The sequence below is a fragment of the Mesoplodon mirus genome (assembly GCF_964341445.2).
Source record: "Mesoplodon mirus genome assembly, chromosome: 12".
In the NCBI taxonomy this organism is placed as follows: Eukaryota; Metazoa; Chordata; class Mammalia; order Artiodactyla; family Ziphiidae; genus Mesoplodon; species Mesoplodon mirus.
This window is the reverse complement of record NC_138988.1, coordinates 36,879,657-37,016,920: the sequence shown is the minus strand read 5'-3', so window position 1 is coordinate 37,016,920 and position 137,264 is coordinate 36,879,657. Positions and strand designations below refer to the sequence as shown.

General features: G+C 50.7%; 10 protein-coding genes, 1 long non-coding RNA gene and 1 pseudogene across 23 annotated transcripts; 7 read left to right on the top strand and 5 right to left on the bottom strand.

Moving 5' to 3' along the window:
* Positions 1-23,208: 23,208 nt before the first annotated feature.
* Positions 23,209-26,382, top strand: LOC309813887 (IQ domain-containing protein F5-like; the record flags this gene model as incomplete). Its single annotated transcript, XM_082639077.1, has 4 exons — positions 23,209-23,226; positions 23,411-23,536; positions 24,922-25,434; positions 26,288-26,382. 3 exons carry the CDS (start codon positions 23,209-23,211, stop codon positions 25,369-25,371), a joined length of 594 nt encoding a protein of 197 aa, XP_082495203.1. The 3' UTR covers positions 25,372-25,434; positions 26,288-26,382.
* Positions 26,383-31,023: 4,641 nt separating this feature from the next.
* On the top strand, positions 31,024-31,695 carry LOC309813888 (small ribosomal subunit protein eS7-like; annotated as a pseudogene). Its single transcript has one exon. The product of its transcript is annotated as a small ribosomal subunit protein eS7-like (transcript).
* A 16,080-nt stretch (positions 31,696-47,775) lies between these two features.
* IQCF1 (IQ motif containing F1) lies at positions 47,776-50,323 on the bottom strand (the record flags this gene model as incomplete). The annotated part of the gene is made up of 2 exons (XM_082637699.1): positions 47,776-48,219; positions 50,315-50,323. The coding sequence occupies 2 exons, from the start codon at positions 50,321-50,323 to the stop codon at positions 47,776-47,778; spliced, it is 453 nt and encodes a 150-aa protein (XP_082493825.1).
* Positions 50,324-53,637: 3,314 nt separating this feature from the next.
* Positions 53,638-61,368, bottom strand: RRP9 (ribosomal RNA processing 9, U3 small nucleolar RNA binding protein). The gene is made up of 15 exons (XM_082637145.1): positions 61,211-61,368; positions 60,639-60,721; positions 57,980-58,089; positions 57,516-57,583; positions 57,391-57,432; positions 56,994-57,120; positions 56,235-56,359; positions 56,060-56,152; positions 55,571-55,671; positions 55,352-55,486; positions 55,197-55,259; positions 54,831-54,976; positions 54,670-54,749; positions 53,929-54,002; positions 53,638-53,805 (listed from the first exon to the last, which is right to left on the bottom strand). The coding sequence occupies exons 1-15, from the start codon at positions 61,295-61,297 to the stop codon at positions 53,712-53,714; spliced, it is 1,428 nt and encodes a 475-aa protein (XP_082493271.1). The 5' UTR covers positions 61,298-61,368; the 3' UTR covers positions 53,638-53,711.
* Positions 61,369-62,029: 661 nt separating this feature from the next.
* Positions 62,030-70,377, top strand: PARP3 (poly(ADP-ribose) polymerase family member 3). The gene is given in 14 exon segments (XM_082638788.1): positions 62,030-62,120; positions 62,761-62,868; positions 62,871-62,893; positions 62,897-62,938; positions 63,312-63,438; positions 63,678-63,862; positions 64,036-64,174; positions 64,482-64,708; positions 64,947-65,003; positions 65,007-65,096; positions 65,306-65,392; positions 65,637-65,814; positions 67,008-67,163; positions 67,605-70,377. Coding segments are annotated over 13 exon segments (1,587 nt in total). The 5' UTR covers positions 62,030-62,120; positions 62,761-62,762; the 3' UTR covers positions 67,775-70,377.
* A 1,334-nt stretch (positions 70,378-71,711) lies between these two features.
* On the top strand, positions 71,712-75,893 carry GPR62 (G protein-coupled receptor 62). Of its 2 annotated transcripts, XM_082638618.1 has the most exons (3): positions 71,712-71,769; positions 72,229-72,364; positions 74,173-75,893. In XM_082638618.1, exon 3 carries the CDS (start codon positions 74,198-74,200, stop codon positions 75,287-75,289), a length of 1,092 nt encoding a protein of 363 aa, XP_082494744.1. In that variant the 5' UTR covers positions 71,712-71,769; positions 72,229-72,364; positions 74,173-74,197; the 3' UTR covers positions 75,290-75,893. The 2 variants fall into 2 exon arrangements, with proteins under 2 accessions (XP_082494744.1, XP_082494743.1); XM_082638617.1 differs by lacking the exons at positions 71,712-71,769; positions 72,229-72,364 and adding an exon at positions 73,971-74,074.
* Positions 75,894-76,020: 127 nt separating this feature from the next.
* PCBP4 (poly(rC) binding protein 4) lies at positions 76,021-86,162 on the bottom strand. 2 transcript variants are annotated; one of them, XM_082638615.1, is made up of 13 exons: positions 86,021-86,162; positions 79,826-79,970; positions 79,607-79,630; positions 79,452-79,484; positions 79,107-79,223; positions 78,747-78,878; positions 78,462-78,590; positions 78,136-78,210; positions 77,932-77,976; positions 77,793-77,856; positions 77,615-77,667; positions 77,356-77,525; positions 76,021-76,921 (listed from the first exon to the last, which is right to left on the bottom strand). In XM_082638615.1, the coding sequence occupies exons 2-13, from the start codon at positions 79,904-79,906 to the stop codon at positions 76,633-76,635; spliced, it is 1,212 nt and encodes a 403-aa protein (XP_082494741.1). In that variant the 5' UTR covers positions 79,907-79,970; positions 86,021-86,162; the 3' UTR covers positions 76,021-76,632. The 2 variants fall into 2 exon arrangements, with proteins under 2 accessions (XP_082494741.1, XP_082494742.1); XM_082638616.1 differs by having other exon boundaries at positions 76,021-76,210.
* Positions 86,163-87,248: 1,086 nt separating this feature from the next.
* Positions 87,249-92,256, bottom strand: ABHD14B (abhydrolase domain containing 14B). Its single transcript, XM_082638619.1, has 4 exons — positions 91,353-92,256; positions 90,189-90,424; positions 88,710-88,951; positions 87,249-88,346 (listed from the first exon to the last, which is right to left on the bottom strand). The coding sequence occupies exons 1-4, from the start codon at positions 91,628-91,630 to the stop codon at positions 88,167-88,169; spliced, it is 936 nt and encodes a 311-aa protein (XP_082494745.1). The 5' UTR covers positions 91,631-92,256; the 3' UTR covers positions 87,249-88,166.
* Positions 88,090-99,162, top strand: ABHD14A (abhydrolase domain containing 14A). Of its 8 annotated transcripts, none has more exons than XM_082638626.1 (8): positions 88,090-88,226; positions 90,948-91,208; positions 92,263-92,595; positions 93,322-93,454; positions 94,880-95,091; positions 95,252-95,367; positions 96,498-96,733; positions 97,303-99,162. In XM_082638626.1, the coding sequence occupies exons 4-8, from the start codon at positions 93,443-93,445 to the stop codon at positions 97,345-97,347; spliced, it is 621 nt and encodes a 206-aa protein (XP_082494752.1). In that variant the 5' UTR covers positions 88,090-88,226; positions 90,948-91,208; positions 92,263-92,595; positions 93,322-93,442; the 3' UTR covers positions 97,348-99,162. The 8 variants fall into 8 exon arrangements, with proteins under 8 accessions (XP_082494752.1, XP_082494747.1, XP_082494749.1 ...); XM_082638621.1 differs by lacking the exon at positions 97,303-99,162 and adding an exon at positions 96,946-97,295 and having other exon boundaries at positions 93,345-93,454; XM_082638625.1 differs by lacking the exons at positions 88,090-88,226; positions 97,303-99,162 and adding an exon at positions 96,946-97,295 and having other exon boundaries at positions 91,081-91,203; positions 93,345-93,454.
* A 101-nt stretch (positions 99,163-99,263) lies between these two features.
* Positions 99,264-104,492, top strand: ACY1 (aminoacylase 1). Of its 2 annotated transcripts, none has more exons than XM_082638614.1 (15): positions 99,264-99,284; positions 99,925-100,040; positions 100,712-100,776; positions 100,867-100,971; positions 101,320-101,414; positions 101,700-101,776; positions 101,862-101,951; positions 102,059-102,115; positions 102,459-102,532; positions 102,616-102,665; positions 102,786-102,930; positions 103,033-103,101; positions 103,883-103,962; positions 104,081-104,141; positions 104,224-104,492. In XM_082638614.1, exons 2-15 carry the CDS (start codon positions 99,947-99,949, stop codon positions 104,386-104,388), a joined length of 1,227 nt encoding a protein of 408 aa, XP_082494740.1. In that variant the 5' UTR covers positions 99,264-99,284; positions 99,925-99,946; the 3' UTR covers positions 104,389-104,492. The 2 variants fall into 2 exon arrangements, with proteins under 2 accessions (XP_082494740.1, XP_082494739.1); XM_082638613.1 differs by lacking the exon at positions 99,264-99,284 and adding an exon at positions 99,338-99,517.
* A 637-nt stretch (positions 104,493-105,129) lies between these two features.
* RPL29 (ribosomal protein L29) lies at positions 105,130-107,446 on the bottom strand. Of its 2 annotated transcripts, none has more exons than XM_082638628.1 (4): positions 107,339-107,446; positions 106,877-106,987; positions 106,494-106,558; positions 105,130-105,691 (listed from the first exon to the last, which is right to left on the bottom strand). In XM_082638628.1, exons 1-4 carry the CDS (start codon positions 107,400-107,402, stop codon positions 105,254-105,256), a joined length of 678 nt encoding a protein of 225 aa, XP_082494754.1. In that variant the 5' UTR covers positions 107,403-107,446; the 3' UTR covers positions 105,130-105,253. The 2 variants fall into 2 exon arrangements, with proteins under 2 accessions (XP_082494754.1, XP_082494755.1); XM_082638629.1 differs by having other exon boundaries at positions 106,877-106,921; positions 107,339-107,400.
* LOC309813610 lies at positions 107,445-124,271 on the top strand. The gene is made up of 3 exons (XR_014295522.1): positions 107,445-107,536; positions 120,491-120,581; positions 124,043-124,271. It is a non-coding gene; the product is annotated as an uncharacterized lncRNA (long non-coding RNA).
* The last annotated feature ends 12,993 nt before the right edge of the window (positions 124,272-137,264 follow it).

The following is a 137,264-nucleotide window of genomic DNA, read 5'->3' as shown; positions in this document are numbered from 1 at the left end:
ATCCAGGCATAATAGAAATCATAATAAATGTGAATTTGCAGTATTCATCTATTAAAAATACATAGACTTTCTTGCTGGATCAAAATGGACACACCTGAATTGTGTTAACAAAAGGAGATAAGAAGTTGAATATAAAGTGGTAGAAAACAGTATAGCGTGGAGAGAGCCCCTGCTTCTGATGATGGTGTGCTAAGTAGTTAGGATTAATCCTTTAAGAATAACTGGAAAAGCTGATCAAAATATTTTTTAAATTTCTGATTGAAGGAATTAGAAAGTAATAATATAGTAATAAAAATTGTCTGGGCCATGGTCTGAACTAAGAAACAAATCCAGAGATGCAAGCCTGTCGTCTGGGGATTGTCTGACACTTTTATGTTCAGATGCTTCCCATGCCTTCACTGTCCCATGCATTGCACCCACCACTTCCCCCATCTTCCAACTTACTCTTATCTTTCCCACTGCCTTAATTCCATTAACTTCACACTAACACCTTGGCCGTAAATAGCCTCCTCCTCTTCTCTACACACCCCCTGTAGCTCATACTGGCCTCCCCCATACTCACGTTCCTCACCCCAAATATGCTCCTTAGTGACCCTTGGGTCTGTGCCTCTGAGAGGTAAACAGGGCCTCTCAATAACCGCCAGGGCTTGGCCAGCGGCCTCTCTGCTCAGCATTGATCTTTTGGCTCTGGGTGGGTCCTCCGAGGCCAGAAGTAGGCAGAGGTGGGCCCTGCTTGTGCAATGGCTGGCCCTCCCCCATCTCCTGATTGTGACTTCCTCTTAGGTGAAGAGGAAGACAGGAGAGTGCTTGAGGCCAGTAAAGCCTGAGATGGGTACTCTGTGTGGGTCTGGCTCTCCCAGGAGGCTGATAACTGGGTACCTGGCGGAAGGGCCAGACACAGGGGATTCAGCCACAGTGAAAGAGTTTACTCTGTCTCCCCAGCTACACTATCCTCATCAAAGATGATTGCTGCTAAATTTTTATAGTGTGGGGACTTCCCTGGTGGTCCAGTGGTTAAGGCTCTGTGCTTCCAATGCTGGGAGTGCGAGTTTGATCCCTGGTCAGGGAACTAAGATCCCACATGCTGTGTGGCACAATCAAAAACTTAAAAAAATTTTTTTTTAATTTTTATAGTGTGTAACTCCCTAATCCCCTCCTTTTAAAAATAATGCCTTTATAGCAATACATATAAATATGTACCTAGATAGGGATGGTATTGTTCTTCAATTCAATTGGTTTTACTTTCACCTTCCATGTCGGTACATAGCAAACAAACTCATTCTTTGTAGTTTTATTAAGCGCTTTTTTAAAAGTTGAAGTATAATTGATTTACAATGTTGTGCCAATCTCTGCTGTACAGCAGAGTGACTCAGTTATACACATATAGACATTCTTTTTTGTTATATTCTTTTCCATTATGGTTTATCACAGGATATTGAATATAGTTCCCTGTGCTATATAGTAGGACCTTTTTGTTTATCCATCCTATATATAATAGTTTGCATCTGCTAATCCCACACTCCTAGTCCTTCCCTCCCCCACTCCCCTTCTCCTTGGCAGCCACACGTCTGTTCTCTATCTCTGTGAGTCTGTTTCTGTTTTATAGACAGGTTCATTTGTGCCATATTTTAGATTCTACATGTAAGTGATACCATATGGTATTTCTCTTTCTCTGTCTGTCTTACTTCACTTAGTATGATAATCCCTAGTTGCATCCATGTTGCTGCAAATGGCATTATTTTGTTCTTTTTATGGCTGAGTAGTATTCCGTTGTATTTATGTATCACATCTTCTTTATCCATTCATCCATCAGTGGACATTTAGGTTGTTTCCATGACTTGGCTATTGTGAATAATGCTGCTATGAACATAGGAGTGCATGTATCTTTTTGAATTATAGTTTTGTCTGGGTGTATACCCAGGAGTGAGATTGCTGGATCATAGGGTATTTCTATTTTTAGTTTTCTGAGGAACTTCCACATTGTTTTCCATAGTGGCTGCACCAACTTACATTCCCACCAACAGTGTAGGAGGGTTCCCTTTTCTCCACATCCTCTCCAGCATTTGTTATTTGTAGACTTTTTAATGATGGCCATTCTGACCAGTGTGAGGTGGTACCTCATTGTAGTTTTGATTTGCATTTCTCTAATAATTAGTGATGTTGAGCATCTTTTCATATGTCTACTGAGCATCTGTATGTCTTCTTTGGAGAAATGTCTGTTAAGGTCTTCTGCCCATTTTTCGATTGTGTTCTTTGTTTTTTCGTTGTTGAGTTGTATGAGCTGTTTATATATTTTGGAGATTAAGCCCTTGTCTGTCACATCATTTGCAAATATTTTCCCCATGTTCTGTAGGTTGTCTTTTTTTTATGGTTTCTTTTGTTATGCAAAAGCTTGTAAGTTTGATTAGGATCCATTTGTTTATTTTTGTTTTTATTTCTATTGCCTTGGGAGACTGACCTAAGAAAACAATGGTATGATTTATGTCAGAGAATGTTTTGCCTATGCACTCTTCTAGGAATTTTATGGTTTCATGTCTTACGTTTGAGTCTTTAAGCCATTTAGAGTTTATTTTTGTACATGGTGTGAGGGTGCATTCTAACTTCATTGATTTACATGCAGCTGTCCAACTTACCCTGCACCACTTGCTGAAGAGACTGTCTTTTTCCCATTTTATATCCTTGCCTCCTTTGTCGAAGAGTAATTGACCGTAGATGTGTGGGTTTATTTCTGGGCTCTCTGTTCTGTTCCATAGATCCATATATCTGTTTCTGTGCCAATATCACACAGTTTTGATTACTGTCGCTTTGTAGTATTGTCTGAAGTCTGGGAGAGTTATGCCTACTGCTTTTTAAAAAATATTTATTTACTTATTTGGTGGCATTGGGTCTTAGTTGCAGCAGGTGGGCTCCTTAGTTGTGGCTCGTGGGCTCCTTATTTGTGGCCCACAGGCTTCTTAGTTGCGGCATGTAGGCTCCTTAATTGTGGCTTACCAGCTCCTTAGTTGTGACATGCGAACTCTTAGTTGCAGCATGCATGTGGGATCTAGTTCCCGGACCAGGGATCTAACCCAGGCCCCCTGCATTGGGAGCACGTAGTCTTAACCACTGTGCCACCAGGGAAGTCCCATCTCCTGCTTTGTTTTTTTTACTCAGGATTGCTTTGGCAGTTCTGGATCTTTTATGGTTCCATATAAATTTTTGGATTATTTGTTCTAGTTCTGTGAAAAATGTCTTGGATATTTTGATAGGGATTGCATTAAGTCTGTAGATTGCTTTGAGTAGTAGTGCCATTTTAACAATATTAATTCTTCTAATCCAAGAGCATGGGATATCTTTTCATTTCTTTGAATCCTCTTTAATTTCCTTTATTAATGTTTTATACTTCTCAGTGTATAAGTCTTTCATCTCCTTGGTCAGGTTTATTCCTGGGTTTTTGTTTCGTTTTGTTTTGTTTTTGGTGCTATTTTAAAAGGTAGCGTGTGCTCACCCCTTCTTATCAGAACACTGGAATCACAACTAGCTTCTGAACAACCATCGACAAAAAAATGCTGGTACCGACCCCCAAAAAATACTCTACATCCAAAGACCAAGGAGAAGCCACAATGAGACAGTAGGAGGGGCGCAACTGTGATAAAATCAAATTCCATACCCGCTGGGTGGGTGACGCACAAACTGGAAAACAGTTATACCACAGAAGTTCTCCCACTGTAGTGAAGGTTCTGAGCCCCACATTAGGCTTCCTAGCCTGGAGGTCCAGTGATGGGAGGAAGAGTCCCCAGAGAATCTGGCTTTGAAGGCCAGTGGGATTTGATTGCAGAACTTCCATAGGACTGGGGAAAAGAGAAACTCTGCTCTTGGAGGGTACACACAAAGTCTTGTGCATACCAGGACCCAGGGGAAAAAGCAGTGGTCCTATAAGAGACTGGGCCAGAACTACCTGCTAGTATTGAAGGGTCTCCTGCAGAGGTTTTGGGCGGCTGTGGCTCACTGTGAGGATAGACACTGGCAGCATCAGTTCTGGGAAATATTCATTGGGTTGAGCCCTGCTGGAGGCCACCATTAACCCCATTAGTCTAGGCTGTAGACTCCAGTGCTGGGTCACCTCAGGACAAACAACCAACAGGAAGGGAACACAGCCCCACCCATCAGCAGGCAAGTGGATTAAACTTTTACTGAGCACGGTCCTGCCCACCAGAGGGACAAGACCCAGCCTTGCCCACCACCAGTCCCTCCCATCAGGAAGCTTGCACAAGCCTATTAGGTAGCCTAATCCACCAGAAGGCAGACAGCAGAAGCAAGAAAAACTACAGTCCTGCAGCCTGCGGAATGAAAAACACAATCACAGAAAGTTAGACGAAATGAAATGGGAGAGGATTAATGTCCCAGATGAAGGAACAAGATAAATCCACAGAAAAACAACTAAGTGAAGTGGAGATAGGCAACGTTCCGGAAAAAGAATTCCGAATAATGATAGTGAAGATGATCCAGGGTCGCAGAAAAAGAATGGAGGCAAGGATTGAGAAGATGCAAAAAATGTTTAACAAAGACCTAGAAGAGATCATACACCATGATCAAGTGGGGTTTATTCCAGGAATGCAAGGATTCTTCAATATACGCAAATCAATCAACGTGATACACCATATTAACAAATTGAAGGAGAAAAACCATATGATCATCTCAATCGATGAAGAGAAAGCTTTCGACAAAATTCAACACCCATTTATGATAAAAACCCTGCAGAAAGTAGGCATAGAGGGAACTTTCCTCAACATAATAAAGGCCATATATGACAAACCCACAGCCAGCATCGTCCTCAATGGTGAAAAACTGAAACCATTTCCACTAAGATCAGGAACAAGACAAGGTTGCCCACTCTCACCACTCTTATTCAACCTAGTTTTGGAAGTTTTAGCCACAGCAATCAGAGAAGAAAAGGAAATAAAAGGAATCCAAATAGGAAAAGAAGAAGTAAAGCTGTCACTGTTTGCAGATGACATGATACTATACATAGAGAATCCTAAAGATGCTACCAGAAAACTACTAGAGTTAATCAATGAATTTGGTCAAGTTGCAGGATACAAAATTAATGCACAGAAATCTCTGGCATTCCTATATACTAATGATGAAAAATCTGAAAGTGAAATCAAGGAAACACTCCCATTTACCATTGCAACAAAAAGAATAAAATATCTAGGAATAAACCTACCTAAGGAGACAAAAGACCTGTATGCAGAAAATTATAAGACACTGATGAAAGAAATTCAAGATGATACAAATAGATGGAGAGATGTACCATGTTCTTGGATTGGAAGAATCAACATTGTGAAAATGACTCTACTACCCAAAGCAATCTACAGATTCAATGCAATCCCTATCAAACTACCACTGGCATTTTTCACAGAACTAGAACAAAAAATTTCACAATTTGTATGGAAACACAGAAGACCCCGAATAGCCAAAGCAATCTTGAGAACGAAAAATGGAGCTGGAGGAATCAGACTCCCTGACTTCAGACTATACTACAAAGCTACAGTAATCAAGACAGTATGGTACTGGCACAAAAACAGAAAGATAGATCAATGGAACAGGCTAGAAAGCCCAGAGATAAACCCACGCACATGTGGTCACCTTATCTTTGATAAAGGAGGCAGGAATGTACAGTGGAGAAAGGACAGTCTCTTCAATAAGTGGTGCTGGGAAAACTGGACAGGGACATGTAAAAGTATGAGATTAGATCACTCCCTAACACCATACACAAAAATAAGCTCAAAATGGATTAAAGACCTAAATGTAAGGCCAGACACTATCAAACTCTTAGCGGAAAACATAGGCAGAACACTCTATGACATAAATCACAGCAAGATCCTTTTTGACCCACCTCCTAGAGAAATGGAAATAAAGACAAAAATAAACACATGGGACCTAATGAAACTTCAAAGCTTTTGCACAGCAAAGGAAACCATAAACAAGACCAAAAGACAACCCTCAGAATGGGAGAAAATATTTGCAAATGAAGCAACTGACAAAGGATTAATCTCCAAAATTTATAAGCAGCTCATGCAGCTCAATAACAAAAAAACAACCCAATCCAAAAATGGGCAGAAGACCTAAATAGACATTTCTCCACAGAAGATATACAGACTGCCAACAAACACATGAAAGGATGCTCAACATCTTTACTCATTAGAGAAATGCAAATCAAAACTACAATGAGATATCATCTCACACCAGTCAGAATGGCCATCATCAAAAAATCTAGAAACAATAAATGCTGGAGAGGGTGTGGAAAAAAGGGAACACTCTTGCACTGCTGGTGGGAATGTGAATTGGTACAGCCACTATGGAGAATGGTATGGAGGTTCCTTAAAAAACTACAAATAGAACTACCATATGACCCAGCAATCCCACTACTGGGCATATACCCTGAGAAAACCATAATTCAAAAAGAGTCATGTACCAAAATGTTCATAGCAGCCCTATTTACAATAGCCCGGAGATGGAAACAACCTAAGTGTCCATCATCGGATGAATGGATAAAGAAGATGTGGCACATATATACAATGGAATATTACTCAGCCATAAAAAGAAATGAAATTGAGCTATTTGTAATGAGGTGGATAGACCTAGAGTCTGTCATACAGAGTGAAGTAGGTCAGAAAGAGAAAGACAAATACTGTATGCTAACACATATATATGGAATTTAAGAAAAAAATGTCATGAAGAACATAGGGGTAAGACAGGAATAAAGACACAGACCTACTAGAGAATGGACTTGAGGATATGGGGAGGGGGAAGGGTAAGCTGTGACAAAGTGAAAGAGCAGCATGGACATATATACACTACCAAACGTAAGGTAGATAGCTAGTGGGAAGCAGCCTCATAGCACAGGGAGATCAGCTCGGTGCTTTGTGACCGCCTGGAGGGGTGGGATAGGGAGGGTGGGAGGGAGACGCAAAAGGGAGGGGATATGGAAACATATGTATATGTATAACTGATTAAATTTGTTATAAGGCAAAAATTTTTAAAATACATAAATAAATAAATAAATAAAAGAAAAAAAAAAGAATCCAAAAAAAAAAAAAAAGACCTAGAAGAACTAAAGAACAAACAAACAGAGATGAACAAGACAATAAATGAAATGAAAAATACACTAGAAGAAATCAATAGCAGAATAGCTGAGGCAGAAGAACAGATAAGTGACCTGGAAGACAGAATGGTGGAAATCACTGCCGTGGAACAGAATAAAGAAAAAAGAATGAAAAGAAATGAAGACAGTCAAAGAGACCTCTGGGACAACATTAAACACAGCAACATTCGCATTATAGGCATCCCAAAAGGAGAAAAGAGAGAGAAAGGACCTGAGAAAATATTCGAAGAGATAATAGCTGAAAACTTCCCTAACATGGAAATGGACAGTCACCCAAGTCCAGGAAGCACAGAGAGCCCCCAGCAGGATAAACCCAAGGAGGAACATGCCAAGACACATAGTAATCAAATTGACAAATATTAAAGACTAAAAAGATTTTTAAAGCAACTAGGGAAAAATGACAAATAACATACAAGGGAACTCCCATAAGGTTATCAGCTGATTTCTCAGCAGAAACTCTACAGGCCAAAAAGTAGTGACACAATATATTTAAAGTGATGAAAGGGAAGAACCTACAACCAAGAATACTGTACCCAGCAAGGCTCTCATTCAGATTTGATGGAGAAATCAAAAGCTTTACAGACAAGCAAAAGCTAAGAGAATTCAGCACCACCAAACCAGCTTTGCAACACATGATAAAGGAGCTCCTCTAGGCGGAAAAGAGACCAGCAACTTAAAACAACCTTGTACATATATAGACTGCTATATCAAAACCTCATTGGAACAGCAAAACCAAAAACTACAGTAGATAAACACATAAAAAAGAAAAAGCAACCCAAACACAACACTAAAGATGGTCATCATGGATGATGGTGAGAGTTGCACAACATTGTGAATATACTCAGTGCCACTGAACTGTACAGTTAAATATGGTTAAAATAGTATGTTTTATATTATGTGACTTTTACCACAATTAAAGAAAAAAAATTTTAAACTGGAACTTCCCTGGTTGTCCAGTGGTTAAGACTCTGCACTTTCATTGCAGGGGGGCCTGGGTTCGATCCTTAGTCAGGGAACTAAGATCCCACATGCCCCACGGTGCAGCCAAAAAAAAAAAAAAAAGGAAGAAGAAGAAGAAATCAGCTACAAGAAAAAAACTTTAGAAAACATGAACAAGTGGAGGCTAACAATATGCTACTAACAACAAATGGATTGCTGAAGAAATCAAAGAGAAAATAAAAAAATACCCAGAGTCAAGTGAAAATGAAAGCACAACAATCCAAAACCTATGGGATGCAGCAAAAGCAGTTATCACAGGGAAGTTTATAGCAATACAAGCCTACTTCAAGAAACAAGAAAAATCTCAAACAATCTAAACTTACACCTACAGGAACTAGAGAAAGAAGAACAAACAAAACCTAAAGTTAGTAGAAGGAAAGAAATCATAAAGATCAAAGCAGAAATAAATGAAATAGAGACAAAGAAAACAATAAAAAGATCAGTGAAATTAAAAGCTGGTTCTTTGAAAAGATAAACAAAGTTGATAAGCCTTTAGCCAGACTCATCAAGAAAAAAAGGGAGAGGACTCAAATCAATAAAATTAGAAATGATAAAGGAGAACTTACACCTGACACCACAAAAATACAAAGGATCATAAGACTACTACAAACAACTGTATGCCAATAAAATGGACAACCTGAAAGAAATGGACAAATTCTTAGAAAGGTACAATCTCCCAAGACTGAACCAGGAAGAAATAGAAAATATGAACAGACCAATCACAAGTGCTGAAATTGAAACTGTGATTTAAAAACTCCCAACAAATAGAAGTCCAGGACCAGATGGCTTCACAGGTGAATTCTATCAAACATTTAGAGAAGAATTAACACCTATCCCTCTGAAATTGTAGAGGAAGGAAATCTCCAAAACTCATTCTATGAGGCCACCATCACCATGACACCAAAACCAGACAAAGATACCACACACACAAAAAAGAAAATTACAGGCCAACATCACTGATGAATATAGACGCAAAAATCCTCGACAAAATACTAGCAATCCGAATCCAACAATACATTAAAAGGATCATACACCATGATCAAGTCGGATTTATCCCAGCAATGCAAGAATTCTTCAGTAGCTGTAAATCAATCAGTGTGATACACCACATCAACAAATTGAAGAATAAAAACCACATGATCGGGCTTCCCTGGTGGTGCAGTGGTTGAGAGTCCGCCTGCCGATGCTGCTGATGCAGGGGATGTGGGTTCGTGCCCCAGTCCGGGAGGATCCCACATGCCACGGAGCCGCTGGGCCCGTGAGCCATGGCTGCTGAGCCTGCGCGTCCAGAACCTGTGCTCCGCAACCGGAGAGGCCACAACAGTGAGAGGCTTGCGTACCGAGAAAAAAAAAAAAAAACAAACACCACATGATCATCTCAGTAGATGCAGAAAAAGCTTTTGACAAAATTCAGCACCCATTTATGATAAAAACTCTCCAGAAATTGGGCATAGAGGGAACATATCTCAACATAATAAAGGTCATATACAATAAACCTACAGCTAACATTGTACTTAATGGTGAAAAGCTGAAAGCATTTCCTCTGAGATCAGGAACAAGACAAGGAGGTCCACTCTTTCCATCTTTATTCAACATAGTTTTGGAAGTCCTAGCTATGGCAATCAGAGAAGAAAAAGAAATAAAAAGAATCCAAATGGGAAAAGAAGAATTTAAACTGTAACTGTTTGCTGATGACATGATACTATACGTAGAAAATCCTAAAAGATGCTACCAGGAAACTACTAGAGCTCATCAATGAATTTGGTAAAGTTGCGTGTTACAAAATTAATACACAGAAATCTGTTGATTTCTATACACTAACAACAAAAGATCAGAAAGAGAAATTCAAGAAACAATCCCATTTACCATCACATCAAAAATAATAAAATACCTAGTAATAAACCTACCTAAGGAGACAAAAGACCTGTACTCTGAAAACTATAAGACACTGATGAAAGAAATCAAAGGCATCACAAACAGATGGAAAGATATACCATGTTCTTGGATTGGAGGAATCAATATTGCCAAAATGACTGTACTACCCAAAACAATCCACAGATTCAGTGCAATTCCTATCAAAGTACCAATGGCATTTTTCACAGAACTAGGACAAAAAATCTTAAAATTTCTATGAAGACACAAATGACCCCGAATAGCTAAAGCAGTCTTGAGAAAGAAAAACAGAGCTGGAGGAATCAGGCTCCCTGACTTCGGAGTATACTACAAAGCTATAGTCATCAAAACAGTATGGTACTGGCACAAAAATAGAAATATAGATAAATCAATGGAACAGGATAGAAAGCCCAGAAATAAACCCATGCACCTATGATCAATTAATCCATGACAAAGGAGGCAAGACTGTACAATGGTGGAAAGACAGTGTCTTCAATGGTCCTGGGAAAACTGGACAGCCACATGTCAAAAAAGTGAAATTAGATCATTCTTTAACACCATACACAAAAATAAGCTCAAAATGGATTAAAGACCTAAATGTGAGACTGGACACTGTAAAACTCTTAGAGGAAAACATAGGCAGAACACTCTCTGACATAAATTGCAGCAATATCTTTTTCAATCCATCTCCTAGAGTAATGGAAATAAAAACAAAAATAAACAAATGGGACCCAATTAAACTCAAAAGCTTTTGCATAGCAAAGGAAACTATAAATAAAACGAAAAGACAACCCACAGAGTGGGAGAAAATATTTGCAAATGATGTGACCGACAAGGGATTAGTCTCCAAAATTTGCAAACAGCTGATGTGGCTTAATATCATCAAAACAAACAACCCAATCAAAAAGTGGGCAGAAGACTTAAATAAAGATTTCTCCAAAGAAGACATACAGATGGCCAAGAGGCACATGAAAAGATGTTCAATATTGCTAATTATTAGAGAAATACAAGTCAAAACTACAATGAGATATCACCTCACACCAGTCAGAATGGCTATCATCAAAAAAATCCACAAACAGTAAATCCTGGAGAGGGTGTGGAGAGAAGAGAACCCTCCTACACTGTTGGTGGGAATGTAAATTGATACAGCCACTGTGGAGAACAATATGGAGTTTCCTTAAAAAACTGGAAATAGAGCTACCATATGATCCTGCAATCTCACTTCTGGGCATATATCTGGAGAAAAACATGGTCCCAAAGGATACATGCACCCCAATATTCATTACAGCACTGTTTTCAATAGCCAAGACATGGACACAACCTAAATGTCCATTGACAGAGGAATGGATAAAGAAAATGTGGTACATATATACAATGGAATATTATCCAGCCATTAAAAAGAATGAAATAGTGCCATTTGCAGCAACATGGATGGCTCTAGAGCAGTGGTCCCCAACCTTTGTGGCACCAGGGACTGGTTTCGTGGAAGACAATTTTTCCTCAGATCAGGGTGGGAGGGGATGGTTTCGGGATGATTCAAATGCACTACATTTATTGTGCACTTTATTTCTATTATTATTACATTGTAATATATAATGAAATAATTATACAACTCACCATAATGCAGAATCAGTGGGAGCCCTGAGCGTCTTTTCACTTGCCACTCACTGATAGGGTTTTGATATGAGTCTGCTAGCAATCAATTTATTATGGCCTCTGTGCAGTCAAACCTCTCTGCTAATGATAGTCAGTATTTGCAGCTGCTCCCCAGTGCTAGCATCCCTACCTCAGCTCCACATCAGATCATCAGGCATTAGATTCCCATAAGGAGCACACAACCTAGATCCCTCGCATGCACATTTCTCAGTAGCGTTCACGCTGCTGTGAGAATCTAATGCCACCGCTGACCTCACAGGAGGCAGAGTTCAGGTGATAATGCAAGCTATGGGGAGCAGCTGTAAATACAGATGAAACTTCACTTGCTTGCCCACCACTCATCTCCTGCTGTGCGGCCCAGTTCCTAACATGCCACAGGCCGGTACCAGTCCATGGCCTGGGGGCTGGGGACCCCTGATCTAGAGACTGTCATACTGAGTGAAGTAAGTCAGACAGAGAAAGAAAGTATCATTATATGCAGAATCTAGAAAGAAATGATACAAATGAACTTATTTACAAAACAGAAACTCACAGACTTAGAGAAGAAACTTATGGTTCCCAGGGGGAAAGGGTGGGGGGAAAGGATAGTTAAGGAGTTTGGGATTGACATGTACACACTGATAGATTTAAAATGGATAACCAAAGAGGACCTACTGTATAACACAGGGAACTCTGTTCGATATTATGTAACAACCTAAATGGGAAAATGTATAACTGCATCACTTTGCTGTACACCTGAAACTATCACAGCATTGTTAATCAATATGCAATTAAAAGTTTTTTTAAAATAAGAGGTTTTTTTTACATTCCCTTTCTGATGTTTCGTTGTTAGTATAAAGAAATGCAACAGATTTTTGAATGTTAATCTTGTATCCTGCTAGTTTGCTGAATTCATTTATTAGAGCTAGTATTTTTTGTGTTGAGTCCTCAGGATTTTCTATATAAAGTATCATGTCATCCTCATGTAGTGACAATTATACCTTTTCCTTTCCAATTTGGATACCTTTTATTTCTTTTTCTTGTGTGATTTCTCTGGCTAGGACTTCCAATACTATGTTGAATAGAAGTGGTGAGAGTGGGCATCCTTGTCTTGTTCCAGATATCAGTGGGAAGGCTAAAGCTGTTCACCATTGAGTATTATATTGGCTGTGGGTTTGTCAGAAATGGCTTTTATTATTCTGAGATACGTTTTGTCTATTCCCACCTTGGTAAGAGTTTTTTTTTTATCATGAATGGATGTTGAATTTTGTGAAATGCTTTTTCTGCATCTATTGAGATGATCATGTGATTTTTGACTTTTCTTTTGTTAATATGGTGTATTACATTGATTGATTTGCAAATGTTGAACCATCCTTGTGAACTTGAGGTGAATCCCACTTGGTCGTGGTGTATGATCTTTTTTGTGTGTTGTTGGATTTGGTTTGCTAATATTTTGTTGAGAATTTTTGAATCTATATTCATCAAAGATACTGACCTGTAATTTTCTTTTTTGGTGGTATCTGTCCGGTTTTGGTATCAAGGTGATGTTGGCTTCATAGAATGTCTTTGGGAGTGTTTCCTCCTCTTCAGTCTTTTGGAATAGTTTGAGAAGAATCAGTGTAAATTCTTCTTTGTATGTTTGGTAGAATTCGCCTGTGAAGCCACCTGGTCCTGGACTTTTGTTTGTAGGGAGTTTTTTAAATTACAGATTCTACTTCACTTCTAGTGATCAGTCTGTTCAAATCATCTATTTCTTCTTGATTCAATTTTGGTGGGCTGTATGTTTCTAGAAAGTTGTCCATTTCTTCTAGGTTATCAAATTTGTTGGCATACAATTGTTTATAGTATTCTCTTACGGTTTTTTGTATTTCTGCAGTATCAGTTGAGATTTCTCCTTTTTCATTTCTTATTTTGTTTATTTGGGGTTCTCTCTTTTCTTCTTGGTTGAGCCTGGCCAGAGGTTTGTCAATTTTGTTTACCCTTTCAAAGAACCAGCTCTTGGTTTTATTGATCTTTTCTATTTTTTTAAAATCTCTATTTTATTTATTAACTCCCTGATCTTTATTATTTCCTTCCTTCTGCTGACTTTAGGTTTTCTTTGTTCTTCTTTTACTAACTCTTTTAGATGGTAGGTTAGGTTGTTGACTTGAGATTTTTCTTGTTTTTTTGATGAAGGCCTGTATCACTATGAACTTCCCTCTAAGAACTGCTTTTGCTGCATCCCATAGATTTTGTATGGTTATGTTTTCATTGTTGTTTGTCTCAAGGTATTTTAAAATTATTTTTTTATTTCCTCATTGACCCATTGGTTTTTTAGTAGCATGTCTGTTCTCCATGGAGTCCTTTTTTTGTCTGGTCTCCATGTAGTCATTTTTTTCTCATTTCTTTTCCTGTGGTGGATTTCTGGTTTCATGCCATTGTGGTCAGAGAAGATGCTTGAAATAACTTCAGTACTCTTAAATTTGTTGAGGTTAGTTTTGTGCCCAAGTATGTGGTCAATCCTAGAGAATGTTCCATGTGCGCTTGAAAAGAACATATATACTTTTTTTTTCCTTGGATGTAAGGTCCTGAAAATATCCATTAAATCTAACTGTTCTATTGTATCATTTAGGATCTCTTTTGCCTTATTGATTCTCTGTCTGGAAGATCTATCCATTGATGTGAGTGGGGTGTTAAAGTCTCCTACTATTATTGTATTCCCATCAATTTCTCCCTTTATGTCTGTTAGTATTTGTTTTATGTATTTGGGTCCTCCTATATTAGATGCATATAAGTTGATGAGTGTAATATCCTTTTCTTGTATTGATCCTTTTATCATTATATAGTGCCCTATATACAGCTCCTATGGTGTGCCCACCCTTCTCCTCACTCGCCCCTCAACAATGGTGCCTTGCCTCTCTGGTGGTCCCAGGCTTCTTCCCAGACTCCTTCCGTTGTGGTGCACCACACCCTCAGGCTGCCTTCTAGCAGCCAACCCCAGTCCTCTCCCCGGGGTCTGACCTCCGAAGCCCGAGCCTCAGCACCCAGCCCCCACCAGCCCCAATGGCCAAGCGTCTCAGGCTAGGAAGTGCCAGTCAGCACCGAATGTCTGTGCAGGTCTCTCTCTACTTTGCCCTCTGCAGACCTGTTGCCACGTTCTCCTGCTCTCCTCTGAGGTTCTGAAAGCTCCCGCTCTGTCCTGTCTGATCTCCCCTCAAGTGAGAGGACTTCCCCATATGTGGAAACCTTTCCTCTTTCATAGCTCCCTCCGAGGGGTGCAGGTCCCATCCCAATTCCTTTCTCTCTTTTTTTTTTTCTTTTTTCTTTTGTCCTACCCAGTTGGGTGGAGATTGTCTTGCCCTTTTGGAGGTCTGAGGTCTTCTGCCAGTGTTCAGTAGATGTTCTATGAGAGTCGTTCCACATGTAGATGTATTTTTGATGCATCTGTGGGGAAAAGGTGAGCTCCACATCCTACTCCTCTGCCATTTTGATCCTTCCCCTTTAAGCACTTCTTAATAGATCATTTAGGTGAGTTTTCACAATTCTGTATTCCCCAGTAAGCACCACCCAAAACAAAATACAGCACATTTCTCTTTGTTTCTGTGTTGTTTGCAAGCCATACATCTTATACCTCTACTCTAGGTGTAATCTCTATTCTGAATCATTTCACCTATATTTTAATTTTGCTTGTTTTAAATTTTTGTATAAATGGATCATCTGTAAATACTCTTTTATGTCTGGCTTCTTTGATTTAGCATAACGTCTTTGAGATTCACCTGTGTTATTGTGTGCTTCAGTAGTTTGTTCATTTTTATTACTGTATATTATTTCATTATATAAACAGAGTACAGTTGCTTTCTTTAGTCAACTTTGGTGAACATTTCAGTTGTTTCCAATTTTGACCTATCTGAATAAATTTGCTATGAAGATTTTTGCACAAATCTTTTGTAGACACGTGTTTTCATTTTTCTTGTGTAAATACCTAGGAGTAGAATTTCTGAGTTATAGGATGGAGATATCCTGAACTTTATTAGAAACTGCCAAACCATTTTCCAGAGTATTTCTTCTGTTTTTTGTTTGTTTGTTTGTTTTTGTTTTTGTTTTTGTTTTTGTTTTTACAGGGCTGGTATATTAGAAGGGTTCTCCAGAGAAACAGAACCAATGGGAAATATATAGATATAGATTAGATCTATAAAGAGACAAAGAGAGATGTTAGGAATTGGCTAATGAGACTGTAGAGGGTGGCAAGTCTGAAATCTCTAGAGCAGGCTGGAAATTCAGGTAAGAGTTGATGTTGCAGCAGGCTGGAAACTTCGGCCAGGTTTCTATATTGCAGTTTTGAGCATTCCTTCCTTTTCAGGAAACTTCAGTCTTTACTCTTAAGGCCTTCAAGGGAGCGGATAAGGCCCATCCATATTACAGAGGGTAATCCGCTTTACTAAAGTCTACTGATGTAAATGTCAATCACATCTTTTTTTTTTAATTAATTTATTTTTTTTCTGCTTTATAACAAATTTAATCAGTTATACATATACATATGTTCCCATATCCCCTCCCTTTTGCGTCTCCCTCCCACCCTCCCTATCCCACCCCTCCAGGCGGTCACAAAGCACCGAGCTGATCTCCCTGTGCTATGCGGCTGCTTCCCACTAGCTATCTACCTTACGTTTGGTAGTGTATATATATCCATGCTGCTCTTTTGCTTTGTCACAGCTTACCCTTCCCCCTCCCCATATCCTCAAGTCCATTCTCAAGTAGGTCTGTGTCTTTATTCCTGTCTTACCACTATGTTCTTCATGACATTTTTTTTTCTTAAATTCCATATATATGTGTCAGCATACAGTATTTGTCTTTCTCTTTTTGACTTACTTCACTCTGTATGACAGACTCTAGGTCCATCCACCTCATTACAAATAGCTCAATTTCGTTTCTTTTTATGGCTGAGTGATATTCCATTGTATATATGTGCCACATCTTCTTTATCCATTCATCCGATGATGGACACTTAGGTTGTTTCCATCTCCGGGCTATTGTAAATAGGGCTGCTATGAACATTTTGGTACATGACTCTTTTTGAATTCTGGTTTTCTCAGGGTATATGCCCAGTAGTGGGATTGCTGGGTCATATGGTAGTTCTATTTGTAGTTTTTTAAGGAACCTCCATACCGTTCTCCATAGTGGCTGTACCAATTCACATTCCCACCAGCAGTGCAAGAGTGTTCCCTTTTTTCCACACCCTCTCCAGCATTTATTATTTCTAGATTTTTTGATGATGGCCATTCTGACTGGTGTGAGATGATATCTCATTGTAGTTTTGATTTGCATTTCTCTAATGAGTAAAGATGTTGAGCATCCTTTCATGTGTTTGTTGGCAGTCTGTATATCTTCTGTGGAGAAATGTCTATTTAGGTCTTCTGCCCATTTTTGGATTGGGTTGTTTGTTTTTTTGTTATAGAGCTGCATGAGCTGCTTATAAATTTAGGAGATTAATCCTTTGTCAGTTGCTTCATTTGCAAATATTTTCTCCCATTCTGAGGGTTGTCTTTTGGTCTTGTTTATGGTTTCCTTTGCTGTGCAAAAGCTTTGAAGTTTCATTAGGTCCCATGTGTTTATTTTTGTCTTTATTTCCATTTCTCTAGGAGGTGGGTCAAAAAGGATCTTGCTGTGATTTATGTCATAGAGTGTTCTGCCTATGTTTTCCTCTAAGAGTTTGATAGTGTCTGGCCTTACATTTAGGTCTTTAATCCATTTTGAGCTTATTTTTGTGTATGGTGTTAGGGAGTGATCTAATCTCATACTTTTACATGTCCCTGTCCAGTTTTCCCAGCACCACTTATTGAAGAGACTGTCCTTTCTCCACTGTACATTCCTGCCTCCTTTATCAAAGATAAGGTGACCACATGTGCGTGGGTTTATCTCTGGGCTTTCTAGCCTGTTCCATTGATCTATCTTTCTGTTTTTGTGCCAGTACCATACTGTCTTGATTACTGTAGCTTTGTAGTATAGTCTGAAGTCAGGGAGCCTGATTCCTCCAGCTCTGTTTTTCGTTCTCAAGATTGCTTTGGCTATTCGGGGTCTTTTGTGTTTCCATACAAACTGTGAAATTTTCTGTTCTAGTTCTGTGGAAAATGCCAGCGGTAGTTTGATAGGCATTGCATTGAATCTGTAGATTGCTTTGGGTAGTAGAGTCATTTTCACAATGTTGATTCTTCCAATCCAAGAACATGGTACATCTCTCCATCTATTTGTATCATCTTGAATTTCTTTCATCAGTGTCTTATAATTTTCTGCATACAGGTCTTTTGTCTCCTTAGGTAGGTTTATTCCTAGATATTTTATTCTTTTTGTTGCAATGGTAAATGGGAGTGTTTTCTTGATTTCACTTTCAGATTTTTCATCGTTAGTGTACAGGAATGCCAGAGATTTCTGTGCATTAATTTTGTATCCTGCTACTTTACCAAATTCATTGATTAGCTCTAGTAGTTTTCTGGTAGCATCTTTAGGATTCTCTATGTATAGTATCATGTCATCTGCAAACAGTGACAGCTTTACTTCTTTTCCGATTTGGATTCCTTTTATTTCCTTTTCTTCTCTGATTGCTGTGGCTAAAACTTCCAAAACTATGTTGAATAAGAGTGGTGAGAGTGGGCAGCCTTGTCTTGTTCCTGATCTTAGTGGAAATGGTTTCAGTTTTTCACCATTGAGGATGATGCTGGCTGTGGGTTTGTCATATATGGCCTTTATTATGTTGAGGGAAGTTCCCGCTATGCCTACTTTCTGCAGGGATTTTATCATAAGTGGGTGTTGAATTTTGTCGAAAGCTTTCTCTGCATCTATTGAGATGACTATATGGTTTTTCTCCTTCAATTTGTTAATATGGTGTATCACGTTGATTGATTTGCGTATATTGAAGAATCCTTGCATTCCTGAAATAAACCCCACTTGAGCATGGTGTATGATCCTTTTAATGTGCTGTTGGATTCTGTTTGCTAGTATTTTGTTGAGGATTTTTGCATCTATGTTCATCAGTGATATTGGCCTGTAGTTTTCTTTCTTTGTGACATCCTTGTCTGGTTTTGGTATCAAGGTGAGGGTGGCCTCACAGAATGAGTTTGGGAGTGTTCCTCCCTCTGCTATATTTTGGAAGAGTTTGAGAAGGATAGGTGTTAGCTCTTCTCTAAATGCTTGATAGAATTCGCCTGTGAAGCCATCTGGTCCTGGGCTTTTGTTTGTTGGAAGATTTTTTATCACAGTTTCAATTTCAGTGCTTGTGATTGGTCTGTTCATATTTTCTATTTCTTCCTGATTCAGTCTTGGCAGGTTGTGCATTTCTAAGAATTTGTCCATTTCTTCTAGGTTGTCCATTTTATTGGCATAGAGTTGCTTGTCGTAATCTCTCATGATCTTTTGTATTTCTGCAGTGTTAGTTGTGACTTCACCTTTTTCATTTCTTATTCTGTTGATTTGAGTCTTCTCTCTTTTTTTCTTGATGAGTCTGGCTAATGGTTTATCAATTTTGTTTATCTTCTCAAAGGACCAGCTTTTAGTTTTATTGATCTTTGCTATCGTTTCCTTCATTTCTTTTTCGTTTATTTCTGATCTGATTTTTATGATTTCTTTCCTTCTGCTAACTTTGGGATGTTTTTGTTCTTCTTTCTCTAATTGCTTTAGGTGCAAGATTAGGTTGTTTATTCGAGATGTTTCCTGTTTCTTAAGGTAGGATTGTATTGCTATAAACTTCCCTCTTAGAACTGCTTTTGCTGCATCCCATAGGTTTTGGGTCGTCGTGTCTCCATTGTCATTTGTTTCTAGGTATTTTTTAATTTCCTTTCTGATATCTTCAGTGATCACTTCGTTATTAAGTAGTGTATTGTTTAGCCTCCATGTGTTTGTATTTTTTACAGTTCTTTTCCTGTAATTGATATCTAGTCTCATAGCATTGTGGTCGGAAAAGATACTTGATACAATTTCAATTTTCTTAAATTTACCAAGGCTTGATTTGTGACCCAAGATATGATCTATCCTGGAGAATGTTCCATGGGCACTTGAGAAAAATGTGTATTCTGTTGTTTTTGGATGGAATGTCCTATAAATATCAATTAAGTCCATCTTGTTTAATGTATCATTTAAAGCTTGTGTTTCCTTATTTATTTTCATTTTGGATGATCTGTCCATTGGTGAAAGTGGGGTGTTAAAGTCCCCTACCATGATTGTGTTACTGTCGATTTCTCTTTTTATGGCTGTTAGTGTTTGCCTTATGTATTGAGGTGCTCCTATGTTGGGTGCATAAATATTTACAGTTGTTATATCTTCTTCTTGGATCGATCCCTTGATCATTATGTAGTGTACTTCTTTGTCTCTTCTAGTAGTCTCTATTTTGAAGTGTATTTTGTCTGATATGAGAATTGCTACTCCAGCTTTCTTTTGGTTTCCATTTGCATGGAATATCTTTTTCCATCCCCTTACTTTCAGTCTGTATGTGTCTCTAGGTCTGAAGTGGGTCTCTTGTAGAGAGCATATATATGGGTCTTTTTTTTTTGTATCCATTCAGCCAATCTGTGTCTTTTGGTGGGAACATTTAGTCCATTTACATTTAAAGTAATTATCGATATGTATGTTCCTATTCCCATTTTCTTAATTGTTTTGGGTTCGTTATTGTAGGTCTTTTCCTTCTGTTGTGTTTCTTGCCTAGAGAAGTTCCTTTAGCATTTGTTGTAAAGCTGGTTTGGTGGTGCTGAACTCTCTTAGCTTTTGCTTGTCTGTAAAGGTTTTAATTTCTCCATCAAATCTGAATGAGATCCTTGCTGGGTAGAGTAATCTTGGTTGCAGGTTTTTCTCCTTCATCACTTTAATTATGTCCTGCCACTCCCTTCTGGCTTGCAGAGTTTCTGCTGGAAGATCAGCTGTTAACCTTATGGGGATTCCCTTGTGTGTTATTTGTTGTTTTTTTCCCTTGCTGCTTTTAACATGTTTTCTTTGTATTTAATTTTTGACAGTTTGATTAATATGTGTCTTGGTGTGTTTCTCCTTGGATTTATCCTGTATGGGACTCTCTGTGCTTCCTGGACTTAACTATTTCCTTTCCCATATTAGGGAAGTTTTCAACTATAATATCTTCAAATATTTTCTCAGTCCCTTTCTTTTTCTCTTCTTCTTCTGGAACCCCTATAATTCGAATGTTGGTGCATTTAATGTTGTCCCAGAGGTCTCTGAGACTGTTCTCAGTTCTTTTCATTCTTTTTTTCTTCTGCTTGCAGTAGCTATTTCCATTATTTTATCTTCCAGGTCACTTATTCGTTCTTCTGCCTCAGTTATTCTGCTATTGACCCCATCTAGAGTATTTTTAATTTCATTTATTGTGTTGTTCATCGTTGCTTGTTTCATCTTTAGTTCTTCTGTCCTTGTTAAATGTTTCTTGCATTTTCTCTATTTCCAAGATTTTGGATCATCCTGACTATCAATAATTTGGAATTCTTTTTCAGGTAGACTGCCTATTTCCTCTTCATTTATTAGGTCAGTGGGTTTTTTTATCTTGCTCCTTCATCTGTTGTGTGTTTTTCTGTCTTCTCATTTTGCTTATCTTAGTGTGTTTGGAGTCTCCTTTTTGCAGGCTGCAGGTTCGTAGTTGCCGTTGTTTTTGGTGTCTGTCCCCAGTGGCTAAAGTTGTTTCAGTGGGTTGTGTAGGCTTCCTGGTGGAGGGGACTAGTGCCTGTGTTCTGGTGGATGAGGCTGGATCTTGTCTTTCTGGTGGGCAGGTCCACGTCTGGTGGTGTGTTTTGGCGTGTCTGTGGACTTATTATGATTTTAGGCAGCCTCTCTGCTAATGGTTGTGGTTGTGTTCCTGTCTTGCTAGTTGTTTGGCATAGGGTGTCCAGCACTGTAGCTTGCTGGTCGTTGAGTGAAGCTGGGTGCTGGTGTTGAGATGGTGATCTCTGGGAGATTTTCGCCATTTGATATTATGTGGAGCTGGGAGGTCTCTTGTGGACCAGTGTCTTGAAGTTGGCTCTCCCACTTCAGAGGCAGAGCACTGACTCCTGGCTGCAGCACCAAGAGCGTTTCATCCACAAGGCTCAGAATAAAAGCGGAGGGGGGGGCGGGGAGAGAGAGAGAGAGAGAGAGAGGAAGAAAGAAAAGAAAAGAGAGGAAGAAAGAAGAAAGGATAAAATAAAATAAAGTTATTAAAATAAAAAATAATTATTAAGAAAAAAATTTTTTACAAAGAAAAAAAATGGATGGATAGAACCCTAGGACAAATGGTGACATCAAAGCTATACAGACAGAATCTCACACAGAAGCATACACATACACACTCACAAAAAGAGGAAAAGGGGAAAAAATAATAAATCTTGCTCTCAAAGTCCACCTCCTCAATTTGGGATGATTCGTTGTCTATTCATGTATTCCACAGATGCAGGGTACATCAAGTTGATTGTGGAGCTTTAATCCGCTGCTTCTGAGGCTGCTGGGAGAGATTTCCCTTTCTCTTCTTTGTTCTCACAGCTCCGGATCTCAGCTTTGGATTTGGCCCCGCCTCTCTCTTCTGTTTTATATGTTACCACCAGCAGTGTATAAGAGATTCAGCTGTTGTACATCCTTATCAATATTTAATGTTGTCAGTATTTTTTATTGTAGCCATTCTCTAGAGTGTCTAGAAAATATCTCATTGTGGTTCTAATTTTATTTCCATCATGAATAATGATGTTGGGCATCATTTCATGTGCTTCTTAGCCATCATAAATCTTTTGTAAGGAACCTGTTTAAGATTTTGCTCCAAACTCATTCTTTCTGTGTATTACTTGGTTCCATTGTTTGATTGAACTAAAGTCAATGAAATTGAATTCCCTATTGATGAATATTTAAATCGTCTCAAATTTGTGTGTTTTTTTTTTTTTTTGCTTTATAACAAATTTAATCAGTTATACATATACATATGTTTCCATATCCCCTCCCTTTTGCGTCTCCCTCCCACCCTCCCTATCCCACCCCTCCAGGCGGTCACAAAGCACCGAGCTGATCTCCCTGTGCTATGCGGCTGCTTCCCACTAGCTATCTACCTTACATTTGGTAGTGTATATATGTCCATGCCGCTCTTTCACTTTGTCACAGCTTACCCTTCCCCCTCCCCATATCCTCAAGTCCATTCTCTAGTAGGTCTGCGTCTTTATTCCTGTCTTACCCCTATGTTCTTCATGACATTTTTCTTTCTTAAGAAAATTTTTATCAACCAGCCTGATATGACCAACTTCATACAGTTCTGTGCCAATGGGCCAGTATTTTCAGTGTCCTGCCATTTTAGCCAAATTTTGGTCATTTATGGCAGGAAGAAGGGAAAGTATTCCCAAATTTTCACAAAAAGGGTTCAATGGTGGGGAACCATTCTGATGCCTGAGTCATAGGTGCCCTTATGACATCATTTCTGTCTTCCCTTCTCTCTTCCTGCCAGAGCTGTGGCTGGAAGAGTACAGACCTGAGAATAATGGAATCATCTACCTTCTAACTGTGGGAAATTTAGGGGATCACAGACCTGAGGGATTTGAACCAACTATTTCCAAGTCATGGGCATTCTATGTTGTGTAAGAGAGAGCCAGTCTACCCAAACTCACAGCAGGGGAAGGTGGATTTCCACAGTTGTTAAGGATATAAGTCCTATATCTGTGGTCTCTGGGCAAGGAAGGAGGTTGAGCATGTGGTGGACTCAGCACACAATTTACAGAGAACAACCTACTCATATCTTTCCTTTCTGAACTCTGATTATAGAAAGATGGCCAGGTTTGTCAAATCGTGATAGAAGACCTTGATGAAACCACATTAGTAAAAGAGAGAGAGAAGAAAAAGAAGAAAAAAGAGCGTCCACCTTCACCCCCTCCGTCCCCTCCACCAAAGGTAGGCCAATAGAAAGCCTCAAAGTTGAGGGGCACCCCAACCTGCAACATGTCTAAACAAAGTCAGCCAGGTGTCACGGTTGTCTTCTCTATGGTCCATAGCATGGGATGATCAGGCAATTTGTCATCCAAAGCAGGATACATTTGTGAGTGAAAGATAGTGCTATGAATTATTGCTCAGGAGCAACAGTCATGAACTGAGAGTGTGTCCCAAGCCAACCAGAGTGAGTGGTTGTCCTATCCAGAACTGGAATGAATAGGAATTGACTCATCCTTGTTGACCTTTTGTCCTAGTTCCTTCTCAGCCTGAGAAAGGTGGGTGTGACTGAGATATGGAGATTTGGTTGTAGGGAGAAGAAACCCTGACAAATGGGAACCAGACTATGCTAAGTTGGGGAGCGGAGTGGGAGGGCTGTGTTTGGGGGACGCAGAATCAACTACAGGGAAACCCAAGTCTAGAACTGTGTGGCAGTGTGTGTGTGTTTACATGAGTACATGTATGTGTGTTAACTGAAGTTCAAGATATGAGAACCAAAAGAAGTGAAAGTGAGGAATAAATGAGAAAGGTTCCAAATGGTGTGAGGAAGACAAACTTCTTTTTTATATTGATTGATTGATTGATTGATTGATTGCTGCGTTGGGTCTCTGTTGCTGTGCCCTGGCTTTCTCTACTTGCGGCAAGCGGGGGCTACTCTTCGTTGTGGTGCGCAGGCTTCTCATTGTGGTGGCTTCTCTCATTGCGGAGCATGGGCTCTAGAGCGCAGGCTCAGTAGTTGTGGCACACAGGCTTAGTTGCTCCATGGCATGTTGGATCTTCCCGGACCAGGGCTCGAACCTGTGTCCCCTGCATTGGCAGGTGGATTCTTAACCACTGTGCCACCAAGGAAGTCACAAACTTCTAATCCTGTGAGTTGATAGAGGGAGACTGCAGGTTATGCACTGGAGCTGGAGTCAGGCATGAAAGGAGAGCAAAGGATGCCCTTTCTCCAGCCTGTGGGTGAAGTCTGAAGGGAAGTGATATGCTTCTCAGGTAGGTGGTCAGGCCCAGGCACAACAGAATAACCCTTTGACCCATAGATTGTGGTGTTCTTGTTCCAGACTGGCCAACCAGGTCCAAGGAACCAGGTGACAGCTAGGGCAGGTGTGCCCCATGTTACAGTTGAGGACCCTGAGACTCAGAGTTCAACTGTGATGTGTCTGTTAACCAAGAGTGGCAGAGACAGGACACCTGTCTGGTCTCTGGCTCCAGCCAGTGGTCTGCCCAGTGCTCACAAACTTCTGAGGAAGGTGCCATTGTTGATAAAGGATCAGGACCCCTTCCTGGCTCACACCAGGGCTCAGGTGGGTCGGGAATATTTCCTAAATGTCCCTTCTTTTTCCTTGCAGCCCCACCCCCTAGTGGAAGCTCCCCACTCAGACAAAGAGTTGCAGGCAATAAAGATCCAGGCCTGGTGGCGGGGCACCCTGGTGCGCCGGACGCTGCTGCACGCAGCCCTCAGAGCATGTATCATTCAGTACTGGTGGAAACAGAAGCTGGCAGAGCTGCTGGAGAAGAAGCGGCGGGCTGTGCTGGATCAATATGCTCAGCAAAATTGGGCAGTGGTCAGGCTACAGTCTTGGGTCCGCATGTGGCGCATCCGCCTTCGTTATTGCCGTTTGCTCCATGCTGCCCGCATTATCCAGATCTATTGGCGCTGGCATAATTGCCATACCCGTGGCTTTTTCAGGGGCAGCTATGAACTCACAGCAAGCCAACTGGGACTTAAGCTTGAGATGTCTCTGGGGTCACAGGTCTGTCAGATTACAGACTGCATCCCCTTCCCAATAAAGAATTGATCGGGTGTGCTCCAACACTGTGTCACAAGATCTCAGACAATAAAGGAGGATTCTAAGAGCCAGGTAGGATGACTGGGGTCTGTGGTTGATTAGTAATGTCTACCATGGGTAGGAGACATGAAGTTGCAGAGCTGCCAAATCAACCAGCTCCAGGGAAACTCCTTCATAGTGTGGTGTATGGTTGTGTTTTCATTTTGCTCATGGATTTTTTTTTCCATATGTGAACCATTTTTAAAGTCTTTATTGAATTTGTTACAGTATTGCTTCTGTTTTATGTTTTGGTTTTTTGGCTGCGAGGCATGTGGGATCTTCGCTCCCCGACCAGGGATCAAACCCACACTCTTGGCATTGGAAGCCAAGTCTTAACCACTGGACTGCCAAGGAAGTCCCCATGTTGTTTTGATTATTGTTGTTTTGTAGTATTGTTTGAAGTCTAGCAGGGTTATGCTTCCTGCTTTGTTCTTTTTCCTCAGGATTGCTTTGGCAATAGTTCCATATAAATTTTAGGATTATTTGAAAAATGTCATGGGTAATTTGATAGGGATTGAGTTAAATCTGTAGATTGTTTTGGGTAGCATGGCCATTTTAACAATGTTAATTCTTCCAATCCAAGAGCATTCTCATTCAATTTAGACCAATTCCAAGATGCCCCCACCCGCCTGGGGACTACATAACCCCACACAGTCTGGCCTTGACCATCTCACTCTCTCAATGCCCTCCCTGGCAGCTCTGCTAATATCAAAAAAAACCCAGCACCCTCCCATCGCAGCGCTTTGCTCTTGCTGCCACCTTTCCTTGGATTGTCTTCTTGCAGGTGGAGCCCTCACTCCATTCAGGTTTGTCTCTGCTCCATGTTCCTTCCAGGGAGGCCTCCTTTGATTTGACCACCTTTTTTTTTTTTTTTTTTTTTTTGCAGTACGCGGGCCTCTCACTGCTGTGGCCTCTCCTGTTGCGGAGCACAGGCTCCAGACGCACAGGCTCAGCGGCCATGGCTCACGGACCCAGCCGCTCCTCAGCATGTGGGATCTTCCTGGACCGGGGCATGAACCCGTGTCCCCTGCATCAGCAGGTGGACTCCCAACCACTGCGCCACCCGGGAAGCCCTGACCACCTTATTGAAATAGCTTTCCCACCCACTACTGTATACTCTAGCTCCTGACTCTGCTTTCCTATGTCAGTCCTCATCTCTACCAAGGTTATCTTACCTCTCTGTTTTCTGTTACCCCCCACCCCACGAGAGGTGAGCTCCAAAAGAGCAGGGACTCTGGGTTCAGTGCTGTGTTCCCAGGATCTAGAACAGTTGGTTCTCTCTCCCTCTCTCTCTTTCAATATGTCATTGGCTATATATTTTAACTTTCTGTATATTATGACATTTTGACATCATTTTTTTTTAATTTATTTTATTTATTTATTTGGCTGTGTTGGGTCTTTGTTTCTGTGCGAGGGCTTTCTCTAGTTGCGGAGAGTGGGGGCCACTCTTCATCGCACTGCGCGGGCCTCTCACTGTCGCGGCCTCTCCTGTTGCGGAGCACAGGCTCCAGACGCGCAGGCTCAGTAGTTGTGGCTCATGGGCCCAGTTGCTCCGCGGCATGTGGGATCTTCCCAGACCAGGGCTCGAACCCATGTCCCCTGCATTGGCAGGCAGATTCTCAACCACTGCGCCACCAGGGAAGCCCTTGACATCATTTTTGAACATTCCTTTCTGGCTTGGGTAGACTACCCCTCCCAGGGCTGGCCAATTCTTTGAGATGGCAAAGGACTCAGCCTGGAGCATGCCTATGATTTGCAAACCAACCAATCCAGAGCCTTACCTCCTCTCTCGGGCCTGTGCACCCCAGAGGGCAATATTCCAGTGCCTTAATCATCGCAGGTCCAGATTCCAGATTCAAGGTCCAGGTACCGGGCATCTGGGGACCACCCCTGTAACGTAGAGCCCACCCAAATTACTCAAACTAGCCAGTCCTGAACTGTTTACCCTGCCCAACCTTGCCTTTCCTGCTTCAAGAAAGACCATGGCATAAGTTCTTTTCTCACCCCTGTCTTCTGCCGCTTGCCCAGTACCTGATGCTTGTCCTCTGACCCTGTGTGACATGAGGTGGTGACCTCTTCTCTAGGATCTGTAAGTACTGTAAACCTTGTTTCCTGTGCCTCTCCTATTCTCATGTGGCCTCACCTGACCCACCATCACATCGCACAAATAAGTGAAATCCACATAACCATTTTTATATTAACCACATAATATTCAGTGGCATTTAGTACATTCAGAGTGTTAAGCAACCACTATTATGTATATCAATTTCTAAAATATTTTTATTGTCCTAAAAGAAAACCCCATACCCAAAAAGCAGTCACTCCCCAGTACGTGCTCCTCCAGCCACTGGCAGCCACCAATCTGCATTCTGTCTCCATAGATTTACCTAGTGTGGAATCATGCAATATTTTGTGTCTGGTTTCTTTCACTTAACATGATGTTTTCAAGGTTCATCCACGTTGTAGCCATGGTCAGTACTTCATTACTTTTTATAGTAGAGTATATATCCATTGTATGGATATGCTACATTTTGTTTATCCACTCTTGATAGGTATTTGGACTGTCTGCACCTTTTGGCTGTTGTGAATAATGCCACTATAAATACTTAGTAGCTACCCCATTTTACATCCCATCAGCAATATACAAGTGTTCCAATATTTCTATATCCTTGCCAACTCTTGTTATTTTCCTTTTAAAGAAAATTCTAGCCATCCTAGTGAGTGTGAAGTGGTGTCTCATTGTGTTTTCTTTTGCATTTCTCTTATGATGAGTGATGCTGGGCATCTCAATGTGCTTGTTGGTCATTTGTGTATCTTCTCTAGGAGAAAAATCTATTCAAGTTTTGAAAAAAAATTTTAATTGGGTTGTGGTTGTCTTTTTGTTGTTTCAGTAACTATTTAGGTAATGAATGAATACACAGTTCTATCCAGGCCCTGGATTTGTGGATTTACCATGACTCAAATCTTTATCCCTAGAAACAACTGTCCCACCATCCCTGAATGAATGGTTCTCTCATCAACCACCCCAAATCCCTTATACACAAAAGACATGTCTTTCTCAGCCTCCTTGAATTTTTATTTCTCTCTGGCAGTGCTTCTGTGTGTGTGTGTGTGTGTGTGTGTGTGTGCTGGGTGGTGGAAGGAGGAGCTGTTATTGTGTCTCCATTCATCTGGGCATACTATTCTCTAGCTTTGTTGGTCTTCATTGCTGTCTCTGTGTCTCCCTCTCTGTCTATCCTTCATAATCTTGTCTTTCACTGTAACTATAATTATCTCTTTGTGTTCCCCAGTATCTTTCTCCCTCAGTCTCTGCCTTCCTCTATCAACTCTTATAATGTCATGTCTCCTTGTAGCTGTTTCTCTGACTCACGGGATTTTCTGATCTGTAAATTGCTGGCAGAGATCATTTTCTTTAAACTGTCCATCCTCAGAAGAGCTCTGCTCTTCTGAGCCCTGATTACCCCTCATCCCTAGTAGCTCCACAAGGATGGGTGGAGAATTCCCATGCAGGGCACCCACATGATTGCTCCTGGGTGATGGAGGCACCAGCCTAGGATGTACAACTACTTAGAGGAATGTTGGCATAATTTATGTATATGGCCACAGTGATTGGTTCAAGGATATGCACATGATGCAAGCCAGGCCACTGGGACTTAGTTCTGGTGCTGTGGTGGAACTACTAGGATTGATGGCTGTAAGAATTACGAAACCAGAGCTGCTGGGGGACACCACATGGAAATAGCTTGCTGAGAATGAAGCCAACACAGAGGAAAGTAGAACTAAAAGATGGAAAGAGAGGGACTAAGTTCTAAGGATTCCTTTGGGCCTCTGGACCCAGCCATGCCTGAGGCTACCACCCACTATACTATGGGAATTATTACTTTTGTGAGCCAATAAACCTCCATTTTCACTGAAGTTGGCTTGCTAATAAGACAGATAGCAAAGGAGTAGGAGATCTCAGCAAATTAAGAAACACTTAAAGAAGATTGAATTTTATGTAAGTTGCTTTTCAGGAAGGGGTTTTCAAAAATTGGTTTTTGAGTTAGAAACTTGGCAGATGGTATGCCTAGGAAATTCTTACAGTAAACATGGGATTATCTCTCACTTAATACACCCAGGAGACCAGAACATTCTTGTAATGCTGTGTAGTGTGGTAAAAAAGAGAAGTGCTGTGGAGTAATGAATAAATCAGCTAATCATCTATAATTAGAATGGCCTGAGTGTGAATCTAATCATGGATTTGTCACCTGTGGGCCAATGTGGCATTTTATCATTTGCCTAGTTCAACAAGTCAGCAGGAGGAAACCATGGGCAATCATCAGCCATTCATGAAACAACTGCATGAAGAGAATAGATGAACTAGTCAGGTCCTTCCCTTGCTCTCTACTCCACTTATGCGAAGGATGTCTGTGGTAGCCTTCACTCCAAGATAACCCTCTTAGCTCTGCCCCGTGAAGAAAGTGGTCAGTCTTCTCATGAAGAGATCCTATCGTGGGTGTTGAACGTAAGAGGGAAATAGGGCAGTGTTTTTCAAACTTTATCAACAGTCCCAGTGACGTGGAGGGTCTCATTAAAGCAGATTGCTGGGCCCCACTCACCATTTCTTTTCTTTTCTTTTATTTTTGGCTCCATTGGGTCTTCGTTGCTGCACGTGGGCTTTCTCTAGTTGCGGTGAATGGGGGCTACTCTTCATTGCGGTGCATGGGCTTCTCATTACAGTGGCTTCTCTTGTTGTGGAACACGGGCTCTAGGCATGTGGGCTTCAGTAGTTGTGGCACGCAGGCTCTAGAGCGCAGGCTCAGTAGTGTGGTGCACAGGCTTAGTTGCTCCATGGCATGTGGGATCTTCCCGGACCAGGGCTGGAACCCATATCCCCCGCATTGAGAGACGGATTCTCAACCACTGCACCACCAGGGAAGCCCCCACTCACCATTTCTGATTCAGTATATCATGTTCCCAAGAATGAGTATTTCTAACAAGTTTCCAGGTGATGCTGTGGCAACTCTTCTAGCGAATACCACTACGTTAGAAAAATCTACAATTCTTACCCTTCTGAGTGGGAAAAGGTCAGTTTCTGCCTCCTGTGAGTCTTTCTCCTGTGTGTCTCCTTTACTACTCATACAAAACACTTAATTTTTGACACTTTTGGAAAACCCTATTTCAGTCCTTTCCCTTCTTAAGAAAAGGGGGTGTAAAGCTGAAATTTCCACACTCTGATTATATATTGATCTTTTCAATGACCAGCCTTCATCGTTAGTCCATCCAGGAGCTCTCTCAGAGTCACCTCATTAGAACAAAGGACACGCCTATCATCCAGGAAATTATAAGAATTTTAGAAGCTCTGTGTCAGGACCCAGTTCAAAGACCAAATATTAGAACAAAAGATGCTCCTAGTGCTGTTATCATTTAAGAAAATACAAGCGTGCTTCCTGGGACTCTCTAGGCTTCCACCGTTTCTCTGTGGTTCTTCCAGTTTCTCTACTGGCGCTATTCCCACCTCTTCCCCTCTGCCTCTGGGATTTAACGAGCTCTCCTGAGACCTAGGCCTCTCCCTAGGCCTCCAAGTGTGTGTGGGGGGGTGAGGAACAAATGTTAGTTAGCCTCATTGGCAAGGTCAAGGCCATGTTCAGTTCCAGTGTGAAGATCATGAAGCCCAATTGTGAGAAGCTGGGAGTTCAAGTCTGGAATCTTCCAGGCCCTCATGAAGCTGGAGATGAACTCGGACCTCAAGGCCCAACTGCGAGAGCTGAACATCAAAATTGCCAAGGACATTGAAGTTAGTGGTGGTCGGAAAGCTATTATAACCTTTGTTCTCATTCCTCAATTGAAATCTTTCCAGAAACTCCAGGTCCGGCTATTGTGTGAGTTGGAGAAGAAGTTCAGCAGGAGACATGTTGTCTTTGTCACTCAGAGGAGAATTCTGCCTAAGCCAACTCGAAAAAGCCATACAAAAAATAAGCAAGCATCTCAGGAGCTGCACTCTGACAGCCATGCATGATGTGATCCTGGAGGACTTGATTTTCCCAAGTGAGATTGTGGGCAAGAGAATCCACAAGAAACTGGATGGCAGCTGGCTCATAAAGGTTCATTTGGATAAAGCACAGCAGAACAATGTGGAATACAAAGTTGAAACATTTTCTGGTGTCTATAAGAAGTTCATGGGTAAGTATATTAATTTTGAATTCCCATAGTTTCAGTTGTAAACAAAAATGACTAAATAAAATATTCACAATTTTTTTAAAAAAAGAAATTACAAGGTTTTCAGGAGCTCTGTGCCAGGGTCTATGGGTAAAGACCAATATATATTTTCTATTTCTTCCAAGTCTGTAATATCTTGGTGTAAGAAATAATCAAAGGTGAGGGGGACATGTCAAAAGAATGCAGCAGGCAGGCTGAAGGGCCCCCAATGGCCAAATCTGGGTCAATTTTAGCACCAAAATTATGATGATAGCAGATTATAACCTATAAAATTAAATAGGAACCCATCAGTTCACACCGATATAAACTAATAAATGAAAAATTTAATGAGAAGAGAAGTATCTTCCTTAGAAAGCAACTAATGTATGTAGGAAGAATTAAGGTATTAGAAAGTCACTGCTCAATCACAGTGGCTGAGGAATAGGAAGTAGAGTTCACCTCCCTCCACAGAAACATTGAAAATAGATCTACAAGCAGAATGATTCACACAGAACAGCTACTGAATGCCAACAGAAGACCTCAGGTGTCTGAAAAGACAAGAAAACCTCCACGTAACTGGGTAGGACAAAAGGAAAAAGAAAAAGAAGGAATCAGGACAGGGCTGCACCCTGGGGAGGGAGCTGTGAAGGAGGAAAGTTTCCTGCACCTTGGGAAGGTTTCTCACAAGTGGAGAAATTAGGACGGAGGGGGAGTTTTGGAGCCTAAAAGGGGAAGCAGCAACTGGTTTGTGAAAGGCAAAATGGAGACTAATCTGCACAGAGGGTCAGCACCCTGACCCTGCACTCTCAAGCCTGAGATACTCCTCTGTTAGTGAGGTTGAGCGTCGGGTACTAAAGCTCAGACTCCTAAGCTCAGTCCCAGAGAGAGGACCAGGGTTAGGTGCAGAAAGAGCCTGAAGAGGTTGGGCCACAGCAACTGAGGGTGTACTAGGAAGAAGCCTGGGCCCACCAGAGGGGCAAGGAACCATTATTGGGAGGCGCATGAGAAGAGGAAAGGGAACACCATAAGAACTTCTATCCCTGTGAGCGCTCCCGGGCAACAGGACACCACCTACAGGAGTTCTGGGGGCAGGTGCGAGTAGCCACTGCCATCTTGGGCTCCAGAGGTGGGCACTGGCTGCCTCTTCCAGACCCACAGGCAGACACCAGGCCCCACCCCTACTGACCCAGGAGGGCGTGGACAGCTCCCAAAACTAGGAATTCTGCCAGCGGGTCACAGAACCCGCCCCTGCTGACCTGGAAGGGTGTGGACAGCTCCCGAAACTAGGAATTCTGCCAGCGGGCCACAGGACCTACCTCGCTGTCCCAGGAGGGCACGAATAACTCTCACTATGAGGAAATTAACCAGTGGGTGTCAGGACCTGCTCTGCTGTCCCAGGAGGATGTGGATAACTACCCCCACTAGGAAATCTGCCCAGAGGAGGGGCTGAAAACACAGCTGATCCCCAGGGGCTGTGTGACTAAGGAAGAAGAGCTGAAATTTCTCCTTGCGGCTGCACAAACTGCGGAGTTACAGCTCCACTGATGCCTTCCCTAATTCAGCGCCTGTGAAACATCTGAAAGGACTAGTGTTCTTGCAGCTGCGACAGGTCTGGCTTTAGCAGCTGTGGGCTCTGTGGGCATGTACTCATGGGGGTTGGGCCAGACCAGAGTTTGAGCTGCCTCCTTAGCTCCCACAGCAGGTACAGGTGTATAACTATTGCAGTCCTGGGACCTGACCTCAGTGGACCTGCGCTGGTGGCCGGGTAAAAACAACACCTGAGAGTCAACAGGGTTGATCGCCGGCATACCCACAGTTAAGGTGGGACTGAGAGCAGTGCCAACAATATACTTTGTGAGCCCTCACAATGGGCAGAAGCAGATACAACAGAGCATATTCACAGGCAAACAGCTTCAGAGGAGGAATACACAGTGGCTTCTCTCCCAGTGGGAGTGCTCCAATCCCACATACCTCGCACTGCAGATCAGAATCACAGCTAAGAAACAGATCTTTGGACCTCTACTCCAGCAGCTAGGGAGCAGACCCCACCCCTGACAGGTCAGTGACAACCACAGAGCAAAGGGGAGGCCCCGCTCAATTTCTAGAGCAGGCTCTGATCACCACACCACCAATCAAACCCCCTATCAAGGGAAAAATGGCACAAGCCTCTGGACCAACCTCACCCACCAAGGGGGCAGACACCAGAGGAAGTACAATTCTGCAACCTGTGGAAGGGAGACCACAAACACAGTAAGTTTGACAAAATGAGATGACAAAGAAATATGTTGCAGACGAAGGAGCAAGATAAAAACCTACAAAAACAACTAAGTAAAGAGAAGATAAGCAATCTACATGAAAAAGAATTCAGAGTGATGATAGTAAAGATGATCCAAGATCTCAGAAAAAGAATGGAAGCATGGATCGAGAAGATACAAGAAAATTTTAACAAAGACGTAGAAGAACTAAAGAACAAACAAACAGAGATGAGCAATAACTGAAATGAAAAATACACTAGAAGAAATCAATAGCAGAATAACTGAAGCAAAAGAACGGATAAGTGACCTGGAGGCATAATGGTAGAAATCTCTGCCATGGAACAGGATAAAGACAAAAGAGGGAATTCCCTGGCAGTTGAGTGGTTAGGATGCCACGCTTTCATTGCTTAGGGCCTGGTTTGGGAACTAAGATCCCACAAGCTGTGCAGTGCAGCCAAAATTTTTTAAAAAAACATAAAAAATAAAAATGAAAAGAAATGAGGACAGTCTCAGAGACCTCTGGGACAACATTAAATGCACCAACATTCAAATTATAGGGGTCCCAGAAGAAGAAGAAAAAGAGAAATGGCCTGAGAAAGTATTTGAAGAGATTATAGTAAAAAATTTCCCTAACATGGGAAAGGAAATAGTCACCAAAGTCCAGGAAATGCAGAGAGTCCCATACAGGATAAACCCAAGGAGGAATGCTCTGAGACATATCAATAAAACTAACAAAAATTAAATACAGGGGCTTCCCTGGTGGCGCAATGGTTGAGAGTTCGCCTAACAATGCAGGGGATGTGGGTTCGTGCCCCAGTCCAAGAGGATCCCACATGCCACGGAGCAGCTGGGCCCGTGAGCCATGGCCGCCGGGCCTGCGTGTCTGGAGCCTGTGCTCCGCAACAAGAGAGGCCACAACAGTGAGAGGCCCACGTACCGCAAAAAAAAAAAAAAAAAACTATTAAAGGCAACACGGGAAAAGCAACAAATAATATACAAGGGAATCCCCATAAGGTTATCAGCTGATTTTTCAGCAGAAACTCTTCAAGCCAGAAGGGAGTGGCAGGATATATTTTATCTTTTTTTTTTTTTTTTTTTTGGGCAGGATATATTTTAAACGATGAAAGGGAAAAACCTACAACCAAGAATACTCTACCCACCAAGGCTCTCATTCATATTCAAAGGAGAAATCAAAAGCTTTCCAGACAAGCAAAAGTTAAAAGAATTCAGCACCACCAAACCAGCTTTACAACGAATGCTAAAGGAACTTCTCTAGACAAGAAACACAAGAGAAGAGAACAAAAGAAGAAGGGAAGAAAAAAGACCTACAAAAACAAACCCAAAACTATTAAGAAAATGGCACTAGGAACATACATATCGATAACTACCTTAAATGTAAATGGATTAAATGCTCCAACCAAAAGACATAGACCAGCTGAATGCATACAGAAACAAGACCCATATATAGTCTGTCTACAATAGACCCATTTCAGACCTAGGGCCACATACAGACTGAAAGTGAGGGGATGGAAAAAGGTATTCCATGCAGATGGAAATCAAAACAAAGCGAGAGTAGCAATACTCATATAAAACAAAATAGACTTTAAAGTAAAGACTGTTACGAGAGACAAAGAAGGACACTACACAATGATTGAGGATCAATCCAAGAAGAAGATATAACAATTGTAAGTATATATGCACCCAGCATAGGAGCACCTCAATATATAAGACAAATACTAACAGCCATAAAGGAGAAATCGACAGTAGCACCATAATAGTGGGGGGCTTTAACACCCCACTTTCATCAATGGATAGATCATCCAAACATAAAATTAATAGAGGAACACAGGCCTTAAATGACACATTAGACCAGATAGACATTTTTTAACAACTTTATTGGCGTATAATTGCTTTGCAATGGTGCGTTAGTTTCTGCTTTATAACATAGTGAATCAGCTATACATATACATATATCCCTATATCTCCTCCCTCTTGTGTCTCCCTCCCACCCTCCCTATCCCACCCCTGTAGGTGGTCACAAAGCACCTAGCTGATCTCCCTGTGCTATGTGGCTGCTTCCCACTAGCTATCTATTTTACATTTGGTAGTGTATATCTGTCCATGCCACTCTCTCACTTGGTCCCAGCTTACCCTTCCCCCTCCCCGTGTCCTCAAGCCCATTCTCTACATCTGCATCTTTATTCCCGTCCTGCCCCTAGGTTCATCAGAACCATTTTTTTTAGATTCCTTATATATGTGTTAGCATATAGTATTTGTTTTTCTGACTTACTTCACTCTGTATGACAGACTCTATGTCCATCCACCTCACTACAAATAACTCAATTTCGTTTCTTTTTATGGCAGAGTAATATCCCATTGTATATATGTGCCACATCTTCTTTACCCATTCATCTGTTGATAGACACTTAGGCTGCTTCCATGTCCTGGCTATTGTAAATAGAGCTGCAATGAACATTGTGGTACATGTCTCTCTTTGAGCTATGGTTTACTCAAGGGTATATGCCCAGTAGTGGGATTGCTGGGTCATATGGTAGTTCTATTTTTAGTTTTTTAAGGAAACTCCATACTGTTCTCCATAGTGGCTGTATCAATTTACATTCCCACCAATAGTGCAAGAGTGTTCCCTTTTCTCCACACCCTCTCCAGCATTTATTGTTTGTAGATTAAATTCTTATAGGTTTTTTTTTTGAATTTTTGAATTTATTTTATTTGCTTTTTTATACAGCAGGTTCTTATTAGTTATCCATTTTATACATATTAGTGTATACATGTCAATCCCAATCTCCCAATTCATCAAACCACCACCACCACCCCGCCCCACTTTCCCCCCTTGGTGTCCATACATTTGTCCTCTACATCTGTGTCTCAATTTCTGCCCTGCAAACTGGTTCATCTGTACCATTTTTCTAGGTTCCACATACGTGCATTAATATACAATATTTGTTTTTCTCTTTCTGACTTACTCTGTATGACAGTCTCTAGATTCAGCCACATCTCTACAAATGACCCAATTTCATTCCTTTTTATGGCTGAGTAATGTTCCATTGTATATATGTACCACATCTTCTTTATCCATTCGTCTGTCGATGGGCATTTAGGTTGCTTCCATGACCTGGCAATTGTAAATAGTGCTGCAATGAACATTGGGGTGCATGTGTCTTTTTGAATTATGGTTTTCTCTGGGTATATGCCCAGTAGTGGGATTGCTGGGTCATATGGTAATTCTATTTTTAGTTTTTTAAGGAACCTCCATACTGTTCTCCATAGTGGCTGTATCAATTTATATTCCCACCAACAGTGCAAGAGGGTTCCCTTTTCTCCACCCCCTCTCCAGCATTTGTTGTTTGTAAATTTTCTGATGATGCCCATTCTGACTGGTGTGAGGTGATATCTCATTGTAGTTTTAATTTGCATTTCTCTAATAATTAGTGATGTGGAGCAGCTTTTCATGTGCTTCTTGGCCATCTGTATGTCTTCTTGGAGAAATGTCTATTTAGGTCTTCTGCCCATTTTTAGATTGGGTTGTTTTTTTTTTTAATATTGAGCTGCATGAGCTGTTTATATACTTTGGAGATTAATCCTTTGTCCATTGATTCATTTGCAAATATTTTCTCCCATTCTGAGGGTTGTCCTTTCATCTTGATTATGGTTTCCTTTGCTGTGCAAAAGCTTTGAAGTTTCACTAGGTCCCATTTGTTTATTTTTGTTTTTATTTCCATTTCTCTAGGAGGTGGATCAAAAAAGATCTTGCTGTGATTTATGTCAAAGAGTGTTCTTCCTATGTTTTCTTCTAAGAGTTTTATAGTGTCCAGTCTCACATTTAGGTCTCTAATCCATTTTGAGTTTATTTTCGTGTATGGTGTTAGGGAGTGTTCTAATTTCATTATTTTACATGTAGCTGTCCAGTTTTCCCAGCACCACTTATTGAAGAGACTGTCTTTTCTCTATTATATATCCTTGCCTCCTTTGCCATAGATTAGTTGACCATAGGTGCGTGGGTTTATCTCTGGGGTTTCTATCCTGTTCCATTGATCTATATTTCTCTTTTTGTGCCAGTACCATATTGTCTTGATTACTGTAGCTTGGTAGTATAGTCTGAAGTCAGGGAGTCTGATTCCTCCAGCTCCGTTTTTTTCCCTCAAGACTGCTTTGGCTATTCGGGGTCTTTTATGTCTCCATATAGATTTTAAGATTTTTTGTTCTAGTTCTGTAAAAAAAAAAATGCCATTGCTAATTTGATAGGGATTGCATTGAATCTGTAGATTGCTTTGGGTAGTATAGTCATTTTCACAATATTGATTCTTCCAATCCAAGAACATGGTATATCTCTTTGTTTGTATCATCTTTAATTTCTTTCATCAGTGTCTTATAGTTTTTTGCATACAGGTCTTTCGTCTCCCTAGGTAGGTTTATTCCTAGGTATTTTATTCTTTTTGTTGCAGTGGTAAATGGGAGTGTTTCCTTAATTTCTCTTTCAGATTTTTCATCATTAGTATATAGGAATGCAAGAGATTTCTGTGCATTAATTTTATATCCTGCAACTTTACTAAATTCATTGATTAGCTCTAGTAGTTTTCTGGTGGCATTTTCAGGATTCTCTATGTATAGTATCATGTCATCTGCAAACAGTGACAGTTTTACTTCTTCTTTTCCAATTTGGATTTCTTTTTCCTCTCTGATTGCCCTGGCTAGGACTTCCAAAACTATGTTGAATAATAGTGGTGAGAGTGAACATCCTTGTCTTGTTCCTGATCTTAGAGGAAATGCTTTCAGTTTTTCACCATTGAGAATGATGTTTGCTGTGGGTTTGTCGTATATGGCCTTTATTATGTTGAGGTAGGTTCCCTCTATGCCCACTTTCTGGGGAGTTTTGTGTTTTTTTTTTAAAGGAATTTTGCCTTTTTAAAAAAATTTTATTTATTTATTTATGACTGTGTTGGCTCTTCGTTTCTGTGTGAGGGCTTTCTCTAGTTGCGGCAAGTGGGGACCACGCCTCATCGCGGTGCGCGGGCCTCTCACTATCGCGGCCTCTCGTTGCGGAGCACAGGCTCCAGACGCGCAGGCTCAGTAATTGTGGCTCACAGGGCTAGTTGCTCGCGGCATGTGGGATCTTCCCAGACCAGGGCTTGAACCCGTGTCCCCTGCATTGGCAGGCAGACTCTCAACCACTGCACTACCAGGGAAGCCCCTCTGGGGAGTTTTTATCATATATGGGTGTTGAATTTTGTCAAAAGCATTTTCTGCATCTATGGAGATGATCATATGGTTTTTATTCTTTAATTTGTTAATATGGTGTATCACATTGATTGATTTGCGATATTGAAGAATCCTTGCATCCCTGGGATAAATCACACTTGATCATGGTGTATGATCCTTTTAATGTGTTGCTGGATTCTGTTTGCTATTTGTTGCTATTTGCTATTTTGTTGAGGATTTTTGCATCTAGATTCATCAGTGATATTGGGCTGTAATTTTCTTTTTTTGTATTATCTTTGACTGGTTTTGGTATCAGGGTGATGGTGGCCTCATAGAAGGAGTTTGGGAGTGTTCCTTCCTCTGCAATTTTTTGGAAGAGTTTGAGAAGGATGGATGTTAACTCTTCTCTAAATGTTTGATAGAATTCACCTGTGAAGCCATCTGGTCCTGGACTTTTGTTTGTTGGAAGATTTTTAATCACAGTTTCAATTTCAGTGCTTCTGATTGGTCTGTTCATATTTTCTATTTCTTCCTGGTTCAGTCTTAGAAGGTTATACCTTGCTAAGAATTTGCCCATTTCTTCCAGGTTGTCCATGCTATTGGCATAGAGTTGCTTGTAGTAGTCTCTTAGGATGCTTTGTATTTCTGTGGTGTCTGTTGTAACTTCTCCTTTTTCATTTCTAATTTTATTGATTTGAGTCCTCTCCCTCTTTTTCTTGATGAGTTTGGCTAATGGTTTATCAATTTTGTTTATCTTCTCAAAGAACCAGCTTTTAGTTTTATTGGTCTTTGCTGTTGTTTTCTTTGTTTCTATTTCATTTATTTCTGCTCTGATCTTCATGATTTCTTTCCTTCTGCTAACTTTGGGTTTTGTTTATTCTTCTTTCTCTAGTTCCTTTTGGTGTATGGTTAGATTGTTTGAGATTTTTCTTGTTTCTTGAGGTAAGCTTGTATTGCTATAAGCTTCCCTCTTAGAACTGTTTTTGCTGCATCCCATAGGTTTTGGATCGTTGTGTTTTCATTGTCATTTGTCTCTAGGTATTTTTTGATTTCTTCAGTGATCTCTTGGTTATTTAGTAACATATTGTTTAGCTTCCATGTGTTTATGTTTTTTATGTTTTTTCCCCTGTAATTTATTTCTAATCTCATAGCGTTGTGGTCAGAAAAGATGCTTGATATGATTTCAGTTTTTGTAAATTTACTGAGACTTGATTTGTGACCCAAGATGTGATCTATCCTGGAGAATGTTCCGTGCGCACTTGAGAAGAAAGTGTAATCTGCTGTTTGGGGATGGAATGTCCTATAAATATCAATTAAATCTATCTGGTCTGTTGTATCATTTAAAGCTTGTGTTTCCTTATGAATTTTCTGTTTGGATGATCTGTCCATTGGTGTAAGTGAGGTGTTAAAGTCCCCCACTATTATTGTGTTACTGTCGATTGCCTCTTTTATAGCTGTTAGCAGTTGCCTTATGTATTGAGGTGTTCCTATGTTGGGTGCATATATATTTATAATTGTTATATCTTCTTCTTGGATTGATCCCTTGATCATTATGTAGTGTCCCTCCTTGTCTCTTGAAACATTCTGTATTTTAAAGGCTATTTTATCTGATACGAGTATTGCTACTCCAGCTTTCTTTTGATTTCCATTTACATGGGATATCTTTTTCCATCCCCTCACTTTCAGTCTGTACGTGTCCCTAGGTCTGAAGTGGGTCTCTTGTAGACAGCATATATATGGGCCTTGTTTTTGTATCCATTCAGCGAGCCTGTGTCTTTTGTTGGGAGCATTTAATCCATTCACATTTAAGGTAATTTTCTATATGTATGTTCCTATTACCATTTTCTTAATTGTTTTGGGTTTGTTTTTGTCGGTCCTTTTCTTCTCTTATGTTTCCCACTTAGAGAAGTTCCTTTAGCATTTGTTTTAGAGCTGGTTTGGTGGTGCTGAATTCTCTTAGCTTTTGCTTGTCTGTAAAGCTTTTGATTTCTCCATCGAATCTGAATGAGATCCTTGCCAGGTAGAGTAATCTTGGTTGTAGATTCTTCCCTTTCATCACTTTAAGTATATCATACCACTCCCTTCTGGCTTGTAGAGTTTCTGCTGAGAAATCAGCTGTTAACCTTATGGGAGTTCCCTTGTATGTTATTTGTCATTTTTCTGTTGCTGCTTTCAATAATTTTTCTTTGTCTTTAATTTTTACCAATTTGATTACTATGTGTCTCAGCGTGTTTCTCCTTGTGTTTATCCTGTATGGGACTCTCTGTGCTTCCTGGACTTGGGTGGCTATTTCCTTTCCCATGTTAGGGAAGTTTTCGACTATAATCTCTTCAGATATTTTCTTGGGTCCTTTCTCTCTCTCTTCTTCTGGGACCCCTATAATGCAAATATTTTTGCGTTTAATGTTGTCCCAGAGGTCTCTTAGGCTGTCTTCATTTCTTTTCATTCTTTTTTCTCTATTCTGTTCTGTGGCAGTGAATTCCACCATTCTTTCTTCCAGGGCACTTATCCCTTCTTCTGCCTCAGTTATTCTGCTATTGATTCTCTCTAGTGTATTTTTCATTTCAGTTATTTGTATTGTTCATCTCTGTTTGTTTGTTCTTTAATTATTCTAGGTCTTTGTTAAACATTTATTGCACCTTCTCAATCTTTTCCTCCATTCTTTTTCCAAGGTCCCGGATCATCTTCACTATCATTCTGAATTCTTTTTCTGGAAGGTTGCCTATCTCAACTTCATTTAGGTGTTTTTCTGGGGTTTTATCTTGTTCCTTCATCTGGTACATAGCCCTCTGCCTTTTCATCTTGTCTATCTTTCTGTGAATGTGGTTTTTGTTCCACAGGCTGCAGGATTGTGTTGTTTGTAGGTTTTTTGATGATGGCCATTCTGACTGGAGTGAGGTGATAACCTCATTTTAGTTTTTTGTTTGTTTGTTTGTTTGTTTGTCTTTGCGGTACGCGGGCCTCTCACTGTTGTGGCCTCTCCCATTGCAGAGCACAGGCTCCGGACGTGCAGGCTCAGCGGCCATGGCTCACGGGCCCAGCCGCTCTGTGGCATGTGGGATCCTCTCGGACCGGGGCACAAACCCGCATCCCCTGCATTGGCAGGCGGACTCTCAACCACTGCGCCACCAGGGAAGCCCTCATTGTAGTTTTGATTTGCATTTCTCTAATGATTAGTGATGTTGAGTATCTTCTCGTGTATTTGTTGGCAATCTGTATATCTTCTTTGGAGAAATGTCTATTTACGTCTTCTGCCCATTTTTGAATTGGATTTTTTGTTTTTTTGATATTGAGCTGCATGAGCTGCTTGTAAATTTTGGAGATTAATCCTTTGCCAGTTGCTTCAATTGCAAATATTTTCTCCCATTCTGAGGGTTGTCTTTTCGTCTTGTTTATGTTTTCCTTTGCTTTGCCAGAAGGTTTTAAGTTTCACTAGGTCCCATTTGTTTACTTTTGTTTTTATTTCCATTTCTCTAGGAAGTGGGTCAAAAAGGATCTTGCTGTGGTTTATGTCATAGAGTGTTCTGCCTATGTTTTCATCTACGAGTTTTGTAGTGTATGGCCTTACATTTAGTTAGACCAGACAGACTTATAGCTTTCAGACATTCCATCTGAAAGCAGCAGAATACACTTTCTTCTCAAGTGCACACAGAACATTCTCCAGGATAGATCACATCTTGGGTCACAATTCAAGTCTCAGTAAATTTAAGAAAATTGAAATCATATCATGCATCTTTTCCAACCACAATGCTATGAGATTAGAAATCAATTACAGGGAAAAAAACTGTAAAAAACAAACACATGGAAGCTAAACAATATGTTACTAAATAACCAAGAGATCACTGAAGAAATCAAAAAATACCTAGAGACAAATGACAATGGATCACTGAAGAAATCAAAGAGCAGATAAAAAATACCTAGAAACACATGACAACAAAAACACAACGATCCAAAACCTATGGGATGAAGCAAAAGCAGTTCTAAGAGGGAGCTTTATAGCAATACAGTCTTACCTGAAGAAACAAGAAAAATGTCAAACAAACAACCTAACCTTACACCTAAAGGAACTAGAGAAAGCAGCCGCATAGCACAGAGAGATTAGCTCTGTGCTTTGTGACCGCCTGGAGGGGTGGGATAGGGAGGGAGACGCAAAAGGGAGGGGATATGGGAACATATGTATATGTATAACTGATTAAATTTGTTATAAAGCAGAAAAAAAATTTTTTTTAATAAAAACTTTAAAAAGTGAAAATGAGGCTGCAAGCAAAGTACGTTTCCAACTTGCTCATTTGTTAGCCAAGCAAGAAAAGATGTTTACTAATGATGAATTAATTAAATCAAGTTTAATTGCAGCTGCTGAAAAAAAGTGTCCAGAGAAAATAAATTTAACTGTTAGCCTTTCAATGAGAATAGCTGCTCCAAGAGTTGAAGACATTGGGAACAAAATCAAAAGTCAATTAAAGACAGGGCAAATGACTTCAAGTGGATTTCCTTGGCTCTTAATGAGTTGACAGTTGTTACCAATACAGTTCAGCTGTTGTTCATTGAAGGGGTAAATGCCAAGTTTGAAGACTGAAGAATTGAGTTCTATGAGTAGTCTGCATGAAACAAATAGAGTTGGGAGTATTTTTTAAAGTTGAGAAAACATTAATTCAGTACAACCTGAAGTGGAATCTGCTAAGATGTGATAAAAATGATAGTGGTGAAAATATGTGTGGACCAGGGAGAAAAAAGGCTTAGTTGAACAAATTTACAAAGTTTATGAAAATATAAAGTGCTTAAAGCCTGTGTTTATTCATTGTATTATTCATCACTGTGTACTCTGTGGAAAATATTTGAATCTATCGTGTTACTGAACCAGTAATGTCAATGATAAATTTCACTTTCCACTATTGACAACCATCATTGGTTCCATGAATTTTTTTTTTTTTTTTTTTTTTTTTTTTTTTTTTTTTTTTTTTGCGGTACACAGGCCCCTCACTGCTGTGGCCTCTCCTGTTGTGGAGCACAGGCTCTGGACGCGCAGGCTCAGCGGCCATGGCTCATGGGCCTAGCCGCTCCGCGGCATGTGGGATCTTCCCGGAACGGGGCACGAACCCGCGTCCCCTGCATCGGCAGGCGGACTCTCAACCACTGTGCCACCAGGGAAGCCCGGTTCCATGAATTTTGATCAGAAATAGAAGCTGAATATTCTGACTTATCAACCACACAGCAGTTCTATGTCTTAGCAGTGATAAAGTTTTATTGAGGACTTTTAAGCTCAGGGTCAAGATTGAAATTTTTCTGAGTGAGAAGAACTGCCTTAAACTACTATTATCAAACACTGAATGGCAGGGACTTCCCTGGTGGCGCAGTGGTTAGGAATCTGCCTGCCAATGCAGGGGAAACAGGTTCAAGCCCTGGTCTGGGAAGATCCCACATGCCATGGAGCACCTCAGCCCGTGCGCCACAACTACTGAGCCCGCGTGCCACAACTGCTGAAGCCTGGCGCCTAGAGCCCGTGCTCCACAACAAGAGAAGCCACCGCGGTGAGAAGCCTGTGCACTGCAACAAAGAGTAGCCCTCTGCTCGCCGCAACTAGAGGAAGCCCACGTGCAGCAACAAAGACCTAACGCAGCCAAAAATATAAATAAATAAATAAATAAATAACCTGAATGGCATTGGAAATAAGCTTTTGCTGCAGTCTTCATGTTTTTTAATGAATTAAACCGGAAATTAATGAGCAAAGCAATGTTTTATGTGAAACTTATACTGAAGTAAAGTCATTTTGGCAAATAATTTTTTTAAGATTATTTTATGTTTTATTTTATTTTATTTTATTAAAAAAAAATTTAGGGCTTCCCTGGTGGCGCAGTGGTTGAGAGTCCGTCTGCCGATGCAGGGGACGAATTCGTGCCCCAGTCCCGGAAGATCCCACATGCCGTGGAGCGGCTGGGCCCGTGGGCTATGGCCGCTGAGCCTGCACGTCCGGAGCCTGTGCTCTGCAATGGGAGAGGCCACAACAGTGAGAGGCCTGCGTACCGCAAAAAAAAAATTTAATTTATTTTTGGCTGCATTGGGTCTTTGTTGCTGTGCTCGGGCTTTCTCTAGTTGCGGCGAGCAGGGGGCTACTCTTTGTTGCGGTGCATGGGCTTCTCACTGCGGTGGCTTCTCTTGTTGTAGAGCACGGGCTCTAGGAGTGCAGGCTTCAGCAGTTGTGGAACGTGGGCTCAGTAGTTGTGGCGCACGGGCTGAGCTGCTCCACGGCATGTGGGATCTTCCCAGACCAGGGCTCGAACCCGTTTCCCTGCATTGGCAGGCGAATTCCTAACTACTGCACCACCAAGGAAGCCCCTTGACAAATAATTTTAAATAAGTAATGTCAAGCTGCTTTATGCACTTCCTGAGCTGTCAAAAGTTAAAACAAGAAGCAAGATAACCATTCTCATGCAAATTTTCAGTGGATATATTCTCTGAGTTCAAACTAGAGTTCCAGCAGCAAGCACTTTTCAGACTTCCATGTAAGTACAAGAGGAGTTTCCATATTTCTAAACTTTTTTATCTAAGCAATTGAGGAACAACCACCTGAACTTCAATTGGAAGTAATTGATCTGCAATGTAATGACATGCTTAAAGGCAAATATCAAGAAAAGAATCTCATAGAAGTCTACAAATATCTTCCAAGTGATGACTAGTCTCGATTATAATTCTATGCTCAGGAATTTATATCACTATTTGGCAGTGCCAGATATTTCACTTCATACCTATGTGAATGAAAAGACATTTTCAGAGATGACACATGTAAATTTTCATTACAGATAAACATTTGCAATTGATTTTGATGGTAGGGAACACTAACTTTTGGTCTTCTTAATTGGGCTAAACATTATTCCCCTCCCACCCTGACTGCCAGTTTTTAAGGTTTGTGGGTGTGACCCCTCTTTCCTTGTTTCGTTGCTGAGGCTGAATTTTTATGCTACTTGACATTCACACTGAAAGATGAGGATCATTAGCCCCACTTCACAGCTCAGGGAACTGGGGCTCAGAGAGGGAAAATGACATGTCTGCAGCCACACAGCAGTGAGTGGGGAAGCCAGGGTTGGTGTGACCTAGCTTGGTCTGGCTCCAAAGTCCTTGCTCTTTACTCTGAGACACTGAACACAGGAGAGAGAAGCAAGGAGAGAGGAGACAGAAGTCCTTCAGAGCAAGAGCGAGAGACTAGGACCTGAGTGAGACAGGGCAGGACACAGAAGGACAAAGCAAGAAAGACAGAGCTCAAGCCCTAGTGCAAGACAGAGAGCTGGAGCATGAGATCTCTGGGCAATGTGAGCTGAGGGACCAACTTGCCAGGGCAGAGGAGATGGAGCTGGGCTGGACATAGGGCTTCTGAGTTTGCAGCTTTGATGGGGAATAACCCAAGACCTCAGACCCCTCTCTCTGCAGGAAACCACGGAACAGCAGTGCCCAGATGGGCAGAAGGACAGCCTAACCTTGACCTCTTAATTGGCCCTTTATCATCACTTAGGCGCCAGTCTCACCCCAGGTGGCAGCTTTTCACAAGAAGGGACTGTCAGAGGTCTCAGCTCCACCTGGATCAATTCTTGCAGAGACTGGGGAGAGGGTGAGGGAGACACAACTGATGGCTTCTCAGCTCTAGGTCTGTGATAGCCTAGGGGATGACACTCAGCAGAAGGTTTGGCTAGAAGCAGGTTGCCTTCTTTCCCCACCTCCACACCTGTGGAACCTGCCACACCAACCAGGTCTGGAGGGGAATGAGTCCTAGCCTGCATTCGGGGTCAGAGAGTGAGGGACAGAGTTTGAGGTAGGAGTGAGGACAGGGGCTATGCAGTCTAACCATTTTCAGTTTGGAGCTCAGACTCTGACTTGGAGGTCAAGTATGAAGATACAGCAGGGAGCTGTTGGAGGTCACTGAAAGGATGTGACCGCCAGCTGGACTCACAAGCTAGACCCAGGCAATTAGATGCCCCTCACCCCCTGCCCTGTCCTTGGAATGTATGTTCTGCCTGCCATTCCCACAGTGGGAGACATTTTCAGGGATTCAGCCTTGAGAGAGTAATGTGTTCTCCAGAACCTCTTGATGGTATATGTGGCTGAACCTCATTAAGGCCTCTATATAAACTTTCAAGAGTCTGGCAAGCAAGTACGGAGATGTACTTGTCTGTGGCCGCCCAAGACAAGTCTTGTAAATAAGTTCCCTTGCTTACTAAACCTGCCACCTACTAATCTGGTGTAGTCTGCCTCTTTCTTCGGTCTTTTCTTGCCCTCCATGTACAGGGGCCAGTTTATGAACCAACAGGAGCCAGGATCAAGAGCTTGGGGTGGGTGTGCTCTTCTCAGCCATGGGATTGGGAGATCACGCCCGGAGCAACTGGACCTGGTGAGTGAATTCCTGGCAAAAGTGCTACTGTGCGCAACAACCCCATCCCTGCCCCAGGCTTCCATTATACACAGCCTTAGGGAGAGGCACCATTTCCATAGACTGAACATGAGTGATGCTCCCTGAGTTGGCAACATGGCAGATCTGTACCCCCAACTTTCCTACCTATGTCAGACGTTGCTAATCAATCACAGTCTCTGCTCAGTCTGGACAGTGGCTCAAAATCCTCCTCCTCAGACAACCCCTGCCAATTCCTCAGAGCTAGCATATGAGATGCTAACTATTTGCCATCATTTACCCTGACCTCCTGGAGCTTATCAAGCAGAGAGAAGCTGGGGAAAGACCACTTCACTGCTTTATTGGAAGGGGAATACACTCCGTCACAATGCAAGGCCCTGAGCCCAACAAGATCTCGAGTTCGAGATGCAGCTGGTTGGCCGTGACTCTGTAGTGGCCCTTGATGAAACCCTGAAAAGCGCAGGAGTGGCATCTGCAGTAGGCCTGGATGATGCGGGCAACGTTGAGCAAACGGCAGTAGCGCCAATGGATGCGCCCCATGCGGACCCAGGACTGCAGCCTGACTGCCACCCACTCCTGTGTAAAGTTCTCCAGAGCTGTCTGCCGCCTGTTCTCATGCAGCTTCACCAGCTTATGCCTCCACCAGCCCTGAATGATCCACACTCTGAGAGCCACGTGCAGCAGTGTGCTGCACACCAGGGTGCCCCGCCACCACACCTGGATCTTTACTACTTCTGGATTACTGACGGGAGGCCTATTTTGGGTTCTTGGGATCTAACAAGAAAAATGCCGAGACATTTGGAGGATATTCCCCACCCACTTCAGCCCCAGGGTGTGCCAGGAAGGGACCCTGATGCCCTATCAACAATCACTCCTTCTTCTGAACCTCAGGAGCACTGGGCAAGGCACTGGCTGGAACCAGAAGACCAGGTAGGTGTCATTTCTCTGCCCCCCTCTGGTTAATGGACATGGATGCATCACATTGACCTCTGAATCTCAGAGCTCCCATCTGTAAAATGGTAGTATATCTGTCCTGGCTACCCAGTTTTACATGGGTCAAGTTGGCCAGCCTAGAGCAAGAATACCATGATCAAAGGGTTATCATAGTCCACCTGAGCCTGTCCACCTGACCAGGATCCATGATCCATGATCCTTCCCTTCAGACCCCACTCACCTACTGGAGAAGTGGCTTCCTCTTCTAGTCCTGCTCTTTCATCCTTGACTGCAGCTCCAATCCACAACCTGCTCTCTTCCTCTGTGATATCATAGTATTAAAAGTTCCCACATCCCATAAAATTCTACCTCTCTTATCTCTTCCCCATCTTCACTTCACTTGACTTTCAAACTTTAAATCTTAATTAGCAAGCAAACATACATGCACACGCTCAAACACACAGACACACCATTGATTAAGCCCAGCTTCCCATATGTTGGCCGTTCCATTCCACAAACACAACTCCCACATTCCCACCCCCAGCTCCATGTCATCTGGGTGGGGGGATCATACTGCTCTGGGTCTCTTATTAGCATCATCTACTCCCTTTGTTGCAGCTATATTCTCTTGTTTAGCCTAGAAAAAAATGGGGAAAGAGGACAGACAAGAATTAGTTTATTCCTGTTCTTAGCTCTGGAACATACAAAAGACACAAGCCACAAGCATTAGGACACAAAGAGCAGAGACATCCAAGTCCAGGCTCCTCCTGCCCCTGCCTTCTCTAAGTTCAGTGATGGTGCTGGCGGTAAAGATTTCAAAATCAGCTCCTCATTCTGCTGAGGCTCATTTTTAGTGTGTTCATTAATTGTTTTGGGCTGGTCCTTCTCCTGCAATCAGCAGTTAGGGGAAAGGCAAGAGGGAGGCTGCTCTCCCTCCCTCTCCATTAAGTAACCCACACATCACCAGCGTACAGGGCTTCCCAGAGTATTCAGATGTCAGGGAGATCCCCTCATCCCGAGAGATGTATGGAGACATCCCTAAAAAAGCCTAGTGTGTCAGTCTCTCTCTTACTCACCATTGGTCCCACATGGATCAGGTGTAGATGGTTCAGATCCCCTCAGGTCTGTGTTCCTCTAGTCATGGCATGGAGAGAAAGAGTGGGGGAGGGAGACCTATGATGTCATAAGGGCAGTTATGACTCAAGCACCAGGATGGCTCCCAACAGTTAAGCCCCCTCCAAAGAAAAGACAGAAGTACTGTCCATTCTTTTCTGCTGGAAATGGCCATAGCCCTAGCTACAAAAGCAAGACACCAGAAATAGTGGCCCATTGATGTAAAGGTGTATAAAGATAGTCATTGGTGATATCCCCAATTGGTAAAATTGGGCATTGATTTAATGGTTTATAGTCCATTCAAACTATAGAATAACAACATAACTGTTGAAAAATAATGAATTTGATCTATGTGTACTGATGAGAAAGTATACCCAAGATGTATTTGTAAGTGAAAAAGCTGAACATCATTATGATCCCATTGGATGGGATATAAAACCATCATTGGATGGGATGGTAAAAAACCGTCAAGATATATAATTATACATGTATGCTATAAACGCAGATAAAGAGAGAGAAAGGTATATAGACCAAACTGCTACCAACGATTACCTTAGAAGAGTTGAATTGCTGACCCATTCATACAATACCAGGGAACTCTGTGAGGCCCCCAGGACGAGCAGTACTGCTTTCCTTCCCCAGCAGGCTCTGGGGCTGGGAGCATATTCAGAGGGCTGATCCCATTGACACCCTCACTGACCCCTCCTTTCTTCTCTCCTTCCCACTCTTCCCTGAAGGGGTCTACTGAGAGCCTCTGGGATGAAACTCTGGTAGAGGGGGAGAAGAATGGTGGAGAAGAACGGGGTTGGAGAAGGAGGCTCACCCCCATCATGCTCACCCCAAGCCACTTGCCCAGCACACCCTCAAAACCTTTGCTTTGGATGGTGTCACCCCTCTGCTCCTCAGCCCCTGGGGCAGCTCCTCCCTGCCCACTGGATTGAGTCTGAGCAGGTCCTGGTGGCATTCAAAGCCCCAGCACCCTCCCTGTCCCTAGGGTCACCACATTCACCAACACCCCAGTCTCTGGCCTCTTTCCTGTCTGAGTCTGCCTCCATCCTGGGACCCAGCCCCCTCGTTTACCCAGGCTCCATATGTGGGATCTTTCCTGTGTCCTTAGAGTGCAGGGACTTTAATTTCTCCCTTCACTCCTCAAATGCTCATGGATCCAATTATGAGGAGCATGTGTTTAGTGGCCATTCGTATATCTTCTTTTATGAAGTATTGGTTTAAGCCTTTTGTCCACTTTTATTGGATTGTTTGTCTTTATTACTGAGTTCTAGAAGTTCTTATACTCGATATGAGCCCTTTGTCAGATTCATGTATTGTAAATATTCTTTTCCCCGGCCTGTGACTTTTAAAAATACTGTCTTTTGATGAACAGATGGTTTTAATTTGGAGGAAGTCCAGTCTATCAATATTTTATACTTAGCACTTTCTCTGTCCTAGGAAATCTTTGTCAACTCCAGGGTCACAAAATAATTCTCATGGGTTTTTTTCTAGAAACTTTACATAGGTTTAGCTTTAGTTTTTGTTTAGGTCTGGATCCATCTTGAATTAATTTTTTTCTTTTTTGTGGCTATGATGTTAGATAGGGGTCAAGATTTTTTTTTTCCATTAAAAAATGTATTTCCTTTCTGCATTGAATTATCTTGGTACATTAAAAAAATCAGTAGACTGTGTAAATGTGAGTCTATTTCTGGCTTCTCTATTCTGTATCATTGATCTGTTTGTCTCTTCTTACTCTAACACCACCTGTCCTGATTACTGAAACTTTATAGTTTTTCAGGACAGTAAGTCTTGAAATCAGATAATGTAAATCCTTCAACTTTGCACTTCTATATCAAGAATTCCCCAACTGCTCATACAGTTGATTTTTGTATATTGCCCTTGAATCTTTCAGTTTCGGGGGTGCTTTTGATTTTTATTTATAAGCAGCTTTGTTGGAATATAATTCACAAGCCATACTATTCACCCCCTTAAAGTGCACAATTCAATGGTTTTTAGTATATTCACAGATATTTGCAGACAATACCATAGGTATCTTGCCTGCTTGCTAAATTTTCTTATTCCAGTAGTTTTCTGGGTAGATTGGGGGTGCCTGTATGCCAGTTGCGGGATCTGGAGGTGAGGTATCCTCAGTGGCTTGTGGGTGGCTTCCTGATGGGGTCTGCAAAGTGGTTAGTAGGATCCGCATCCCTTTGATGTTTTGAACCCTACCTGCTGTTCTCTCAGTTCCTCCCCACCCCAGTCATGCTGCTCACCTCAGTGTTTTGAAAGGAGTGAGAAATGCTCACCTCAGTGACCCCTGGGGCTGTGACTCTGAAAGGGTACCAAGGCCTCATGATGACCAGGGGGTCTTCAAAGGACAGGAGTAGGTAGAGATGGGGAGGGCCCCACCTAGTGTCTTTTGCATGATTCAGAGGTACGAACAGAGCTAAAAGCTTCTACAGTGGCTGCCCCTCACCCATCTAATTGTGGCCTTGAGTCCATCAGGGGAGAAGACAGGAGAGCACTTGAGCCCACTGGAGTGGGAGGTGGGAGGTGTAATTCTGGACCCCAGAATCACATGGCTTCATATGTTATAAAACATATAGCAGAGAGCTCATTGCCTACTCAACTTCCCTACATCTACTAGACACTGCAAACTAAACTGTTGATCCTTCTCATCCTGCTTTCCCCACCTGGTCTTTCTCATCTTGGTAAATGTCACACTGTCTATGGTGCCACATTCATCTCATCCCACAATCAACAGATCAGCAAGATCTGTTGGCGTCACCTCCAAACACAACCCAACCATAGCTCCGCCTCCCCACTTCTGCTGGCCCTCTCACACCACCATCACCTCTTACCTGCTTTTACTATAGCTTCCTAAGTGGATGCCCTTCTTCCCCCAAACCTTTACTAATTAATTCTCCACAGAGCAGCGACTTGGTTTTTCTTTTTATTGTGAACCAGATCCTATTACTTTTCTGCTTTCAACCCTCTCATGGCTTCCCATTGCTTGGAAGGAAGGGAGGAAGGAAGAGCCCAACTACAGCAAAAGTCTCAGTTGACCAGGGCTGAGACTAGAAGCCATAAGAGGGATTATTTTCTGTTTCAATTCCAAAGGCATTTATTTTCAGACTTTCCTTTCTCCCTGGGAATGTGCTAATGGAAAAGGGGTTTGTGTATTAAGGGGCATTTCCGTGTTACTTGAAATATTATTCAGGAGGTATGTGTATGCTGTCGTTGAGCTCAATTTAAGGCGGGACATAGGGAGTGAATTCTAGTAACATTATCTGATCCACAACAGGGTTTTCAGGGCTTCAATCTGAACCTGACCCTTCTGGCCCCAGGAGAATGAAGGTAGGAGGAGGTCTGTCCAAGGGGGAGGCCTCACGAGCAGGGGAGCAGGAGGGAAACCCTGTAGCTTCCTCCCCCGAGGGGACCACGCTGCCGCTTGAGAACCATAGGCTCAGCTGTTGGGCCCAAGCCATTAAGGGAACGTTCAGAGCAGAATCCTTAACACGCCTTTGCTCATTTTCCACTGAGAAGAGGACACTTCCCTGCACTGCTGCCTCTCCAGTCAGCCTCTCCACCTCCTCTTTACTGCACTCCATGGCAGAAGCTGAATGATCCAGTTGGTGGAATCAGGAGAACACATTAACCTGTCAGGGTCACTGCCGTGAGGAATCGTGCAGCCTGGCTGTCATTCAGACCAAGTGCAGAGCTATTCCCACCTCTGACACTGTCCCCAAGCAGTGAGCAATGCAGCAATGCAGGGTCCCACCTCCACCCCAACCCCCACCCCAAGGGCAGTCTGACTTCTAAAGCTTCCTAACCTGGCCTGGGTGGTGCAGATCAGCCTGACTTGTAGGTCTGTCTTCCTTTCAGTCCTCAGACCCCACAGCCAGCCCTTACACACACTGGACAGCCACAGCTTCTTAGCTGAGGGATCAGCAGGTTCTGACCCCAACCAGCCCAGAGCACTGGGGGGAAAGCTGGCCTAACAAAGTCGTAGAGGATACTCAGGGTCTACGAGCCAGAAGCCAGCTGAGGGCTCCATTCCCAAATTCGCTGGAAAGGATAAAGCCCCCAGGCCTTTACTAAGCCATCCCCTGCCATCCCCCTGCCCTCCCCAGTCAAGAAGCTAGAGGAGACAAGGCCCAGAAGAGGAGGCTTTTAATACAAAGAAGGCAGGGGATGGCCTGGGAAGAACTTAAATAAAGAGGATAAGAGTGTCAGGAGCCAGCAGCAGGGGGCCTGGGGGCCCTGTGGAGAGGGATGATGCAGACAGAGTTCCGGGCCTCTTTGATCCGCCACCACCGGCCAAGCCTGCAGGGGTGAGAGGAGCAGCTGAGGGCGGGCCCAACCCCACCCGGTATCCACCCCATTCCCACCCAGCCATCCACCCTATGCCATTTGCCCCACCCGCACCCCTCGAGAAGTGCCTCATACCTGTGCTCCTGCCCTACCCCGGCCACCAGGAAGTCCCCAGCACTGGAGAACTTGAGGCTATTGATAAAGCCCACCTGAGAAGAGGGAGGGAAAAGGCAGTAAGATGTGAGAACAGATCCCTCACCACAGCCCCAGCATCACAGTCAAAGGCCCAGCCTGGGTTAAATCCCTTCTCTGCGTCCTGCCACCTGGGCTGGCCCTCTACCCCTCAGGGCCTCAGCATCCACCTCTGTGAGCTGGGGAAAGTAGAGTGCAGGCCTCGCAGAGAGTTTGTGGGGATGAAGGAGACAGTGTACGCCAAGTAGGACCTGGCTCCTGGTCCTGGCTCTGGAGACTCCATGACCATCACCATTGACCCAAGCCCTGAACTGTCACTAGAAGTCACTGACAGATCCTGCCACTCTGCCCTAGGTTGCATCAAGTCCACACACCCTAGCCTGGCATTCAGTCTGGCACCAGTCATGCAGAACCCATCACAGGGCCAGGCCCTCCATGCCTTTGCCCACACTTCCCTGCCTTATACCCCAGTAACCAGGACAGGGCCTAGGACAAGGAGGGGAGTGGAGGCGGGGAAGGGAGAGGAAGAAGGGAGGGTTCCTGCAGGCCGTGTGCTAAGAGTTGGGGCTAGAAAGAGAAGTCATAGCTGGCCCTGCTCCAAGGAACCGCCCTTCTGGCAGGAAAACACTGTAACGGGCCTTGGGAGTGTGGTAAAGACAGGCTGGGTATTCAAGCCTCACTCACCAGGGGGATGTCGCAGAGAAGGTCAAGCTGCCGGAAGCCCTCCCCGCATTGCCAGAGCCGCACAGAGTTGCTGTGAGAGCCTGGGGAACAGGGAGACAGTGAGCACCCCCCTCACCAGCCCACCCTGAGATCCCCTCCTTTCTGCCACACAGGGCACCCACCTGTGGCCACGAGGTCTGTGTTGAGCAGGGCTGCCACTGATGACACCCAGAAGGGCTGCTCCAAGCCCAGCTCCCCCCGCAGCCCGTGGGCCTCACGCTGCAGGGCAAGTGGCCGCTTCTTAGAGAGGCCCCACAAGGCTACAGAACTGTGGACAGGGAGCAGGGTCAATGAGGGGGCCAGGGGCAGGGCAGAAGGGCCACACGGCAGGAAGGGACCAAGTGCACACCAGCCACAGGAAGCAGACAAGGTCCCCTGCGCTCTCTCCCTCAATGTCCTCATCTATGGAAAGGGGTTACTACAGCTCCTGAGCAGGATTCTACGCGGCAAGTCCAGGGGCAGTGGCAGTGGTGGAAGGCAGCTCTTACCCATCGTCTGCACCCGACACCATATGCTCCTCGTTGATGAGCTGGATGCTGTCGATGGAGCCCCTGGAGAAACGCACCATGAGGGGCGTGGCCCAACCTCACCCCCAGCCCATGCGGGTGGCCCCCTCAATGCCCAGTGCAGCAGGCCACCTTACTGGTGGCCGTAGAAGACAAGCTGGGACTCCTCGGGGACCTTCCACACACGCACGGTCCCATCCCGGCCCCCGGCGGTCACGCAGCACTCCCTGCTCAGAGCATCCAGTGCAGCCACAGCATCCTGGTGCCCGAAGCTGGAGAGGGGGACAGAGGGAGGATGGGGTCACCCGTGAACCTGCACGTGCACATCCGTGTGCCCTCTGCCCGCGCATACTCACAGCGTCTCCACGTAGGAGTTCTCCGCCACATTCCACACCTTCACAGAGCGGTCGTGGGACGTGCTGTAGAGCTGGTGGGTGCCTCTGCGGAATGCCAGCCCCTAAGGGTGCATGGAAAGAGGGCAAAAGGAACCTGGACTACAGCAGGAGAGACAGAGGTCAGGCCCAGGGAGGACGTCCTGAAAAGCAGGTCACGTGGCACAGGAAGCCAGCCCCCATCAAGAGCACTCTGGGGGGCTCTACGTGGAGCCAGGGGCACACTTGCCTGCCCTCAAGCAAGTACAGACTTCTCCCCATAGGCAAGCTCGACTCAGTCTCCCCCAGCTCTTCCCTATTGCTTCACCCTGTTTCTGTCCTGTTCACCAAAGTGCAGGTTCCCTGAGGATGGGGACCCGCTGCCTCTTTCACACCATTCCCCGGATCCCAGTACCATGCCTGGCCCACTTGGGTGCTCAAGAAACGTCCACTAAAGGAGGCCCAGCTTCTCACCGACACGGCATCCCGGTGTCCCGTGAAGGTGTACAGGTGCTGGCAGCTCTGGGCCTCCCAAATGAGAATGAGCTTGCTGCGGTCACCCGAGGCCTATGGAAACAAGGGCAATGGCCACGGGCACCCACCATGTGCCCACACCTCTCACCTACTCCCGGGGCCAATCCTGCCTTACCAGGTACTTCCCATCGGAGGAGATGGCCATGCAGAGGACGTGGCTACTATGGCTGGAGGGCTGCCCCTCGGCACCCTTCTTGGCTCGAGGGATCACATGAAGCTTCCGTCCACTTTCCACACTCCCTGACACCAAGGGGGAAGAGAGATGCTACTGGGACAGAAGGCAGGACTGTCTGGCAACCCCCATCAAGGGCAGCGTGGCACCATGGAAAAAATCCTGGCCTCAGGTCAGAAGATCTGGCCCAGCCACTGTGAGCCCCTGGACAAGTCACCTCAGTTTCCTCATCTGTTAAGTGGTGACAATAATCCCAAAGGGCAGCCATGAAGCCCGTAAGAAAAGGGACAGGAAAGTGCTTGGGACTGATGGTATGAGCTCTTCCTGTTACTACTATGGGTGGATGAGGACAGCCCTCAGTGGTCAAAGGCCAGGAACCCAGGAGGACCAGGAACTCAATGCTAGGACTGTGCACAGCCTCGACTGTCCTCTAGTCCAACTGCCCACCTGAAGCATCAATTCCCATTAAATCATCATCCTGCCTCCACTCCATCATCTCCAATGACATTGACAGGGAGCTCACAAGCCCCACTCCTGGGCAGAAGCTTCCACTGTCATCCAGAGAAAACCTCTTCGGAAGCAAACCTGTCTCCAGAAGCTTCCCCCGTTGGGTCTCAGTTTTCCCTGATTATTCCTTCCTCCCCAGACCAGCTGGCCCAGATGATCCCTCATGGCTGCACCCCCACCCAGGCACTCACTCACACTTAATAATGGTGCAGTCTTTGGAGGCAGAAAAGATGGCCAGGTCGTCAGGGGTGATAACCAAACATGTGATGGACAGCTGGTGGCCCCGTAAGATTCGAATGTCAGCAGGGTCTGGGGCCTGGATCTAGGCAGGCAGGGGCCGGGTCACTGCAACTGGGGGCAGGAAGGCCCCCCTCCACACACACACACACACACCATCCTTTCCCACCACACTGCCCAGAAGGAAAACCGGAGCCAGGGCTGCCAAGACCAGACCATTACCTAACCCTGTCTGCCCAAGTGCCCACTATGTTCCAGAGCAAACACCCCACAGCCTGAGTCCCCAGTTGGGCCATCTGCCCACCAACCCAGGTGATTCCCTCCAATCTGACACCAAAGTGCCCTGTCTGCTCACCTCCTTTGCCACCGACTTCTGCAGCCTGCCTCTCTGCTCGAGCTGCATGGAGAGGAGAGGGGTGAGATCCCAGGAGCAGGACCAGCCCCATCCCTTCCCTCCTACGACCCTCCCTCCACACTCACCACGTCCTCCTTCAGCCTCCCCGCCACCTGGTCCTCCTCAAATTCACGGGCCTCAGCCTTCTCCTCCTCTGTGTAGGACAGACCAAGCCAAGTAAACCAGGCCAACAACACCCCACTTTTCCCTTCCCATCCCCACCCACCACCTCAGTCCTGGGCCCTGAACATTTGGGCTGTGTCCCATGGAAGTTCAGGGCACCTCAGCCAAAGGGGAGGGAGGGCTGGATGGTCTCCTCCTGCCCACCCCCTGCCTTTACTTATCAGATCAGTCTGAAGCCCCCTGAAGGCCTGGCCCACCCCAGGAGATCCAGTAGAGCTCCTAGCCACCCTCCCACAGGGCCACCAGCAGCAGCAGCCCCAGCAGCCCACCCGGCTACCTGCATCAGTCACCCACCAGGTGGCTGGGGCCACAGCAGGCAGACTCAGGCACAGGCCCCACCCCTCACCTGCCCAGTCCACAGGCTCACCTTGCTGCTTGAGCTGCTCAAGGTAGAGTTTAGCCAAGCGCAGCTTCTTCTCCTGTGCGGTCTCCTCCAGCTCCTCTGCCTCCTCCTCCTCATTCCTCCTGGGAACTAGGCTGTGAGCAGGAGGAACTAGGCTGTGAGCAGGAGGGCTCGGCCTGCTCCTCTGGCCACTAGGACTGTGCTCCTCACTGCTTCCCCAGCCACTTGACACCCCCATCCCTGCCAGCTCTCATGGCCAATGGTCTCACACACAGAAAACCGAAAGATGTGACTTACCAAAATGAAAGGGCCCACTCAGGGCCCAACGTAAGGGTGAAAACAGACCCCAAACCCAAAGAGATCACTGTGAAATCTCTCAACTCTGGAGGGAAAGAGAAGGTTCTACAGGCTTCCAAGAAAAATCAGACCATATACAAAGGGTCAGGAATCAAAATGACTCCAGAAGTCTCAACAGCAACACTGAGCAGGAAACAAAGGAGCTGCACGTACAAAATTCGGAATAAAACGCTAACCACTGGAATGGCATGCCAGTTAAACCATTAACGATAAATGAAGACATTATCAGATGTACAAGGTGCCACAAAAGTGGTCCTTTCTTCTTCTTTTAAGGATGGAGGATGTGCTCCCTGAGCAAGAGAGTGAGCTAAGAATGGGGAAGGCACGGGAGACAGGAAACAGAAGATCCAACATGGAAAGCAGAAACGGCAGATCTCAGAACAACAACAACCCCCCAGACATAGGGGAGCAGCCAGCCCAGATCTGATGCAACGAACCAAGAGGCAGACATGTTGGGACTATCAACGCCCCATCCTCACTGCCATGGCACTATCCTCTACCTTGAGGATGGGATTCCAGGTGAAGCTTAACTGGGCCTGGCTTGACCTTGTGCTAGTGAAGTCCTTGCTTTCCCCTCCATGCCCCTCACTCCCTCTTGAGTCCTACTTTGACTTGCTCCTGGGAGCTGGAGGTAAGTCACAGGAACTCAGAAAACCAAGGGCAGCCCGTTCCCTCTGATCAAGTGCCTGCAGATACCTAGTCCCTGTCAGGTAGCCCAATTGTTTCCTAGACTCATCCATGACCTTGCCCACAACTTCCCCAGAAACGACCTTGGAAACTCTCAAGGAAGCCAAGGCCTGACCATGCTCCTGAGACCGGTTAGTACCCAGTGCCCAGCAAGTCTTCAGCCAACAGGGTTGGTGCTGCCCTTCCCTCATACACCAAGGTCTTAACTTCTACTCAGTTTACCCAAGGAATCAATCTATTGTTTCGGGTTCACATATAGAAGACAGAACTCTAAAGAAAACCAAAGCAAGTATACAACCTCTGTAATTCCACTCAAATAACATTCTGGAAAAGGCAAAATTCTAGGGACAGCAGTTACTGGTTGGAAGGGGGTGGGAATTGACTGCAAAGGAGCCATGGGGGATTTTGGTGGGTGGTAAAACCCTTCTATATCTTTACAGTGGTGGTAGTTACACGACTATATGCGACTGTCACAACTCAAAGGACAGTACACTAAGAAAGGTAAGTATTACTGTATGTAAGTTATACCTGAATCAGAAAAGGGAAAAGAAAAAAAAAAGAAGAAGAAGAAGGAAGGAAACCAAAGAAATGATTAACTTAAGTCAGGAATGGCAGTTGGGGCTTCTAAGTTTCTACAAATGGTCTAGTTCTGGTGGGTGCACAGAGGTTCATCATTTCATCATTACTCTCTATGGTACAACTACAGTTCATTAACTCTTCTGTAGCTAATACATTTCACAACACATTTTAAAAATATTTAAAAGTGCTTAACACAGGGCCTGGCACATACCCACAGTAACCTTAAGACTACAGAAAGTTTATACTAAGTCTTTCTGTGAGCAGGTTAAGGCCAACATGTACTCAACTTTTAGAAGGAGAATTTCTAAAGCCAACTCTTAAGGAAGGCACCGGGATTCTGGTATGACAGCTTCCATGCCACAGGGTCAGGCCTGATACCCTGCTAGACCCCTCTGAACTCTGCAACATACTCCACCCCCCATCACCTGCAGAATGGAGGAGGTACGCAAAGCCCTCCACAGTCCAGATGCACCCAGTGCCTACCTTCCCATCCTCTCCATCTCCCATCTAGCCTGCTTAGCCCCCTGACTTTTCTCTGATCCCTGAATGCCTTCCCTACCTCTCCACGAGGAACCCCTCCTCATCTCTCCAGGCCCCATTTAAACTCCCCTTCTCTGTTCCAACAACACGCAGCTCTAAGATACACATCCCACCACAACACATTCCATGTTCACCTGCCTGCTCATCTCTGTTCTCTCAACAGTGAAACTAGTGCCTGGCACTCTCAATAACTGTGAAATTGTGGGAGAACAGAATGAAGAACTAGCAAGCATTTCTTGCATCCCTCTCCCCTCGCCTGAGTTCAGCTCCCTGTCATGAAGGAAGGTCTCACTGGTCTCCCATTAGGACTGGGGGTCCTCCCCACACAAGAGACCCTGCCCCTGCAGCGAAGGAAATGACAGTTCTCAGGGTCAAAAAGTGGAGGAAAGAATCAAGATCTGAGAATCAAGGGCCAGAGTCCTGGGTTCTAGGCCCAGCTCTAGCCCCCGTCATTGAGTACTCCTTCCATACACAATGGGCCCCAGTGTTCTTTTCTACTAGGTGTAAAAAAAGAGCTCACCTCTCACTCTCCGAGTCGCTGGAGATCTCCTCATTCATCTTGCCGCCACCCTTGGACTTGCCCTTGTCCCCAGAAGAGTCGTCCTAGGAATTATATAATACTTTTGTTTTTTTCGGTACGCGGGCCTCTCACTGTTGTGAGATGTCTCCCGTTGCGGAGCACAGGCTCCGGACGCGCAGGCTCAGCGGCCATGGCTCACGGGCCCAGCCGCTCCGCAGCATGTGGGATCTTCCCGGACCGGGGCACGAACCCGCGTCCCGTGCATCGGCAGGCGGACTCTCAACCACTGCGCCACCAAGGAAGGCCCTATAATACTTTATTTGGTCAGGGGTCCCGACCACCCCGGCTCTGACCAAGGGCCCCTTAGGGTCCCTCGAGAGTCACTGGGAAAGGCGGTAGCCCCCGGCTCAAGTGAAAGGCTTTTTCAGTATTTGGCGCGCGGAGAACGGGACGAAGCTGACTCCAGCTGGGGTCCCGGGGGCGAGCGGACCGGTGCCGGGGCCCCCGGATGGGGATAATGGTGGTCCCAGTAACATAGGATGGACCCCGCCCCGCCAAAGCGCCATGCTCACCTTTCGCCGCAGCTTGCCGGCCCCCGCACCAGCCCCGGCCCCCGAGGCCGGCTTTCCCCTCTTTCGAGCCGCCCCTGTCGCCGACATGCTACCCACCGTGTGTGTTGGCGGCGGCTCCTAGAGAACTCACGTGGCGGCTAAACCCGGGCCGTCCCACAAGACTCCAAGCCAAGATAGGCTCCCACCGCCCGGTGGGCCCCGCCTCCCACAGCTCCATTGGGCCCTTGGGTAGGTTCTGTCACGCCCCCAAGCGCCCATAGGATAAATGCCTGTGGCCACGCCTCCTAGAACTCCTCTAGGCTCCCGCGGCCGGCTCCAGTAGGAAGCAAGCCTCTCCCTGGCGCTTCCGGCCAGCGGCTGCGGCGCGTGCGCCCTGCCGCTGACTGACGTATGAAGAGGGGTCGGACCCCGACACCGTCTCTGTGTTTGCTCTCCTTGGACGCTGGGGGTCGCCAGAGACGCGGGATTCCTTTTCCTGGAACGTGACTCCTCCCCGTCAGGGGCGGGAGCCAGGGGAGAGTCTGACTCTAAATAACTGGCGGGGCGGAGAGGGATCCGGCAGCCCCTGGGAGAAGAAGGCAATGCCAGCACCTGGGGCCAAGGTCACTGGGCAACCGGTGGATCCGTATTGCATGCCTCAGGCCAGATGAGCAGCTCTAAGGGCGCGTCAGTCCCCTGGGCCTTGGCTGTGTCAGGATCAAGTGTCCACCCATCCATGGGACAGGCTGCCTGCCCGCCTCGGCCTGCCCAGCCTCTGACTCACCAGACTGGTGGCCAAATAGCTGGAATCCTACCCACACCCACTTCTTCCCCGCTCCCCTAAGGCTTACGGGAGGTTGTTAGAACTAGGACTGCCTGGGAGTTACTGACCTGGTGGCCACCACCTCTCCCAGGTCCCTGCTTCTCTTAGGTGAGTGCCCTATGGCCTTGCCCACAGCCCTCCACAGGGCAGGTCAGGGCGGGTGTGACTGACCCTTGCCTTCTGGCAGTTCAATGCCACTGGTCTGGGACGGAGACTGGCACCCCAGAATTCTTGAACCTGCTGGGAAGGGTTTCTGTGCTGTTGGGTCCCAAGCTTTGGAGAGACAGATCTGGCCTTAGGAGTGCTGCCCCCCGGGAGCCACTGCCCACTCTCCTCCATAGCTGGGGTGACTCAGCCCAGCAACCACGCCAGGTCCAAGTTAGCTGAGATGGGGGAGGAGCAGAGAGTGCTCTGGAGAGAGGAGCCCAGAAATGGGAGGGGGGAGATTCTCCTTTCACTTTCCCTTCAACCTCAGAACACACAAAAGATCCATAGAGGGTGGAGAGCCCCTCTTCCTTGACCAGACTGGGCAGACTGGACAGGGGCCTGGCCTGGCCCTGGTGACTGGAGAAAGGGGTGTATCTGGGGTGCAGAGAGCCGGTTTTGGTCAGGGACAGGGAGTGGGGAAATGGAGGCAGAGGCAGGTCACCAAAGGGCAATCTCAGGGTGGGGCAAGTTGGTGATGTGCCAGCCAGGTGGGACGCAAAGACCATGGATGCCTGAGGGCCCCCTCTGTGCCCTAGAACAGCCATGGCTCCAAAGCGCAAGCCCCAGGTGCAGCGTGAGAGTCCTGAGAAGAAGAAGGGGCGTCAGGGGGCACAAGAGGAGGACAGTTTCCACTCCACTGCCGAGGCCCTCCACCCACAGAGAAGCGCATAGCCTAAGTGGACCCCCTGTGCCCATTCAGCTGCAACCCTGGGACCCAGGTAAGCTGTAGTCCCCGCCCAGTCCCAGTGCCTGCTCCCTCTTGGGTACAAATACACTCAGACCTCCTCCCCTCCCACTTGGCTCTGGCCAAATAGTTCAAGGCTCCCAAGTAAACTGTGTTCTTCCAAGACCCCAAAGGTCAGGCAGGGCTATATCCCGTCAGATCCAGGTGGGTCATGTCTGCTCTTCAGACCCCAGGACAGGCCCCTGAGCTTCTCAGTCTTCCCCCAACAACACTTAAGGCAGGGTTCCCAGACAGGGCCTCTGACACCCCAGTGCAGTGTGATTCCTGTCAGCATGCAGCCAAGTACCCCATCCCATCCAGAGGCAGCCGGAGCCAGCCTGCCCTCCGCACACCCCCTCTGGCCACAGGTGCATGAAGACTACGACTGTATCCTGAACCAGACCAACACTGGGAGCAACAACAAGTTCTACATCATCCAGCTGCTGGAAGAAAGTGACTGCTTTATCTGCTGGAACCGCTGGGGGCGCGTGGTGAGTACCACCCACCCACCCTGTGCCCGCATCCTCCCCACCTCTCCCTGCTCAACGTATGCCCCCTGCTCCCCGGGGTCCCCACAGCTTACTCAGGCCAAAAGGCCACAGCCTCTGACTGTGCCCTGCCCCACCTCTGACATCCAGGGGCGCTCGGCACAGGGCCTGCACAGTAGAGGCCAGCAAACATTTACGGCGGGCACTGTGGTAGGCACACCTCTGAAAACTGTTGCTTGCCGGGAGAGGTGGGCCAGTCAAAACTCAGCCGCTTCATGTCACTGGAGGATGCACAGAAGGACTTTGAAAAGAAATTTCGGGACAAGACCAAGAACAGCTGGGCAGAGCAGGACCACTTTGTGGCCCACCCCAGCAAGTATACACTTAGCAAAGTACGGAGAGAGGATGAGGCCCAGGAAGCCATGGTGAAGGTGAAGTGGCCAGGAAGGGAGGGTGGGCCTGGGCCGAGGGAAGGGACGGCCACTGCCCAGCTGTACACCCTCAGGCACAGGCCTTCCTCTCTGGCCTCGGTCTGGCCAGGCCCTGCTCCAGGTGCAGGTGCCCTGCCCAGCTGCTCCTGCCCATGTGGGCCCTCTACCCCTAGGTAGATGGAGGCCCAGTGAGGACCGTGGTTCAGCAAGTACAGTCCTGCTCCCTGGACGCAGCCACACAGAAGCTTACAACCAACATCTTCAGCAAGAACATATTCAAGAATGCCATGGCTGGGCTTCCCTGGTGGCGCAGTGGTTGAGAGTCCGCCTGCCTATGTAGGGGACACGGGTTCATGCCCCGGTCCAGGAAGATCCCACATGCCGTGGAGCGGCTGGACCCGTGAGCCATGGCCGCTGGGCCTGTGCGTCCGGAGCCTGTGCTTCGCAACGGGAGAGGCCACAACAGTGAGAGGCCTGCGCACCACAAAAAAAAAAAAAAAAAAAAAAAAAAGAATGCCATGGCTATCATGAACCTAGTGGGGGGGGAGCCAGGAAGGGTAGCAGGGGTCTGGGGGTGGCAGGGCTGTGGGCCTGACTCCCCACTCTCCCCATCCCCCAGATGTGAAGAAGATGCCACTGGGGAAGTTGAGCAAGCAGCAGATTTCCCGGGGTTTGGAGGCCTTGGAGGCAGTGGAGGTGGCCCTGAAAGCCCTCGCAGATCGTGGCCTCAGCCTGGAGGAGCTGTCCTCCCACTTCTACACCATCATTCCCCACAGCTTCGGCTGTAGCCAGCCCCCACCCATCAACTCCCCGGAGCTTCTGCAGGCCAAGAAGGACATGCTGCTGGTGAGGGTTGGCAGGTTGCAGGCAGTGGGGTTACCAAACAGATAGATGGGGCAAGGGAGATGGAGGACAGATAGATGGACTGTGATAGGCAGGCCAAAGGACAGGGGAGGGGAAGGCCAGACAGATAGATGGGGTGGGGCTGAATAAGGTGGGGTGGCCATGGTCCTATTTATGTGGGAGGGGGAGGGGAGGCCCAGGGTCAAGGGGACACACAAGCTGCCAGTGCCCATCCCCTTAGGTGCTGGCAGACATCAAGCTGGCCCAGGCCCTGCAGGCAGCCCCCGAGGAGACAAAGTAAGTGGAGGAGGAGCCACACCCACTGGACCGAGATTACCAGCTCCTCAAGTGCCAGCTCCAGCTGCTGGACCCAAAGGCACCTGAGTACAAGGTGGGCCGGTCCCCACAGAGGAGCCGAGCTAGCAGTGGGCACTGGCCCTTTGCCTGTCTGCCCTCCAGGTGCCCAGAAGAATCCCTCTCCTAGGGCCTTCTCTCGCTGTGTTTCCAGCACCTGAGGAGAGCTCTGGGACTGCAGGGGACAAGTGGAGGTTAGTCCATACATTTCTTGCTCTTGGCACCCAGCTTCTTCTCTCCCCACAGGTGATACATACCTACTTGGAAAAGACTGGCAGCAAGTACAGTTGCCCTGCTCTTCAGCATAGTTGGACAGTGAACCGAGAAGGGGAGGTGAGGAAGATTCCCTCCCCACCATCACTACTTTGTCCCTTAGGAGGTGACGTTGGCTTATCTTCCCTTTAGCGAGTTGGCTGAGAAACTCTGACCAGTTTCCACCAGGCCTAGGTCTTGTGCATGTGTGCATGAGTATGTGAGTGACTAGGGAACCCTTGGCCTTGGTCATACCCTCTTATGACAGACAGAAACACCTGAGCTTGGGTGGCATGACTCTCCCGGTTCCCATCTCCCCACCTAGGGAGATCAGTTCCAGGCCCACGACAAGCTGGGTAATCGGAAGCTACTGTGGCACAGCACCAACATGGCTGTGGTGGCCACCATCCTCACCAGTGGGCTCTGCATCATGCCACATTCTGGTGGCTGTGTTGGCAAAGGCATCTACTTTGCCTCGGAGAACAGCAAGTCAGCTGGCTATGGTGAGGTGTCCCTTAGGGCCAAGCCCTGAGTAGTTATGCGGACACTAAGGAGCATGGGGCCCATTACTTGTCCCACCTGCGGTGGATCCGGGAGAGGACCCCTCGGATAGTTACGGACTAGAGAGCTCTGTGGGGCATCCTGGGGGTTGGGGGACTCAAAGGAGGCATCCGCTGGTCAGCGACAGCTTCCTGGAGAAGGTGATGCAGATGGGATGAGTGTGCCAACCTGACCTGGGAGGGGGTGAAAGAGGAGCCTTCAAGGTAAAGCAGCCAGGGAGTGGCACGAAGCCTGGGAGGCTGTGGCAGGTCAGCACCTCCAGGCACGGCCTGATGACAAAGCTTAGAGCAAACGCCTAGTGTGGGTGTGGGGCTTGGGGGCCCAGGAGGATCAAGGGAGCCTTATTCAGAGAGCGATGGGGAGTACAGTTGAACGTGGCTGCAGCCATTGGGAGGGTGGCAAAGGCCAGAGGCTGCAGGGAGGCTGTGTTCCCATCCAGGCCAAATGTGATGGGCCCCCAGCCCAGGGCAATGGAGGCAGAGGAGGAGAGAATCCATGAGAGGAGTATGTGGGAGGTGGGATGGGCAGCATTGTGGGAAAGGGTCGAGGGTGTCTCCAATGACCCCCAAGTTTCTGTCCAGAGGTGTCCTCACTGAGGTGACCTGCCCCTACTGGCTCCTCAGCCCAGGTTGACCTCATTATTGGAGACCACTACCCGCCCCCACTCAAGAGAGCAAGGTCGGAGGATTCATCCAAGTGCAGATGGAGCTGAAGGTTCCTCAAGGCCAAGGCGTCCACTAGGAGGGCAGAGGAGCCTAAGAAGGAGTGGAGGGTGGCCTCAGGAGAGCACTGCAAGGGGGTCTCAGGGTAGAGGGTGAAAGATGCCATGGCAAAATCAGCAGAGCAGGCCTGAAAAACCCCCACCCCAGATATGGTCACTGGAAGGCCATTACTGACCTTGGTGAGGGTGGCTGATGCCTGGCCTCTGGGAGTTGAGGAGTGGAGGAGAGAGGGGGAGGGAGCACAGCCAGGACAAGGGGCCTGGAGAAATGGTTGGAGGAAGGATGGAAGAAGGATGGGTACTTTTCTGGGCCGGGGCAGCAAAGCCAAAAGAGATAACAGTGCAGCAGAGAGGAGCCCAGGGAGTCAGACAGAGAGCTGGTCTGCCTACCCTGAGCCTCCCTGTGTCTCCCAGTTACTGGCATGTCCTGCGGGGCCCATGACATTGGCTACATGTTCCTGGGTGAGGTGGCAGTGGGCAGAGAGTACCGCATCACCGTCTATGAGCCCAGCTTGAAGCAGCCACCCCCTGGCTTCGACAGTGTCATTGCCCGTGGCCACACAGAGCCTGGTGAGTCCCACGAAGCTGGACAGGCCTAAGGATAGAGGTGAGGCTGAGATGGAGCAGGATGCTTTCAGAGAGGAGGTGAGCAAGGAAGGGGCTTGTGAGGAAGGACAAAAAGAAGCAGGATTCTTCACTGCAGTCATTCACTTTATCATTCAACAAACATTCACTGATTCAACAAATCTTTCCTGGGCATCCAGGAGAGCTTCAAAGAAGAGTTGTCATTGACTGAGCATTGAAAGATGAGCAGGCATTTCCCAGGCAGAGAAATGGGGGAGGAGATTCCAGGCAGAAGGCCCAGCCTATGCAGTGGTTTGGAGTTTGGCAAGGTGGGAATGAGCGGGCACTCCCTGTGGTAGAAGTGGAGAGCACAGGGGGTAGGACTTACTGGTAAAGCCAAGAACCAGTGACCCTTGGGTCATTCATGGCCCTTGCTGTGCCCTGCAGTTCCAACCCAGGACACCAAGCTAGAGCTGGATGGCCAGCGAGTGGTGGTGCCCCAGGGCCAGCCCATGCCCTGCCCAGAGTTCAGCAGCTCCAGCTTCTTCCAGAGCGAGTATCTCATCTACCAGGAGAGTCAGTGCCGCCTACGCTACCTACTGGAGGTTGGCCTCTGAGCTGTCTGCCCGACCCGCCTCCCATCCACCGCCAGGAGCTAGACCATCATCCTCAATCTTCCTCCCGTCCCTGGTGCCCTCATATCACCCCTTCTTGCTCTCAAATCTCCCTCCTGTGTCCAGACAGTGATCCCCTCTCCCTCTAATCCTTGTTGGTCCTGGCATGGCTGTGGCCTCAGTCTCGCCTCCTAAGGTGATGGGTGTGATGGATTGGCGTTATTACTGGGACATGGATACAGCAGCCTATTCAAGCCTGTGTAGTTAGAGGGGCACAGGCTGAGAGTGGGCGGGTCCCACATCCACCCGGGCCATCCACCCTGGCCCAAACTCTCCATCCGAGAGAGGCGTGATCACCGAGGTGGGCTGCACTTCAGACATGCACAGGCAAGTGCACATTGTATTGGCTCACCCCCTGACCTCTGCTTGTCTGTGCCAAAGCTGCACCTGGGCCTCCTTGCTCTCCACAATGACCCACTACACCATATAGCAGTCCCAGCCCCACTCCAGGGAGTGACCACTCACATGGGAGGACGTGGGTTATACACATACTCCCACCCACCCTGGTCAGTCTACATTGGTCACTACAACGACCGGCCTCCTCTGATCATTGAGCCTCCAAAAGGGACCCTCCCCATCAACTCAGAACTGTTGGTCACGTGGGGACCCACCTGGTGATTCTGTCCTTTAGCCCAGACATGGCCAGGCAAATCAAGCGTTCCTTGTGTCTGGGCACCAAACACCCATGTGTGTCTTCTATGTGAATATCATAAATGAATTGATAATATCTGAAAGGGGTGCAGCTCTGCTGTCATGAAAGGAATGCTAGTTATTACCCCAGGTTACCCTGTCCACAAACAAGGGGTGCAGATGCTAGACAGCAGCAGGTCAGGGTCCAGTGCAGTGTCACACACCACATTTAGTTGTCATGTCTCTTTGGTCTCCTTTCATCTGAAACCATTCTTCGGCCTTTTTTTTTTCCTTCATAACTTTGACACTCTTGACACTACTGAAGAGTACAGGCCAGTTGTTTTATAGACTGTCTCTCGGTTTGGGTTTGTCTGATGTTTTGCAGTGATTAGATTCGGGCATTGCAGTTTGGGCAGGAACATTACATGAATGCTGTGTCCTCGGTGCACTGTATCAGGAGGGATATGTCCCATTCTTGGTGATGTAAATTTGGTTGCTCAAGGTCGTGTCCACCAGGTTTCTCCACTGGGAAGTTACCATTTCCCCCATTTTTAATTAATCAGTAATCTGTGGAGAAATATTTTGAGGTGTAAGTGTCCCATTCCTCATCAACTTTCACCCACTAGCTTTAAAATCCAATGATGATTTTTACCTGAAATGGATGACTTGAATCGATTTTTGCTAAGATGGTTGCAAATGATAGTCATCTAATTTAATTCCATCATTCCTTCTATATTTATTAATAATAGCCCCCTTTATTTATTATCAGTATGGATTTGTGGGTTCCTATTTTATGCAATGGGTTATAATCCATTACTATTATTATTTTGATCCTCAAATTGTCCCAGCTTTGGCCAGCAGAAGGTCCTTCAAGCTGACTCCTGTATCTACATCATTTTATGAGCACTTCCCTATGTTCTGGTATCACACGATGTTCCAGGCTCATCTTGCACAAAGCTAGAATCAGCCATTTCTCCAAGGAGCCCTGGTTCCCTAGAGCAGGAAATGGTATTTAGAATCCAAGATCTGGGCAGTAGGTATGTTCTTTGGTACTGGGTGTCACTGCTTTTCAGTCCCAGTAGCAAAGAGGGCTAGGAAGTATGTATATGTAAATAAACACATCTATCTGTGTCTGTTTCTCCAATTCCAATCCAACACCATATGGTCTTTCCATTCTTCCCCATATCCATAGTTTTACTCCCTTCTCCAACTGTCAGAACTTTGGTTCTCATCAACGTCAATATATTTACTTATTTGCTCAATCCCTCACAAAAAGCAGTTTCAAAATTGCTACACCCAATACCATTGCGAAAAACAAACTTTCTAATTAGAGCTCAAGATTTACTGAATCATTCAAGATTATCTTTTTGTCTTTAGACTGAGGGTCAATGGTCAAAGCAACAATTTGAACACAGGTTCAAATGTTACTTGGATTAGTTATTTATTTCCCTTCAGTGTGGTTATACTATTCATTTGAAATGCAGGTAGGTTCATTTGCTTCTATTTATATTCACTTTTAGGGTTTTTCTCATCTTCATTGATTTATTTTTTTCAACATGTAGAGCATTAACATGGTTCTCAAAAGTCCAATCTATCCAAATCTATGCTCAGAAGAGTGTCCTCCTAGCCCTCTCACTCCATGCCCAACCACCTGCTGTAGTTTCTGGCTTATCCTTCCTGCATTTCTTTGGAAGAAAAACAAAAAACAAAAACAGATGAACTACAAAGTGTTTTGTGTGGTTTTTTTTTTTTTTTTTTTGGCCGCGCGGCATGCAGGATCTTCCCCAGCCAGGGATCAAACCCACATCCCCTGCAGTGGAAGCATGTAGTCTTAACCACTGGACCGCCAGGGAAGTCCCAAAGTGTTTTTGTTTGTTTGTTTTGTTTTTAATAAATTTATTTATATTATTTATTTATTTTTGGCTGCATTGGGTCTTCATTGCTGCACGCGGGCTTTCTCTAGTTGCGGCGAGCGGGGGCTACTTTTCGTTGTGGTGAGCGGGCTTCTCATTGCAGTGGCTTCTCTTGTGGAGCACGGGCTCTAGGAGCGCGGGCTTCAGTAGTTGTGGCACACAGGCTCAGTAGTTGTGGTATGCGGACCCAGTAGTTGTGGCACACGGGCTTAGTTGCTCCGCGGCATGTGGGATCTTCCTGGACCAGGGCTCGAACCCATATCCCCTGCATTGGCAGGCGGATTCTCAACCACTGCACCACCAGAGAAGCCCTTTTTTGTTTTTAATTAATTAATTTTATTTATTTATTTTTGGCTGCATTGGGTCTTCGTTGCTGTGCGCGGGCTTTCTCTAGTTGCAGCGAGTGGGGGCTACTCTTCGTTGCAGCGTGCGTGCCCCTCACTGTGGTGGCTTCTCTTGTTGTGGAGCATGGGCTCTAGGCGCGCGGGCTTCAGTAGTTGTGGCACGCAGGGTCAGTAGTTAGTTGTGGCTCACGGGCTCTAGAGCGCAGGCTCAGTAGTTGTGGGCGCATGGGCTTAGTTGCTTCACGGCACGTGGGATCTTCCCAGACCAGGGCTCGAACCCGTGTCCCCTGCATTGGCAGGCAGATTCCTAACCACTGCACCACCAGGGAAGTCCCTCCCAAAGTGTTTTTGTTTTTGTTTTTGTTTTTGTTTTTTTGCGGTACGCGGGCCTCTCACTGTTGTGGCCTCTTCCGCTGCGGAGCACAGGCTCTGACGCGCAGGCTCAGTGGCCATGGGTCACGGGCCCAGCCGCTCCACGGCATGTGGGATCTTCCCGGACCGGGGCACGAACCCATGTCCCCTGCATCGGCAGGCAGACTCTCAACCACTGCGCCACCAGGGAAGCCCCCAAAGTGTTTTAAGTGTTTTTTAAAAAGTGTTTTAATTGCTAATTTAGTTGAATGATTTTGCAGGGAGCATGCACTCTCCAACCCACCATAGTCCCCATCCCTCCCTATTGCCTTCCCTAGTCCCCTGTTCTCATTTGCTTTCCCACCTGGCCCTGCTGAGCCCTCCCCAGACCCTGGTGGCTTGGGGGCTGCCCCAGGCCTGCAGGCCTAACTGGGCAGTGAGAAAGCCAATGCTCTCTCCTTCTTCTGAACCAAGACCTCAAAAATCCAGCTTCACCTCCTGGAGGCAAATGCCCACATTCAAGTTGTGGTCAAGTACAGGAAGTGGTGCCTGTGTGGACAGAGCTTAGGAAGCAGGCGACCTGGTTTCCAGGTATAACTTGGCTGTGTAATCCAGAACACATTCCTTCCCTCTCTGAGCACCAGTTTTCTCATCTGAATAATAGAGAATTGGACCGGGGCCCTTCGAATTCCAGCAACAGGTGAGTCAAATCCAGAGGTTCATGCCCTGTTGTCTGCCACCCAGATCTGTGCTGATGCAGACTGCGTGCCTATGAGGGGTTCTTGGGGCACAGGCACAAGCAAGACATAGACAAGAAGGCATAGTGATGGGAAAGTGGGACAATTTTAGAAAAGATGGTCACTGAAGGCAGAGACCTGAATTAGGTGAGGAAGCAAGCCATGGAGAGATGTGGGGCAAGGGTGTTCTGACAGAGGAAATAGCACATGCAAAGATCCTGAGGTGGAAACCAGTTTGACGTGTGGGAGGACAAGCATGAGACTGTACGGCTGGAAGTATGGGAGGCAAGGAGGAGGCGGGTGAGGTCAGAGAGGTGGAGAGAAGGCCATCTCAGCAAAGAGGAGGTGAGATTCTATTTTGATGATGGGAAGTTCTTGGAAGGATGAGTGCAGGATCATGACCTGATCTCATTTGTCTTTAGAGGGATCCACTTCAGCCAGCTGTGTAGAGAGTGGATCTATGGTGTCAGTCAAGATCCAATCAACAAAAAAGAAATCACTCTATTCCAGACAAGAGGAATTTGATACAGGGAAGGAATTGAACTACCAAAGGGGCTGGTAAGTCAACCCTGGGATTAGCAACAGCAGGAAGTTGCTACCACTCTTAGGCAGGAAGGATGATGGTATTCCAGTGCCCAGAGGCCAGGGTCACCCAGCAGGCACCAGAACCCCAGAGGGGACTGCCTGAAGGGAGCCAGGGCTATGGAGAGAGAGGATGTCCTCCACAGAGGCAGATCCAGAGGTAGATCCAGGCTGAGCATGAAAGGGAAAATACCCTGGCTTCTTCCCTCCTGCCACCCTCCAGCCTTCTGCTGGTAACTTCCATTGGCTGAATTTACCCAAAAACCAAATGACAAAGGAGCCTGGGAAATCAGTTTCTTAGAAGGCAGAGCAGTGCTGTGGAAGATGGGAATGGATCTAAGGGAAGACAGACAAATGACCAGCACAAGGTGCAGAAGCGGAGGCCAGGACGGGTCTGAAATGGTCCAGGTGAGGGGTGATAGTGGCTGGGAGCATGGTAGTGGTGGTGAGAAATGGCTGGATTCAGACACATTGATGGATTGGATGTGGTGCGTGGAGGAAAGGGAGGTGTCAATGGAAGCTTCTGAGATGGCATTTACTAAGGGGAAGACTCTGTGGAGCAGATTGGGGTGGGGGGTCATGAGTCAAGTCCTGTTTTGGGGCATAGGACTTTTGAGATGCCCAGTAGACCCTGTACTGGGGGTGATGTTGAAGAGACAGCTGGAAACCCAAGACTGGGGTTCAGGGGAGAGGAAGGAGCTTCAGACACAAAGGCAAGCCATCAGGGTATACATGGGGTTTTGCCATGGGACTGGGTGACACCACCTGGGGGGCATATGCCCCATTGGAGTCACATGGCTTTCCCTGAGCCAATACCTTGGTGGTGGGGTGTGCAACACACTGACTGGCCAGGACTGGGTTTCATGCCTAGTCAGGAATGTGATATGAAAGGTGAGGGTCTTGCTCACCCAAACCACATGTCCTGAGTTGGGGAGAGGTGGCTTCCTAAAGAAAACTCAGAGTGTGCTTAGCAGAAGGGGACTTGTTTGCTAACAGCAAAAATAAAACAAACAGCAGTTGCTCCCTAAGGGTTCCTCTCATTAATTCCACAGTGTCTTGAAGCACCTATTCTGTGCCGAGCTAATACCAGCTGAGCAACCTACTATGTGCCAAGTCCTGTGCTTTTCCCCTCACTTTACCTAGAGAACTAGCCCTCCTGAGGACCAGAGGGTACCTAGGGGTCTCCCAGCTCCAGCTCTTGTCTCACTGGTACCTCAGTTTCCCCTCAGTACAAAGGCTGAATGATCCGATTAACCCCACTGATGGGGATGGCGGAAGACAGCAGATATGGGGGGCGGCACTTCCCACCCCTGGAAAAGGCAGAATAGGATGTGGCTGACTCCAAAGCCCACACTCTAATGTGCTGAGTCTCACTCCAGCCTGTGCCTGCTCTGTGCCCCCCTCCCGAAGCACCCACAGCACTTCCACAGCACAGCCTTCAGCCTCCAGCTGGCAGCTGCTAGGACCCAGGGGGCTGGTGCCAGGCCCTGCCCCTCCCTTGCCAGCTCTGTGTGTCTCCGAAGGGCAGCATCAAAGTGACAGCCAGTACCATCTCCAGCAGGGGCTGAGTTGCTGTGGTGGAGGAGAGAGCCACAGTCCCAGCCTTGCACACTTCCATGGGGCCGGCCAAGCCCCCAAGAGAATGGCAGCCTGGGTGTCTGAGCCAGCGCCTGGTCAGCCTGTGAGGTGAGAGGCTAGAGGAGCAACGGACAAGGTGATGGGAATGGGGCCGGGGGTGGCGAGGGGCGGGCGGGGGAAGCTCCATTTCGCTCTCTGCATCCCAGCACAGGGTGAAGCCTGAGCGCTCGAATGGCCAACGCCACAGGGCTGAACACACCAGAAGTCGCAGCCTCGATGGGGTTGATCCTGGCGGCTGTCGTGGAGGCGGCAGCACTGCTGGGCAACGGCGCACTGCTGGTTGTGGTGCTGCGCACGCCGGGACTACGCGACGCGCTCTACCTCGTGCACCTGTGCGTAGTGGACCTGCTGGCTGCCGGCTCCATCATGCCGCTGGGCCTGCTGGCCGCTCCGCCGCCGGGGCTGGGCCGCGTGCGCCTGGGCCCCGCGCCCTGCCGCGCGGCACGCTTCCTCTCGGCGGCGCTGCTGCCCGCCTGTACGCTCGGCGTGGCGGCGCTCGGCCTGGCGCGCTACCGCCTCATAGTGCACCCGCTGCGGCCCGGCGCGCGGCCTCCGCCCACCCTCGTGCTCACTGCCGTGTGGGCGGCGGCGGGGTTGCTGGGCGCGCTCTCCTTGCTCGGGCCGCCGCCCGCACCGCCCCCTGCCCCGGCTCGCTGCTCTGTCCTGGCCGGGGGCCTCGAGCCCTTCCGGCCGCTCTGGGCGCTGCTGGCCTTCGCGCTGCCCGCCCTCCTGCTGCTCGGGGCGTACGGCGGCATCTTCCTCGTGGCGCGCCGCGCTGCCCTGCGGCCCCCGCGGCCCGCGCGCGGGTCCCGGCCGCGCTCCGACTCTCTGGACAGCCGCCTCTCCATTTTGCCGCCCCTTCGGCCTCGCCCGCCCTGGGGCAAAGCAGCCCTGGCCCCGGCGCTGGCCGTGGGCCAGTTCGCAGCCTGCTGGCTGCCTTACGGCTGTGCGTGCTTAGCGCCCGCTGCCCAGGCCGCCGCGGCCGAGGCGGCCGTCACCTGGGTAGCCTACACGGCCTTCGCGGCCCACCCCTTCTTGTACGGCCTGCTGCAGCGCCCTGTACGCCGGACGCTGGGCCGTCTCGCCCGACGAGCGCTACCCCGGCCCCCGCGGGCCTGCTCTTCGCGGGCCTGGCACCCGCGGGCCCTCCTGCAGCACCTCCATAGACCTCCAGAGGGCCCTGTCCTAGGCCCTTCTGAGGCACCAGAACAAGCCGGGGATTTGGCAGGAAAGGAGAGCCTGAGCATGCCAGAGGCCACGTGAGAGATGTCTCCCAAGGTGAGCCGGGACTGGAGAAAGCAGGGTAGTATCACAAAGGGCCCATCCAGCCTCCAGCACAGCTTATGGCAGGTAGCCTGCCTGCACTTCTGGCTCTGGAATGGGAGAAAGGGGGCCTGCAGCCTAGTGAGGCCCAGAGGCTTCTGGGAGCTAGGAATCCTGAGTTCTGGGCCCAACTCTGCATGGCCTTGTACACAGACCTACCCTTCCCTAGGCATCAGTTTTCCCATCTGTACCCTGGACCATCTCTAAGGGCTCCTCCAGCTTGGGTGATCTGGACACTCACGGATGATCCCCAGGCCAAGGAAGAAGCAGAGGTGGGCAGGATCACAGAGAAGAGGGCCCTAATGGCTCACAGCCAAAGGGAATGGGCCACGTAGGGCAGGGTCTGGGTTACAGCCACAGCAGGAGGAACCAGTGAAGGGACATTCAGAAAGACCTCCCGCACATCTGCACCAAGGAGAGGCTGGACAAAACTACTGCAACTCCTCCATCAGCTTCTAAAAATGCCCAGAAAACAACTGGATCGCTTTGGTGCCAGAGGCAGGAGGCTGGACAACATGACCCCCCAAAGAGTCCTGAAGCTCCAGAACTGGCATGTGGAAGGGGCCGAGGCCCAGCTAGGGCTGATGGAGTCACAGATGGGGTCCTCTGGGGTCTCAGCTACACCCGTTTTCTGGAGGTTTTGCCAATACCCACAGTGTTTCACAGCTTCCTGGTCTCTCAGAATATTTATTCAAAAACAGGAATTGAAAAAACTGTACAGAGTGTCTGCTGCTGAGAACTCGGCCCCTGCCCCCATGCCACTCCCCCAGCTGCCTGGCAGTGCCCCCTCTTCGGGTTGCCCTCTGCCAAGCCCAGCCAGTCCATTCCAGTCAAAAGGGTATCAGTGGAAGCAGCAGGAGTCTGCAGGGAGGTGGGGAGAGAAGCATGGCCCCCAGCCACCCCCAGGCCTCCTCCCTGATCCCCACAGGGGGACAGGAGGCAGGGAAGCCCTGAGGGATGGGGAATGCATGAGTGACCCCCGCAAAGGGGGGACACTTAGAATGCTCCCTGCATCCAAGCACAGAGCTAGAGGGGATCAAGACCCCTACCTTGGGGCTGCTGCAGCTCCCAGAACCCTGGGCCAAAAACCACCCCCACTCCGAGAGCAGGAACTCCCACAGACCGGGGCAGGGTGGGGGGTGCATCCATGCGTCTGGGCATTAGCGGCGTTTGGGACCCCCCCCCTCCCCGGGGTAGAGTCTCCTTGGGCAGATAGTGGAGGCAGCCCCCTGCCGGCAGTCCTGCCTGCCCCCCCCCCCCCCGTGCCTGTGCCTCGGCCGGCCTCAGTAGGGGGAGAATTTCTGCCGCTCAGCTTTCTTGCTCCCATTGGCCGCTGCCATCTTGGCAGTGTAGGCCGCCAAGCCCGGCGGCGGCCCTGGGGAGGCAGGTGGTAGAGCCAAGAAGGGTACAGGCTTGAGGCCGATGAAGTTGGAGAGGGAGATGGCATAGGGCGTGCCCAGCAGGCCTGGGGGAGCGGTGGGCAGGGCCGTCAGGGGTGGCGAGAAGGGGGCAGGCAGGTCTGTGGGGGCCGAGCCGGGTGTCCCCCCAGAGGTAGACTTGGCCGTTTCTAGACTGGAAAGAGGGATAGAGGGGGAAGATGAAGGGGAAGGTCGGGGGTGAGAAAGGAGGCAATGAGGGCAAATATAAGGGGTGAGATTAGATGAAAAATAGAGAGGACTTGAGAACAATGACCTGGGGTGGGTGTGTTTGAGGAGAAGATGGGAAAGGTTGGAAGAGCACAGACGGGAAGAAAGGACAAGCAAATATAGCATTGGGTAAGGAGAGAAATGGGAAGACCGAAGACCTAGGGAAAAGAGACAGGGTTGGAGAAACAGGACATGGGGGACAGATGTAGGGGGAAGATGGGGCAACACTGAACAAGTGTGGCAGGGTTAGGGGAGGCAGAGGACAGGCCCAGGACAAGGGAGGTCAGCTCTCCCCACCCGACCTGTGCCTTTCTCAGGCACAAAAGTCCCATGACCTGTGATACCCCACCCCACACTCACCAGGCAGTGATGAGGTACTGGGCCAGGGCGATGGACACTGGTGAACCAGTGATGGTCACGTGCCGCTCACCAGCGCCCTCTGCTTGGTTCCCGATCTTGATATGTGCCCCTGACATCTGCCGGATCTCACTGATCTTGCTGCCCTGGCGCCCAATCACGCAGCCAATCAGCTGGAGAGAGGGTGGAATTCAACCCTAGGTGAGGCCCAGACCCCCCGGGCCCCCCTACCCACCCTCAAACTACCCCATCCCGTGCTCACGTCGTTGGGAACCAAGAACTCCTGTGAGCTGGTCTGTGTGCCAGGATCCAGTCCTGCTTGGGGGGAGAAGAGGGATTGGGCGTGAGTCTGGACCTTTGCTGCCTCCCCATGTCCTTTCCAGAGGGGCCGCCTGGCCCTTTGGGATCTGCCCCTGCTTCCTTCTGCAGGGACTGCTCACCTGGCACCATGCTGGGTGAGGCGAAAGGGACTGCGTGGCCCGAGAGCTGCTGGAGCTTGGTGACCTGTGCCAAGAAGAGGGGTCAGGAGTCAGAGGAGGTTCAGTTCGGGAAGGGGTGCCTTGGGCTGCGGTCACTCACCTCAGCTGAGGTCACAGCCCCATACTGACCCTGGACGGAGAAGCCCTGTGGGGACAAAGTGGGTAAAAAGGGGTTACTGTGATAGATCAGGGCAGTGTGGCCAGAGTCACCCCTCCCCACCTCTCCCTGGACCCCCCATTCCTTCTTCCATCCCCTTCCCCTTCTCCAATAACACATCCCACCCCTCCTGCTGTTCCCCCTCACCTGGTTGGTGGAGAGAAGGACAGTACCTAAGGAGAGGCTCGGATGATATGGGATAGTGGCTCCTTTTGGTGGGGACTGGAAGGCACAAATGGGGAGGCTCTATCAGGACCTTCTCAGGCCCCCCCTGACCTCCCCAAGGGCCCTGTGTTCTCAAGGCCCTCCCTATAACCCCCAGGTAAATGCAGCCCGACATCCTGGAGCTTCTCACATCCATCCCTGCAGCCCCGCTCTATCCCCACCTGGTGTCACATGCCTAGGATTTGAGGGCCTGACAAGGCAGGCCCAGGGCCCATCCCCTGCCCTCTCTCCCTGCCCCAGGGCAGCACCTCCAGGATGACAGCACAGATCTGGCGCACACACAAGATGATGGCATCAGGCACCCCAGAGACGGTGACAGCACGCTCTGTGGAGTTGGGGAGCAGGTCCCCTGCCACCTGCACCTGGGCACCTGTAGTCTGCAAGCAGAGAATGGGGGCCACTTCCAGCTACTCCCATAACCCAGAGCATGCCCAGGCTCGGAGCTCCCCACAGGACAGGAAGCTGTAAGCCCAGGTCTCCCCTCAAAACTGAAGGGTAAGACTCTCTTGGGGTGGTATTCCCTTTCCCCTCACCTCTCGGATCTCCTTGATCTTGGTGCCAGCCTTCCCAATCAGTGAGCCACACTGGCTTGCAGGGATGACAAGGCGCAGGGTCACTGGAGGTCTGGAGACATTCCCCCCATTTGCAGGAGCAGCGCAGAGGTCCTGGGCAGGAAGACTGGGTTGGCCGTGCATGCCCGTGCTGCTCCCCCTCCCCTGGAGCACCTTCCTGCTGGGGGATGAAGGAGGGAAGCCTGCCCGCGTCCCACTCCAATGAGAGAACCCTGCCCTCAGCTTGGCCTTCCGTCCCACCCATAGCCACTCTGTGGAGTCAGAGTCCTGTTCCTCCCGGGGAACCACCCGTGGCCCCCAGCCCCTCAGACAGCCACAGACCTCGTCCAGCTTGAAGGCAATCATGGAGACTGCATGGAAGACGGCTGCTGTAGATCCGGTGATGGTGGTGATGCGCTCAGGGCAGGAGCCCTCAGAGATGGTGATCCGGGCGCTGCTCTGTGGGTGCAGGACAAGCGCCAGGCAACGGGGCTCCTCCTCTGCTTCCTGGCCAAGAACTTGCCTGCCCCTCCACTCACCAGGCCCCAGCCAAGGCTGGAAACGGCCACCTTCTAGGGGCACTCACTGGTCATCCCAGATGGTGGATTCAGGGACAAGGTGAGGCAGGCATCTCCCCTCCCCTCCAAACCAGGTGCCCTGGGCTCCTCTCCCAAACTCCGTCCTCACCTGTTCCCGGATTCGCTTTACAGTCTCTCCTTTCTGCAGGAGACAAAATAGGAGGCAAAATAGAGAATGGCTCTTAGGCCAAGCAGCCGTTGCTTCCTTTCCTGGACTGAGGTCTCAGGTTGAAGGGGACATACAGAAAAGAACGAGGTACCTACCTTCCCAATTATGCTGCCCACTTCCTGCAAACAAGACAAGAGTGGAGTCAGCAGGGTACCAATACCCCAGGCCCAGCGCTTTCCCCTACTTCGGGGTAGGGGCTCTGCAGGAGACCGGATACCCAAGATCAAACTCCCTCCCGGAGGGCCAGGTCTTGCCTCGCCTTGCACTTTGCCCCCTCCTGAGCCACAGCGAAGCACTCCCCAGCACGCACTTACTTTCCCATGCATCAGCATCCGCAGCGTGAGGGTGATGCTGAGCTCTGGCTCCTCCTCCAGCCCCGCATCTGAGCCGCTCATCCTGTCAGGCGGGGCTGGGGCCGAGGCCGCCTGGGAGTGCGTCCACGCTGTGGCCTGGCCGGCTCTGCGGGGGCAGTGGGAGGTGGGTTAGAGAAGAGCTCAGCTTTCTTTCAGGTCCCTTGCCCCTACATGGGAACCCCAGAGCCAAGCTAGACAAACTTCCAGAGCAGAGAGACAGTGTGGACCACAAGTTTCAAGTGTCACATTGACCAGTTTGCCATGTGCAGCTCAACTAGCTGTGTAAGCCTGGCTGACATATTTAACCCTTCTGAGCCTCAGCTTCCCCATCTGTAAGAAGGGGATACCCAGTCCAGTCCCCAGAGTTATGAGAATTAAAATGAGACAGGTGCATATGTGATAGGCACCCGGTTTCCACAAGTATCCTTCCCTTCCCCTCGTATGTCAGAAGAATTAACTATGGGAGTCCAGAGAGGGAGCCTCCTACCTGACCTCTTGGAAGAGGGGACCCTTGTGGATTGGCCCTTGAAGGTTGGGTTAAAATCGAAACGTTACTTCAAATGGGAGGCACTTGCGTCCAGGGACCAGAGCCCCTGATGGCTAGAGCCTGGAGGAGCAGCTGGAGAGGGAGCCGGAGCAGCCACGGGGGCCATGGAAGGTCTTGAAAGGTGGGCAGAAGTGAAGGTAGTGAGGCTCCAGGAGGGTGGGCTGCACCTGTCCACTAGAAGTCACTAAAGCAGAGGCTCCTGCGGACAGCTGTGAGCGAGGTTCATTCAGCACTGGGGGTGGGGGTGGCAGTGGGGTCTGGGGACCAGCCGTGTGCATGGTGGTTTACTGAGCCCTCTCCTATGTGCTGAGGAGGTTAGAAGTGTCCGGGCTGGCCATGTTCCCAGCCTGGACCACTTTCTACTGTACCGGAAACAAATCACTTGGACTCTTGAGTCTCAGTGTTCTCACCCGTAAAATGGAGGGACTGCTTCCCCCTTGGAACTGGGTGATGGGTAAGAAAGGGATTGGGGGGCTGGGGAATGTCAAGGCCGTTAACTGATGGAAGGAGGAGGAGCTGGAGATTAGCTGCTGGGATTAGCCCAGCCGCCAGCCCTCCCCACCCGACCCCTTTTCATGCCCCTACTTAATCCTGAACCTTAATCCTGCTTGGAAATCCCTCTCCTCCAGCGGCTGTCTCCCGCCCGCCAAGGCTCAGCCTTGATGGGGAGCTCACTGGGGAACCAGAACCCAAGCAGGAAAACAGGGAGGGGACCAACTGGTGCCAAGTCTGAGCCAAGAGCAAGCCCTAACCCTATGAATTCCTACTGCCTGGGAGGGGTGGGGGGGATAAGTGTGCTGGGCTCGAGCACCCCAGAGATCCCTGGGCACCTTCCTCCTCAGCCCCCTGCCCTATCCTGACTCGAGGGTCAAGGGTATGGACCTCTGTTCAGTGCCCTCTTCAGAACCCCCCTTGCTAGCCTGAGCGTGGGCATGGAGGAGGCGGGGTGGGGCTCCCAGCCTGGCTGTCTCTGGAAGCCACTGTATGGCCTGAGATCTTTATTTCTTCATCTGTACCATGGGGGTGACAACCCTGACACCCCAAACACGCAGTAACTGTTGCCTCCCCAGCACCTGCTCCTCCCTCCGCTTAAGTTCTGTCCATCAGCTCTCCAGAGGTCAGAGGTCAACAGTGGATGCAGGGCCTGTGCTCTGTGAGCATCCTGGCCAGCCTCATGCTGGCTGCCCTTGCTAACATTCCCCCAGCTGCCGGCAGTTCCCCCAGCAAAGCACTCGTGATGACGTGCTTAGTTTCTGTTGCCCTGGCCAGCCCGGGAGCCCCTTAGAGCAGGAGCCAAGGCTGCCACCTTCTCCTTGTGTTCGCAGAGCCAGGCCGGAGAAGTTACTCAGAACACACTGGTTATCTGAACAGATGAATTCACCAAACAGAAGGAGAGCCTGCTGCCTAGAGAGGGTCTGTAACCTGCCCAAGGTCACAGCGAGGTGGGGCCTGGTGGGACTAGCAGGGCCCTGCCTGCTAGTGTGAGGGCCTGTCTGCTTCCTCTGTCTATCTGTCCTGTCTGGGTCTGTCTGTCCTCTTCCGGGGCGGGGACAGGGGCAGCTCTTCAAAGGTGGGGAGCAGGCTTTGTAGTCTCTCAGACCCCTGCCTGGTTAGTAGATGTGGGTTGTGTTTGGAAAGGACTGTACTTGTCCAGAGCCACATCTTAAGCTCTGGAACTTTCTGGGGCTCAGGGGCCTCTTTGGGTTGGTAACCAATGGGACACCCGACATTGTCCCCATACCATTTGCACATCAATTTTTGTGGGCAAAGACTCCTGGGAAAATAGGGCAGAAGGGTTGGGATGTGGCCAGAACTAGGGCTCCTGCCCTGAAAAAGATACCTGGGTTTACAGCAGAGCCCCACTGCCCCAAATTCAATGGGTGACCTTGGCCAGGCCTGCACCTGACCTAGACCTCAGTTTACCTACCTGTGCTATGTGTGTGTGTTTGCAGGAAGGGGATGGGGGAGGGGAGTGGCTGGTCTCTCTGTGTCCTTCCTGTTTTGATAGACCCTCAAGGTCTTTCCTCTCTTTAGGGGAGAACAAGGGGTCTTGATACAGGTCTCTCTAATTATTCTCCTAGGAGCCCTAAGAACAAGCAGCCCTACTAGGCATATTGGCTCCCCTTCTACCCTTACAGGGGCTCTAGAGTTGCTTGCTGCTCCAGCTTGGTGGGCCCTAGGTCCCTGCTGGGCCACCCACATGGCAGCCACGTGTCATGCCACACTGACCTCCAGCTCACCTCTGGGGGTACCCAGCCCCCTCTGGTCAGCAGGGCTCCCTGGCAGAACATACCAAGCTCAGACCAGGCCTCTGACCTCGGGCGTTCCCTTCTTCTCCCCAGACCCCCTCCCCAGATCCAGTGCCCACTCCTTCTGTCTCTGGCTTCCTGCCACTCAGGCTGGAGGGGGCGGGGGGGGGGGTGACAGCTGTGTAAGCAATGGCGGCTGCCCCTTCCTGCCCCTCCCCCCCAGCTGTCTCTCTCTCATGACAGCTGCCCAATCAAAGGGCCGGGGGCTTAGCCAGCTCCCCCCCACACGCAGGGATCAAGTGTCCACCCTGGCTTTGTTCTGGAGCAAGAACAATCCGGGGGAGGGGAAGGCTCCTGGGGCCAAACAACTCAAGTGGACTGGCCCGCCCCTTGGGGGATTCCCTTGGCTCTAATAGCTAGAGTGTCTGGACCAACTAGGGCTTGTAGACCCACCTGGGCTGGGAAGAGAGAGAAGGGTCCACTCTCCAAGTTCATCCCCCACCTTACATCCCCCAACAGTCCCCAACCTAACAGCCTCCTTCTATTCCTACTCCAAAAGCAGCCATGCTGGCCACACCCAGTGATGCTGGAGAATGGCTCAGGGCATCAGGCGAAGCAGGGCATGGCGGGGATGGGGGTGGGGGAGTGGACCCTGGGACCGGAGGGGATCAGCACTGAGGGATCCTGACTCCCCTGCCCATCCTTTTCTCTGGGCATGCTCACCCTTTCTGATTAACTAGGCCTCCAGAAGAATTGCCCCAGCATCCTTGGATCCATATGCCCAGCCTCTCAGCCTTACAGCTTCCCAGGATGGCCATTCATACCTACCTTATGGGAAAGTTGGGGGAGGAGGGGCCTAGAGGGGAGCAGCCTGGGGTCCATGAGCTCCAGCCTCTGGTTCCTTGACCTAGAACTGTCCTGTAGACTCAGTACTAGGCAGAGAAGGGAAGCTCTGACAAGCTGGCTGGTGCCAGAAATGCTACAGCCTCCTTAAAGCATCATTAGGCAAGCCCTCAAGAGTCCTCACAGCCAAGGGAAACCAAGGCAGGCTCAGGTCCAGACTGGAGTCCAGGAGAAAGGGTACAACTTCATGGTACAGCCCTATGCACTGGTACACGTCCCCCAAATTGAGAAAGGTCTCTAGCTTCCATTCTCCATGCTAGAGACTAGGTCACTCTGCTGCTCAACAGCGGTCCTTGGCTCCCCAATGCCCAATGAATAAAGCCTGATCTCCATAGATGGGCACTCAAGGCCCTTCATGATCTGGTCTCTGCCAACTTCTCTTGTCTCATCTCTACCCCATCCCCCACACACACCAGACTGCAAAACACGCCTAGCACCACCAGGCCTCTGGGCCTTTGCCCAGGCTGATCCTAGCTTGAAATGCCCATCCTCCCCACTCTGTCCAAATCCTTCTCAGATGCTGCCTCCTCTGTGAAGCCCTCCCCAACCTTCCAAGTCAGATGTTATCACTCAGGCCTCTCTGCCCCTCCAAGATGCCTGCAACTCAAAGAAGCCCCATTTGGGCATTTCTGAGCCTGCCTTTCCACTACACAGAGTTCCAGGAGGGCAGAAGCTACTCCAGGAGGGCAGGAGCCAGTACCAGGCTCAGTGTGCAGGGAGAAGAAAAGGCTCACAGGGCCCAGAGGCATTAGAGACCAGCGATGGGGCTAAGAATCCCAGAGAAGCAGTGACAGTGGGGTGAGAAGACCCAGGGCTCAGGGGACCAGCCCCATGGGAGAGTCAGGATCCGCCTGGACAGGGTTCCCAGTTCCCATTCCTTAGCACCCCCAGCCCCTACTCCTGCTGTGTCTCTGGGTCTAGGGGCTCCCCAGGCATTATCACTGGGGTGGGGGATTTGCACTTTGAGACTTCTGGAGGCCCTGAGTGGGTTTCCCCATGGCAAAGGGGGGCTGAAGGAAGAACTGTGGTGTGGCATAGGTTTCACAAAATCGGGCTCAGACTGTCATAGCTGGAAGGGCCTCATCAGAGGGGAACCTGAGGCCCAGAGAGGAAGGGGCTTGTCTGTAAGGCTACATGAGAATGAGAGGCAACTGGCAGAGCTGGCAGAACCCCAGGGTCCACCTGTGCAGCTCAGAGCTCTTTCCTCCAGAGGTCAGCGCCACTAGGCAATGGGGATGGAGGCTGGAGGGGGGCAGTGATGGGAGTAGGGAGGGTGGGCAGAGCCTGTCTGGGGACACAGGGCGGGGCAAAGCCAGCCTCCCTGTGGCCTGGGCCTGCCAGGGTGTGTGGGCCGCCTGCTCCCAGCCCCCCACCCTGAGCATGCAAGAAGAACAATCCCCTTGTGTTTGGGCAGCCTGAGCCTGCATGCTGATGAAGGCTGGGGGGTGGGGGCTGGCATGGGGGCGCCTTGGAGGTTGAGGGGGTTCCAGGGCCCGGAGGGGCTAGGAGACCTTCAGATGGGAAAAGGATAGGGTCCCAGGTGCTGGCTCTGAAGCAGTGAGGGTAACCCCAGGAAAGAGTGAAGGCTTCAGTTGAGGTTTAAGGTCCTGGGGAGTCACTGGAGGTCTAAAAACTCTTTGTAGGAGAAGAGGAGCCCCTGGGGACACATGCTCTATTGGTCCAGCGTGAAGGTGATCATCCTGCGCTTGGGGGGAACTAAGAGCCCACATTCTGGAAGGAGGGAATGCACCTGGCCCTGGGTGCATCCCCTTGAAGACCACTCCCCAGGGTGCTGGAGTCGGGCGGGGCACTGGGTGCCACAGGTCCCAAGATGGCGGGCCTGGGATAGGGGACTGAGGAGGCGGGCACCTCCCTCTCCTGGCGAAGCAGGCTCCAGGGCCAGTCTGAAGTGACTAGCCAGAGCCCCTGCACCTCCCAGGACTCCAGCTAAGAAGCTAGGTCAGAGCTGAGGGGCTAAAGAGCCACAGGGCACGAGGGACCACTCCGAGCCCCCAACTGTCATCTCCACACACCCCTGGCCTGGAGGTCTGTGTCTGGCGCCCCCAAGGACTGCAGAGAATGGGAAGGGGTGTGTGCTGAGCCAGGAACTGCAGGGGAATGGCAGATGGGGACAGAGATGGAGCAGAACCAGAACCCAGGGCAGGAGGTCGAGAGAAGAACAGGTCCAAAGGACAGAAACAGCAGGTGGGATGAGGGCCTCAAATCTGGGGTCTCAGGTCCGGGAAAACCCTCCCTGGTACTGGGGGCTCCTCTAGCAGACCAGCGCCCCCCACCTGTGCAGGCCTGGGCCCGTGTGGGACAGGGAACGTGTTTCTCGCAGTCTCCCAGTCTCCCAAACCCGCGACCCCAGCCTGTGGACTCAGGCGCGGGCTCCCCGCCCCCGGCCGAACCCCCAAACTTCGCGGCCCGCGGTGCCCCGCCCGGCCCGCGCCCTACCTCGCTGGGGCTGTCCTGCGGCGGCGGCGGCGCGGCGGCTGGGCCGCTCAGTCCCACATTGTCCCCGGGAGAGGCGGCCGCTCACAACTGCGAGTGACATCAGCTGCGAACAATGAGGGGTTTGACAGGCGCGGAGCCCGGCCGGCCCGGAGCCCGGCTCCGCGCCCCCCCCACCCCCGGCCCGCCCGGCCCGGCCCCTCCCCGCCCCCTCCCCGGATCCGATTACAGCGCTGCGGGCCCGCCCCAGCCGCCCCAGTGCCGCAGCCGCCCGCCCCGCCCTGCGCGCCGCGGTGCGCCCCGAGCGGCGGCCGCTTCCGGGAGGGCTGGGGCGACCCTACCCCGGCGGCTCCTCCAGCCCCCGGGAGTGGGGGGCGAGGGGGTTGGTCCGGCCTGAAGCGCGGTCCCAGCCACGGTCCTTCCCGCGCCACCCGCGCCTGCGCCCCGCTCCCAGTCCCTTCGCTCTCGGCCAGCCGGTCCTTCCGTCCCGGGCCGCCCGCCCGGTGACTCTGCCGAGCCCCCTGCACCCCCAGCTCGGCCTCGGCCCCGCCGCCAGCGCCCGCGCTGCCCCGCTCCGGCTCGGGTCCCTCGGAGCTCAAGTTTCGACCCTCCGCCGGGTCGGGTTCCCGGCGCTCCTCGCTTCTGCGCCATCCATCCCCGCGCGGGGCTCTCGCCCACCAAGCCCCGCACCCCTCAGCCACCCCCAGCTTCCGCGAGGCCAAGCCCTCGTCCGTCCAGGACAGGTTCCCGGACCAGCTGGAGGAGGCGCCTGTGAGCGGTGTGACCCTGTGCACCCGCCCCGTGATTCCCCCAGAGCTACCCCCAGAATTCCTTTTTGGGCTAGGGTCGCGAGGGACGCGGCGCAGTTGAGTACTCGACTAGGGAAGGGGTAAGAGTAGGGGGAGGAGCTGGGCGGTTCCCAAGCTCTCGCTTTCCCGCACCGCACCCCCGGCTGCCGCGCCCCCTGGGGCGCAAATCTACCTCCCCCTCTCCTCCGTAATCGGCTCAGCCTGGTCCCACTGACCTCCACCTCCCCCTACAGCTGAGTCTCTTGGCACCTGGGTGTGTGGGGGTGGGGAGGGGAATCCAATCTCCCTTCCCCTCCATCTGGCCCGGTGGACAAAGGGCAGGGGGACCATCTGGTCCCGCCAGGGTGGGGGAGGGGCCTGCAGTGGCGGTCCCAAGGGGCGGGGGAGGGGCGGCGCTCTGGAGACAGCGAGAGCCTGCGGGGTCTAATTGCATCACTTTATTTCACAGACCTCCAATCTCTGTCTCCCCACCTCCCAAAGCTCAGAGCAGGAAACTAGCTTGGCTGAGAAGACCCAGGCCTAATAACCTGGGGAGCTGAGGAGCACCCAGAAGAAAGTGGAAAAGCTGGGAGATCTGAGGGTCGAAGTGGTGGCCCTTCCCTTTTGTGGGCATTTCTGATCTGGGGGCCAGCTGCAACCTGTGGGTGAGTGAAGTTCAAAGCTGGCCACACCCTAAGCTTGGTAGAGGGTCTCCTGCAAGGGCTAGCCTCATGGTGTCCCCACCTTCCCAGCCATGGGGTGCTGAATGGTTGGAGAGGGCAGCATGTGCCTGTGCAAGTGCTTGTGTGGGGACAGAGTATGCGTGTGTGCCTGTGCATGCAATGCAAAGCTGCTGTGAGACTGTGCGTATCAGCCCAGAGTTGCATGTACCTGTGTGGTTGCCCCCAAGTGAAGGATCATATTTGGGAACATAGATGACTGTAATGTGTATGCATGCATGTAGGCATGTATGTATTTGTGGCCTAAGAGGTGAAGGTAGGGGGTGTTTGTGCCCTGCAGGGCAGCCAAAGGAGGAGCTGGGAGGTGGGGGGGAGGCTGGGCAGAGCAGAGGAAGGAATGCAAGCGGAGCAGGAAAGCCTATAGGAGAAGCTCATCTAATGGATTACCCTCCACCAGATTATGTCCCTTGACTCCTGAATTTTTTTCTCTTGATTTCACCTCTTCAGTCTGTCACTGCAAGAGAAAGAAGAGGAAAAGACAGACCCTAAAAGAACTCAGATAGAAAGACACACCTGTTGGATGTGCAGGATGAGCAGGAGCCCACGGAGAGAAGGAGAGAGAATGAGTGAGAGAGAGCCCAAGGCAGGCAAGTGGCCCACCCCCATCAGCAGGGCTGTGCCTCATGCTAGCTCCTGCAGGAAATCCAGCAGCGCTGTATGCCACTCCTCTGGTTTGTCAAGGTAACAGGGGTGCCCCGCCCCCTCCATGACCAACACCCGGTGGTTGGGCAGCTGCTTCAGGTGCTCAAAGCTGGTCTGACCCATGGGGTCCTGGTCTCCATATACGATAAGAACCGAGGTCTAGAGAAAGGAAAGGGAGGCAGAGTCAACAGGGACCTGCTCCACCAGCCCCAGCCTCCTAGAGATCAACTCCAACCCTCCCCATCACTTCGGTCTCTCCCTGGGGTCACCGCAAATGACAGAGAGAGACAGGTTGGCCCAGTGCAGGGATGGTTTGGAGAGGCATGAATTTGTGTATGCCCCAGCACACAGTTTAGCACAGGGCTTGCCACAGTAATCTTCTGCCAAGTACACCAAAAGGGCGGAGTTTGGTGGTTCAACTCCTTCCGGAAGCTACCCCTTTGGTTACCCAGTACCCAGGGCCCCGGGATGGACTGTTCCTTGCTCCTGGCAGGGACATCTCAGCCTCCCACATAGGGGTACCTTCACTCTGGCATAGTCGGCAGCATTGATTTTGTCAGTGCAGATGGGGGCCACTGGCACATAGCCCCGGATCTGGGAGCCTGGGGCCACGAGGAACGGCAGGGAGTACATGCCACTCAACGATGGGCTGATCACGACTGGGGGGCTCATATCCAAGGCATCCACCACAGCTGCCAGAAAGCTGCTGGGGACCAGCTCCCCAACAGGGGCAGGAGCTGTTGCTTCCTTGGATCGCCCCAGACCTGCAGGGATTCAGGTGTGGGAGAGACAAAGGTAGTGAGTAGGAAAACAGGGGAGAGAGGGTCCCTCCCTCCAGGAAGTCCTCCTAGGTCAACCTCTGTGCCAGGTTCCTGCAACAAGCAGTGTTGCATGCTGTAGTTATTCCTACAGCAGCAACCTAGGTCTGTCATATCTGTAGCAAGCATAAGGCATTTCCTTCCATGTTTGTGCCCATCTCCCCCAGTACAGCGTCCTCAAAGAATCAGGCTCTGAAGCCCAGCTTGGCCAGATCCAAGTCCCAATTGTCCACTATAGATTATGTAAGCTTGGGAAAGTCCCCTCAGCCCTCTCTCTACTGTTCAGTTTCCCCATCTGTTAAAAGGAGGTAACAAAAGTGTTTGCCATTTGAGATTGTTGTGAAAATTGAGTTAACTGCTTCAAGGCACCTGTCCCAGGGCTGGCAGGGTAGATGCCTCCAGGGCAGTGGATGAGGGGCTGGCTCTGCACACATCCCTTCCCTCCAATTAGTCAGTCTCTACCTTCTGCAGAAGGATTAGTTCAAGGCCTTGGCCTTGAAGCTCAGCCCAATCCACTGTCAGAACCAATCCTGTCCCGGCCTGGAGGCCTGCCCATGGGCACTGAAACCATACCAGCCATAGCCAGTGAGGGGAGCAGGTTGGCCATGCTGCCACCTTCACACTTGGCACCATGGGCTGGGGCCCGCCAGTTGAGGTTATGACTGGCAGTCTTGTGCTGCTCCTCCCTCCCTTAGGACCTAAATTAGGGCTTTGTACGTGGGATCATGACTGGGGGCTTAGCCACCCCCAAAGGTGCCAGGGGACTCAGTGTCACTCCTCAGGGCTTCCAACAGAGCCTGTGGTTTCGGCTCTTTCAAAATATTTTACTTCCAATTGACTGAGCATCGATTATTATGTGTTAGGTACTGGCCACATACTCACATGGATAATCTCATTCCATTCTCATTAGAGCCAAACCCCAGAATGAGTGTGGTTATCTCCCATTACATATGAGGAAACAGAAGCAGAGACACTGAGACACTGCCCCGGGCAACACAGTTAGAAGCAGCTGGGCAGTGTCCAGACCACATCTGGATGGACTAGAGAAGCTCGAAGGCCCTTGTAGTGTGCACTCTGCCTTGTCTAGCTCAGGAGTCAGCCTGGCTAGGTCCTCCCAGCCCCCAGCCCTGGGTCCCCAGTGAGGCTCCCACAACCCCTGTCCAGAAGCCTTCCCTGGAGTTACCTGGCAGGTCAATGGCCACAGCCCAGTAGCCAGCCTGGGCCAGCCTGTGCAGCGTGCCCAGGTTCTGCCAGGTCTCAGAGGAGAAGCGTATGCCATGCAACAGCAGCACGGAGAAGCGGGTGGCCTGCCTACTGCCCGGATGAGCCTCTCGGATAAAGAGGCTCTGGCCCTGCACCTGGATGGTGCCCTCGTGCTGCTCCACGCCCGCCATACCTCCTGCTGTGCTGGTGAAGCACCTGTGGTTCAAGGCCAGGCTGATGAGAAGCCACAGAACACCTTGCCCAGGTGGAGCAGGGAGGCTGCCACAGACAGGGCAGGGGTCCCTCCTGGAGCATCAAGGAGGCTCCCAAAACTCTAGGAACATGCTTTGGGGTGAGGAAGACATAGGTGTTATTTCTGCATCTACCACTACCTAATTGCCTTGGTTTCCTCATCTGAAATATGGGACATTAAAGCCTACCTCAAGAATTTATGAGTTAAAAAAAAAAGAAAAGGAATTGATAATTGATGGTGTCTGCCTTTGGAAGGAACTTAATACATGGGTCTCCCATTACAATTATTGTTCCCATTGTTATTATCCTTTTCTATGAATGGGGATAATACAATAGTACTAGCTCCTAGGTGGCTGATAGGATTAAACGAGGCCAGGCATGTAAAACACTCGCCAGTGCCTAGCACATAGTAAGCATAGTAAATGTATCAACAGCAATCAACAGTAAGTAACTGACTATTTTGCTTTTCGACATTTTCCTCTTCCAGGCACTGTTATAGGTTGTAGCTTGGCATCGCAGGCCGAAGAGGATAGGGGTTAGAGTAAAAAAATCTGTTTTCCGGAGCCGGAAACCGGAGCGCTGAGCAGGGAAAGGATTTGAAGTTCCGGCTGGCGAGGGAAGCGAGGTGCTCAGCGCGCTGCCCGCTGGGGCCCAACGCACTGACGCCGCGGCCAGGGGCGCGGTCACCGGCGCTGCCACCGCTCACTCTGTCCCCTCCGAGGACCTTCGTTGTGGATCGCAGGGTCTGGTAGGGTGCATGCAGAGGGGGTGGGGGCAGACCCGAGGAAGGGGGTCTGGGGAACCGAGATGGGCAGAGGAGAAACTTGGGGTAGGTGGGGGTGGGTTCTAACTGGAGAGAGGAAGAGAGGGTTGGGGGGCGCAGCGCAGGTACCTGGGGAACTGCGTGGGCTCTCGCAGATAGGAGGCGGGCGAGTGCAGGCGGCTGTGGCCCGGGGCGGGGAAGCAGGGATGTGGCCCGCCGGAGGGCGCGGCCCTGGCCGTGCTCCGGGGCGCCCGCTTGTGGCCACAAGCCGTCCCAGGGCCGACGGGTGCTCTTAGACCCATCCTTCTCACAGCTGTCTCAGTTTCCCCACGCCCCTCGGCCCCACGTGCCCCAAGCACCGGACAGTGTCCGGCCCCGAGACCTTCAGCGACCTGCTCCACATGCATATGGTGTGGCTTGAGAAGGAGGGTTCCTTTAGGGTCTCATCCTTCCTGTTCCCTCCCCCTTCCTCCCCACCCCCTCATCCCCAGCCTGGGCTGCCCAAACCCAGAGTCGTCAGTCTGGCATGTGGCTGAGGCCTGACAGGTTTGAATGCGAAGCTTTGCCAATGCCCAGCCTTGATCGTTTTCCCAACGCCTCCGAGCCTATTTCCTTGCCTGTAGAATGGCTGTGATGTTGCCTACCTCACAGAGTGCTAATAAGGAGTGAATGCTGCGTGTTCCGTGCAGCCTCCCTTTTCCAGGTCTGCCCACACAGGCCAGGGACAGATCAGATGTTGGTCACATGTCACCAACCTGGATAGGTGACATATAGAGACGTGAAGGAGCCTAGAGGCCACCCAGTTCTCTGACCGAGTGCTCGAGCGCGTGTGTATTTGCAGGGGTCAGGGAAGTGGATGGCCAGAGACCTGGGGCTGCTGCATAACAATACTAATATCTGTCAGTTACGCAGCGAGGCTTCCGCGCCAGACACTGTTCTAAGGATTGACCGATCCTTCAGTCCTTAAGACAGGCCTCTGTGGTGGTGACAACCCTATGTGGTCCTTAAGACAACCCTTATCCTTAACCCTGCTGTACAGACCGGAGACTGAGCAGGGGTGGAGACGTGCTGGTGGGAAGAAGTCGACTGGCTCTGCCCCGGCTCTCAGGCCGAAAACAATACGGAAAATCAGAACGGGGGGACGGGGGCGCCGAGCCTCTGTGCTTTGGGGCGCCGCCCCCAGTGCCCCCTCCAGCTCGGCTGGTAGGCGTGGACCCGAGACCGCGGACTGCGCAGGCGCGCGGAGGCTCGCAGCCGCCCGCAGAGAGGCGGAGGCTGAGGCAGCACCAACATCTAGGGGCTGTTTGGCTCCGGTTGCGCCTGAGCGGAGCCCGCCCCGCGGTGGCAGACCCCGTCATCCCTGTCGGCCCCGGTGAGTGTCCCCGGGGAGTGAGGCCAGTAGGGTGCCCGGGGGCGGGCCATCCTTGCCCCGCCCCTTGCCCCAGGAGCCCTGGGACAGAGTCCTGCTGGGAGGGGCCCGTGCTGGGGCAGCGAGTATGTTTGTGTTCGTGTGTCAAGTGTGCGCGCCCGCGCGTTTGTCAGCGTGTGTTCTTGGGGGTCTGGGTGTACGTGTATGTGTGTGTGTGTGTTGTATCGGTGTTTCTATGTGCCTGTGTTGGGGGTATTATGTCAGCCTGTCTGCCCGCTTGTGTCTGTGTATGTCTACTGTGTGAATTTCTGTGTGCGTGTGATTTTAAGGGTGTATATCTACCTGTGTGTCTGTATTTCTGAGGGTCTGTGTTTGGGTGTCCGTCTGCCTGTGCGTGTGTAGTTCTGGGGTTGTGTGTATGACTGGGTGCTTGAAATATGAGGGTCTGCATATGGTTTTGAAAGCGTTTGTGTGTCTACCTGTCCCTCTGCCTTCCTGATAGCTGAATGTGTGCGTGACTTTGAGGGTGTTTCAAGGTATCGATTATGCAGAGGCCCGTGCGTGTGCAAGGAGGCTGCGTGTACGTGCAGGGAATAGCTTGTACAAAGGAAAAGCGTTTGGGGACAAGAGTTTGTGTGCATGTTTGTACACCTGTGTGTCATTGTCGACGCGTATGCCAAGGACCTAACGCGGGTACAGTGCCTCCCTCCCCTCCCCCCATATCTGTAGCAGTACTGTTGTCTATGCTCCAGCTGCCTGGGTTGCCATAGCAACGGCTGAAGTCCCGTCCCTCCCTACCTGGAGAGGTGCCCCAGGGCACCAGGCCCACCAGAGGAGAGGTTCAGCGCGGATGCTCTGCCTGGTGGGAACCTAGGCTGCCGCGTTGGAGGCTTGCGTCCGAGGCTGGTCGTGGTCAGAAAGAAGAGAGGAGCGTGCTTTTCCTCCACTCAGCACCTGGTCCTCCATCAGCCCCAGAGGGGCTGCCACTGCCCAGTCACCACCTGACCCTTGAGCCTGGGGGTGGGGGCTTGGGAAACAAGCCTTCTCGTTCCAGGAGAGGTGGGGGGTGGAGGGGTCCAAGGTGATTCCCCAGCCCTGAACTCCGGCCAGCGCCCAGCTGACACTCAATAAAGACCTGTTTACTGGAATCTGGAAACAAGGCAGGCCTGCTCACCCTAGACCCAAGAAATGATAAGACAGCCCCTGGTCAGGTCCACTGTATTACCGAAATCTCACAGGAGTCTTGGGAGGGCAGCCGTCAGGTTATCCTCCCCATTTTACTGACAAACAAGGCACACAGCCAGGAATTGGAAGAGCAGAGTCTCAAAGGCAGGGCTAAGTGCTCTGTCTGGGTCCTGGGTACTGAGGTCTGTCTTCTGGGCTGGCAAAGGACTCAGACTAGAGGAGTCCACGAAGCAGGTCATTTGGTGTGAAGCTGGGGGTGGGAGGCATTTGTCTCTCCAGCCTCCATGCCTCCCTTTCCACTTCTAGATGTGCCATGCTTCTCCCTAGCCCCCTCATGCCTAGGCATTTCCTCCATCAAGGATATTCTCCATGAGCTCTCTTCCCACTTAATATCAGCTGGGGTAGAGCATTAAATATTCCCATCAATGGTAAAACACATTCTGATTTTAGCATTATTATACGCAGTGTGATAAAAAGGACCATTTCAAAACATGCCCTCAGTGGGACATCGCTTTAATCTTTGATGTCTTTCACCTTTGATGACTCTCAGCACTCTGTCCACCAGTTCATCCGTCACCTCACAGCCTTGGTTTCCTCCTTGGCAAATTGAGTGTGGCCTGGTGGTTAGTAGCCCAGCCCTGGGCTCAAGTCCCAGTTCCCCTGCTTGCTACTCTGCACTTTGGGTAAGAGAATTTACCTCTCTGAGCTTCAGTTTCCTCATTTATAAGAGACCTATAATACCTGCTCCCTAGTGTTTTTGTGTGGGTTCATGAGTCATTACATGTGAAGGGCCAAGCACAGGGCCTGGCTATCATAAATACTTGATGAATGGAAGTGGTTTTAGCTGGCACAAGGATGATGGTGGCCACTGATGCCAGGGGGACATCTCAGATGCTCCTCACGCTTTGGGGTATCTGAGCCCTTGCCCTGGCATGTGGAGTAGTTGGGTGTGAACCCTCAGATCCTTGCCCGGAGCAGAGGAAAGGGCAAGGGCTGAGCTTTTCCTCTGCCGGGAGCTCCTGGGTGGGATTTGAGAATGGGGTCCAGGGGACCTTGCGGGGGCTCAGCCCTACCCTCTTCTCCCTCTCCTCTCCTCCTCCAGACTGTGGTACAGACCTCCATGACCCGGTCCCAGGTCGCCCTGCTGGGCCTGGGCCTGCTGTTCATGCTGCTACTGTATGTGGGGCTGCCAGGACCCCCTGAGCAGACCTCCTGGCTCTGGGGAGACCCCAATGTCACGATCCTGGCTGGTCTCACCCCTGGCAGCTCCCCCATTTTTTACCGCGAGGTGCTCCCACTTCACCGGGCCCGCAGGTGGGTGCTGACCCCAGGGTGTAGTGGAAGGACTAGGCCCAAGGGGAGTCCCTGTGTGGGTCCCCCAGCTCAGCTCAAAGTGCTCAGGGCCTGGGAGGGCAGTGGGAGAAGCCTGGGAAGAAAGAACCCCCAGAACACACACTCCCCTGTGTGCCCACAGGGTGGATGTGCTGCTGCTCCATGGAAAGGCCTTTAACTCCCGGACATGGGAGCAGCTGGGCACACTGCAGCTGCTGGCGCAGAGGGGCTACCGGGCCGTGGCCCTTGACCTCCCAGGTGAGAGCTCCCACCCCTGGGTCTAAGGAGGTAACGTGCAGCAGGGACATGGGGACAGCATGCCAGAGGGGAGAACTGGAGGGGTAGGAAAGCCCTAAGATGTGGCTGGGGAGCATCTGGACCCCAGTGTCTGAACAAGCAGTGACAAGTCACAACACAAAGTGTCAACACGAAAAGCTCTGTGTTTTTTATTTTCTACCTTGAAAATTACAGTGTGGATTGTTGCATGTCACAGAGCAGTTAGCAACATGACCTGCCTCACAAGCGATTGCATGGGGAGATCTCACTGTCCTTTTTATGACAAACTAGGTAGCTTTTTGTTTTTTCAGCTATACAAATGATTTTTGCTATTATTCTTGTCATTAAAAAATCAACCAAGAGTGATGCCCTCAGAGACCCATGCCATGTTTCTCTCCCTCACTTCTCTAAGCAGTTTGAGGGTGCCAGGCCCTCTTTGGGCGTTTCCATACCTAGAGATACAGGGTTGTTTGGTGGGGGCTGTAAACATGACTGGTGTCCTGCCAGCTTAGTGAATCTATCTGCAGCCTAGTTTTCTTCTCCTCTACCATGTCTCATGGGTCATGCCAGGCACTGTGACCCTCCCTCTCCATAGTGTGTGCCATCAGAGGGATGAACAGGTTTTGTCTGGCCACTCCTCGACTGGTGGCTGTGTAGCCTGCTTTAGAGTTTTCAGTGTCAGTTGAAATGCTCAAGTAAGGAAGCTGAAGCATCTTTGGACATGCTTCTTTGAGCATGTGGGCAATAATTTCTGTAGGGTAGCCATCAAGGCCAGTTGATGGGTCGAAGGACACCCATTTAAAGTTTTTTGGCTAATATTATCTTACCCTCCAAAAATGCTGTGTGGATTTACCCTCCAGTCATGTACAAAAGTGTCCATTTTTCCACATCTTCCTTAACACTGTATTATCAGTCTTTTTAGTTTTGCCAACATGATGAATGAAAGATGGTTTTCTAGCAGCCCTATCACAGTACAAAAATAACGTCTAGGAAGTTTGGGGTAGCAGATGCTATATGCCACTGCCCTCCTATCTCTTTCCCCCACTATGGTGGGCAGGAAGTCCTGACCTCCTTCCCAGCCTCCCTCAGCTGGTGCCTTCTGCTGTTCCCAGGTTTTGGGAACTCGGCACCTTCGAAGGAGGCAAGCACAGAGGCAGGGCGGGCACAGCTGTTGGAGCGAGTGCTGCAGGACCTAGAGGTGCAGAATGTCGTGTTGGTGAGCCCTTCACTGAGTGGCTGCTATGCCCTGCCCTTCCTGATGCAAGGCCACCACCAGCTGCATGGATTCGTGCCCATTGCACCTGCGTCCACCCAGAACTACACCCAAGAACAATTCCAGGCCGTGAAGGTACTGGGAAGAGGGTCTCCAAAAGTCCTGGCTTCCTGTCCCTGGCTCAAGTCATGGGGGGAAAGGCCTCAGGTCTTACTTGGAGGACACATGGCCCCATCCTTGATCTGGATGGGAGAGATGGGGTGTATAGGGAAGATTTCCTAAGGAGGTGGCTTGAGGGCCAGTCCCCATCAGGCCCCAGGATCACAGCCCCTTGCCTTGCCCTGCAGACCCCGACTCTCATCCTGTATGGGGAGCTGGACCGCATCCTGGCTTGGGAGTCACTGCGGCAGCTCCGCCACCTGCCTAACCACTCTGTGGTGAAGCTGCGCGATGCAGGCCATGCCTGCTACCTCCACAAACCACAAGACTTCCACCTCGTCCTCCTTGCCTTCCTTGACCATCTGCCTTGAGCTCACCCACTGTCCAGGCCCCAGGCCTGGCCTGAGCTTGGAGGATCTGGACCAGTCCCCACCAGGGAGGCAGCCCCTGGGGTTGGAGGGCAGAGGCCAGAGGGCTAGGCCCAGTCAGGACCTCTCATTTCATCTCAGAGGCACAATAAAAAAAAGCATTTTTGTTATTCCTAGGGAGTGACAGGTCCTGTTTCCTGGCGTTGCTGCAGCTGGGATTAGAGCTGGAGGCAAGTCTGGGGCTGCTTTGGGACTGAGAGCTGGAAGGATTGCTCCAACAGCCTGGGAAGGCTAAGGACATGTGTTACTTACTAGATGGCTGCTGAGTGGCTACTCTGACTCAGTTTCCTTATCTGTAAAATGGGCATGATGGTAACATCTAGCTCAGAAAGTGGTTTTAGGATTGAGTCTGGTTAAGCAGAGCACTTGGCCCTACTGGGCTGGCGGCGTGGGAGTGTCATGGAGAGGGGGTGTTACTACTGCTGAATGACCACTGGGATTGGTGGGAAATCCAGGGTCTAGTGGCTGAGTTGAGTGAGTCAGGAATAGAGGACCTATGGCCGAAGGGAGCAAGATTTGTAAAGGTGGGGTGGAGAATGTGGTTTAACAAGTAACACAGTATTGGGAAGAGGGAAATTTCCCCCTCTACCCCTCTTGAGTTTTTGGCTGGACTAACAATAAAATTGACACAAAACAGATTAATAGGAGAAAAAGAAATTTTAATCATGTGCAAGGAGGTCTCATAGAAATGGGACCTAAGAAGTGGCCAGAGCAGGCAGCTTTTATACTTTTTAGACAAAGAATAAATTTGTGAGGATTTGACAGGACAAAGAAGCATATTTTGGCTGCTCAATTAGCAAAGAATCTAAACAGTGGGCTTGGGGGTAGTAAATTAAAGAATTAACAAGGTTTGTTTATACAGGCTTCTCAGCCTGAATTTCCTATCTCTGGAAATCAGGGTGTCCTACCTCCAGATGCAGGGAGTGTACCTTTCGCATAGAGATTTATTTCTTGTTTTCAGGGAGACAGAAAGGAGGGTCAGAATGTCTCTCTTGCATTGGACATTTCTCAAGTGACTTTAATTCAAAATAATCAATGTGCCACTGAGGCACACTTTGGGATGGCCTGCCCTGGGCCCCAACAATAGCATTGTTGGTGAACCACCAAGCCTGCTTGCCCCTGGGAATCTGTGGGTCAGCAGTCTGACTTAAACCTCACGACGGTTGGATGGACCCTACCCTACCCTGCCAGCCTGCCTCCTCTGTGCCCAGAGGTTGAAGTCTTCAACCCCACCCCTCCCCAAGCTGATTCAGCCCCTGGAACAGAGGGCAGAACTGGCTGAGAGTACAAAGGAGAGCCGGACACACAAATGGGCAGCTACAACTGTGTGCAGCCTGTGGGTGGCCAGTGGAACACCTGTGCCTCTTTATCTTCCCTCTCCAGTGGCTGCAGAAGAGCCAGGGAGCCTGGCACAGGGTCAGCCAAGAAGGTGCCACACGTATGCTTTTGTGCAGTTTCCCACCTCATTCTGTCATACAGCGTCACGATTACATCCTCTCATCGTGCCATCCTCTGTCACACCCAACCACCATCTCACACTCACATTGTCATACACAGTCACCCACTGATACACAGATTTGCCTACACAGTGGTGCGATCACACATGCGCCCATCCGTTCATTTATCCTTCGTTCCTGGCACGCTGTCCGTCTGTTCTGTGCCCTGCCAGGGACAGAATCCTGCGGGTACATGGACCAGCCTCTTGGAGCTCACAGATATTAACCAATAACCTCTCCACACAGGGCGCATTGAGGCAGTCAGGGAGGCCGCCCCCGTGGAGCTGAGGCGTGAGGAGGGGAGAAGTCCAAGACTCCCGGGAGGTGGGGGTGGAACAGGCCGGGGCCAGGCCCAGCAGGACTTTTCAAAGCTGTACTCTGAGAGCGAGGAGGCGCTCAGGGGGGTAGCTGCGAAGTTTCCGGTCAGTGCCCGCCTTCCTCCCTTCTGGCCCAATCGGGAGGTTGCAGGGGGTGGGGCCCGCTGCCCAGGGCCAAGGGCGGGGCCTGCGGGGGCGGGCCAGCCTGTAGCTCGCAGTCGGCTGCAGGGCGGAGCCGGCGGCGGAGGCAGCTGCCCCGGGGTGGGCGCCTGAATCCCAGCCTCATGTAAGTGGCGGAGGCTGGAACCACTGGCTGGCGGAGACGCCCACGCTCACTGGGCCTTAGAGATTGGGACGGCCCTGATTCACAGTCTTCGGTCCCGCCCTGCGAGGTCCGGGCACGTGGTGGGCGGACCGCGGCAGTTCTGATCCGGAGACCTCGCAGGACTCGGAGCCCCGCCCACAGCCCAGGGCGGACGCCGAGAGGGGAGCGCGGGCCTAAGACCGGCAGAGAGCGAGGTGGGGGGCCGTGGAGAGGGGTAGAGGGATCTGGGGCTCCCTGACCTGAAATCCGGGCAGCTGGGAGAATATTTTTGAGGGCGGGGGGAGTCAATGTCTGGGTTCAAACGTGGCTCAGCTACTTTCTAGGTGTCTCTGAATCTCTCTTAGCGTTTTCCTCTGTAATGTGGGCTTTCAGAGGCACGAACTTCATGGGGTTACTTGAGGGATTAAATAAGGAAAGTGTTGAAAGTGGCCAGCACAGCGCCTGAAACAGAATGGGGGGCTCTGTAACTGGGGGCTCCGAAACAAGGTGTTCTCTCCCTGCGGGGCGGCCGGGGAACCGCCCTGGGGAGGGACTGCGTGTAAATGGAGCCCACCAGCCCCAGCGGCGGGGAAGGGTAGGTAGCCACTCGCTTTGCCCCTAGCTCACCACGACAGGGCAGCGCCATGGCCAGCAAGCGTCGTGAGGGCGAGCACCCATCCGTGACGCTCTTCCGTCAGTACCTGCGCATCCGCACCGTCCAGCCCGAGCCCGACTACGGTGAGAACGCGGCGGTTCCAGGAGGACCTGTGGTGGGGTATCGGGGGCGGGGACTGTGCTCTAACCCAGGCGGCAACCCTTGTCACCCAGCTGAGGCTAATCTGCTGCCTCAAATGGCGCCTCCATTCCTCTAAGCCGTTCCCTAGGTCAGCAGACTGCTCAGCATCCCCTCCAGGCTGTGCTGCTCCAAAAGTTACAACTGGCAGTTAAATAGGGAACAGCTTCACCTCACTCTCCAGCACTTGGGGTTGGGGAAGGGAAGAAGAGGCCCCCGGAAGGCTACTGGGGCTGAACAAAGGCCACAGACCTTCGGGGAATCAGGCTTGGTGGCTGAGAACTGTGTACCGGGGTCCAATCCAAATCCCTGCTCTGTGATTTACCAGCTGGGAGACGGTGGGTGAGCCTCATGTCTCCGCGCCAGTTTCCCCATCTTTAAGGAAGGTAACAATGACACCTGCTTCTCACTCTGGACTTCCCACCTGGCCTTCCACAAAGGGTCACTGGCCAAAAATGTCTTCTTCCTTGGGACAGCGATGCAGATGTCTCTGACGGATGTGGAATTGTGTTGAGGCAGGGGTCTGCTCCCTTCTCTGGATGTACCCCCAGCTCTGCCTGGGCCCATGGGAGGTGTGGGGAGGCAGAAGCAGCAGCAAGGCTCTCTGTGTCCCCAGGGGCTGCCGTGGCCTTCCTTGAGGAGAGAGCCTGCCAACTGGGCCTGGGCTGTCAGAAAGTGGAGGTGAGCCTGTGGCCCTGCATGGGTAGGGGAGGTGGGCCTGGGGCAGCTCCTCACCGTGCACTGATGACCCCTCCTCCTGGCCCTCTCCAGGTGGCAGCTGGCCGTGTGGTGACTGTGCTGACCTGGCCAGGCACCAACCCCAGACTCTCTTCCCTCTTGCTCAACTCCCACACCGATGTGGTGCCTGTCTTCAAGGTGTGGGGGTGTAGGGAGTGGAACACGCTTGGGGACAAAGATGGTACAGATCCCCCATTCGACTGCAGGGATCTCACGATGCTGGTCCTGGCACTGATTCGACCTCATAGAGCATTACTCCACTCAATCAAGCAGCCTCTGCCCAGTAGCCATTCCATGCCAGGGGTGGGGTAGGCGAGAGGAGGGTGGTGGAGGTGGGAGGCAGAGATGAGGGATGGCTGTCAGCTGCCCTCTTCAGCCCTACGTGGGCTCCTAGGGCACCTGCTCCCTGGGCAGGTCCACAGTTGAGCAGAGTGGATTAACGACTACATTTGGTGCTTGGGTCCCTCTTCCTGCCCCTGCCCCCAGGAACATTGGAGTCATGACCCCTTTGAAGCCTTCAAGGATGCTGACGGCTACATCTATGGCAGGGGTGCCCAGGACATGAAGTGTGTCAGCATCCAGTGAGTGTCCTTCATTCCCAGTTTCCCCACTGGCCCGTTGGATTGACCCAGGACCCAGGTGTGATTGGAGAATGTCAAGGCCAAGGAACATCTTGACCCTTGACCCCTTACCTTGGGTGGGAATTCCTGCTATGACCATTGCATGGATGGGGAGACAGGGACAGAGACTTTCTGGAGTCACCTGCTAGGCTGTGGCAGAGCAGGGCCCAAGGCTGCAGCCTGCCTGCTCAAGCATCTGATGGCTCCCCCCCAGCACCTGGCTTACACCCTCTCACTGCCCCTCAGGTACCTGGAGGCTGTGAGGAGGCTGAAGGTTGAGGGCCACCATTTCCCCAGAACCATCCACATGACCTTTGTGCCAGGTAGGAGTGGCTTGAGGAGGGGCACCTTCAGGGGTGGGGAGAGTGTTGGGGCACCCCCTATCTCACATTCCTGCTGCTTTTACAGATGAGGAGATTGGGGGTCACCAAGGCATGGAGCTGTTTGTGAAGCGGCCCGAGTTCCAGGCCCTGAGAGCTGGCTTCGCCCTGGATGAGGGTGAGCAGGGTGGCAGGACACTGAGTGGCCAGCAGGGGATAGGGAGGCTGCTAGTGGGGGCTGGGCCACTCCACCCTCTCAGGCCTGGCCAACCTTTTCCTCCTCAGGCCTGGCCAACCCCACTGACGCCTTCACTGTCTTTTACAGTGAGCGGAGCCCCTGGTGTGAGTATGCATTTGGACATTGGGAGTCATTGTGCAGATGGGAGACTGGGCCAGAAGGGGCAGGGGCCCGCCAAGGGTTCCACAGCAAGTTGGGGCCTGAGTAGGCCTTGAACCCAGGGCCTCTGCCTCCCAGCCCCTTCCTACCTGGGCATCTCTTTCCTAAGCTTCTGAAGGGAGGCCCTAACCATGGGCAGAAACCAGCTCTACACTGTGCATTCTGAGGCGGGCAGAGACCTGGCAGAGGAGCCTGGAATGAGGGGAAGACCCCGGGCCCATCCCAGGGCTGGTTGCTTTTCCAGCCTCCCCCATACTGAAGACACCCCCTTCCCCCTGCCTCTCCCAGGGGTACAGGTCACAAGCACCGGGAAGCCAGGCCACGGCTCACGATTCATTGAGGACACAGCAGCAGAGAAGCTGGTGTGTGGCATACGGGGAGGGAGTTTGGGAGTTCCCGAGGCTGTCCTGGGGCCACTCTCACATCTAACCTCACACTCTCCTAGCACAAGGTTGTGAGCTCCATCCTGGCTTTTCGAGAGAAGGAGAGGCAGAGGTGAGGCAGCCTGGGAAAGGGCACGGGGCTCTGGGAGGCTATGCAGGAGAGGAGGGGGGCTGAGCCCCCTTTTTATCTGTTCTTCCCCCTTGCTGCTGCTGCCCCTGCCCCCCACCACAGGCTGCAGTCAGACCCTCAACTGAAGCAGGGGGCCGTAACCTCCGTGAACCTGACTAAGCTAGAGGGCGGTGTAGCCTATAATGTGGTACCTGCCACTATGAGCGCCAGCTTTGACTTCCGCGTGGCACCAGATGTGGACCCGAAGGTGCCATCTCAACCTGGGTTTGGAGGAGGGAGCCTGGGTCCTCAGCCCTGTCCTAGAGGCTCAGGAAGAGCCTGAGGGGTCAGCTCATCTCCCTTCTCACAGGCTTTCGAGGAGCAGCTGCAGGGCTGGTGCCAGGCAGCTGGCGAAGGGGTCACCTTCAAGTTTGCTCAGGTGTGGACTGGGGAACCTACAACAGGGGAGTTGTAGGAGCTGGGGAGGCTGGGCTTGCTGCATGTGTCACTGTAGGAGTGTACATTTGGTGTGCCTGCATACATCCTGGCTTTAACTGTGAGAGACATGTTTTGTTCACCAACAAGCGTTAGTTGTGTAGGCCACTGTTGGGTGCTGGGGAATACTAGGGAGTGAAATTAGACACGTTTTTGCCCTCATAGTCCTTACACAATGAAGGGAGGAATAGACATGAATCAAAAAATTATGTTTTTTTGTTTTTGTTTTTGCGGTACGCGGGCCTCTCACTGTTGTGGCCTCTCCCGTTGCGGAGCACGGGCTCCGGAGGCGCAGGCTCCGCGGCATGTGGGATCTTCCCGGACTGGGGCACGATCCCGTGTCCCCTGCATCGGCAGGCGGACTCTCAACCACTGCGCCACCAGGGAAGCCCTGTATTACTTTTATATAAGTGTGAACACATGTGGTCCAGGAAAGGGTGGGACCTCATAACTGTGAACCTGTAATTGGAGTATTTGACCAGTCTGAGAGTGCCATCTTGAGGAAGGGGCACTTGGGAAGGATCTGAGGATGGACAGGAAGTGGAGAGCAGAGAAGGTCCCAGGCCTGTGACCTTTGAAAGACTGAAAGAGGGCCTGTTGCTGGACCGGCCAGCTGGATGTCTGGGTAGGTGGGTGTGTGCCCTGTGCCAGGCACAGCCTACCCTATGAAGAACAGGGCAAGATGCCCAGGCCTTGTCCTGATCCTGCCATCCTCCTCCCCACAGAAATGGACAGAGCCCCGAGTGACATCTACTGATGATTCAGACCCCTGGTGGGCAGCTTTTAGTGGGGTCTGCAAGGACATGTGAGCACACTGGCCAGCCCCCCTCTCCCCTTCCCTCCCACCTTCCTTTGTTCCTTCAACCCTTCCCTTGCCCTCTCCCCTCTCTGCCTCCACATTCACCAGGTTCTTCCCTCTGCAGGAACCTCACCCTGGAGCCGGAGATCTTCCCCGCTGCCACAGACAGTCGCTATCTTCGCGCGGTGAGCTGTTTGCAGTAGGGTGGGCAGTGGAATGGTCCTGGGTGCTGGCCTTCCCCCTAACGGCTCCTGTCGCCCCCTGCAGGTGGGGGTCCCAGCTCTGGGCTTCTCACCCATGAACCACACACCCGTGCTGCTCCACGACCACGATGAACGGCTGCATGAGGCCGTGTTCCTCCGTGGGATCGACATATACACTCGGCTGCTGCCTGCCCTGGCCAGCGTGCCCACCCTGCCCAGCGAAAGCTGAGCCCTGTGCTCTCCAACCTCCACCCCGATCAGTGCCAAGGACGCTTCTTCCCCCCCTGCCCAACAATAAAGTCTGTGTGGACAGGGACCACTTCTGAAGTACTAACAGCAAGGATGTTCATGGAGCAGGGTTTCAAAGATAGTAGTAACATCTACTTCAGAGATGAGGGATCATACACCATGGGTCGCACCTGTTGCCCCAGCATAAGAACTCTTTGAGCTTCCCCAGTGCCCAAAGTTGGACTACAGATGAAGATCTAGTGTGACCAGGAACAGTGCTTCACTGGCTGCTCTGAGGGCTAAGACTCTTGCTGGTGAAGCACCTGATCCAAGGGGCAAAGAATACAGCAGTCATGCAAGTAAGGCATTGCCACCACTGCTTGGCCTCCCAGGAGCCCTAGCACTTGGGGGACTGTACAACTCAGAGCAGTGAATGCTGGCCAGGCACGCTAGGAACCTAGAACTCCCCAGGCCAGAGTGCAGAATTCTTCTGGGTCCTCCCCTTTCTTCTGGGTAAGCTTTAACACCTGACAGGGATGTTTGGGGTTTTTCTCTGTCCTCACCAGCCTGCCCAGTCCAGCAAGCTATGTGCCCCAGTGTCGCTAAGGCACCCAACCACCTCTCATTTACTAGGTCCCTTTCTGGCACTCCAAGGCCCTATTTCCCCTGACTCCCACCCACACCCTGCCGTCCAAGGAAGGCTAAACTCTTCTCCCACACAAAATGTAGGTACTGACCCCACTTGACTGATAGATCCTGCCTCAGGTTTATTTGTACAAATAGCACAGGAGGACACCAGCCCCATGCAGACAGCAGCCCAGGGGTCACACCAGTCCTTCTGTCCTCACATTGGGAGATAAAGGTCTCTACTCTGGAGCCTTTGTGGGGGCCTGGGCACCTTTGGGAGCGGGAGCCGGAGCCGGAGCCGGAGCCGGAGCCGGAGCTGGAGCCGGAGCCGCAGCTGCACCTGCAGCCTTGGCCTTGGTTTGAGCCTTGGCCTTGGTTTGAGCCTTGGCCTTGGTTTGAGCCTTGGCCTGGGACTTTGGCCGGCAGAGCCTGAGACCCTTGGCGATGCGGGCACGAGCACGTTTCCCGAGCTTGGGGTGAGCAATGTAGGCAAGTCGACTGAGCTTGCGGCTGCCGCCCGTTGGGATCCTGGGCTTGACCTCCTTGGGCTTTACGGGAGCCTTGATAGCCTCAGCACGTGCACTTATGGCCTTGGCATTGTTGGCTTGCATCTTCTTCAGGCCCCTCTTGTTGTGCTTCTTGGCGAAACGCATGTTCCTCAGGAACTTGGGGTCCACCTGGAAGACAAAAAATGTCCAGGTGGCTAAGTGCAGTATGTAGGGGCCCCCAAGTCACCCATGGTGCCCCTCTCCATAGCAGCACCCAGGAGACTATCAGGCGCCAGCCGAGGCCTACTAGGAGCTGAGACAGCATCAAGTCAACCTTAAATGCAGAAATATCTGACGCTTAGAGCCCAACAGAGCTCAGAAAGGAAGAACAAATTCCTACAGCAGGATTGTGGTTGAGTTTTTCCTGAAACCCCCTCACGGACACCCCACCCCCTCACCCTTAAAAGGTGCCAAATACTAAGGTTAGTACAACAGATTCACAGCAAACAAGGCAGAATAAGAGACCAACGGAGGGAAGGGGGTGGGGGCGGGGAGAGACCAACAGTACAGTGGAATAGCAAAGTGGAGACAAGACTCAGTTCTGCTCAGACCCTACAGCCTCAGCCTTCTTGGCTAATCCTTAGAACTCCCTGGCACAGGAAGGGAAGCTGCTCCCTCCGTGCCTAGCACTGCATCAGATCAAGGTCATATGGGTGGTCAAAGTGGAATGGAAGGCTCACAAGGTTCCGGGTACACAGGCAAGACCACCCCTTCCCTTGAAAAGCTCTGAGTGAGCAAGGGAGATGATCAGACAAACTGCTCTCACGAGGCAGGTTACAACTCGGGCCAGTAAAGGCCAAGTAAAGCTTTATTACAGGTCTGGGACAGCATGAAGTCCAGGCAAAACGAAGGACAGTTAAGCTACATGAAAGACCCTGACCATGCAACTGGAGCCAAACACACTTTTTTGTGATTCGGCACGCACACTCACCCCCTTAAGAGATTCATATCGTTGTGATCGGGGTTTCTTGATGCCATTTCTGTGCCATTTTCGGGCTGTGGGGAAAAAAGGAATTAGACCAAAAAAGAGATTTCCTCTAATAAGACCACCATCACAGCTGCAAGCCCGGGAGAACCATAATTTCTCCTTACTTGGGATCCGTTTAAGAAACACCTTACCACTGAATGCAAAGCACTGTGGGTTATCTCAAGCGGATCCCTGGCTTCTAAATCTACAGCCCCATAGGTAATGCTGGCTGAAAGTAAAATCAGCCCCAGGCCCACTGTAGGAATGTGCCTCCTTCCGCTGCCCAGTATCCCTAATCTTTGCCAGGGTCTGGGGCATTAGATGAAGGCTGGGCCAGGGGAACTTACACTGGTTGTGCGTGGTGTGGTTCTTGGACTTGGCCATGTCTGCAACTGGAGGACGAGAGTGGAGATCAGAGCCGGGGGCTCGCGGGGCCGGGCCTACCTCTTCACCTTGATCTAGAAGAACGTGTGGCCAGAAGCCTGAATGAGGCTTCAGCACAGATGCCTTGCATCTGCGCCCTCCACCAGCCTGGATTCTTTCTGCACGACCCGACGCCAGTCTCCCCCTCCCAAACTCAGGTAATGGTACCTCGAAACCACCCCACAGCCGCAAGGCTGCGCTCTCCCCCCAAATCCGAATTCTCCCCCTCCCATCCATCCATTGAGAACCCACAAGCACCGTCCCCGCCCCGCGGCTTCCGCTCCCCACAGCCAGGCAGCCGGTCTCTCCGTCCTTCCTAAGGCCACGTGCCCCGCCGCCGTCCGGGAGTCACGGATGGCTCCGGATACCGCACGGCTAGCACTCACCGGGGCCCACAGATCCCGAAACGCCTGGGACCGGAAGAGAAAGAGGAACACCGTGGTGCAGCATGGGAAATAGGCTTGTCGCGGCCGGAAGGGACTACTGGAAAAGCTTCCCCCAGCGCCGTGAAGATAGGTTCCTAAGCCCGGAGGACACAAGCCAGATGGGAAGGTGGTGGTACGAGCCTGGCCTCGCTCCTTCAGGTTTTACCGACCCCTCTCCTTTCTCCTCATATTCTTCCTGACTTGGGTCCCAGGTCTCATTAAAGGCCTTGAAGGTGAAGGGAGTCCTTGAGGAATACATGTTAGGCAGGGGGTGACAGGAGATTTGTGTTCCTAAATAAGTACCTCTGGCTACTGCGCGGAGAATGGACTGTAGCGGGCAGAGGAGGGAGAGCCGTCAGGAGTCTGGTGCAGGATGGGACAGGATGGTGCCTGGAGCTGAGTGGGGGCACGGGGGATGGATAGGAGTGGGTAAGGAAAGAGGGTAGACTGGGCTTGGGATGCAGGTGATTGGGGAGAGGAAAAAGGCCTGTGTAGCCCCTAAGTTTTTGGCTTGAACAAGTGTGTGAAGATGGTGCTTTTTACAGAAATGGGGAAGATTGGGGGAGGGACAGGGGTCTTGTTGCTTTATTTTGAGGGGGCCAGTGATCCAGATGTTTCTTTTTATTTTTTAAAGATTTTTTTTGACGTGGACCATTTTTAAGGTCTTTATTGAATTTGTTACAATATCTTTTATGTTTTGGTTATTTGGTCACAAGGCATCGTGGGATCTTAGCTCCCCCACCAGGGATGGAATCTGCACCCCCCTCCAGCCCCCCACCCCCCGCATGGGAAGGCAAAGTCTTAACATCAGGGAAGTCTCCAGATGTTTCTTTTTAGATGCATTAAATGTGATATGCCTGTTGTCATCCAAAATAAGTAAATGTTGCCTCCTAATAACTCTATTGCCTTCTCCACCTCTTACCCCTATAGTTCATTTCCACACAGCAGTGGGACCTGAGGGCACTTTTTAAGATACAAATCAGATCTTGTCACTTAAAGTGTGCAAGGACTTCACCTTGCATTAGGGATAAACTCTTTACCTCCCCTAATCTTGGCAGTGCTCTCCTTATCATTTCACTTTTCTCCACACCCATGGACTTCTTTCTTTCCTGCCAAGCACAAATACCTGTTCCTGCCTCAGGGCCTTTACACTTGCTATCCCCTCCACCTGTACCACATTTTCTCTGCTCTTTGGATAGTGTGCTTGCTTGGAGAAGCCTCCCTAGCCTGCCCTATGTAAAACAGAGACCCTCTGCCCCATCTCCCCCGTTACTCTGCATCCTCTCATCCTGTTTGCTTCCTTCATAGGACTTTCCCACACTCTAACTATGTTTCCTATTTACTTGTGTATATGTTCATTGGTTCAAGCACCAAGAGTTCAGAACTGGTTTGGTCACCTTCATTTTCCCATTGCCTGACACAGCACTTGATGTAGAACGGGAACTTGAGAAACACCTACTGAATGGATGTTCCTTGGCAGGCAGGTTCATGGACTGACCGAAGCATTTTGCAGAGAGTTGGGCAGTAAAAGGGAAAGGAGGATGTGGAGGCAGAACACACAGGTGACTCCTTACTGAAGCATTCCTGAGGAGAGGGAGAGAAATCTGGCAGGTGTGAGTTAGGAAAATGAAGAGCAGCCTCAGATGCTCAAGGGGTGACCTAGTGCCAACAAAGAAACAATTGAACACGGGTTCGTGCCCCAGTCCGGGAGGATCCCACGTGCCGTGGAGCGGCTGGGCCCGTGAGCCATGGCTGCTGAGCCTGCGCGTCCGGAGCCTGTGCTCCGCAACGGGAGAGGCCGCAGCAGTGAGAGGCCCGTACACCGCAAAAAAAAAAAAAAGAAACATTTGAGGCCAGAAAGAAAGGTGTCCCTGCAGGAGCAAAGTCCTTGAGGGGTGCTGAGAACACGTGGAGGAGCTGGTAGGCAGAGGTGGGGACTGTAGGAGGTGGGCGCGGCACGAGGCCCCAGGGTATATGGGAGAGGTGGTGCTGGAAGTTTGGACAAAGAGAAGGATTTTTGTTCTGGGCGGTTTTTTTGGCCACATGGCTTGGGGGATCTTAGTTCCGTGATCAGGGATTGAACCCACACCCTCGGCAGTGAAAGCGCAGTCCTAACCACTAGACCACCAGAGAATTCCCAGGGGAGAAGGTTTGACTGCCACACCTTGAGAAAGGGAAGCAAATGGTAGAGGTCGGCAAAAAAGGCTGTGACCGCTTTAAAGGAACCAGGCTGCCCCATTGTGTGGCCTTCCAACTAAGCAGTAGCTCTCACAGATCCTAAAAAGTGAGCAATGACATGTGCTGAGGACTTGGTGTTACCAGGTTGTTTTGACAGTGGCAGAGTAAGCAACAAGCAGAGAGCCATAGTCCGACAGGGAGGCAGATTCAGAGATGATGGCCATCCAGTACTGTTGGAGCTGCTAAAGGGATAGGCCCAGGGTGAAATCCCAGCTGTCAGGCAAGGGAGGAGGCAGTGACAAGAATGAGGAGCTTTGGCTGTGACCTGAGGGGACCATTTGGGGGAGCTAAAGGGAACCATGATCTGGAGCCATTGGCCTGCCATGCTTTTCTTTTTTTTCTTCTTTTAATTAATTAATTTGTTTATTTATTTATTTTTGGCTGCGTTGGGTCTTCATTGCTGTGCACGGGCTTTCTCTAGTTGTGGCGAGCGGGGGCTACTCTTCGTTGCAGTGTGTGGGCTTCTCAGGGCTTCTCATTACGGTGGCTTCTCTTGTTGCGGAGCATGGGTTCTAGGCGTGTGCGCTTCAGTGGTTTGTGGCTCATGGGCTCTAGAGCGCAGGCTCAGTAGCTGTAGTGCACGGGCTTAGTTGCTCCGTGGCATGTGGGATCTTCCTGGACCAGAGCTCGAACCCATGTCCCCTGCATTGGCAGGCAGATTCTTAACCACTGAGGCACCAGGGAAGTCCTGCCATGCTTTTCAAAGTGGGAAAGATGGTAGGGCCAGCCATATGTATAAAGAGATAGTTTTCCTACCTTCCTTCGTTTCTATCTCTCTCCTTCTGTCCTTTCTCCCTTCCTTCCTTTCTTCCTCTCTTTCTCTCTTTCTTTCTTCCCTCCCTCTCCTCTCTCCTCCTCCTTTTCACTCTCTCTTGCTCCCCTCCCAATCTCTCTCTCTTTTTCTCTTCATAAATGTGTAAAGACCTTATACAAGCTCTTCTGTAACTTGATTTTATTCACTCAGTAGTAACTCATGGACATCTTTCCCTTTTCATGAAAATCTTTTGTAATCCTATTTTATTTTACACATTTAAAAATCTTATTCTGAGGAGATGTCAGTAAACATCACCAGATGTCAAAGGACTTTCTAACACAAAAAAGGTGAAGAACTTAGCCCTTCCTCCAGGGCTTCCTCCAGCCCTTCCTCCTCACCCTCTGTGTGTCAGCAGTTCTTGCCCCATCTCTGTCTGTGCAGAGGCCTGTGCCCACTTGCTGACCTCTGTGGCATAGCCTTGGGCAGAACTACTACCTGGACTCAGCAGAACGTCTATCAACCCAGGCCCCTTGTGAATGCCTTGGGCACAAGACACAGAGAGATGTGAGGCCTAGGTGACCAGACAGACCTTGGACTCGGCGGGGCTGGATGTGATCTGCCTGAGCCATGGGGCCTGCAGTGGTACTGTCTTGTCCAGGCCTTGTCTAGAGCTACAGCCCGAGTAGGATCCACTGGGGCTTACTCATTTAAATTATAGGGTCAGAGACATCTGGGGTGATTTTTTCTGTGCCTGGCACAGTGCCAGGTACATGTGGGGACCTGATAAATGTTTGAGGAATTAAATACACGTACTTCACCAATCCAGGCAGATGGCAGAATCAGGAGGCAAGAGGTCAGTCGGCCTGGAGGGATTTCACAGAGACAAAAGTCAGCTTTTCTACTTGGTCCAGATCTCTGCTCTCTAAGCCTCAGTTCTGAGTGTAACCTGCAGATGAAAATAGTAATTGTCTTGTGGGGTTAAACCGGATAATTTTTTTTAATTGAAGTATAATTGATTTACAATCTTGCGTTAATTTCTCATGTACAGCAGAGTGATTCATGTATATATATTCTTTTTCATATTCTTCATATGGTTAATTACAGGAAATTGAATATAGTTCCCTGTGCTATATAGTAGAACCCTGTTGTTTATCTATTTTATATATAGTAGTTTGTATCTGCTGATCCAAATCTCCTAATTTATCCCTCCCCCACCCTTTCCCTTTGGTAACCATAAGTTTGCTTTCTGTGTCTGTGAGTCTGTTTCTGTTTCATAAATAAGCTCATTTGTGTCATATTTTAGATTTCACATATAAGTGATATCATAGGTGATTTCTCTTTATGACTTGATTCACTTAAGATGATAATCTCTAGGTCTATCTATATTGCTGCAAATTGCATTATTTCATTCTTTTTATGGCTGAGTAGTATTCTATTGTGTGTATTCCATATATATGCGCACGCACACACACACACACACACACACTCACACACACCACATCATCTTCATCCATTCATCTGTCGATGGACATTTAGGTTGCTTCCATGTCTTAGCTATCTTTTTTTTTTTTTTTTTTTTGTGCGGTACGTGGGCCTTCACTGCTGTGGCCTCTCCCGTTGCAGAGCACAGCCTCCGGATGGGCAGGCTCAGCAGCCATGGCTCACGGACCCAGCCACTCCGCGGCATGTGGGATCTTCCCGGACCGGGGCACGAACCCGTGTTCCCTGCATCAGCAGGCGGACTCTCAAACACTGCGCCACCAAGGAAGCCCTATGTCTTAGCTATTGTAAATAGTGCTGCTATGAACACTGGGGTGCAGGTATCTTTTTGAATTAGAGTTTTCTCCAGGTATATGCCCAGGAGTAGGATTGCTGGGTCATATGGTAACTATATTTTTTGTTTTTTAAGGAACCTCCCTACTGTTTTCCATAGTGGCTGCACCAATTTACATTCCCGCCAACAGTGCAGAAGGGTTCCTTTTTCTCCACATCCTTTCCCGCATTTATTACTTGTAGACTTTTTGGTGATGGCCATTCTGACCAGTGTGAGGTGATACCTCATGGTTTTGATTTGCATTTCTATAATAATTGGCAATGTTGAGCATCTTTTCATGTGCCTGTTGGCATCTGTATGTCTTTTATGGAGAAATGTCTATTTAGGTCTTCTGCCCATTTTTGATTGGGTTGTTTTGTTTTGCTTTGATATTGAGTTGTATGAACTGTGTGTATATTTTGGAAATTAATCCCTTGTCAGTTGCATTGTTTGCAAATATTTTCTCCCAATCCATAGGTTGTCTTTTCATTTTGTTTATGGTTTCCTTTGCTGTGCAAAGGTTTATGTTTGATTAGGCCCCATTTGTTTATTTTTGCTTTTATTTCTATTGCCTTGGGAGACCGACCTAATAAAACATTGCTGCAATTTACGTCAGAGAATATTTTGCCTTTGTTCCTTTCTAGGAGTTTTATGGTATCCTGTTTTATATTTGAGTCTTTAAGCCATTTGGAGTTTATTTTTGTGTATAGTATGAGGGTGTGTTCTAACTTCATTCATTTACATGGGGTGTGCCACTTTCCCACCACCACTTGCTGAAGAGACTGCCTTTTCTCCATCACATATTCTTGCCTCCTTTGTTGAAGATTAATTGATCATAGGTGTATGGGTTTATTTCTGGGCTCTCTATTTGTTCCATTGATCCATATATCTGTTTTTGTGCTGATACCACTCTGTTTTGATTACTGTAGCTTTGTAGTATTGTCTGAGGTCTGGAAGGGTTATGCCTTCAGCTTTGTTCTCTTTCCTCAGGATTGCTTTGGCAATTCTCAGTGTTGTATGATTCCATGTACATTTTAGGATTATTTGTTCTTGTTCTGTGGAAAATGGCACAGGAAATATGATAAGGACCACATTAAATCTGTAGATTGCTTTGGGTAGTGTGGCTGCTTTAACAATATTAATTTTTCCAATCCAAGAGCATGGGATATCTCTCCATTTCTTTGAATCATCTTCAATTTCCTTTATCAGGTAAACCGGATAATTTGAGTAAAGCACGGAACACTGTGCTGAGTATACATTAGGTGTTCAGTCATTGTTCGTCCCAGCGATGCTGTTCCCCACAAGGGCTCTGGGGAGGCAGAAATGGCTTATGTGAAATGTCAGTGTCAAGTGAATGCTCAAAATGAGCACAGGATCCAAAGAAGGGCCAGGATGGAAGGACATGACAGTCCTTAGGGGTGCTGGGTCCCCTCAGTCCTGAAGTTCTAGAGGACAGGGACTACCAGTGTGCCCAGATAGGAGCAACCAGAGTGGCTTATCAGAAGCAGGATGTTTTACCTGTGGGAAAGAAGACTGGGGGTCAGAGAGGAGGCCCCTAAGCACCGGGTTAAGCTGTGGATCTGCTTAGAAATTCCTGTGAGAGGCCACTTGGTTCCTGTGGCCCCAGAGGGCAGAGCTATGACTGAGGGAGGCAAATACCATGGGCAAGGGTCATTTTTGCAGTCAGATTTTCTTCCAAACCATGGGCTGCTCCCAGAGGTAGTAAGCTCTCAGATACGAGGAATTCCTGGGGATGGAGTTGAAATATGGGATGGAGGGTTGGAAAATACAACTCTCAAGTTCTCTTTCCTCCAAAAGTCTGGGATTCGAAGCTCCTGGGAGAAGGAAAGGTGGTGGGCAGCTTGCAATGCCAGGCTGGGATCCAGGATCTGTCAGGAAGAGAGAAGACAGGTCCCGCAGAGGCTTGGGGGTGCAGCGCATTCCTCCAGTCACTGGAGACACCTTCGTAGCCCCAGGCCACTGATTTTCCCTCTGGGGGGCTCCTGGCCCAGAAGTGATGTCTCCACTGGGGAATGTGAGCCTGTCTTCCACATGGGGGCAGCACAGGACCGCAGATGGAACGGGGCCACCGCAGGCCGCCTGGAGCTCCCCTCCTTTGAGAAGAAGTCCTTTGAGCCTCCCAGACCTCTCACACCCCTGCTTCTGGCACCCATTCCCCACCCCCCACGAGCCCCTGTCTGCCCATTCTTGACAGGTTCTCTGGGTAGGTTGAGTCTCCCCTGGCTTCAAGCTCCTGGTAGTGGTGGTATAGGGTGTCTTCCCCCAGAGAGGGAACAGGGCAGAGAAAGTGGAGCCTGTGGGTATCCCTGGGCACAGCCCCTGCTGGTCCACATCAAAGTTACTAGAGGCTATGTCGGGGGTTAAAGGAACGGGTTTTATTTTAATTAATTTATTTAATTTGGGGTTTTTTTTGGCTGTATTGGGTCTTCATTGCTGCACACAGGCTTTCTCCAGTTGCGGTGAGCGGGGGCTACTCTTCGTTGTGGTGTGCGGGCTTCTCATTGCGGTGGCTTCTCTTGTTGCGGAGCACGGGCTCTAGAGCGCAGGCTCAATAGTTGTGGCACATGGGCTTAGTTGTTCCATGGCATGTGGGATCTTCCCGGACAACGGGTCGAACCCGTGTCCCCTGCATTGGCAGGTGGATTCTTAACCACTGCACCACCAGCGAAGCCCAAGGAATGGGTTTTGACATCAGACTGACTCGGGTTCAAATTCCTTCCTCCTTCCCTCCCTCTCTCCCTTCCTCCCTCCCTCCCTCCCTGCATCGGGTCTTAGTTGCTGCACGTGGGATCTTCACTGAGGTATGTGAGATCTTTTGTTGTGGTGCACGGGCTCTTCATTGCGGCGCTGCGCTTCTCTCTAGTTGTGGCATGCGGGTTTTTCTTTCTCTAGTTGTGGCACGTGGGCTCCAGGGTGCATGGGCTCTGCAGTTTGTGGCACATGGGGTCTCTCGTTGAGGTGCACAGGCTCAGTAGTTGTGGTGCACGGGCTTAGTTGCCCTGTGGCATATGGAATCTTAGTTCCCCAACGAGGGATCGAACCCGCGTCCCCTGCATTGGAAGACGGATTCTTTACCACTGGACCACCAGGGAAGTCCCTCGGGTTCAAATTCTGACCACTGCTCACCAGTGGAGTGACTTCATCTCTCTGACCCTCAGTCTCTTCACTTGTGACAGTGGAGGGAGAGATAGTGGAGGGAGTGCCAAGCAGGCAGGAAGCCTCCTGGGGCCTGGCTGAGCATTCCCGAGACCACACAGCAGTCTTGGGAGCTGGCAGGGTTCCCATCACCCTATTTCAAAGATGGGGAGATGGAGCCCTTGGGCATGACTTGCTAGAGGTCCCACAGCCAAATGGAGAGCTACTGTGGTCCAGATGCCCCCCAGGGCCAGAGGAGCATGGGATGGTGTGTGCCCAGTGAGGTCATGGCGGAAGCCCTGTGACACTGACTGGTGACCTGGAAGAAGCCCTGGCCTCTATGGCCAACAGATGCCCAGAGTTGGGGGGGTTCCATTGTGCTGGCTCTGCCTCCACTCAGACCCACTGGGCCCTCCCAGAACACGCCTAGAAAGGAAGGGGTGTTGGTGGTGGTGACAGTGTCCCTGGGTGGAGGGCAGGCTCCTGCCAGTTTGGGGCGGGGCTGGGGTCTGTGGGCCTCAGGCAGGCAGGGACTGGCCAGGCTTGAAGGAGAGGGCACTCAGCAGTACAGAGGACTGACCTGCCAGGAAGGGAGCAATGGAATAGGTGGGCAGGAGAGGGGGCTGGACAGAGCAGGACTACACCTCTAAGGGGCTCCCCCAACTCTCACCCCTGCTTCTGAGGTGAAAAAAGAGCATGTGAAAACGAGCAATGAAGCTGAGGATTGGGAGGGACCCACTCTCTCCCCACAGCAGCCTCCAGTAGAGCCAGCAGTGTCACTGCCATAGCAACCGCAGCCCCTCCAGCTCCCTTTTCTCCTTTAGCCCCATCCTGCCTGGATGCCCCTATGGCCTGTGTGTGCCTTCCTAGCCCAGGGAAAGAGAGGCTGGGGGTAGGGGAGGGCTCCTTTCTCAGCCCCCATTATGGCCCAGGGGCTGGATCCCAGGACCACCCCTGCCTCAGGATCAGGTGAAAGATTCTTTAAGGGGGGGAGAGGGAAGGGTGTAGTAGCTTTTGCAATAATTATTCTGAATGAACAAGGCAGCTCTCACCTCCCTAAGGTTTCAAACCCCCAACTCTCAAAGTCCCTATTCTCTCCCAGGACACAGAGGCTGCGACCCAGGAGCCCCTGGCAGAGTTGAGAAAACCAGCATTGGGGCAGGAGCCTTGAAGATCATCTGGTTCCCGTCTCCAAGCCTATAGATGGGGAAGCTGAGGTCTGGAGAGGAGCAGGGACTTGCCCAAAGCACACAGAGAGTATGTGGCAAAGTCAGGCAGGGAACCAGGGTGGTCAGACCAGGGGGGTTTGGGGCAGGCAATGAGGGCCAGGAGGGCTGTGTCCCACAGTGGGGGGCCAGGTCTGGGGAAGGCCTGCCCTTGCCTGCTCCTCATTTAGTGCTTCAGTAAACCCCCTCCCAGCCTCAGCACATAATGGACTGAGTGAGGGAGGAGGCCTGGCCCTGTTTAGGGAGGAACAAGGGACCAAAAAGAGCAGAAAGGAGCTGGGGCTCTGAAGAGGGGCACAGTCAGGAGAGCTAGGGACCCTAAAGGTCCCATTGAGTGCCCCTGAGCGAGAAGGGCTTGTGGCCCTAGACAACAGGCTTTGGCCCAAGCACTGCCCTTTCTAAGCAGTGGGTGCCTGGGCAAATCGCCCAGATTCCCAGGGCCTGCACCTCACTCTCCTGCTGCCCCTGCCCCATGTAAAATGGGGTCAGCCACACAGGCTGGGGGGAGATTCTCCGTGATGGAGCAAACAAACAGAAAGGGTGATTCCTGGCTCCACTTAGGAGATCGGTGGATGGGCCCTGTGAGGCTCTGAGCTCGAAACCTTATGTCTGCTGGGCCAGGGCTACTGCCACGATCACCTGGAGCATCTATTACGTGCAGAGCCTGAGGGACTGGGACAGGAGGAAGCTGTGGGCACAGGACCCCAAGATGTAGAACAGAGAGGGGTCCATGTAGGTAGGAGCCTCTGGGGTTTGGAAGAGGGACTCTGCAGCCTTCCTGGGAGAAGAGGGATGCTGCTGGGGCTCAAAGGCAGGCCCTGTAAGGTCAGGGAGAGGTGGGAGGGGCTGAGCGGGCACAAGCTGGCATTTGCTCCCTGTGACTCTCTGGCACCGGACCCCAACTGATCAGGGCCTCCCTGAGCTGTCACTGCACCCCCAAAGCCCCAGAGGCCTGGCCCACAGTGGGTTTCCTCACCTTCCAGCACACAGTCCTAAATCTAGGGCCTGGGCAGGAAATGGGCATCGTGCTAGGGCCGCGAGCCAGGAGCTGTGCATCAGCTGTTGCCAGTGCTCGCCACACCCGCAGAGTGGCTTCTCTTGTTAATCCCATGTTGCTGATGAGGAAACAGAGGCCCAGAAAGGTAAAGTGTCTTGCCCAGGGTCACCCAGCTCCTTCTCCTCTGTCAAGGCCACTCCTGGAAGCTCTTCTGGGCTTGGATGCTGCCTGAGACGCACACTGATGACAGCTTGCGAGAAGGAGGGCCACGTCCTAGTTGAGGGGCGTGCCTCTGAGAGAGTGTGCTGTGGCATCCACAGCAGATGGGAACCCCGTACAGCATTGTCAGTCCTTCCTTTCTGTGTCCCCCCACACCTGTTCATTAGTTGGTCATCACATTCTCAGGCCTCACGGTCTGTCCACTGGTAAAGGTTGGAGGGCATGACCCAGATGCTGCCTTGACACTTAGCAGCTGGGTGACCTTGAGCAAACACTCTGTCCTCCTGTGGCTCCGTGACCTCCCTTTGAGATGGGGACGAGGGCACCACGTACTACACTAGGGGTTGTGGGGAGGCTCCAGGGACCCTTTCATGCCAAGTGCTTACGGGGCCTGGCCCACGGTCTCTGTTCCTCTTTTTTGTTTTTGTTTTGTTTTGCCACACCACGCGGCACGTGGGATCTTAGTTCCCCAACCAGGCATTGAAGGCGCACCCCCTGCAGTGGGAGCGTGGAGTCTTAACCACTGGACCGCCAGGGAAGTCCCTCTCTGTCCCATTTGATAGCCCCTCTGGGACGAGGCTTGAATCAGCCAGAAGGCCAGGCAGGTGATAAATGGGTCCCTCCCTGCCCCCCAAATTCCCCTGGAAACACGTAGGCTGCCCACCCCCAAGGCACCCCGCCCAGAGGGGGATGGGAGAGTGGGGATGGCTCCCAGTGACGCCCTCTTCACCACCCGCGGGGATGACGGAGATGGGGCCAGGAGAGGGCGGGCTGAGGACAGCTGCTGAGTGGTGGCAGTGAGGGGCATGTGGGGGACCCCGGCCACCCCTAACAACCGGGCCTCAGCACGGGGAGCCCGCGGGTGAGAGACCCAGGGTCCTCGCTCTGTCTCAGAGCTGGCCCGCCTGCCTGGCACGAGCCGTCCAAGCACTGGTTTTAATCGATCTTTTTTTGCAAGCAGCCTGGAGGTGCGGGGGCGGTTTCCCCTTGACTCGAGTCTCTAGGAGGATGCGGCTTGGCTAAAAATAACTCGAATTACTGTGCTCCCGCCCCGAGGCCGGAGGAGGGGCGGGGGGGGGGTGCTGTGGGGGCGGGACCCCGGAGGGAATGTTGCAGCAGCAGTGGGGAGGGGGTTCCCTGAAAGGAGCTGGAGAAACGCGGATGTTGGCAGGTGGGAAGGGGTGCAAGGCATTCAAGGGAACGGCCCTTTCTCACCCACTTCTCTCCAGGGAGGCCAGTGCTTCTGGAGCAGAGCTGGGGGTGCAGGCTGGCCCTGATCCCCGGCCCCGCACCGTGGAGGGGGCCAGCCTTCCTGGGTGGTAGCAGTGGGCTCCTTCCAGCAGGAAGTCTGTGTTTGGAGGAGACCGCCCCCCTTCAGCTCAGTCCTGTTGAATGCAAGCAGTGACAGCAGAGGGCACAGATCTGGGCTCCTGGTCCCCAACTCTCCTTCCTTGCGGCCTGACACTGAGCCCCAAATCTTCATCCAAAAACTGGGTGCGATTGCAAAATTAAGCACCTGACTCCTGGGCACTCCACGGCCTTCTCTCCCAGCCCCACCTGCTCCATCTGTCTGGAGAGGCAGCAGGCTCCCTGTCACACCCTTGGTACAGGGCTGAGAGAGCCCGTCGTGTGACCACCCCTCAGAGCAGGGCGAAGGCTGTGTCAGGGTCCGGGAGGCCCTAAGCTAGGCAGGATCTGGGGTCCTCCGCACAGAAGGGGGCTGGTCAAGGAGGGTGGGGACTCCAGGTGCCCATGGGATGGGGGAGGTAATGGTGGGGCCCAGACAGGAGGCTGGGGACGGGCTGCACGATGGGCTGCTGGCCCTGGTGGCCTTCTGGTGCTGCCCTCTCTGCCATCCCCAGCTTCACACCACAGGGCTGAGACAGTGCGAGAAGGAGCACAAGAGGCTCAGTGGCAGGGCATGGATCACGTGGTGGAGAGGGGACAGCATGGCTGTCCTTTGCACACACACAGACCCCACAGAGGCAGTGGGAAATGCACTGGAGGGGGGCCAATCAGCCCTGCAGCAGGGAATGGGCTGGGACATACAGGTCCCTGGGTAGGGGCCCTCCATACGCCGTGCCTCAGCTTTCTCATCCTTAGGGGTGGCCATGGGATGCCTTGGAAAGCGCCATAGATGGAGAGCAGAAGAAGCCAAAGCAGGAGTAGGGAAAAGGGCAACGGCAACGATATCAGCTATCCCTGCCCGCCACTGAGCACTCACGGGGCTCCCTGCAGTGTTCTGTGAGGGCGGTCCTAAGATTACCCCCACTTTACACATGAGGAAACTGAGGCTCAGAAAGAAGAATTGACTCACCCAAGGTTGTAGAGCTTGTGCAAGATGAACTGGGCCTTTGAACCCAGGACCATCCGACTACACAGCCTGTTTCTCCATTTCATCTTGTTCTGAACATGGAGCCAGATGTACTTATGAGGTTGACTCAAGGTGGGGTGCACGGGTATTCATCCAGATATGAGATACACGGAGTCGCTGCAGCTGAACCCCTACCCAGACCTACCCATCCCTCACCCCTCCAGGGTTGGCTCAGGTCACAGGGAGCCTCGTTCTGGGGCACCAGTGTGCCTGGGAAGTACCTGTGTGTGCAGGGGGGTCGGGGAGAAGAGGGAGTGTGTAGTCTGCCAGGATGGGAACAAGACAAGTGATAACAGTAATGATAATAAAATCCCCCCAAAATAATGATGTTTTTAGCAGCACTGTTCCTGAGGAGAAACTAAGAGCAACACAAACATCCAGTGACAGGAGAATTGAGAAATCAGCCACAGCTCCCACAGCAGCAGGGGTGAGTCCTAAACCATAACGTAGAATGAAGAACACAAATTGCAAGAAACTACATTCAGTTCAAAGCCATTTTTATAAAGTCCCCCACCAGAGTAAAACTACACAATACTGTTTTAGGCATTCATATGTGTATGATAAAGCTCTTACAAAAGAACAGAAGTGATAAACCAAGATTCTTGGTACACTGGGGGAGGCAAGAGTTGGGTAGGGGTGGCACACGCAGGGAGATTCCACCAATGAACGTCTGTTAGTGGCCCACGGGGTGTCAGGCGCTATTTGTGGTGCTGGGGGCGGGGCATGCAGGTACAAGCAAGACAGACGTGAACCTCGTGGCACTTACAGTCTCACGAGACACACTTCCTTCCTGTTCTTGTGCTGTGGAATAGGTCACCAGTGTCCGTTATGTTATTATGTATTGTCACAGATATTCCTTTACATTAATCAAATACTATATTTAAAGAGATAAATAAGGAATAAACACAAATGTAATTGACCTCCCTCTCAAAAAAATCCCACCCAAGTTGGTGAGCTCCGGAGGCTGAACTCCTCTCCCTGCTTCCTCTCATTGATACTCCATCACATTGATCCCGGAGTCCCAACCCCTGGACCCCATCCCCCCTCCAATCTCCAGTCGCAGCTGAATGTCCCACAAGGTTATTCCCTCAGGCAAAGGTAAAAATGGCTTGGAGTGCAAGATTGGTAGACAGGGCAGGGTGCTCAACCTCTGGGAGAGCCAGAGCCAGTTGGGGAGATAAAATGCAGTGGAGGGAGGGGCAGAGCCTGGGAAAGATCCCTCCTCTTTCTGGCCCAGGGCTCTTGCACGACATTAGTAGAGGTGGACGGTGCAGAAGGTGGGAAGTAACAGGTCTGCTCTGTCTCAAGCTCTTCATCTTCACCTGGGGGGGTCCGTCTGCCATCCGTCTGTCCATCCAGCCAGCCAACTATACACCATATAATGGACATTGGTGACCTACCACACAACACAAGAACAGGAACAAAATGTGCCTTGTGAGACTGTAAGCTGCATGAGGCCTGGGGTTCATGTCTGTCTGGCTTGTGCCTGCATCCCTGCCCCCCATCCCAGCTCCCCTGCACTGCCCTCCTGGGGCAGGGCCAGTCTAGCCACCCTCACCCGATGGCCTGGTACATGGTAGATACTTGCTGAGGGGTACCCGGCCTCACTGTCACTGCTTTCAGCAAAAGCAGAAAAGGATGCACCTCCAGGCCCTCACATGTGCTGTTCCCTCTGCCTGGAACAGTGCACCCTCCCACCTGACTCAGCCTAAAGGTCATCACCTCTGGGAGGCCTTCCAGGACCACCCCAGCCAAGCCAAGCCCCTCTCTCCACACCTCCCCCAACACCACAAGCTATATCATGGTCATGCTTTGTCTAGGTCCTTCTCTCTCCTGAGTGGGGGGATTCCAAGATCAGGCCCAGGTCCCCCAGCATCCCCTGGGCTGGGCCAGGGCCCACAGGAGGGCTCTCAGCTTCATCTTCTCGGCCATTCTTAACACCTGAATACAGTCTGGCATTTTTCCCCTGGAGGAGCCAGGCCCAAGGGGGAGGCCAGCCACTTCATCAGCCCCCGCACCTCTTGGACTCCACTTTCTAGATCTTTGCCCCTCCCCCAGCAGTCCACCCATCTTCCACCCTGAGGGCTACCAGGACTCCACACATCCATCTCTTCTCTTCTAGAGCTGCCCTCGGCAGGAGAGATAGTGGGTGGGAAGTGTCCAGGGCTGGGAAAATGGGGCTACAGAAAGATCCCTGAGAGAACCCTCCCCCACCCAGCTCTCTATGTCCACAGCCTGTGAGGGATGCAGGGTGTGGGATGGGAGAGATGGCAGTGGCTGGTCATCAGTCCAAATCCAGGTCACTCCCAGCCTGCTCAGCAGCCGTCGATAATTAGGGGCCAGCAGGACGTGGGCAGGTGGGTGGCAGGAGACCTAATTGTCTGATTTTTCAGGTAATTAACGGGAGGCTGTCTGGTCTGTCCCCACGGGGCCCAGCATCCGCCACCCCATCCCCTGGGCAGCCCCAGCCGCCTAATGAGGCTAATTATTGAGTGGTGCCCAGGCCCTCATTAGTTACCTGGAAGGGTCATGTGGGAATGGCACCAGGGGCGGGGCTCAGCCAGCCATGGTGGAGGCTGGGAGCCCCCAGCGATCGGCATGCAGAATGTGCTGCCTGTAGGTCTCTGCAGCTGCACACTGAGGGTAGCCCACCCACACTTGGGACCTCACTTCTTGCCTCTGCTCTCAGGGCAGCAGCTTTAGGTCAAATCCTCCCCCTGCCATTTCCCAGCTGTGTGGCCTTGGGAATGTCACTCCCCCTGTCCTACCCTCTGTTTCCTGAATCAGAGATGATGGATGTAAAACGCCTGGGGCACAGTGGGTTCCCAGTGCACAGGTGCTCACCTTCTCCCCACGGGGCCAATTCCTTTCCTTCCCTCTTGAGGAAATGTTGGCCCAGAGTGGGTAGGGCCTAAGGTCACCAGTGTGTCCAAAGCCCACTCTGCAGGGCCTGGGCACCAGGGAGGGCAGCAGGGATGCTGAGGGATGGCCCTCTGGGATTCGCCCAAGGGATCTCAGCAGCAGGGCAGGGGAGTCCTGGGAGGAGTCATAGAGGCAATCTGGCCAAGGAGAGGGGGCACCCAAGAGCAGCTGGACTTTCCGGACACCTGAGCAGAGTGGCAATGGGGAAGCAGGAAAGCTCCAGGAAATGCGGGGCTTTGGAGGTCATGATGGAGCCAGAGGCCCTCTCCTCCCTGGATGCTCCAGGACACTCAGGAAAAGCCCACAGGCATGTGACGGCGCCACAGCCTGCTGTCCAAGGCAGGGATCCATTCTTTCTTGGTTGGTCCACACCAGTCTTGGCCCAGGAGATCACTGTGCCTTCAGATGTTGAGAGTTTTTGGCTTCTGTGGCTTCTTTGTTTTAAGAATTCTGTGACCTAATTCCATGCTGACAAATTCCATGCTGTTCTGGCTCCTATAATCGTCAGCTAATGCTACTTTTGGTCCTACTGCCAGCCCAGAATCTTGGTCAAGGATTTCCAAACTGTGTCCCCCAGGAGCCCTAGGGTGGGAGCAGAAGGGGGGGCTACTGACCCTCCAGTTGGAACAGCTGGACTTTGATAAAATATTAGTAGCTGCTCCTTCCTGAGCTCTTGCTGTGTGCCAGGCATGCACCGGGTCTCTGCCTCAGCAATTGCATTTGTCCTCAAAAAATCCCACGAGGAAAGTAGCATCACATCCCCATTTTACAGATCAGGCTGCTGACACTGTTGGAGGCTGAGGCTAAGCGGCATGCTCCAGGGCTCACAGCCTGTGGGAAGGAGAGCCGGGACTTGGACCCAGTTTCCACTCTGAGCTGCTGTGAATATGGGTTCTGTGGCTAAAAAGAAAACTAGGTTCAGGAGTTGAGGGGAGTGTCCCGTTTATCATAATTTGTTTCCTCCAGAGCCGAGTGTGTGAGTGCGCCTGCCTCTCTGCCCCAGAAGAGCGTGGCTTCAGCCCCAGGTCGCCCAGGGCCTCTACGCCCCACCACGTGGTGTCTGTGTGCACGAGGGCCCATCTGCCCATCTGTTTCCCTTCCCTCTGCTGTGGGCTCTGCTTCCCCGTGGTCCAAACAACAAGATCCAGCCCAGAAACAGCATATGTTTCCAGCCTCTGCTAGTCCAAGTCATAAATCGCCTGGTGTGATGTGCTCCTTGTGTCAGCTTGTTTCAAAACTCAGGGTGGAGGTGGCTGAATGAGTGTGAGGAGAATGCAGGGCCTCCTCCAGCCTGAGAAGCTGAGAGCTGGGAGCCGGGGTGAGCCCAGGACTGAGGCTCAGGAAGGGAGACAGGGACTAGGCCTGGGGCTGGCTTGGGGGCTCAGCCTGGGGTGGGAACCAGCAGGTGGTGGCCTGGATTCAAGCTGGGCCTAAGGGCTGAGACTTAAACGGGAGCTGAGGTCAGAGATCAAAGGGTTGGGCTTCTTGTCCAATGGTCAGAGGTCCAGACTTGACTTGGAGTCAGGGGTCAGAGGGCAGGGGCTATTGCTCAGAGCTTGATGGGGATGGAGAGCTAAGCTCAGTTTGGGGTGAAGGTCAGGCCTTAGGCTGAGGTAGGGTCAGAGGTTAGAGGTCAGAATCAGTCCAGTGCTGAAGGCCATAGCTAACTGAGAGGGAGGTCCCCAAAGACTCAGAAGTCTGCCTTCTCTATCCTGGAAGTGACGTGTGCCAGGACCGGTGACAGAGGGATGCCTGTGATAAATAAGACGGGGCTTCCAGGAATTGACCATGAGTTTGAAAAGGACTGGGCACAGATCTTGTGTCCAAAGCCACTAGAGCAAGGCTGGGGGCCTGGCCTCCAGTCCTAGCTTCCTGCCCTCAGGATGGGAGCCTTGGTTGCTTATCTCTGAAACGTGGATGATCACAGCACCCGCCTCCATGTTGATCATGCTCCATCCATGTTGCTGATTTCTACCCTCAAGACTGTGTGCCCTGGAGTGGGGGCAGATGAGTTAACACAGTGAGGGTGAGTGGTCGAGGCAGGTATGTGAGATGCTTCTGTGGCATGGGGGGTGGGGGGTCACAGGAGAGGAACTGTGCCAAGGCCCTAGGTCCCCAGTCACCACCCAGGGCCCTGTCACTCCCAGGCTGCCCCGGAGAGGTGACCCTGCAGCCAGTTCAGGCCTCAGCTACCCCCTGAGCCGTGTGCAAGCAGCACCGTCCCGGGCATTTTTTCCAGGCCTCCATTCTGCCAGCCAGGTTTTCCCACCTCTTTTCCCTTCTGGGCCCAGCATGGCCGGAGATCTGGGGACAAGGCCACACAGCCGCCAGTTGGGGAGCTAGGATGGAGGAGGCAAAAGCAGGAATGAGAGGCCAGCAGGCAGAGAAGGGTGCCAAGGAGGAAGCCTTATCACAGGCCTCTCTGTTCTCATCTCCCACAAGGCCTGGTCACGAACCAGCCTCAGCTGTTGACCCGCAGCTGGGGTCCTGACCCCAGAGGTCTCCCCCTCCCCACAGGGGAGCACAGGGAGATTCAACAAGGGGGGAACCAGGCATGTGTGAGGGGGTGGGGGCTGGAGGGAGATGAGAGAACCCCTGGGGGACAGGAATGGTGGAGAGCCAGCAGAGGACATGTGGACAAGAGGGCTGCCCTGCCTGCCCAGGATGCAAGGCCTCCAGGGTTTGGCTATGAAAGTCCCAGTCACCTCCTCCAGCTGAGCTATTAATACCCAGCTAAGACCCACGCACCCTTGCTGGGAGGACGCCGAGTTCCTTGGGGGCTAAAAACGGTCTGCAGTGGGGGTGGGCCTGGTGTCCTCCCTCTCTGCTTGTCAGAGGAGCTGGGGCCAAAGTCCATGCTGGCCTGGAAGGGAGCCAGAGCCAGGGTCGGGGTACAGAGGGTGACTGAACCCTGGGGTGGCCTGAGGATTCCAGGCGGGAGCAGGAAGGCACTCAGCCAGTCCAGTCCCCGTTGCTCAGAGACCTGAGGGTGGCCCGGGGGCCTGCCAGTGGTCCCACCCAGGAGGAGACCCGCCTGACTTTCTGGCTCCTTGCCCCACCTAGGCCTTCACCTTCCCCCCAGGCCTCAGCTTCGTCTGCCGCAGGCTGCAGTGGGGCTAGCGGCTGAGGGCTGCCTGCCTGTCTTCTGCCCAGAGGGGCCTAGAAGGGAAAGGGAGCTCCGGGGAGGGGCAGGTTCGGAGCCTCTAGTGGGATCCGGGCTGCCTAAAGCAGAGCCATTCACATTCATTGAGCTTCATGTGTGAAATTTCGATTATTCATAGCATTCTCTCAGGAGAGAGTTACTGGCAGCACCATTTTATAGGTGAAGAAACTGAGGCTCGGTCATCTCCTCAGAGCCTGAGCTGGCTAGACCTGGTTTGTCAGACTCCAGACCCTACGTTGTGTTGCCTCCTGTTACGTCATTGCAAAAGGAGATTTCTTGGTTTGTCTTGGGGATCCATGAAACAGGTATTTCCATCAAAATGCCCTGATCACTGTAGTGTCCCAGGCCCACCAGGGTGGCCAAACCAAGAATGAGAGGCCTGCATGGGCACCTTTCTCCTGCATTGGTGAACCCCCCTCACAGGGATCGTCAGCCACTTCTTCCCTCATTCCTGGGGCTCAAGGACACATCCTGGGAGCCTGTGCTAGTCTTCTGGGCTCGAGGTCACCCAAGGCCACCTGCTCCCTGCTGTGTCCCCCTCCCTTCCCATGATAGATGCTCCAGGATCCAGACACCAACCCCAGAAGAGCACAGACTTGGCCAGGAGAGTCCAGACAAGAAAGTGGTTGAGAGGTGTCAGCCCCGGAGGCCCCCTGAGCCGGAAATCCCGACAGCTGCCTGGCTCATGGGTCCTGGGCACTGGGCCCTGACCCAGGGCAGGCAGCAGCCGTGTCAGGTGTCCAAAGGAGTTGGGGGAGGTTATGGCTGGAGCCAAGGCTGTCTGCCTGTGGTTAGCGAGGCTGTTGACACCTCCTGGGCTGCCAAGGCAGAGCGAGGCCAAGGGGCTGGAGGAGGGGTCCTTGCTTAGCCTGGAGGGCCTGAGGGGAGAGACAGGCCCCGACTTGAGGGTCTGGGGAAGGAAGCACAGTCCTGTCCTAAGCTGAGAGGGACCTGGCCCTGCCTGAGAAATCTGAGGAGGGGGACAGACCCCTAGCTTTGGGGGCTGGTAGAGGGGGTATATTTCCAAATGGCCAGTGGGGAATAAGGTGTGGGGGGGTTGTCCCAGCCTGATACCAGGACACCAGGACAGCAGGGAAGGCTGCCCATGTCCTGGGTTCAGGGGGAAGCTCTGAATTTGCCGGCCTCCATTCCTGGCTGGGAGGCACGTGCCTCTGCAGGACAAGCAGGAGGCCTCTGGCCTCAGGCTGACCACACAAACAGCCCCAGGGTTTCACTTCCCCGGGAGAAAAGGAGAGGCCTAACCTTGCCTGGATTTTCCTTAACCCCCCCGAGAGGGTCTTTGCCTCTGCGCTGGTGCAGATGCGGGGACAGACTAGCGTCAGAGAGCCCGTTCCAGGGGAGCCCTCCCGGGATGGGCCCCCCTGCTCATTTGATCCATGCACCTCAGCTCTCCTGATGCCCATGTGCTCCCCCCATCTGGAGCCACCTCCTCAGGCAATCTTCCTGGATTGATAGAGGTGAGGAGGCACTATGCTTCCAACTCCCACGCCAGGCTGGAGTGTCCATGGCTACCCCATCTTCTTGGGGCCCCCGCCAGCCGAGCCTGACCTCATGAGGCTTTGGGCCTCCATCTCTCTTCTCTCACTTTCCTTTCAACCCTCCCTCCCTCCTGGCTCCCTCCTAGACCTCCAGGCCTCTGGTTCTCTGGCTGAACCAGCCCCTTGGCCACACCAGGTCTGGGGTCCTCTCCCATCTCAACTGTCCCTGCTGCTCAGTCTGGGGCTCAGTCCCCTTCCCTGTGTCTCTGTCTCTTCTCTCTGGGTTTATCTTTGTCCTCTGGGCTCTGACTCAGACCTGACTCTGTCTCTCTGTTTTAGTCTCCATCTCTGCCCCTCTCTCTATATCTGTCTGGCTCCCTGACCCAGTCTCAAATGTCTCAGTCTTTCTGTCACTGTTGCTCTAGGACCCGGTCCTGGCAGTGTCTCCTCTCCCCACCTGGCCAGGGCACCTGCTCAGACATCTGCTCTGCTGTCTGCTTGCTGGGCCCCATGAAGAGCTCAGACAACACTTGTGGTCTCAACTCTAGCCCAGTTCCAGGGGAACTGCTGTGATTCCCAGAAGGTGGGTGAGGGAGAGACAGGCCAGAGGGCCATGTGCTTGCCTGTCTCTTGAGGGGCTAATGGCCCTGGGCCTCCCTCTGCTCAGGCCACCGCTACCGGTGCCACGGGCTTCACATTTCACCCCACCACTGACGGCTGTGGGACCCCGGGCAGGTTCTGAGTTCGTGTCCTCTTCTCCATAGTGGGGCCAATAGAGCCGACTTCAGCAGGTGTCAGAGGATGGAATGTCAGTGCACTTGGCGGGCACTTGGCACTGTGCCCAGCATGTAGTAGTGCTCCATAGAGTCCCCATGACTGTTACTGTGACTGTAATTCCCCAAGGTCCCCGGAGTCATGATAGGCAGAGCGGGGAATGGGCTGAGCTTCTGCTGTTTGAAGTGTCCCATGTCCACCTGCGTCCCATATCCGTCTCTTCCTCTGTTGGACAAAAGACCTCTCCCTATACCTGGGACCTTCCTGTCCTCAGAGTCTGTCTGAATTGCACACTGGTGCTCACCAAATTAATTACTGCTGGCTTGGGGATATATTTTTTTAAGAAGACATTTTTCCAGGGGGAAAAACACGCAGGAGCTATAATTAGTTGGGAAGAGGAAAGAGGTGCGGAGCGTGTGAATCATCAGCCCCAGTGATAGACGGTTAGAGGCTGAGCAGAAGTTTCAGGAGAAGCTGCTGGAGTGTGGGTGAGTTGGGGATGGGGTGCTGCCCCCAGGCAGGCCAGGGTCATCAAACACCAGGCATGTTCAGGGATGGGGACTTTATCTGTCACCCTGAAGTCTTTATGCCCTCCCCCCCAAGGCTCTGTCACCCATCACCCTCTCAAGGTCCCAGCTTCTCAGCTCCCCTGCACGTCCTGCCTGCCCTGACTGTCCCTAGGGCTTTTGTCCACCTTATCCCAAGGCCAGTGCCAGTCCCTGCTGGCATGTACCTGGGCAGAGAGCCTTGCAGCTTGAATGAGGAGAGAAACTGGAGGGTTTGAGGTGCAGGGATTGCAGACCATCTAGACCTGCTGCTCATTCATTCACTCACGTGTTCATCGAATACTGAAATGCTGCTGTGTGCCTGGTCCACAGACAGGCAAGCCAAGGACCAGAGAAGTGCCACTCCAAGGCCTCACAGCTGTGAGTGGAGCAGCCTCTCTGCCTGTCCTGTCATACCAACTCTGCTGAGCCAGACCCTGGGCTGGGCCACCAAGGGGACCACGACCAGACCCCACCCTAACTGAGCCCATATTCTGATGGGGGAGGCAATCAGGCACCTATAGGGCAGAACGCCCAGTGCTGTGAAGTGGGAAGCACAGCACTGTGGGAGCTCAGAAGTGGATCTTGATCCAGCCTGGTGGTCACACAGGGCTTCACAGGGGATGAGGTGAACAGTGTTCAGAGGCTGGAAACAGCATGATGACCCATCATGCTGGAGGGATATTTAGTGACTCTGTGGCAGGGCTCAGGCAGCAGCAGGAGTGGGGGATTGCTGGGGACTGTGGCTTCTGGGCCAAGTGATCACAGTGCCCATTTCCCCAGTGTTTCTCCTGAACAGCTGTCTGGGGCGCTCTGAGGCCCTCGTCCTTGGGGACCCTCCGTTGGTTCTTTTTGACGTCTGGGGCCCACTGACCCAAGGTAACCCTTGTCTGGGCAGTCAGTGGCTAAGGGGACTGGACCCCAGGTTTCTCCCTCTCTCCCTCTCCTCTGGCTGAGGGCTGGCTACCTAATGGTCTAGGGGTCTCTGCCCAGGCCTCAGGGGCTATGCAGGAGCAGCGTGGCCTGTGCCTGAGAGCTGAGGAGAGGACACTTCCTCCCCGGGAGAGCATGGCATCATTCAGCACACAGAGCGCTCCCTTCTAACCCCAGACCAAATTAGCCTTCCAAATTACAGGCTGCATGTCCTCCAAATCGGGGATTGGGTGGGAGAACAGAGGCCCAGCTCTCCTTCCCGCTTCCTGCTCACAGAGGGCTCTCGGCCCATCCCTAAATAACAGGACCACGTTAGGAAAGAATTCTGGGCACACACACCCTCCCACCCCAGGGTGCAGGGACCCCCAGGTCCCAGACCTGCATTCAGGCTCAGGGCAAGGCTTTGCCCTCCTGGGGTTTGACAGTGAGCTTGGAACCAGAACATTCAGTCAAGGCCAGCTTAGGGTTCTGAGGGCATTTTGAGGATCATTCATTTATTCATCAAACACCTACTGGGCACATTCTCTATGCCAGGCATTGTGCTGGGCCTTGAGACACTGAGTGGCAATGGAGGTGACAGACATGTGACCAGGAAGGTATATGTCAGAATGAGCAGGCCTGTGGCAGGGTATGTACCAGTAGCCCTGGGAACCCTTGATGAGGTCAGGGAGACCTTCCTGGAGGAAGGGGTATATGAGCTAAGTCCTAAAGGATGCATGTGTCCTTAGCCAGGGGAAGAGAGTTCAGGGGGGAAAGAACATCCAGTGCAAAGGCCAGGAGCAGAGAGTGAGGGAGGGGCATTAAGAAGTGGGTGGAGGCACTGGTTGGTTCAGATCCAGGGGCCTTGTCAGCCATGCTGGGGGATTGGATTTCGTCAGAAGTACAAGGGAAGAGGAGGCCTGTGATCCCAGGAGTGGAGGAGGACGGGTGTGTGTGTGTGTGTGTGCAGAAGCACAGTTGGACCATGGCCCCACCCCGAGGGCTCCTGGTAGGTATGAAGGGATGTGGGGGCAGAGGAGGGGGTCCTGGACCTCCCACATTGGCCTCCCTCCCACCCCTACCCCTTCCAGACAGCTTCGGGCCTTTGAAGAAACAATCCAGTTTACCACAAGGAAAACACGGGAGCCTGATGGTATTTTTTTGTGTCCTGAAATTAAGGTGCCTTCCTGTGTTTTCGCTAATTGGTTTGGAACTCTTCATGTTTTTGTTTTAGAAGAAAATTATTATGGATCTTGAGAATAAATGCGATCATTGTGTGGTGCTGAGAGCAGAGAATGAAAGGAAAACACCTCCTGAGCTCGCCCACTCTTGTGTCACAGAAGAGGCAAGTGAGGTGGGGAGGAGAGACTTTGAGGCCACACAGCCACAGTGATGGTCCCCCAGGAGCAGGAAGGGGTGACTTTTGGGGCTCGGTGGAGAGAGGATGCTTGATGGGGGGTTCTTACAGCAGGGTGGAGAGAGGACCTGCGAGTTCCTCCAGCTTCTGGTCTTGCTTGCACACCTCCTGGGATGGAGAAATCACGGCTTCCTGTCTGCGTCTGGTGAATTGGCCCAGCTGTAGCTGGTGAGCAGTTTTCCCTGAGTAGGCAGTGCTGCTCCCCTCCAGTCTCACCCAAGTTTCTCTGCATCCCAATCTCTACCCCACCCAGGACCTCTGATCTTTGCTTCAGCTGCTTGAGGTGAGGCTGGGGCCAGAGTGGTATCTGTAGGTGGGACCCTGGGCTGCAGGCTGCACGGCACTAGATCTGATCTGGCCCCGGTAGATGGTGCCTGCACTTCTGAGCCTGATGGCTGGGAGGGCTTCCGGGCTGGAGCTTCCCCGGCTGGCAGCCAGCGTGGGAGCGTGAGGAAAGGCACGAAGTCTGCTTCCTGGATGCACGGCCTGTTGTCCAGCACATCCTGCAGGGCCCGGCCCAGCTCAGCTGAGGACATAAGCTAGTGGGTAGAGTCAGGCCTGACAGTTCCATGGGCAGCACTGGACAGACAGGTGGGGCACCAGGTCAGTGCGCGCCCTCACTCAGCAGGCTTCTGTTTAGCCCCTGCTATATGTCTGGCCCTGTGACGGCGCTGGGCCCTCAGAAATGAATTAGACACAGACCCGCCCCTGCCCCCGAGAGCCCGTGGTCTGGACAGGCACAGAGGAGACAACAGAGCGCAATAAAAAACCTGTATCCCCGGCCGTACCAGCAAAATCAGCTCCAGACTTTGGGGAGTGAAATCCTACATAACCCACTTCTACCCAGCAGCTAGAAAGGGACCTCTAGAAGTCACCTCTGGCCTCCTGTTCCTTCTGCTTGACCTCCCACGGCTCCCTTTTGCTGGCCCCCAGAGGGCCTGTGTACTCTGGTCCAGCCTCTCCCTGGAGCTCAACTCCCTCCTCCACTCAGCTGCAGTGAACACTCAGGGTTTAATGGTCTCTCTGGCCATCTGGCCTTTGTCCAGGTTGTTCTCTCTGCCTGGAAAATGTCCCCTTCCTTTACACTTGCTAACGCCTACTCACTCTTCAGAGTCAGCTTCCAGCCCTCTCCGTGGGTAGCTTTCCCGGCGTCTAGATCACGACAGCCCCCTGGTACCTGTCCCTGTAGAGCCCCCTACACTGCTCCTCAGAGCATTCATGGCACTTGTGATCAGGTCTTTAATTGTGTGCTTATTCCTTTGGGGACACAGGACCCAGAGCAGGCCAGGTTTCTCTTGGCCACTGCTGGATCCTGTCGTCTCACCCCAGAGGAGCCCAGAGGATGTGTTTAGTCAATATATGTTGAATGATGAGTAACATGTAAAACCCACATGTTTTTCTATTAATAGAAAGTTAAGTTTGGGCACAAACATCACAAAAATCTAGTAAGATTTAAATGCATGTTCATACCCACACGCTGAGAATGTTGCAAAGATGGTTACACGGCCCCCTAAAATGTAGTTACCCCCACGCCTGCCCCCAAAGTCACTGGCAGTGGCTGGTTCAGGGCAGCCCTGAAGTTAACAGCAATAACAGGGACACTGGCCGTGTGTTGGGAGCCACCTCAGCACTAAATAAGTGCAGATTTTTTTTTTCAATGAAACATTATATTTGGATGCAAGAACCTAGAGTATCAAAGATTCATGTGGAGCCAAGATTCATTCATCAACAGACATTTCTTCAGAGCCAAGGGTTGGCTGAGCACTGAGGATCTGGTTGTGGACAGACGGCCTGCTTTTGCCCGTATCGGCGTCAGGCTGAAGCCAGGAGGAAAAGCGGAATCAATGGACCCGACCTTTGGCCCTGAACCAAAGGGAAGGAAAGACATTTCCTCCTGTGGGATGTACAATCTCTGAGCACATCTCTGTCAGCAAAGAGGCACAGCCTGACCCTGTCCTGCGGGGCCCTGGAGATTCCATTTTTTCTGGTGGGGGCCTGGGCCGGTCACACCCCCTCCCTGGGACAGCGTTCAAGCAGCTGTTAGAGCTGGGGTACGCCAAAGGACCCTGCAGAGACAGGCTCACCACCTTCCCTGCTCATGCTACCTCTTCCACGGGATGCCACTCCACAGCCTGTGCGTGGGATCCAGCCCACAGCCAGTGTCTGCCAGCGGTCACATTAGGGTCACGTACAGGTTAAAGCAGCCCCTCTCTGCTGCCAGGTCATGGTTGGGGTGTCCCGCTGTGTATGTGCATGTCAGGTATGGGGCACGTAGGGGCTGGGGGGCTCTGGGAGAAAACGGTGAGCACCTTGTGAGAGCAGGGCCTTGCCTTCCCCTCAAAATCCCCAAGACCCGACCTTTCTCCTGCTTCAGACCAGAGTCCCCAAGGGCCTTAACCAGACAGACAACCGGCAGTGAGACAGCCAGCCTCCCTGGGACCAGAGCCCCCATTCCACCGGGCAAGACTCTTGGGTCAGCAGCCTAGGATCTTCGGCCACCATGGTGCTGACGTGCTGAGGCCCAAGTCCTCACCCGGCTGTGCCCTGCCCAATATAGAGGGCTCTGAAGGACACAGACAGCTCTTCCTCTGTCAGGGCAGTGGGGCCATTTATCACGGAGATAAGAATTAGCCCAGAGGGCAGAGTTGGCGGAAGGAGCTGTCTGGAGGAGATAATCTAGGGTCACTCAGAGGGCATGGAAGAGCCATGTCCCCACTCCACCCCCTGCCACCCAGACCCCGCCCTTATGCTTGCTGGCCAAGACATCTGGCTGTCTCACCTCATGGAAAAACCTGATGCCCTCGGGGGACAAGGAGCTGGGCTATGGTTGGGAGTGGGGTGTGTTTCCTCTTCATGTTCCGTATGACAGGGCCCCTGTGATTCTGCCTCGCCTCTTCACAGATGGGGAAACAGGCCTGAGGGAGTGGGCTTTGGGCTGCTCTTGTCAGAGGGAGCGAACATGGTGTCCTGACCCTGCCCTCGGCCTCCTGCACAGGGTAGGAGGGGAAATCCACGTGGTGCTGTGTCACTGGGCACTTCCTATGTCCCAGGTGTTGCCTGCATGGCCTGTGTCCTGTCCCCTCTACCCTGGGGACCAGGCATTGCCTTGTCCTCCTTTTCCAGAGGGAGGCAATGCCCAGAGAGGTGAGGGTACCAGCCCATGGCCGAACCACTGGGAAGTGGCCCAAGTAGGGTTTGAACGTGGGGTTCTCAGAGCTGCATCCAGAGCACTGTCTGCCCAGAGGGGCTTTGGGTGCCTGGCAGAGGCCAGAACAAACCCACTAGATGGAGGACAGCTCTGGGATCCCTCTGCCCAGCTAAAAGCTGATACCCCAAACTGTCAGAACCCCCTAGGCTGCTCTGCTCACCCCACTTCCCTACCTTGGCACTCAGTGGGGCTCAATAAATATTTCTGAACAAATAAGTAAAAAATGAGCAAACACAAGAGCATAAATCATGACATATCCCCTCTACAAGTCCCTGGAGCTGGTCAGTCCCTCTCTGGGGGCTGTACACACTGGTTTTGGTACCTCCCTCCCAGGGACACATCTGCTCACCACCTACTGGCTCCTCACGGTGGTTCCCTCAGAAAAGACGGTGCCACCTTTGGGAGCAGAGAGAAGAACCCAGACCTTGGACTGTAGAGGATGGGAGGAGGGGGAGAAAGGAGGGAGGAGAGGGAGGAAGGAGCAAGGAGACCCCTCTCATGGGCTGGGAGCCGCACTTGTCATTACCCCATGGTGGACACTTTTGCAGCCCTGCGGCCCTCACCATCGGGGTCACTAAGTGTTGGTGTGTTCAGGGTACTGCAGGGACCAGGGCTGGTCTGGGGGATGAACCCCAGATCTCCTTTCTCTGCCCCAATGTCCAGGGCAGTAGATTTGACCCAGAACCAGCCAGAGACTTTTCTGGAAAGTCTTTGCTACATGAAGGGTAAGAGGGGACACTCTGGGAGTCTTGGAATTCATCTGGCAGGCCTGGGGGCCTGGGTGGCTTTTGAGAGCCTTTCTGCCCATGACCACCTTCGTGGGTTCTGGGTACTATTTAGCCTGAGACATGCTGGGCAGGGAGAGGGGTCTGGATTGTGCAGGGAAGGGTCCCAGGGCCTGGGGAAGGAGCCAGTGAGCATGAACAGTTGTGCAGAAAGGAGCCCAGCCCCCGGGGCCTGTGTTGGGAGGTGGGGGGCAGGAGGACAGACAGGCACAGCTGTGTCAGCCCCACCACTACAGCCCCCTGGGAGTCCCCCACACCTGGAGGGGCCCTTGCTTGGATTTGGTTGGGGGCATTAGAGCCTCAGGTGTGGAAGGGTTTTTAATCCTCGGACACTGTGTCACCTCATATCAACCCAGGGGAAGTTACAGACAGACCTCCAATCCTCAGGAGATAAGCTGAACTGGCTCGTGAACTGGCTGCCTCTGAACCAGTGCAGAGCAGCCCTGGGCAGCCTTCCCCAGAAAAGTCCCCACTCTGGTGGTTGGGAGGGGCATTGCCAGCAGCGGGACCCCACACTGAGCTGGTCCAGCCCCTCAGGGGACAGAATAGGCACACGACAATAATAGCAACCATAAAAGAAACCCAAGGAGCACAGCTCTTGCTGTGCCCCAGACAAGGCTGAGCTTGGCTTCCTGGCCACTCTCCCATTGCATTTAATTCTCATGACCCTATGAGGTGTACACAAGTATTATTCCCTGTTTTACAGACTAGGAGCCAAGGCCCAGAGTCACGGAGCATCAATAATCCTAACGGCACACATGCACAACGCTCACAGAGGGACCTCAACACACTCCCAGGGTATGTCCTGCTGCTCATAAGCATCCTTCTAGCAAGGGCATCTGTGACAGCAGAATCCTTAATGGGGGTGTCACGGGATGATATGCCCACCGATCAAGTCCGTGTACAGGACCCTAGTGAGGTGGACATGGAAGCTGGTGTGGAAGGTGGACCAAGCCTATGGTTGAGGGAAGGTCATTGCTGCTGGTACATATCGATCCAGTTTGTGTAACACACGTGTTACAGATATAAAACCTGGGGTGGCGCTGGGGCAGATGGGGCACGCTAGTACACACATGCTGGAGGACACCCATACAAAGCCCAAGGACCACACCTCCCGTGCCTCAGCATCCAGCACCCGCACAGAGCAGATCACGGGGGACCTGCCAGGGCACTGTCGTTCTCCCTCTTTCTCTCTCCACCTGGGCCTCTCTGCCCACCTGGCTGGGAATAAAGCACTGGAGGTGGGCTGGGCCCAGATCCCGGGTGCAGAGTCCTGGCTGGGCCTCCAGGCCTGGTCCAGACAATGGAGGCTTGGAGTCTTGGCTTTGCACCTCCTCAGCATCCCTACTCCTCCCTCTCTTCCTCTCTGCTTCTCTCTTACTTGCTCCTGTCTCCCTCTCAGTGTTCTGAAGAGTCCTCCTCAGTGGCAGCAGATACACAGGTGACACGTCCTGCTGCCGCAGTCACACACAGTGCCTTTCCTCCTGCCCCAGAGACTCATGCTGTTTCTGGGCATCCGTCTGGGGTCAGGCTGACCTGTGGTGGCTACAGCCTCACTTGAGCTGTGCTCCCAGCCTGGCTCGGGGTGCACTTGAGCTGGATGGAATAAAGAAGCTGCTGGCCTCGATGTCCCTGCCCACCCCTCCCCTGCAGAATTCCTGGGCCCAGTAGAGTCATGGGAGGATGGAGGCTTCTGGGACCAGTGGCAGCGCCCAGGGCGGGTGTGGTGCCAGAGGACAGAGAGGGTGTGAGGATGGAGGGCTGAAATGGAGGATGGGGTGAAGTGGGGGCAGGGCTGCACCCTTACAGGCAGGCCTCCCAGGGGTAGGTCTGTTCTTCCTCATCTCTGCCTCTAGCTCAGTGCCTGCCTGGCTGTTCCCTGTGG

Coding starts and splice junctions, on each gene's coding strand:
- ABHD14B (XM_082638619.1), bottom strand. CDS start 91,630: ATGCATGTGGAGCAGGTCGCTGAAGGTCTCGGGGCCGGACACTGTCCG. Junction 88,952..90,188: donor TGTGGCCATTGACCTGCCAG/GTAACTCCAGGG, acceptor GAATCCCTGCAG/GTCTGGGGCGATCCAAGGAA. Junction 88,347..88,709: donor CCGACTATGCCAGAGTGAAG/GTACCCCTATGT, acceptor TCCTTTCTCTAG/ACCTCGGTTCTTATCGTATA.
- RPL29 (XM_082638628.1), bottom strand. CDS start 107,402: ATGCTGCACCACGGTGTTCCTCTTTCTCTTCCGGTCCCAGGCGTTTCG. Junction 106,988..107,338: donor TTCGGGATCTGTGGGCCCCG/GTGAGTGCTAGC, acceptor ACGTTCTTCTAG/ATCAAGGTGAAGAGGTAGGC. Junction 106,559..106,876: donor CCACACCACGCACAACCAGT/GTAAGTTCCCCT, acceptor TTTTCCCCACAG/CCCGAAAATGGCACAGAAAT.
- RRP9 (XM_082637145.1), bottom strand. CDS start 61,297: ATGTCGGCGACAGGGGCGGCTCGAAAGAGGGGAAAGCCGGCCTCGGGG. Junction 56,360..56,993: donor AGACTGCACCATTATTAAGT/GTGAGTGAGTGC, acceptor CCTTGGTGTCAG/GGAGTGTGGAAAGTGGACGG. Junction 56,153..56,234: donor CCTCCGATGGGAAGTACCTG/GTAAGGCAGGAT, acceptor TTGTTTCCATAG/GCCTCGGGTGACCGCAGCAA.
- GPR62 (XM_082638618.1), top strand. CDS start 74,198: ATGGCCAACGCCACAGGGCTGAACACACCAGAAGTCGCAGCCTCGATG.
- PCBP4 (XM_082638615.1), bottom strand. CDS start 79,906: ATGAGCGGCTCAGATGCGGGGCTGGAGGAGGAGCCAGAGCTCAGCATC. Junction 78,879..79,106: donor TTGCCTTCAAGCTGGACGAG/GTCTGTGGCTGT, acceptor CTTCCTGCCCAG/GACCTCTGCGCTGCTCCTGC. Junction 78,591..78,746: donor AGATCAAGGAGATCCGAGAG/GTGAGGGGAAAG, acceptor CTCTGCTTGCAG/ACTACAGGTGCCCAGGTGCA.
- ACY1 (XM_082638614.1), top strand. CDS start 99,947: ATGGCCAGCAAGCGTCGTGAGGGCGAGCACCCATCCGTGACGCTCTTC. Junction 101,952..102,058: donor TGGCTTCGCCCTGGATGAGG/GTGAGCAGGGTG, acceptor TTTCCTCCTCAG/GCCTGGCCAACCCCACTGAC. Junction 102,116..102,458: donor CAGTGAGCGGAGCCCCTGGT/GTGAGTATGCAT, acceptor TGCCTCTCCCAG/GGGTACAGGTCACAAGCACC.
- ABHD14A (XM_082638620.1), top strand. CDS start 94,814: ATGGGGTCCAGGGGACCTTGCGGGGGCTCAGCCCTACCCTCTTCTCCC. Junction 95,092..95,251: donor CCACTTCACCGGGCCCGCAG/GTGGGTGCTGAC, acceptor GTGTGCCCACAG/GGTGGATGTGCTGCTGCTCC. Junction 96,734..96,945: donor AACAATTCCAGGCCGTGAAG/GTACTGGGAAGA, acceptor CTTGCCCTGCAG/ACCCCGACTCTCATCCTGTA.